The sequence below is a fragment of the Furipterus horrens genome, unplaced genomic scaffold, assembly GCF_987537825.1.
Source record: "Furipterus horrens unplaced genomic scaffold, mFurHor1.1.pri manual_scaffold_6, whole genome shotgun sequence".
NCBI lineage: Eukaryota > Metazoa > Chordata > Mammalia > Chiroptera > Furipteridae > Furipterus > Furipterus horrens.
The window spans coordinates 118,219,472-118,363,650 of NW_028327176.1; the positions used below are offsets into that span (position 1 = coordinate 118,219,472).

The following is a 144,179-nucleotide window of genomic DNA, read 5'->3' on the forward strand; positions in this document are numbered from 1 at the left end:
AAAGTCAGAGTAGACCTTGCTCTGTGTGATGCAACTTGGCATCACTGCATACAGGGTATAAAGCATCAGGATGAGGATGCGTGTGTCCTCTCCCCATCACACAGCCCATTTCTATCCTCGGCTCCCAGGTTATTTTGGCTTAATATTCCAATAGTCCCTGAAATTTACTGATAGACCCTTATTTAGAAATGAATAGTGTGGAAAAAGTCTAGTCAAGGAATTATAAACAATGCCTCAAAACCTCTGCACACATAGTAATTAATGTCCTGAAACATCTGCTGGAAAAGGAAACACTCATGGGATGAGAGATTCTAAACAGGTTTTATCATTCTCTATTATTGAAAACAATAATTGTAGATTGTATTGTGATATTTCTCCTACTTTCATATTTGATGTAAGTATGATGACAAACTATAAAGTTAGAACATAATGTCTTTTTATTTAATAAAGAAACATTATAACATATTTCTCCCTACCAATAACCTTTGAAGTTAGGTAATGTTACCACTTATTACCAGGATATATATATTTCAAGGGTATTTGCTTTCTAGAAATTAAAATATTCTATTCCAAGAAGAGGGAAGATATATTAGCTATTTTGTGCTTTCAAATTTATATAATTTTACTAGAAAAAAGAAGGACAAGAAGATATTTGAGATGCTTTTAATGATGTTAGCATATTAAGAATTTAAATAATTTGCTAAAAGGAATAAATTGTATTAGGTAACCAGAGATCTCTTTAACCATGGGTATTAATGTTAAATATGAAATGCCCTAACTATAAGTTGCTGGTGTGGAGAGTACAAATTTAGAAACATTATGAAGGTTTTATTTCTAGTTTAAGGCCTTGTTTTTATTTCTTGTTGGGGAAATGTGAAACCACTTCTCAGAACAGTAATTTTAAATAGGTAAATGATGAATAAAAGAGACATAGGGAAATCATGGTAAAGAAATATGTGTTTTGCCCTGGCTCAGTTGGTTGGGCATCATCCTGAAAACCAAAAGATTGTGGGTTAAATTCCTGACCAGGGCACATGCCTGGGTTGTGGGTTCAGTTCCAAGTCAGGGTTCATACAGGACACAACCAGTTGATGTTTCTCTCTCACAATGATGTTTCTTTCCCTCTCTGTCTCCCTCTCTTCCCCTCTCTCTAGAGTCAATAAAAGAAAAAAAAGTTTTAAAGAAATATGTGTCTTTAATACTTAAAAAATATATATAGTAAGCAAAGCTTCCAGTCAAGATTGAGGCATAGGTAAACATGCTTCGCCTCCTTACACAACCACAGAGAGAATTACAAATAAATCTCAGAACAAATAATGCCCAGAACTGTAAGGAAATCAAACTGTATGGATGTCCAACAACCAAGAATTTAAAGAAGCCACACTCATCCAGACAGGTAGGAAGAGCGGAATGGGTAGAGAAGCAAGAATACACAGTGTGGCACAGAGAGGTAACAGTGGTAGAATGGGCAGTTTCATATTCACGTATGGTGGATAAAAATCAGGAGGGATACCTTGGTGGCGAGTGACCCCAGCCCGAGGCCAGACAGACAGCACAACCCAGGGTTTCAGTGCTGGGAAGATAAATACCCATTACTTCTGAGTGTAAAAACTAGTGGAGGTTAGGGCGGCAGAAATAACTGCTGGATTTCAGGAGATTTTGATTAAAGGGCCACATGGTCTTACAAGGTACGCAGACTCATGCACTCTGGGTTTCAGCACCAGGGTAACAGCTGGAAGAGTGCCAGTCACTTTGGAGAGTGGGTGAAGTGATTATAAATAAGGCAAGTGCTGGGCAAACCTCCAGAAGCTAGGCAGTGGCACTGTACCCTCTCTGAGTCCTTCTGCCACACAGAGCCACAAAGTGGTGAAGTGGATTGTCCTGCCCTGGTGATTACCTAGAACTCTGCCCCACACAATTTATAGGACACACTGCTAAGACAGGGAGTCAAAGCAGTTCCACATAATACACAGAAATACAGGGAAGCTGCCAACATGAGGAGACAAAGCAATATGACCCAAATGAAAGAACAAGAAAATAAACCCAGAAAAAGAACTAAGTGAAATGGAGAAAACCAACCTATGAGGTGCAGAGTTCAAAACACTGGTGATCAGGATGCTCAGAGAACTCACTGAGTATGGCAACAAAATGAAGAAATGAAGATTACATTAAGTGAAATAAAGAAAAACCTACAAGGAACCAACAGTAAAGGAGAGGAAGCTGAGATTTAAACCAACAATTTGGAACATAAGGGAGAAATAAGTATTCAACCAGAACAACAAGAAGAAATAAGAATTAAAAAAAAAATGAAGATAGTATAAGAGGACTCAGGGACGTCTCCAAACATACCAACATCCAAATTACAGCAGTGTCAGAAGGAGAAGAGGAAAAGCATGAAATTGAAAACTTATTTGAAAAAATAATGAAAGATTTCCTTAATTTGGCAATGGAAATATACATACAAGTCCAGGAAGCACATAGAATCCCAGAAAATATGGACCCAAAGAGGACCACGCCAAGACACGTCATAATTAAAATGCCAAAGGTAAAAGATAATAACTGAATCTAAAAAAAAAAAAAACTAAGCAAACAAGCAGAACAGAAACAGGACCATAGATATGGAAGTCATTTGGAAGGTTATCAGCTGGCAGGGGGAACTGGTAGAATGTGGGAAAAGGTACAGGGATTAAGAAGCATAATTGGTAGATACAAAATAGACAGGGGGACGTTAAGAATAATATAGAAAATAAAGAAGCCAAAAAACCTATATGCATGACCAATGGACATCAACTAAGGGGGGGATTGCTGGAGGGACCAAGGGTATTGGGTGGAGGGGGACAAATGGGAAAAAATGAGAACTGTAATAGCATAATCAATAAAATATATTAAAAAAGTAAAATACAGTAAGCCATGTATTTATTTATTTTGCATCCTCCAAAATATGTAGGAAATAGCTCCAAGACAATTTGGATAGAATTTATCTTATCTGTCATTGTAGGTTCTTGTTAATCAGATACAAACTGTTTAAATAGTAGTGTTAGGTTCTCGTGAAGAATTTCATTTTCATTAATAAGCTCAGACTATCTCTCTTTGAAGGACAAGCTATTTTCATGCTGAGGGGGGGAAGACTGAACATTCAGTTATCATACAAGTACATTCCAATTGCGGTAGAGTGCAGCACCAATGGAGCCCTTCCTTAGGAACAGAATCTATAACCAGTGTTGTCCATTATCTCTAAAGAAGACCAAACTCTGGCTACCCCTGATCATGGTCTAATACTCTTTTTACAGCCTGATTTGACCTTAAGAAAACAACTTCCAAGTATACTCATAAAAACAGATGGACTCACACGTGAAAATATCTAGTAGGACATTGATTGTAGTGGTTTTATTCCTATAAAAGAATAGGGGGAAGCCATTTCTTTTTAGGACAGTTTTTCTCAGAGTCTAATACAGTCAGTGAAATAGCCAGGTTGGTCCAACACCTGTCTGTTGAGAGCTTTTTATATGGCAGACCCAGAGTTTGGTGCTGGGGATATCAAGACAAAGGAGACCCAACATCTGCCCTTGGGAACCTCACAGATGAAAGGCAAGAAATGATTCATAAGGATATAATTTTTGATACAACACAGTCCATGCTTTGAGAGATGCATGTTTAGAGTATAGTAAATATGAGAAGCACAGAGTGCAGCCTGGAGAAACAGGAATGCTTAGTCAGCCAAAGGAAAGGACACAGTGGGGTGTGTGAGGGTGTCAAAAGCATAAAGACCAGCAGGAGCAAACATATGGGGCCAGAAGCAGGACTATGTGTTTGGGAGTTGCTGGAATAAGAACGGGCTGTGTGGCTGGAGAGACAAGCAGGGTTCATATCCCATTCCAAGGAGGACCTCATATGCCATGCTAACTAAGGAATCAGGATCTTACTCCATGTCTTCATTTGCTTATAAGAAAGGAACATGTGGGAGAGGTCTGCAACAGAATTAGAGATTTGGAAGTCATCATCACGTAGGTAGAAACTGTAAAGTAAATGTGACCACTTAAGAGGGTTTGTAAGAGTAGACTGAAGAGAAGACCCTGGAGGACCCCGAAATTTGAGCGAGTCCTTCAAAAAGGATAAGAAAGAAAAGTCAAGGGGTAGGAGGACAACAGGGCAGCATCATGTCATAGCAGCTGTGAAGACCACAGGGAAAGCCCAGTGATATTCAATCCAGGAATTGTATCTAACCCTTAGGAGACAGTACTGGGTAAGTTTAAAACTTGGGTGGGGTAGTGGAAACAAAGAACTGCATTACAGTAAATTGAGATGTGAATAATAGGAGTTAAGTGTAATCAACTCTTATAAGAAATTTGGAAAAGTACAAGTGGAGAAACCTGCTTCATAACATTTGTTTTTTCTGAAGGAAAGTCCAGAGTATGTTTAAAGGCTGATGGGGGTTGTCAGTGGATATAAAGAAAAGAGGAAATATTGCTGAAACCACATTCATGCAAATTTAAGAGGAAATGAGATAAATATTCTACTTTTATGAATTGTATTTCAACCAGAGGAGGGACATATTTTTCTTGAGAGTAAATACAAGGAAGAAAGAGATATTAGAGCAACTTTATTAAACACCTAAGTAATTTATATTTTGAATAGATAATGCTATCCCATGGTTCAAAATGTAAAAGATATAAAAGGTTACACGGTAAAAATTGTTCTCCTCATCCCTGCTTCTCATTGGTTACCTTCTTAGAAAACAATTGAACATCTGCAATATGCAGGCACTGTTTCCCATGCTGGAGACACAACAGGAACAAAACAGGGGAAGTTTCTGCTGACATAGCACTTTTATTCCTGTGTGTGTGTGTGTGTGTGTGTGTGTGTGTAGAGGGAGAGAGAGAGGCAGAGAGAAGGAGAGGGAGAGAGTGAGGGGGGGGAGAGAGATGAGATTGACACTAAACAATAACACAAACAGTTGAATAATATGAAAAATAGAATGGAATAAGATAGAATATATCAAAGTTCTCTGAAGAGAAGGAAGCAGGCATTAGTCATGGGGAGGGAGGCAAATTCTGTATTCATACAGGGAAATCCAGGGAAGCCCTCTGAGAAATGGATGTGATATATAAATGAAATATGAGGTTATCTGACAGAAAGCTCCCCAGGCTGCAGGGATAGGAAGTGAGAGGTCCTGAGCAGGAGCATGGCGGTATGTGCAAAGCATGATGAGAAACAGGAGAGCCTGAGTGGAGCTAAGGAAACAAGTGGGAGAGACAAGGGTGGTTACAGATGTAACCAGAGGCAAGGTGTGGCATAGCCTTTAGGCTTCAGATTTTATCCTAACTTTCAGTGGTTTGCATGAAAACGGGGTGATGAATATCTTGTTAAAATGTAGATTCCGACTCTATATTTCCAACAAGCTCCCAGGTGATGTGGTTGTTGCTGGTCTGCAGGCCACACTTGCAACACAGTGATTTGGAAGCAACATAAGGACACTACTTCCTCTACTCCAGACCTTGTGGACTTAGGGGTGCGAGAGAACAAATAGCTACCACTTGTGAGGTATGAAAACACAGCTGGGTGGCAGGTGTCGGTCAAAGCAAGAGGGTGCAGGAACATTCTGAGGAGAGGTTGAAGATGTGGGCAATTTTGTTTATATATAGTTGAGTTTCTGAGGGCACAGAGAGTTTTCTGGGTGGGTAAGTATGTGTGGGATTGGGTGAGATGAGGGGATGTGCAGGACTTATGAAAAAGAGACACGAATAATGAGGACAACCTAGCATCCTGAACTGCTCATGGTGACTGAGATAAACAAGGGTGTGAGGATGGGAGTGGTGGGTTACTCCTGATGATCCTTTAGGAAAACATGCACCACCAGTTCCAATTCTAGCAGCCTTCATAAGATTATCAGTATCTTGAGCAGACCTTTGTAGTGAGGCTGGGAGTGTTGTGTGCCAGGGCTGGAGGTTTTTCCAGTCCCACAAGGAGGTCTGGGGTCTCCTTTAATGGCAGGTCCTGGCCTGGGTTGGGGAGGGTACAGCATCATCTGGAATATATAGAGCTCTGAGGGCCTCATTTGCATTCCTCCATGGCTATCTGGTTCCTTTCCTCAAAGCAACCAATGTTACTAGTCTTCTGTGTATCCTTTCAGAGTGATTTTGTGCAGAAGAAAAACTCAATGAGGACATAAAATATTTTAACAACACAATTAACAAGCTTGATCCAATAGATAGAAGGAGAATATCACAGCAATAGCTGCACAATACACATTTCACTTCTTTCAAGGCCCATGGAACATTTATACAAATTGGTCCTTACTGGGCCATGAAACAAATCTCAGCAAATTTCAAAGAATTGTTATCATAGAGTCTGATTCTCTGACCACATTGTAGTTATGTTAGAATTCAAAACAAAGAAAAAAGTCTATATGTTGAAATTTAAGAAACAGTTTAAAATAACTTATGGATCAAAAGATATCATGTCATGCCCCGACAGTGACGAAAAAACGTAAGAAGTGCATAATGAGGAGCTATCACGAAAGTTGGTGGATTGTTACCAAAAATAAACGTCACCTCCTTTACAATTTTTACACTCTTGCTCTAACATTATAAAGTATGTGAAGGAAATGATACCTCAAACTCTTAAATTTGTTTATTCAAGTAGTTATTAAATCCTTTCTATGTGTAGTTATACTGAGCTAGGACATTAAAATGGTATGCTCTGAGGATTCTATGAACAAGGCAGTAGCATCCCTGCAAAATACCCTAGAAAATACACAGAACAGCTAGGATAGAAAAATGACAGGCCATATACAGTCTTCATAGAATGATGTGACAGAATATTCCCACAAACTCCAAATTATAAGGAAATAATGAAAAACCACCAATAGCTTTAAAACCTCCTGGGTATTCGCACCTGTCCAAGAGGAAGCAGAGAGAAGCAATGGGGTGTCTGACAAACTTGATACCTTCAAAATAACAAGCATTTACCTGTAAAACTTAGCGAGCCAAGCTGAGAACAGCAACTGAACTTGGAAGAATGTTTCATGGTCCAAAAGTGTGTGTGGTGGGGCATGGACTATGGTAAGAATGAAGGGCCTTGAAAAGTCTGAGTTCTCTCCCATCTGAAAGCTCCCGAATAAAGGTCCATCTCAGGACAAAGCTGGGGCAATAGTCCAAACTGAGAATCAAATGGTGAGAAAAGAACCTAAATGAAACAGGTCAGGGATGGTAGAGACCAAAGAAATATAAAGTCCAGATCAAAGTGGCAAGGGAGAATAGAAGCAGAAATTTCAGAATTTAAGTATTCATATTGTTGAACACCCTACAAAAACAACCAGAAGAGGGTGGCCTAGAGACATTAAATTGGAAAATCTATTTTAAGCCAAGCTTCCTTTATAAAAGTTTAGAAAATCTAAATCTATGTAAAAATGAGCAACAAAAAATAATAGAGTTCAGAACACATTTAAATTTATTTCAGGATAAACAGGAATGAGTAAGGAGTGGAATCTCTATAGATAATATATTCTTAGATAAATAAAAACTAACTTAAAATTTCAAAATGAGGTTAAAAAGACAAGATATGAAAGATAATCATAATGAAGAAAACTCAATAATGAAGTGATAGAACTCAAGAAAAAAATTAAATTAGATATAAGAGAAAAGTTATTTTGGAGATTAAGACTAACTAGAAGATTAACACAAGAGCAAACAGTCACGACAGTGACGCTTTACAATAAATAAAAGATGAAAGGGAGGGAGAAATTTAAAGATCAAGAAGAAATGAAGATGCCAGGGACCTGAGGGATTGGGGGTCCCTGAGGCATTATTGTGTGACGAGTATGGAGCTTCAGTTGTGCAAGACAAAGAGAGTTCTGGAGAGGATGGTGGTGACCACTGCATAACAATGTGAATGTACCGAATACCACTGAACTGGACACTTAAAAATGGTTAAGGTGGCAAATTTTATGTTATGTGTATTTTACTACTGCATAAAATTGAAAGGAAAAATGAGTAAAGAGATGAAAAGTGTTGGCAGGAATTCAGAAGACAGGCAGAGAAGACCTGACGTGTGTGTGCATGTATACGTGTATGGAATCCATGAATCAGAAATCATAACAAGGTAGAAGGACCTAGTCATTATTTCACAATTCAAGAAAATTTTCATAAAATAAATCATTTTGAAATTATATATTGAAAAGGCACATTATATACCTGGGAAAACCGAACCGGAACAAATATCCAAGCAAAATGTGGGAAACAGCAGATTCTCATTAGGCCTTTCAATAACAATGCCTTATACCAGAACAAAACAAAGCAACATTGATGATGATAAAGGAAAAAAACTGTTAGCCAATGACCTTGTACTCAACCAAACTGACTTTTAGGTAAGTCCCAGGGTTCAAAGCTTGATCCCACTGTTTACTAGCTTCGTGACCTTAGGAAAGTCACCTAACCTCTCTGTTACTTGGTTTTCTCACCAGTAAAATGTGAATATATGATATTGACTAACTGACATTTAGGATTGTTATTAATACATATGATAGCTAAAGTGCCTTGAAGAGTGTTTTGCCTTTAACAAATACTATTTAAGTGTTAATATCATTAATACTGCAGTTTATTATATCCCACATACATAACTTATTTAGTTGTTCCTGATTGGCCTGTTCAGTGCCTGAGCTAGAGGCTGCAGTGATGATGACTCTACACTCAAGGAATTTTACTTTATTTGGAAAGATAAGACTACAAAGAGGTAGTCCAGTGAGCTTAGGTAAAAATCATGACTGCACAGTCAAATGAATGCTTGTTGGGAGGGTGGGAGGAGGCTGTGCTTTAATGGTGGAGATTACCTAGAGCCAGGTCAGTCAGAAAACAGGTGTGTGCATGGAAGGGGGCAGGGATGGAGTGTAGAAAGAGCGAGTGATGAGGTGGGGGCTTTGTTCTAAGCTTCTGCACACCAGAAGCATTTGATAAAGAGGTCAATAGAGAAGGTGAGAAATGTGTGATCAGGGGAAGGGAAGTGAAAAGATATGTGAGAGACATTATCCCAGAGGTCCAGTCCCTGAATCTCTTTTGATTTAAGGCTGTGAATCTGGGAAGAATAATGGAGTTCTTGGGCCTAGGTAGCAGATGGAGTGATAGTACTATTTATTGAAATAGCAAAAGCAGGAGTCAGAGGCTGGTTTTGAAAGGTCAGCCCAGTTTACTGTTTCCCAGATATGGTTGTTGGGAGGATTGGTTGAGATATTTCAAGCAAATCACTTAGCACAGTGCCTGGCACAAGGCCAGCACTCAATATTTGAGGAGGGAACAAAAAACAAAAAAAACAAAACAAGAACCCATCTGTATCAATGTACCAGCTGGCGTTGTTGTGAGAGGCTGTGTTTCAGAATTAGTGAATATTTTTTGAAGATTCTTTCAACGCATTTGCCCATTTCATAGTGGATGATTTAAGAGCGCACCTGCCCACACCATGCTGAGTGTTCAGTAGTTTTTGACCAAAAATGGCATGATCCCCATGCCCCACCCTCCCTATTCATCTGATTTCACCCCAAGCGACTTTTTTTTTTGTTTCCCTGGATGAACAAAGTCCTCAGAGGGAGACCTTTTGCCAGTGTGGAAGAAATGAAACAAAAAATGGCAGAAGCACTAAAAGGCATCAAAATCGATGAGGTCAAAAACTGTTTTGAGCAGTGGAAAAAACAGCTCGATAGGCATATTGCATCAAATGGAGAGTACTTTGAAGGTGACTTAAGTTTAAACATGTAAGAAATAAACAATTATACATAAGTACATTGTGACTTTTTTTTGGGTCCCCCCCTCGTATGCTAGCAACTATCATCTATGTACTCTAGAAGTTGCATTGCAGTAATTTAAGTGCAAAGCTAAGAAATGTTGGCCACAAATGTATATAAACTGTGTATATTATATTTTTAACTTTTATTTGTACACTTGGGTCCTTTTTCCTATATATATTATAGCTGCAATATTCAACATGAATTCTAACCATGATTTTAGTTGTGATTAGAAAAACTGTGATAAAATAGTCAAACAATAGGTGAGAATTTCCAAGAGGACTTAGGGAGGAAAATTGGCCAACATTGCCACTTTTTTCTCTGATGACAATTCTCCCAATCATTTTTCCCCACCTAGAATAAAGGAAAAGGATAAGGAAAAGGAAACTCTTAGTAGTCTTTGATTAAGAAAGACCTGGTGGCATTTTTAGGCCAAGCATCTTCATTCTGCACCATAAAACTGTTGAGACTGCTGATGGCATTTATAGAGCCATGTGGGCAACTGCCAAAGGATCCTGGTTGCATTAGAATCCTGTGTGTACATTGCAGTGAGTTTAATTTGTGAAAAATAAATTTAATAATTTGTAAACTTTTGTCTTCTTTCTAGACTCACTCCCTTGTGTCTTACTTTTAAAAAGCACTAACTTAAATGCTGCATGAATGCCGAAAGCAAGTACTGAAACTCAAGCTTCACACCATGGCTGCAAAATTACAATGTGGTTGGGAAGATGAGGTAAAGGAGCAGGCAATTAACGCTATTTGTTTTAAGATATTTTCATTGAAAGCGGTATCCATTTTTAAAGAGTACATCAGCTGTGTGTTTGTCTTTTTTGTTTGTTTGTTTGTTACTGTCAAAGCAAACTGAGATTCTAGGCTCAAAGAACACTACAGCCAGCTGAGCGGTGGCCTCATGATGAGGTCACTGAGGGGTTATGTGACTTTATTCAAGGACACAGCAGAGTCCAGATTCAGGATTGAAACCTGGATCCTGTTGCCTGCCTGACTGCAACCTCCCCTCCTTCCCCACTTCTCTGATATCACTGAGTGCTCATTACTGGAAACCAGGAGAGGATCCTTTAAGGCATTAAATGATTTCAGAATTGGAAGGAGCTTTTGAGAACATCAGCCTAATCCTGTCAAGCTCTGGGGCTTGCTCCAGGTTGAGCATAAGGGTGAGATAGGAGGGAACCCAGCTTCCCTGACTGAGTCCTGGGCCGTTTGCATTTCTTTAAAGCAGTCCAAATCCAGTGGGCTGATGATTTGGAGAGCTGCTGTCCAAGTAACTGGGACAGGACCACCCTCTCTGAGACCTGTGTGCTTCATGATTTCACTCACTCCACTTCTCTGGGCCTAGAGGTCTCCTCTGCAGATAATGGATGGGTGGGGCAGATGATCCACAAACTCTTCCAGCCCCAACATACAGTTCTTAGGGGATTCTGGATATAGTGTGTGACTGAAGTCCTTAGATTCCTTTCATAAACGTTTTGCTGCAACCAGACTAATCAATTCTTATTCAAGCAATCAATGATATTGTCTGCCTCTGTACCTTTTCCTGGAACACATTTTTGGCCTCACTTTAATTGATTTGGTTATGCTCCCTCAGGATTGTGAGTTCCTGGGAGCAAAGACCTGTCTGCTTTTTCCACTGCTATAGACTTCTACTTGAAACAGTGCCCAGAGCAGAGTAGGCATTCAATAAATATTTGCTAAAAAGTTAATCTAAATGTTTATAGATACTGCTTGGTTCTCATCTTTCGAAGACTTTTATTAAATTTTAACCAGGAGTCCTTGATCCTCATCTGTAGACTCAGTCCCATCTTAGACTCTGCTCAATTCTGACCCAGACAGAAGAGTCATTAGAGCTCTTGCCAGGAAAAGACATAACTGGCATTAAGTTAATTTTGCTACTACTTGGGCTCTGTGCTTGGGCCTCATCTCTGGATTGTTTCCTATTTGTTATGGCTTTCAGAGTGCATCTGATTCTGATGATGAATTTAGCTCCCTTTCCCACCAGGCAGCAGCTTTGTCCATCTTGTTTAACTTTAGGCTAAAAAGGTCATGTCATATGTTGAACATCAAGTTCTGCTTGCCAGGCCAACCTTCATTTTGGCAGCTGTCACTGTCTCTTCTCCACGATGCCTATCTCATTCCAGGATGAGTGACTCCTGATCCCCATCCCTGCCTCCCTGCTCTGGTTAAATCAGTTACTTTCTGATCCACACCATGCTCTGTGTAAGTCACTCTCTCAATACAGTATCTTGGCATAACACTGTCTGTTTACCTTGCCCTGCCCCAACCCAGGGTTCTCTCCATAAACTGCAGCCTGCTCAGTGGCACATGTCGTAGAAGTTGTCATCTGCTGGATTTATTGGTTTTGTCATCTCAGGGTTCCTCTCTTGATGCTGTGTCTCTAGTAGAGTCACCCCTGACACATGGACTTTAACTGGGAAAGCCAAATACCAGCTAAGTGGCCTCTGCAGTGTTTCATCAGTAATTCCAGCTAAGGTCCACTGCTTACACTGCTCTTTCTCCCTGAGATGCTTCCCTTTCCCAATCACCTTCATGTTCAGGGAGGGATGGTGTTTTTCTCATCTGGGATAGAGGTTAAGAGTTGGTGTTCGGAGAACCTGAACACCAGGTGTGTGACTTAGGCAAGTTATTTAACCCCAAGCCTCACTTTCTTCATCTGTAAAATGGGGGAGAGCACGGGTAATAGTATTTTGTCTTGCATGGTCATGATGAAGACTGAATTAGAAATAAATGTAGCCAGTAAGTTTCATAGCCCAGTTTTCGAGCTCCCTAGTCCTCTAAACTACTCTGTCATATGAGCTCCCATAATACTTACTCTCCATACTACTTGTTTTGCATTTGAAGGTACTATATTGCAACTGTAATTTATATTTTTAGATCCATGTCTTACATTTCCAGCTATATTGTCAGTTCCTTTAAGTAAAAAAAAAAAATCTGTCTGTATCTTATATTTCCTAAAGCCTGGGCCAGTGCTTTGCATATACTAGATACAGAGTAAATGCTTATTTTTTATTGCTAGTATGAATGATGATCTCATTTATTCTAAAAATCAATCACTGTCTTCCCACAGACTCTGATGCATTTCCCTTGTTGATAGCACATTGGCATGGACAAATGCCAAGGCAGACAAAAACACTATTAACCATCGTAGGGATTATGCAGGTGGCAGCAGCCCTGGGATAATGCTCTTTGTTAATGATGTTCCTAGATTCACTTGCAGCAGTGGTGAGAAATAACAGTGGTCATGCTAAAAATCTGCTTTTTGATTAACTCAGGGAAAAAGATAGCATCTGGGACTCAGCCAGTTGGAAACTAAGAGACTCACTTAGTATTTCAGAATACTGCTTCACTTGTAATAACAGGCTCTTTCCTCACTAGATAGTTTCGGGCCATTTAATGGATAATTTCCTTAAAACCATATTCTTCAACTTTACCTACTATTGATCAGTAATAGAATGAAAGTTGCTGCAAGTGTCATCAGTAAATTTGATAATGTCACATCAATTTTCCTGGAGAAAGCAATTTCTAACAATTAACAACTTGACACGTGGTGATTTTTTTGAAGCTTATTTGGGTTCTGAGTTCAAAAGCATTTGGCATTTGTGCTCTGACACTAACATATCTGCAACGAAAGGATAACATAGGAGAAAAGTGAATCAAACAAGTGGAACTATTATGGGATATTACAGGATTTAGATCAGAAGCTGTAAGTGGAAGTTGTTGAGTGAGAGCTCGGACTTGGAGGAAGGAGAGCTGAGTTTCAACTCTTCACATTCCTAAATTGAGATGGTGGCATTGTCTCTTTTCTTTTTCTTCGGTAAAATGGGGAAGGGGTGTCTATTTTCCTGTCCTTCCTTAGAAGGTTCTTGTAAAGATCATAATTGGTGCTGAGTAAGCATAAGGCTGTTGACTACAGATCCCTTCTAGACCTGGGGGTGTACTCAGTGCCTGGCACAGTGGCCTGGACAGAACAGGCAGTGGGTTCGGGGTATGCCCTGAAATGGCTGCCATTGTTTAATTGAAGACCTGTGGATCTGCAGGAGGGCAGGGCACTTAAGGTGGGGGTGGGATGTAAGCCTTGCTTTTCCCTTAGATTGAATTTTCAAATTCTGATCTAGGGACCTAAAGGCTTTTGTTACAGATACCGTGGAGAGGGTCCAGAGGAAACTTGGCCGGATACAAGCCTTCTCTTATCTGAGTATCTCTCCTTAGGGGAAGAAATCTCTAGACACACTCAGAAACAAATGCTTGTTTTTCTATGGGTTGGTCTTCTTTTGAAAGAAGAGGACTGAAAAAAATGGACCTAAAATTCCAAAAGGGATATTGTTTGGCAAACGGAGAGAGTGATTTTTCTCAAGGTAAGAAAAATGTGACAGCAGAGAGAGAGAAGAAGACAATTTTATGTCTGCTTCAGGGTTGGAGCTAACATAGTCCATTACCAGCAGAGGCCTTGGTAGACTTCTAAATATTTTTAAGAAAAAAAGAGGTAATTACCTTTCTGAGATGACTTAAGGGCATTTCTTTTAAAGGTCTCTTCTATTCCTTTGCTAAGTCCATAAACTTTGTGAGAGGAAAACAGGAATGTATATCCACTTCAAGAATAATGTGTCAAAGTATAGTGAATTCTTGAGCTTTTTAGGACATTTTAGTTTTCAGTACTAAGAATTCTAAGAAATAAAGAAAATATTGAAATTTGAAAGCAAGATGTCATGAAAACACATTAGTAAATAATGTGTTAAGGTTGGTTGTCTTAAGTGTTATCTCCAAGAAATGTGGGTCCCAAATGCTATCTCTAAAAATGGTAGTAATGATGAAAGTCCAAAAGCTAAATATCTATGAGAGAAAGATAATTTTAAAATGGAAGTAATCCCTTATTCAAATTTCTAAGGATAGAAAAAGAGATTGTCAACATCAGATTATTCACCTTTCTCCAAGAGAAAGTACAGAGAAGCAACAGAGTTCAAAGAAGACATAAATAACTAACCCAAACAATAGCCTAAGGGAGTCTCCAAAGAGGCTTCCTTAGGGAGAGATGCCTATAATACTTTTTCAGAAAAATCCATCTTTCTTAATGGTGTTAATAACATTAAAGCTTTAGGAAGTACTTTCCATACATTAAACTTTGGCTAAAGAACCCCACTCTTATCCAGAGGCAAGAAACAGCTCACAATAGATGATCCATTAATTCCTGACCTAGGCCTATAAATGAAATGGTTTATAGAAAAAAGAATTAAAGAATTTACAATCTTTGTCGAAAACTCAAAATAACTCCCATTATTTCTCTGTTTCAAATAAAGATTCATAGGCAGATCCAAAGAGTAATGATTTTTAAATAAAGAAGCTTTATGAGCTTTTCAAGTAGAGGAATAAAGCTAGGCAGTCAAGCTCTTTCTCTGAAGAAAAAAAAAAGAAGGGTGGAGTGAGAAGGACAATATAAAAGCCAAGCAGGGGAGAATAAAAATATTTTGAAGAATATTTTTATGTATTTACAGAAGTATATAAAATAAATTTACAGAATATGATAAAACTATTTCATCTCAAGTTTTTTTTATTACTAAGAGAATGGTTCCCTAAGCAAATTAATATCATAAAGAAGATTTCAGGGAGGATCCAGAGCTGAATGATGAGTAAGTCATGCTTGTCATTAGGAGCAGTTTGCAAACCAAAAATGTCTCACTTGGTGTTTGTTTTGTCTTGTTTTTACAACAAAAGGGCTGGGAACAATCCTACTGGACAAAGTTTTGGTAAATCATCAGTTGGAATTAAATATTTATAACAATAATAAGATTTTTAGAGAGTGGGGGAACATTAGAAAAAAATCTAAATCAAATACACCTCTCAATGTATATATCAGAAAATGAAGTTTCTTAGAGATAGGATGTTTGGTTAAAGATCACATCTAGTTGATTAAAAGGTTCTAGTATCATATTCTAAAATGTCTTGTTCAAATGTTTTTCTCTACCATTATGCTTTAATTGAAACAGTCATAGAATTTCACTCATGCGGGGAGGAGGCCTTAAAATTCATATTTTTGGTAACTTTTCTTTTTTTTAACTGCAAAGCACACAAGTCCACCCCAATAAAAAAAAACAAAACACTACCCAAACTCCAGAAGATGTTTTGCATGCCTTCAGGTCATGGCCCACCCTACCCAACAAGGTCAGATATTTCTATACACAGTTGAGAAAGAAGCAAATTCAGGTCCATATTGGATAAACAATTTTACCCAAAGCAAATTATTTTTAAGAACATGAAACATCATTTTTTACTGTCTACTTCAGTAGTTTTCCACTAATTTAGCTTACTTCTATCTAATTTAACAGTGTAAATACCAGCATGATAGAAAACTTCAGTCATGAGTCTCCCAAATGTTTGTTGAAGGAATTAATGAACTTGTTCCTGAAGCTCTTTTGGTTTCATATATTATTTCTGTGTCCTCTCTGTATTTTTCTTGGCCTCTCACTGACACTGCAAGGTCTCATGACATCTCCTTGATGATTCTGGGCTGTACAAGTATTTCTGAGGATACACTATGAAGCTATATGCATGGGTGGTATTGTCCTTTGTAGGGCTTTTTTATGAGTGCTGAATGTGAGCCCATTTCATTGGATGAATTCCCATGTCCATTTTCTGAAGAGTTTTCTCTGGGGTAATTTTATTTTGATGGAAAAGAATCCTCCGATTGCCAGGAAGAACATGAAGACTGCTAGTACTTTAGAAGCAGTATAGGAAAAGGAACTGTGCAACCCTCTCCTCCCATAGCTTTTTCTTTTATAGGTCATGTTATTTTGTCCTATTTAAGAAGTCTTTGACCCAGGTCACAAAGATTTCTTCTGTTTTATTCTAGATGCTTTACAGTTTCACCTATTATATTTAGGTCTGTGATTCATTTTGAGTTAAATTTTATTTATGGTGTGATAAATGGATTGAAGTTAATTTTAAAAATACAGAAAGATATACAGTTGTTCCCGCACAATTTAAAGACTTTTTTTTTTTTTTTCTACCTTGACTTGGTAAAGGACTTGGCATATTCCAGGAATAAAAAGGAGGTCAGTGTGGCCTGAACACGGTTAGAGGAGAGAAGAGTATTGTGTGAACAATGCCGAAGAGAAAGGTTCGGGCCAAACCTGGTAATGTCTTATAAGCGTTGATAAGAAATTTGGATTTTATTCTGAAAGCAATATAACTGCTTTAAGCATTTTAAGAAGTGGGGAAGAAACATTTGATTTATATATTTAAAAGATCATTCTTCATCTGTTTTTATGAATCTAGTGAAACCACTCTGATGAAAGTCACTACTGACCACGCATAGTAAGTTGACATCAATGGAGTTTTATTATTTATTCAGTGGGGCAAAATCTGACCCATAGCTCAGCAGTTCCTAAATTGCCAACTGAATATATGCCTTTTCCCCATTTTTGTAGGAATTTTTATAAAGCCAGAGATAATGCCCTTTTCTGGGATGCTGCCTTATATGCTGCTACAGCCAGAAGTTTTTGCTAGGAATACTAAAAATGCTACCTGGTGCTTTATGTCCTTTTGGTTTCTCTTTTAACTATTTATATATTGCCAGGGTAAACAATGTACTATTGTCAAAGGGAAAAAGCTTAAGAAGACTTTTTAGTTATTAGAGATTGCATATCCATTGCTGATTATTACCAGCTTAATCTGAAGTATATGGAACTAACTAAACATGAGGATAGTACTTATATAACAACAACAAAAAAATATCATGCATTGTGATCATCTATTGAACTTGAAAATGATTAAATTAACTTAAATAAAAATGAAGATTTGATACAGAAAAGTTTTCTTCTGTATTAGAGTAAGTTATAAGAAAAATTGTCGAGATCTCTAATACTAGGATGGGTTTGATCTGGAAAACTTTTGTGAAAGGATGATTAACTGGTTAAGTTACATCCAGATGATCTTTTCAGCTCAATTCCAAAAGGCTCTTTGTTTAAATATACACATATATTTGTGCTTAAACTACAGTAGTTTTAGTAGGGCTTTTTCTTTTACTGAATAAGTTCTACATGATCAATATCAAGTGTTTGCCTGATAAATTCTGCTGATACGTTTTAAAATTTGCATCATGACTATATAATTTCTCTGACACTGAGAGAACGTTGGTTAAGAGGACAGACACTTTATTAAGTAAAATCTTGGTACTAGTCATGATAATCTTATTTTCACTTTCTTGATATTACCTCCACATTAATCCAAATTTTATTTTAAAGACATTTTTAGCTTTTAAATATAAAATTTAGTTTTAGTCTTTTAAAGATTTGACACATATTGAAATAGCCTTGATAGAATGAAGTTGGAAACTTTCACAGTTTAAAGAGATGTAGAGAAACTTCTTGTTAGACTAGATATTGTAAAAATTCTCCCACTAACAGCATCTAGATATTAAGAAATGAAGAGAAAACTGAAACTAGAGTGGTACGCTAGCACTAAAGCCTTGATTTCCCTGAAGGGGTCTATAATACTAGAAACAGAAGCCAGGGTTTGTCAGCCAATACTTTTCATCTAGCAAGATAGACAAAAACTAAGACTAATGCATAAAGCTAGAATGCTCAAAAAACTAGATCCTCAGTAAGAGTTTGAGCTAGCAAAAAAATTTTCATAAAGGGGAAAGGAGATAAAAAGGAAATTTTTGAAGTCCCAGTTCTTGGATTCAGGTGGGGAAAAAGTCTCCACTGAAAATTAACCACAAGCCTATATACATAAGAGCTTAGGATTTGAATTTATAATACTTCCACAATTCAAGAAACACCACGCTAACAATTTAAAGTACTTTCAGGTTGGTAAGGGTACCAGATTGGTAGAGGACCTACCAGAAGCAAATATGTATTAATTTGGAAAAAGGCATTCTTTACTTGCTTCTTTCAAATTTAGGTCAGCCAAATAGGAGCTATACACACAAGGAAATAAGCCACAGTGAGTAAACAAAAACAGCAAAGAGTGAATTAGATAAACCTGATCTAGGACCTGATAGAGAGCCTGAGATGTTGAAATTACCTAATGCAGAATATAAAATAAGTATGTTTAAAATGATACTGCAACTAAAAAATATTGTAAATATGACCAAAGATTAACACTAAGAGAATATTTTAACAATTACATAAGCTTGGAAAGGAACTAAATTGAATTTATAGAAGTAAAGTACATTTATTTAAATTAAAACTCTGGCAATAAGTTAAACATCAGACCAGACACAGCTGAAGAGAAATTAATGAACTGGAGAAAATATTGGAAGAATTATATAGATTTAGCACAGAAAAACTAAGAAAATACGGAGTATGCATTAGGAGATATGAAAGACAGAATGAAAAGCTCTAACATGTCTAACTGGAGTTCAGAATAAAAAGTGTAATGACAAGAGAGAATATATTTTGAAAATATTAATGTTTTTTATAATAAAAAATTTCCACAATTGAGCAAAGACATAAAACCTTAGATTTAGGAAAACAACAAATCCCGAGCAAACCAAATAAAAACTAAATTTAACACAATCATATTGTTGTCAAAACTGAGACCATCAATGACACCAGAAAATTAAAAGCAACTTGTTAAAACAGACAATGTACATTCAAATAAAAATTAGAATGATCTCACAGCAGAAAACATGAAAGCCAGAGAAAATAGAAACACACTTTTAATATACTGAGAGAAAATAAAAGTTAACCTAAAACTGGAAACAGTTAAACTATCTTTAATAATGAGGATGAAATTAAAACATTCTCATTCAAACACAATTAAAGGAGTTCACCATCAACAGACTTCACTAAAGGAACTTCAAAAGGACGTACTTAAGGCAGAAGTAAAATGATCCCATATAGAAAGGTCTAAGGTTCGAGAAAGAATGGTATGCAAAAATATTGGCAAATATGAGGAAAAACATAGACCAAGAGAGACTGTATTTAAAAAGTAATAACATTTATTTTGGGGTAAAATGTATAAAAATTTCATAATAATTTTAAAATGAGAGTAGAGGGAAGTTGTTATATGTTGAATTGTTTCCCTCCGAAAAGATATGTTGGAGTCCTAACCCACCATACACCAAAATTAGGAAAACAACAAATCCCAAGCAAACCAAATAAAAACTAAATTTAACACAATCATATTGTTGTCAAAACTGAGACCATCAATGACACCAGAAAATTAAAAGCAACTTGTTAAAACAGACAACGTACATTCAAATAAAAATTAGAATGATCTCACAGCAGAAAACATGAAAGCCAGAGAAAATAGAAACACACTTTTAATATACTGAGAGAAATTTTATACTGAATTTTTTTGGAGATAGGGTCCTTAAACAGGTGACTGAGTTAAAGTGGGGTCATTTAGATGGTCCTAAGCTGATATAACTGATGTCCTAATAAAAAGAAGGCATTTGGACACAGCACACAGAAAGAAAACCATGGGAAGGTGAAGGCAGAGATCATGGTATGCTTCTACAAGACAAAGAATGCCAAAGATTGCCAGCAAACCACCAGAAGTATAAGGGGCATGGAACTAATTCTTTTTCATAGTTCTCAGAAGAAACCCTACCCTGCTGATACCTTGATCTTGGACTTCTATCCCCCAGAACTGTGAAACAGTAAAAATCTGTTGTTTAAGTCACTCAGTTTGTGGTACTTTGTTAGAGCAGCCCTATCAAACTAATACAGAAAAGTGTTCAGAGTAATATTTCCAATGTGATTATAGTTCTAATATGAATGTCTTTCTATTATTTGCAAAAACAAGACTATATATAGAGAGAGACACACACACGCATATATATAAGCAAACAATGCATATTAAATTTTTTCTTGGAAGTTACTAAATATGGAAATATAATGTACATCGTTTACTGTGGTAGAGGATAAATGGAATAAAAAAATTGCCATTGGATATATGGCTGACTCCACATTTAGGACAGAAAATGTACAAGATGATCCTGAAATATCTTCATACCACGAAGCAAAGAAACTCTCAAAGAAACTGAAGGTCTCACAAACTAATCTGATTATGCTGCACTCCTTAAATATGGAAAAATTTATATGTCAATGAAGATAACAACAGCAATGACTTGAAATACATCAAATACATTTAAGTCCAGAATGATGTTACTTATGATTTATAAAAATACATAAATAATAAACTCATTTTTTATTTGGAGGGTGCTAGAGAATTATCTCATTATTGAAAACTATTAAAGATATCATTAATTAATCCTATATTTCCTAAAATATTTCCTGAGTATCAGACTATGCCATCTTTATAGACCTATCCCAGAAAGTAAATGTAGTAGTTCTAAAAATTCAAATATCACCATTTAAAAAATTCCTAATGAATTAAAAGATCTAAATAATGATCATCATCAACAGCAGATAAGACCATAAAAAAGAGTAACCAAATGTTGTATATGTCCTGATAGAAGGGTGATACACCACATACACCACCTATGAGATAACCTTGCAAAAAACCCCAAACATTACATAGAAGAAAAAATAACATTAGTACTAAACTTACAGACCTTGGTCTTAGAGAAGATTTTATAACTTGATCCCAAAAGGCAACAGATATAAAGGCAAAAATAATTGAATGGGACTATAGCAAACTAAAAAGCTTTTTCACAGCTGGCAAAAGAAATGAACCAACAACTCACAGAAGACAAAACTAAATGGTTAATAAGTACATAAAAACAAAACCTCAAGAACAAGTTATTAAATTCAACATAAAATAATGAGATACCATTTACACATTTCAGATTAACAAAAATTAAAAAGCTGCAAGTATTAGAAAGAAATACATTGAATAAGAAAGAAAGATAGTTCTTAGCTTTACAGACCTTGACACCTATCTGGGAAGATAAATACTAAACAAATAATTTCCAGCATTCTAGATAACTTGTCATTCTCAAACATATGATTCTTTATGAACATCTGCTTTTTCTTAACCTTGCCTGCTCTTCTCTGGACCCATGTTCCATGCAGGGTTCCATGACTAGTTTCCCTGCTGTCCTTCTGCAGTATTGATCGGGCCTTCCTTTCTCAGATCACAATGCTCAGATCACAGTGCAGCTCTCTGAACTGCAATTACTACTTTACCTTTCTCTCCCTGCCAGTAGCCTGTGAGCTCCTTTAAAAAGGGATCATTTCCCATCTATTCACCATTGTGGCACATAACAGATCTTAAAAAGGTGTGTTGACATGTAAAAAGGGAATCAGCAAGGCAGTTATGTAGATAATACAAGGTTAAAGTGAAAGCAATACACACAGTCCTTTGCCTCAAAAATTAAAATATTATTGGGCAAAACTTTATTTTAAGATAGCAAATATAAAACCAATGATATCACTAAACCACTAAAAGTTTTCTAAGTTGTAAGAAAAAAACCACCCAATATTATTTTATCCTACTCTCTTTGTTTGGAATTTTCTTTGTCAAAATAGTGACTTCTCTCTGTGCATGAAGCTTCTTTATATGCTATCAAAATAAGCAGGTAAATTTAATGAAGACTTTGGAAACTTTGATGAAAGTATTCTCATTCAAGAATGTTTTTGTATATTTAATTCATGCAGAATTTTTTTCATTTTTGACCAACTGCCTGGCAAAATACCTTTTTCTTTATATCAGAAAGAAAAATACTAGTATTTTTTTAAATTTTATTCATTTATTTTTAGAGAGAGGGGAAGGAAGACAGAAAGAGGGAGAGAAACATCAATGTGTGGTTGCCTCTCACAAGCCCCCTGCTGGGGAACACTAGTATTTTTAAAGCTAGTGTTTTCCTTGAGTTGATACACTGTAAGAACTTCTCTTTGAGTTCCAGATGTGCCAGTATTGATATCTTGTTATAGCATTTTTTTTACTATAAATTTGATTACTACTTTCCACACTGTGCTACCTTGGTGTAATATACTTTTTTCCAAACTACTCCCAAGGCTTATGCCTTACTAATTAAAATCTTCAGAAAATCAGTTAAGTACTTATGGCAGAGTGCCTGGGATTAAAACATTCCCAATATGTTATTAATTTATGTTCACTTGTATGTGATAGCAACCTAAAATTGAGATGACAGACCCATTTTTATGTGAATCTGACCAGAACACATGAAGAAAGATATATTCTCTGCTGCCATGTGACTAAAGTTTTTTCAAGACTTCCTACACCAAAATAACCTCTAATCACACATTTAAGAAGAGAGTAAATCAAATACCTTAAAATTATAAAAGCACAGATGAATTTAACTTTCCATTATTCTACCAGTAACTGGGATCTGCCTTTTGCCTTAAGACTGCTCTCACAAAGGCATAATCTATTCCTACTACCAGGACCTCTATGGCTTTTATTAGATCACCTCATCAACACAGAGAGGAATACAGCAATTTGGCACATGTGATTCAAAAGAATTTCTCCAAAACTTCTTTGAGGTAATATCATAAGTTTCTCTGATTTATACCTTACACGAAAATTGGATCTTAAATTTAAGTCCACAGAAACACATCTGTGGGAGTATTACAAATAAAGCAGGTTTCCTGATGGAGACATTTGAGGACTGCACTTATCATTAATATGGAACATGGAACATCTCTACATTTATCTGTCCCAAAAATTGCCCTAAGAAGGATGCTCACTATCTCCACTATTATCTTATATTGAACTGGGAATACTGGATAATGCATTCAGATGCAACAAAATAAGTAGAGGCATGAGAATTGGGGAAAAAACAAACAAACTATTCTTATGTGCAGCCGATGAGATAATATTCTTGGAAAACATGAGTAAACCTATAATAAAATTAACATGTACATAAATTCTATGGTATAACAGGATACAATTTTAATACATTAAAACCAACTATCATATAAATAAACAATAACAAGTTAGAAGAGATAATGGAAGAAAAACTTCTTTGCAACAAAATATATACAATACTTAGGCATTAACTTAAAAAGAAATGTGTAAAATCTATATGAGGAAAGCTTTAAAATACCCTGAAAGACCCAAAAACAATTTAAATAAATGAAAAGACACTCTTCATTTTTAGAAAAAAATGACTCACGTATAAAAGAGTTAATTCTCCTCAAATTATAAAGTAAATGTGATTCAATAATATCCAACAAGTAGAAGAAGATTAAGGAAGAACTCTAAGCAATTTCCAGGATACAACTTAATTGAGAAAAAAACCCAAGTCTTTCGTGTAAGAAAGAAAGGTTAGAATATATATACTCTTTTATATAGATACAAATAGGGTGTGTGTATGTGTTTGTTTATGTGTGTTGCAAAGAAGAAATACAAGAAAGATAAACGTGCATCTCTTCAGAATATACAGTTTTAATTTTGAACAACACAAATATTTACATATTCAGTAATAAAATAAAATTAAAAAGAATGAAAAAAGACAACCCTACAATTGGATACAAATGAACCTAACTATATATCAAATTGATAAAATAACACATAAAGAAATTAATTCTAGTAAATTTTGAACATATTACCCTGACTGTATATCATGAATGGGTTTTTTTCTAAGTACTAGAAAAACTGTAAAAATAAATTCTGAACTTTATGGTTAGTTTTATTTTTGATAATAATATTGATGTAGTAATATTGGACCTATTTTGTATATCTTATAGAAAAGAGAAAATTAGTGAATATATTGATATCATTGGAAACCAATGTTTTCACTGTGAGAGAAAGGAGATATTAATTTGGAATGGATAAGTGTTGGACTTGAATTGTAGTTATCTGTATGAATTCCTGATATCTATCTATATCCATATATCCATATCTATATCTATCTATTGGCCTATCTATATCTATATCTACTACATATCTATTTCTTAGCTCTGTTAACTGAATGGGTTTAGAAGAATGACATCCCATTAGCAACCAATATTCTGATCTGTTTCTAAAAACATTTCCCATTAAAAGAAATCAGGGCAGCTCCTTGCAGTAATCCCTGGTCTCGAGAAGGAATCAGGAAAGTAAAAGGTGAGCTGAGGGCATCTTCTGGCAGAAGTATGGGGGCATGTTGAAAGGATCCAAGAGCTTTTTGATGTGATTGTAAATTGGTATAGCCACTGTGGAAAACAGTATGGAAATTCCTTAAAAAATTAAAAATAGAACTTATGACCCAGCAATTCCACTTCTGGGTATTTATCTGAAGAAATTCAAAACACTAATTCAAAAGAATATATTCACCCCTATGTCCATTGCAGTGTTATTTACAATAGCCAGGATGTGCAAGCAATGTAAGTGCCCATCAATAGACAATTAGATAAAGAAGATGTGGTACATATATCCAATGGAATATGACTTGGTCATAGAAAAGAAGGAAATCTTACTATTTGCAACAACATAGATGGACCTAGAGGGTATTGTGCTAAGTAAAATAGGTCAGAGAAAGACAAATATCATACAATTTCACTTATATGTGGAATCCAAAGAATAATATAAACAAATAAAGTAAACAGGAAAAGACTCATAGATACAGAGAACAAACTAATGGTCGCCAGATGGAAGCTGGGGGTGGGGGAGGTGTTTGAGGGACTAGGTGAAGAAGGTGAAGGAATTAAAAAGTACAAATTGGTAGCTACAAAATAGTCACAGGGATGTAAAGTACAGCACAGGGAATACAGTCAGTAATACTATAACAACTATGCATGGTGCCAGGTGGGTACTAGACTTATCAGGATGATAACTTTGTAAATTATATAAATGTCTAACCACTATGCTGTACACCTGAAACTAATATAAAATAATACTGACTGTCAACTGTAATTGAACAAAAAGGATTCAAGAGCTATCTCAATAGGATCCTACTTGAGGCCCTGGCTGGATAGCTTAGTTGGTTAGAATATTGTCCTGATATACCAAGGTTGCAGGTTTGATACCTGGTCAGGGCACATACAAGAATCAACCAATGAACACATAATAAGAACAACAAACCAATGCCCCTTTCCTCCCCTCTCTTTCTCTCTCCTCTCTCTTTCTCTTAAAAAAAAAATCAATAAAAGCTCAGTTAAAAAAAATCCCACTTGTCATGTTTGGCAACAATTTCAGCATCGAAAAGAATAATGTAGGTAATGGATTACAACATAGTGAACAAAAGAACCCATAAATCCACAGTGCTATTCCTAAGAAGGCAGAAGGGTATGAAAAGTACTTCTTTACAAAAGAATGTCAGTGATGAATGTAGAAATAATAATAGCATTAGAAGTTGCTATTTTTCAAACACAAATAATTTAAACAAAAATCATCAATGGATAGGAAAATAGAAAAACTATTGAGTGAAAATTTGTTGGGCATAGAATATTCACCAAGACCTCCCAAAGTATTTCCAAAATACAAAAGATTCCTTTACATTGTGGAGATTTGGGAACACTATCATAACCAAGTGATCAGTGTTAGCATTAGTAATGATGGGACAGACCAACATTCTATACTTCCTTACATGAAGTAGTGGGACATATACCCATGTACAATAGCATTTTTACCAAAATTTTTTAATATGATTTTTGTGACCCATTTTATGAAAAACAGTAAAAAGTTATGAATAGTAAGTCAAATACAAATATGAATGTTTCCTTAGAATGAGAAAGAAGTCATGTCTAAGTACCACTTTTAAGAGCTAGTATCGCAAACAGAAAAACCCTGAAAACATAAATTTTTTATTAATCAACTGCCTAATACAATTTTTATTTTTTGACTATAATTTCATTTTCATAACACAACATATATTTCAAATGGACAAAATAATAGTATCAACTGCAGTATCTTAAGATAAATTGCATTCGAAGGAGAGCTTTCTTTCCAGTACTTTGAAGTCTACAAGATATATCTAGAAAATTTATTACCGTGGAAAACAAAATTGCTTAAATTGAATGGTGGGAGGGGGAGGGCCTGCGGTTTCCTTTTTGGATAATTGCTGTAACACTTGTAACACTGTTCTTCAGGTGGCTGAGGGATTTTTCTATTTCCTTTGGACAACATTAGGTGCCAAGGCTCCTGCAGGACAACTTTCACGCTTTAGAAACTCTGCCATTTTGCTAGCACTGATCTGGCCCTTGGGTCCTCTACTCCACTAGAACTATTAACTCTCTTCTTATTAATTTTTGTTACAAATCTTACAAAGAAAGAGTGCCTCTGGGTATTTAGGACCACATTCTATTTTAAGGCTGTATATTCAGTTTTCATAAATTGTCTGAGCCCGTGGGGGGCTGCCAGCTTGTGTTGCTGTCACTCCTTGACTCTAATCTCTTGATCACCTTTTCATGAAATGTCAATTTTTAAATATTTTATACAGAAAATATAAAGGTAATTCAGGCTTTAATCAAGCACCAGTAATAAAAATTTTAAGAATAAAATTTTAGAAAATTTCTGCTTATTATTAGTGATGTTATAACATTTTAGGAATGTGGTTAAATTTGGAAAAAAATCTTTATCAAGTTTACTTCACATAATAATTGTAAGATTCAGGTATTATTGAGTGTACTTTGGATAGGAGAAAACGTCTGTTTTGGCTGAGCGTTAATAAAAGTCAAATCCTCAGCCACAATTTTATGCAATGATTATTGAGAGAATCTGCCACAGATTAATTATATTTACATATATTCCAAACTTCATTTCTCCATCAGCATCCTCATAGTTCTTGGAGTACAAATTGTTGGCACTTTTGTGTAAAATGCTGGGTGAATTGTCGCAAGAAGTGGTAGATTTTCTGGAAGCAAATCCTGTGCAGTGTAGCTAACAGTGATATGACTATCCATGGAATTGACTGTGAACCATATAAATACATTTTTCTAAAGCCAAAGCTCCACAGCTGTTCTAGGACCTCCTGCCAGGTGGAGAAGTATGATAGGACGAGAAGTTGCAGTAGAAAACAACAATAGTCTTAACTGATGGCAATAAAACTATCTTACTTTTGCAAATTTTTCTAAGCATATAACCATGTGAACATATTACTAGGTATTAATCTTCATTAGTTTTATAGTAAACCCGTGTCTGGTCATTACTACAATAGAAAGTTGTCCTTTCCAAGTCTTTAGCCGAATCTGTGGAAAAGCTAGGAATACAGGGACCAGGCGTTATGGCCTTCTCCATCCATCCATACCATACACATCTGAGTAAGAGTAATAGGAAAATATATTTTTACTTCTCTGTTAGTGATTCTTTATTTAAGTTTTCCCCATGCAGAGGCAGAGGTGAATAAAATGAATAAGGTTTTTTGAGTACATAGTGGTTATATGCCCTAACAGAACATTGTTCAGGCACTTTTATTTACAGAATCACTTGAGTGCCCCATAATGGTACAGAAAAATGTTTCAAAGAACACTTTCAAAAGTAATAAAGGTTTAGTGTTCAACTGAAAATGTATTAGATGAAAGGGACTAATTATGATCTTATAGAAAAAGAGGAAGGGATTAAATATAATGTCCACAATGGCTTTTTAGCATGAACTACAAAATCCATCAGAACTTATTTGTAAAAATAAGGGTAAATACCACTCTGTGCATTTTCCCTCCTCCTAGGGAAAAAGTTATTTATGTAGAAAATCTGATGGGATATTTCCTTTATTAAGGAGGTGGCAGGTGGCTGTCAGTTGGAGTGTGAAAAACAAGTTGAATCATTTGGATGTAATTTGAAAAAATTAATCAAATGACAAAAATACAAGTAAGGAATAATTTTCCCCTTGAACATTTTTCTATGCAGAAATTCAAAAAAGATATCAGGATTAGGGGAGACAATAAGCTACATATCTAAGAAGTAACTGTCAACAAAAAAAGAGATAGATTACTTTGTAAGATAGACAACAAAAAGATGCTTATCTTTCAAAATATATTCTATATAATTTTTTTCTTCCCCTGTGTCTTAAAAAATGATTTACACATGTTTACTGGAGTACAACACATGCAACACTGCAATATAGTCTTCTATTAGAGTCCAAAGAAACTAACAAAGATTGATTTTTCACTTGACTTTAGTAGAATCTGATATATAAGCCCTTTTGATATTTTTTTCAGTGCAGAGGGCATATTTGTATGCGTGTATGGATGTGTGTGCTTTCGTATCAATAGATTGAGAATCTAAAAACTTATGTTTTATGTCTACTTGTGTCACCCTGTAGTTGTTTTACTTTAGGAAAATTAGTTAAACCGAGCCTCAGTTTTCTTATCTGTGTAATAAGAATTAGAGTGTATAATATCTAAGATTTAGGTTCCAACATTATGAGTCCATGTATATCTGACCAAATACTAGTATTCTTTTACTCAGGGAAATGAATAAAAGAGAATTTGGGCTACTGAAATATGAAATTAATAAAACACTTAATAACTAAAGTAACTAACTAGAGAGTATTAATGGCCCTAAGATTATTTTAGCCTTTTGCCTAATGCTAGCAGAGCCTATTTGCTGACAAACCCCACATTTATATACCCAGCATGAATTCATTTGAGCTTCAACGAGTGTAGTAAGCAAATGACTATACAATTATTATTTGTATGTTTCTCAGATATTCAAATTTAGGCCATATAAAGCCAAACCCTTGACCCTGCTTTTACTCATCTCACCCTGGAAATAATGCATTCTGTTCTACCTCTGTGGCCTTCATGCTCCCCAGTAGCTCAATTAAGGAACCTTAGCATGACATTTTCTCTTCATTTGAAGTGTAAGCATCCTGCCCACACCCCTATATTTTCTCATTTGGGCTTTTGTAATAAATAGTTTAGTGGTTCCCCTTCTTTTTTTATCCCTTTATTTAATTATCCCAGCATTCAGAATATACAATAATGATGTCATTGTTATAAAAGTGACATAAAGACATAAATTATTCAAAGAATACAGAAAGGTACAAGGAATGATGTAAAACTTCTCAAATCTGACCATTTTGAAAATTAGATGAATGTTACTGCAAACATCTCTATAAATTTTGTTAGGGAAGTGGATAAAAAGCAGAAGCTATTTTTAAAAAGAGACACTAATATGATTGTATTTTTCTATTTTTAGATTTTAAACATTTTCAATTCATTAGTCATCATTTTTTGGATTATCTATTTTAAACATTGTCTACTGACTTCCTGCTGTGATAAATTATTATTTAGCTCACTAAACTCCCCTCTCTCCCTCCTGCCACAGTAATTATTTAACTACTTCTAGTTCCTCTTTTAGTCACTTTTCTATCCCCAATAACATATACAGGTTGGGCAAAAGTAGGTTTACAGTTGTGAGTACATGAAATAGTTTATTCGTGTATTTTCATTTATTAATTATTCTATTATTTTTCATATGAACAACTGTAAACCTACTTTTGTCCCACTCTGTATTTTCCCGTTATCTTTGTTCCAATAGTAACAGTCTATCTTGGCCCCTTGCCTTTTAACTTGAGGCCCTTAACCCCTTACCCTTTCTAGTCCCTTACTCTTGCAAGCCTTGTTTTTACTTTCATATTGACAAAACTGAGAAAATTGCCTTCTGTTTTATAACCATGAGTTTTGCCTTTGTTTAGATTTGAAAAGTTGAAAAATCAATGAGCATTGCTTTATATATCATAACTATGTAAATCTAATTACATACACTTTTTGTCTACAGGACCCCTCCTCTTCAAGATTTCAAATGGCCTTTCTTATCTTTAATTCTTGGGTTTGTTCTTCCAGTTTCAAGGTCACTATCAAGTCTATGGACTACCTCCCCACTGCAACACACACACACACTTTCTTTTTTAATTGCATACTTATTTGTGGACCTTACTTTGGGATGGACTTTGCTGCACAGAAGTTGTCCCTTCATTATTGTCCCAGGTTAGACTATGTCCTACATCCTATGCTTTTCTCATTTTTAGTTACTTTCTTGTTTATTTGTTTTTTCTGACCTATTTTAAGGAACGTTGTAAAGAAGAACGCATGGGAAATAAATTTTCTGCATCTTTAGATATTTGATAATACTTTTATTCTACAATCATATTTGATTAATAATTTGGCTAGGTAAAAAGTTTTAAGTTCAATATTACTTTTCATCAGAGTTTTGAAGGCAATGCTCCTTCCATGTTAGTGATCATTGTTGCTATCTTTTCTATGAAAACTTCTCTTTTACATTGGTATTCTCAAATTTCTCAATATTATATTTAGGAATAGATGTTCATTTCACTTGTGCTGAACATTTCCTGGGTCCTCTCAATTTGAACAACTATATATATCTTCAGCTGTGCGATTTTCCTATCCATTATTTCTTTGAGATTTTTTTTCCTCTCTAGTTTCTTTGTTTTTAATAGTCATATATTAATTTTCTAAGTGTTCTTTCTTGCTGTTTCGTTGTTTCTGTTTCATAGATCCTATTCTTGCTGTACGCATGAAACATCCTCCAGCATATCTCTAATATAATATTTAGAATATTTATATGTTCTTTTCTATTTCTCAAAAAATCCTTCTTTCTCTAGGGTATTTTGTCACATTTATCCTGGTCTTATTCTTAAACTATTTTCCCTTAACAGTAAATTAAGAAAAAAAAGTGTACTGGAAATTATGTGTAAGTGGTTTCCTTCAAGGTGAATGGATATTGAGCTGGCTTTTAAGCTGAAAAATCCTTAAATAATAAGATAGACTAAGTTTTATGTGACATATCAATTACTCTACTTTCGGTCTCCCAGACTACTTACTTTCTTTGGAAAATAACTGTCTTGTTTAGACTTTATTTGGTTTTGGGGCTAACAGCAGGTGAGGGATATGGGTGACTGTTTTATAATTACATTTTGAATTATTTTAATTTTTTTATTGGCTCTGTTACACCTGGCTTCAACACACCCAGCGCCCTTCATATACTTTTACCCCTCTGTCTGCTTTTTGGACTTTGACAATCTTACTGAACTCTTTTTGTCAACAACTGGCCTTACCTTGTTTTATTTGACGTTTTTAATAAAAACTTACTTCATTTTACTTGACATTAAGACAACACACTGAAGTTAAACATTTTAAAGCTTTATGACATTATATTGTGTTTTGTAGACATATTTCTGCTATTTTTAGTTCTATATTTAAATAGATTTAATGCTTATCACCTGTTTTTTTAACCACATCTTCATTCCTAAGTTTTAAATTTTGATCTCCTCTTGTTCTATGGATTTTATTTCAAGGAGTTTATAAAAAATACTTTGTAAGTGCTATGTTCCCTGAGTTCTTTCACGCTAGAGCAGACTATGTGTTTACTTCCCTTCAACCTGAAGACCACTTGGCTGGTTAGGGAACACTTATAATAATGTGAAATTGCTGTCTTTAAACATTCAACATGGCAGGAGTCACCATTTACCACAGTATCTTTATTCATTTCTTGATTAGCTAAATTTCATCAGTAAGTTACATTTTTTTCCTTCAGAAAGTTAATGCCATAATCCTTTTATTCTTTCACATTTGAGAACGTGTATTTGTGTTCTCTATGTGTGAATGGAATCTTGGCTGGACATAATATTTTTGGATCACATTTCTTTTTCTTTGGAGGTTAGTAGGCATTGCTCCATTGTTCTCTAGCCTGAAATGTTACTCTGGAGAAGACTGAGGCAGTCTGCTTCGGTTTGCAGTTATAGGAGACTTACTATTTGTCCCTGGATGCCTGAAGAATATTTTCTCATTCTGAAAATTCAGTAGAAAGAATAGGATTTCAATTGATTATGTTGAATATATTTGTCTTGATAGGATAGGAACTTTTGAGTTGTAGAATAACTTATTCTTGCACTTCAGGGCTATTTTTTTTCTTTTTTCTACTGGAATATTTTCTTCTGATTCATTTACTGAGTTCTTCAATTCAGTCATAATTGTATAATGTCATTTTTGTCGTGCCTCCATAGCTATTATCTTCTATTTTCATTAATCATTTTATCTTTTTCCTTTGATTTTACCGTGCTTATCTCAAGCCTTTCCTCTGCGTAATTTATTTTCAGCCACGTGCATTTGATTCCTTTCAGTATGCAATTTATTAGTTCAGTAAAGGTGTTACTTTAGTTTCAATTTGTATCTTACATTTTAAATTACCATTTTTATTTCATTCTGTGTTTTTATCATCTTACATTTAAGCTCTTATTTTGTGCAATTCATGTTCGTAATAAACTTATCTATAGTACAAAACACTGGTAAGATGTTTTCATGTGTTCTTTACACTCTGGTTGCTTTAGATATTCTTTTACATGTATTTTTTTTTTTTTCTTTTTGCTTGTGATTGTATTTTCATCTTGTTCATATTTCCAATGTATCCTGAATGTAGACTTTGTTTTAGTTCTGGTATTGTGAGGGTGAATTCTCCTTAAATTCCTTTTCATGTGCTCTGAGTCTGAGGGTCCTTCTAGAAGATACAGCTTGAGAGCAGGTTATTGAATTCCACTCTCTTATCAATAGCCTGAGGGTTTTGGTGTGCATATTTTGGGAAATGAATAGGAGTAGGGACAAAGCTAAGCTAAGACTGAATACAGCCTAGTTGTTTAAATAAATTATATTTTTATTAGATTTTTCTGTTTGACCTATATGTTTCTTATTGAAGTTTTTGCTACCTACTATAGTCCTGGATTTGTCAGTTTTACGTTGTAATCCTGTCGTTTGCCCTGTCTAATGCAATGTTGCGTTAAGTGCAAATCTTTTTTTTTTTTTTTTTTTTTGGTCTCGAGGATTATTCTCTATTTTTTGTAAAGCACCTTACTATGAGACCTACTTAGTTTTTCAAAACTTTATGTTTAAATTTTCTTTTGGGTTTGGTGTAAGGTGCCTTTTTGGAATCAGCATAGATGAATTTATAATATTGTTATTCCATCTGATTATGTCTTTTAGCGAGTGAGTTTTAGCTACTCACATTCACTTTGATCATGCATTTAGGCTTATTTTTACCACCTTCATTTGTGTTTTCTGCTTACCATCTGCTTTGTTATTTTTCTCCTTGAAATTCTACTTTCTGTTGAACTGATAACAAGTTTTGTAGTTTTCTTTTTAGACTTTTCTTCTCCCCTCCTCTTCTTTCTCTTCCTCCTTCTTCAAATCCCCCAAATTTTCTACTCATTCTCCTTTTGATTCATCTATTGATTTGGGAGAGATTAACATTATTTCTCTTTTTATTTTGGGTACCTAAGGTTTGCCTTTTTTCTCTCTTTTATGTATAGCAAACACACAGAAATGAGCATTTGCATAAGTGTACACTTTTGTGAATTTTCACAAAGTAAATACACTTGTAACAACAGTCCAGATCAAGAGTAGAAGAATGTTACTAATACCATCAGGCCCCACTCATGCACCTCCTAGTCTCTCCCCTTCCCTTCCTAAAGTTAATCACTATTGTCTTCCTTACCATGAATTAGCTTTGCCTGTTTTGAACTTCATTTATATGAAATAATAGAATATTACTCTTGTGTTTGACTCCTATTGCTCAATGTTATGTTGACAAACCTCTCTATGAGGTTGGATGGACTGATAACTCATTCACTTTACTTTTGTGAAGTACCCCATTGTATGAATACACCACGATTTATTCATCCATTCTACTTTTGTTGGCCATGTAGACTGTTTGCAGTGTTTGGTGATTATGATAAATGCTGTTTTGAAAATTGTTGCTCCTGACTTTCATTCACAGTTATGTTGGTTATGTAAGCAGGAGAGTGTGGATGAAAGGGGGCCACACACTAAACCTGACAAGCTCATGGGAGGCCTGTGTGGTGGCCTTATTAGCTCAGAGACCGAAAGTAACCACAAAGAATGGTCTGAAATTAAAAGTTATTACCTGAAAGCAGTTTATGGCAGGTAGTCATGTCCTAGGCTAGAATCTTCCCTGACAAAAGTAAATCTTTACCTTAATTAGGCCTGTCTATAGCCTTTTTGCATCTAAGCTAACATACTTTTGGAATGTCAAAATAATTTCCTGTTTCTGGACCCCTCAAAGCATAGAAACTGCACCAGATCAGAGACCAAAAATCCCCTCATTGTTATTAAGTATTGACTGTTGAATATACTGTACCCAACTATGTAAAAAAAAGTCTGGGTCTATCATTTCACTTTTTAATCGATCCCAGAAGTTTCCCTCTTTGTTTTGTCCTGCCTTCCCTAATCTATCACCAATGGATTTCATGTAACCCACTTACACCCTCTCTTTTGATTGTAATATATAAAGCAGTGTGCATAACTGTCATTCTCTGAAGCATTTTCTCAATCCATTAAGTTTTTACTTCCTGGCAATTGTCATCAGCTTGGCTCAAATAAACTCATATAAATTCTTACAGATTTGGACATTTCATATTTTTAATTATATTTTATTGATTATGCTATTACAGTTGTCCTAATTCTTCCCCCTTTGCCCCCCTCCAACCAGTACCCTCACTCTCTCAGGCAATTCTCCCAATATTCTTCATGTCCATGGGTCATGGATATAAGTTCTTTGGCTACTACATTTCTTATACTGTACTTTACATCTCCATGGCTATTCTGTAACTACCTTTTCGTACTTCATAATGCCCTCACCTCTTCACCCATTCTCCCACACCCACTTCCCATCTGGCAACTATCAAAACGATCTTTGTATCTATGATTTTGTTTCTATTATTATTTTTACTTTAGATTAAATTTTTATAGATCTTTTTTGCCATATTATTGTTCATAATTTTGATCTTCTTTTTCTTGAATAAGTCCCTTTAATATTTCTGATAATAATGGTTTGGAGATGATGAGCTTCTTTAGCTTTTTCTTGTCTGAGAAATGATAGCTCTGCTAGGTAGAGCAATCTTGACTGTAGGTCTCTGCTTTTCACGACTTTGAATATTTCTTGCTAGTCCATGATAGCCTGCAGAGTTTCTTCTGCGAAGTCATCTGACAGTCTTATGGGAACTCCCCTGTAGATAACTGACCTATTTTCTCTTGCTGCTTTTTAAGATTCTCTCTTTATCTTTAACCTTTGGCATTTTAATTATGATGTGGCTTGGTGTGGGCCTCTTTGCTTCCATCTTGTTTAGGACTCTCTGTGCTTCTTAGATTTGCATGTTTATTTCCTTCACCAAATTAGGGATGTTTTATTTAATTAGTTTTTCAAATAGATTTCAAATTTCTTGCTCTTTCTCTTCTCACTTGGGCACTCCTATGATGCGAATGTTGATCTCTTGAAGTTGTTGCAGAGGCTATTTACACTATCCTCATTTCTTTGGATTCTTTTTTCTTCTTGCTGTTCTAATTGGTTGTTGTTTGCTTCCTTATGTTTCATATCATTGATTTGATTCTCAGCTTCATCCACTCTACTGTTGTTTCCCTGAAAATTATTGTTTATTTCAATTAGTGTATCCTTTGTTTCTAACTAGATTTTTTTTTTTTTTAATGCTGTTGAGGTCCTCACTAAGTTTCCTGAGCATCCTTATAACCAGTGTTTTGAACTCTGCAGCTGAGAGATGCTTATCTCCCTTTTGTTTAGTTCTTTTTCTGAAGTTTTGATCTGTTCTTTCATTTGGGCTGCATTTCTTTGTCTCCTCATTTTGGCAGCCTTCCTGTGTTTCTTTCTATGTATTAGATAGAGCTACTTTGATTCCCTGTCTTGGTAGTGTGGCCTATGGTAGTAGGTACCCTACAGGGTCCAGTGGCACAGCCTCCCCTATCACCCAAGCTGGGTACTTGAGGTGTGCCCTTTTTGTGGGCTGCATGCACCTTCCTCTTATAGTTGAGCCTTGGTTGCTGTTGGCAGATCAATGGGAGGGACTTACCCAGGCCATTGAGCTGCAAGAATTGGCTATGACCACTAATCACCAACCCTTACCCTCTGTGGAAGATCAGCTGTGCAGGGGCAGGGTGGTGGTACTCTGACGTGTTCTGTAGCTGTCCACTGGGTGCACTAGCCCTGGGGTTTCCCGGATGGTGCAAGACAAGGTCAGCCCCCACCTTTGTTTTGCCTGGGGCCACCCTGCCTGAGCTATAAAGAAATCTGAAATGGCTGCTACTTGTGCTGGGCTTGGAGATTCCTAGGTGAAACCAAGGTGTGAATCTAGGCCGGTTACTGCTAGTGCTGGGCCTGGGGCTCACTAAGGCCAGTTATTGCTTATTTGATAGGATTTAGGAACTTGTGAGTCCTGAGCCAAGACCAGCCATTTATATGGAAAAGCAGCTTGGGTGGGCCTGTTGATTGGGTGGGGCGGAGTCTCTGGGGATCTCCAAGGCGGGTCAAACAGTGTTAGCCAGGTTGATGGAGTCTCAGTTAGGGTACCAACTTGCCATCTCTGTGGAGGGACGGTTTAGAAAAGGGACAATGGCTTCTGATCACCTTGATGCCAGAGACTTCAGTTTCTCCCTATATACTACTGGCACCTTTTAAGCTGCTACCTTGGTACTGGAGCTCAGAGGAAATGAGTCTGAGTAGATGAGTCCATGTGTGGGTTCTTTAAGATGTACTGCTTGGGGCTTCAGCAGTTTCTTCCACTGACTCAATTCCCACTCTTTTGCAGCCAGAAGTTGTGGGGACTTACCTTTCTGGCACTGGAATCCTGGGATGGGGGGCCTAGTGTGGGGCTGGGACTCCTTGCTCCTATCCACTCCATGTGGGTGAGGGACAAGCCCATTCTGCATCTGCCCCTCCTACCATTCTGGATGAATGTGGTTTCTTTAATTCTGTAGTTGTCAGACTTCCATTCAACTTGATTTCTGATGGTTCTAAGTGATAGCTGTCCTATACTGTAGTTGTAATTTTGATGTGGTTGTGCAAAGAGGTGAGCCATGTCTGCCTGCGCTGCCATCTTGACTGGAAGTCTGGACATTCTTATGTTGACAAGTGAAATACTGGGATTGCTGGGTTAGAGGCTATGCATATGTTTAACTTTATTAGTTACTGCCAAACAATTTTCTGAAGTGGTTTTACCAATTTATATCTCCATGTACCCAGGATGAAAGCTCCAGTTGCTCCACCTCTTCACCTATATGTGGCTCTAGTAGTTTCTTTATAGATTTTACCTACTCTGATTAGTGTGCATGTATACAATATTCAATCCCCTGATAAATAATGACATTGAATACTTTATTGCTTATCATTTATTTAGCTATTCTCATGAACTACTTGTTCAATGTTCAAGGCCATTTTTCTATGGCTTGTCTATTTTTATATTATTTCATGGGAACATTTTATAAATTATGGATAATAATCTTTTATCAGATAAAATATTGAAAGTATCTTTTCCAATTTGTAGCTTTCTCTTTTAATCTTTTACTGGAGTCTTTTGATAACCAGGTGTTCTTAATTTTAATTATGTCTCATTTATCAATATGTTTTAAAAAATTATTTGCCTATCCTAAAGTCATAAAGATATTCTTTATTTTTTCCTTCAAATATACATACACCTCCCATCTGGCCCAGAATTGATTTTTGTGTATTATGTGAAGTATAATATTAAGATTATTTTTTCCCATAGCATACCCAACTGATCTATCATCATTTAAAAAAAAGAGCAAAACATTTCTTTCCTCATTTACAGTCATACCTTGGTGCACATTGGCTTCAGAACTCATCAAATTCTTTACTCGTTGCATTTTGCATTTTGATGAGAAAGAAATGTCTTAGTACTCGGTGCTTGCTTGGGACTCCTCGCACTTGCTAGAACTTGTATGCATTATGATGCCACTCTGTAAGAACAAATTCTTCATCACTCATCACTTGCTTTGTACTCATTGGTTTTGGCACTCATCATGAGTTTTGGAACAAATTAACAACTACTAAGGTATCGCTGTATTTATATGTTATCATAAAAATAAATGGTCATGCATGTTTCTATTCTACTGCATGTGTCTATTTGTCTATTTTTGTGTTAATACCAGACTGTCTTAACTATGAGGCTTTGCAATACATACTGATAACTCTTAGAGCAAGACCTCCAGTTTTGTTATTCTTGAAAATTGACTTTTCTAGTTTTAGTCCTTTACATTTCCATATATAGATAAATTAGATTCTATGTGTTAATCTCAGCTAAAATACTTTAAAGTTTTAATACACAAGCCATAAATAAGTTTAATTAATTAATTATACATTAACTATAATATAGGCATAAGCTCCTTGGCATTAGTCTTGGTGATGTATTTTTGGATATGACTCCAAAAACAAAGGTAACAAAAGCAAAAATAAACAGTGGAACTATAGCAAACTAAAAAGCTTCTGCACAACAAAGGAAATCAATAAAACAAAAAGGCAACCTACTGAATGAAAGAATATATTTGCAAAATCATATACCCGATAAGGGACTATTATCTAAAATATATAAAAGGGGCCCTGGCTGCTGTGGCTCAATGAATTGAGTGTCAGCCTGTGAGCCAAATGTCGCTCATTCAATTCTCAGTCAGGGCACATGACTAGGTTGCACGTCAGGTCCTCAGTTGGGGGTGCAAGTGAGAGGCAGCCACACAGTGATGTTTCTCTCCCTCTCTTTCCCTTTTCCTCTCTCTCTAAAAATAAATAAATAAACAAACAAACAAATAAATAAATTATTAAAAAATAAAAATAAAATATATAAAAAGAACTCATACAATTGAACAGCAAAGAAACAAACAATCAGATAAAAAATGGATGGAGGATCTGAAAGGACATTTTCCCAAAGAAAACATACAGATGGTCTACATGTATATGAAAGGTGCTCAATATCACAAATCATCAGGGAAATGCAAATCAAAACCACAATGAGATCACTTTATACCTCTTAGAAGGCTGTTATAAAAAAAAAAAAAAAGACAAGAATTAACATGTGTTGGTGAGGATGTAGAGAAAAGGGAACGCTTGTGCACTGTTGGTGAGATTGTGGTGCAACCACTGTGGAAAACAGTATAGAGGTTCCTCAAAAAATTAAAAACAGAACTACAATATGGTCCAGCAATTCCATTTCTGGGTATTTATCTGAAAAAACAAAAACACTAATTGGAAAAGATATATGCACCTTATATTCACATAGCATTATTTTAATAGTGAAATATGGAAACAACCTAAGTGTTCATAGATGAATAAATGGTAAAGAAAATGTTTTATAGTATATACACACAAACACATAGATACACACATAATGGAATACTATTCAGTCATAAAAAAGAATAAAATTTGCCATTTGGAACATTGTGGGTGGAGTTTAAGAGCATTATGCAAAATAAAATAAGTCAGAGAGGATAATGTATGATCTCATGTATATGTGGAATCTAAAAACAAAACAAACAAATAACCCAAGCTCTTAGATAGAGTAAAGAGACTGTTGGGTTACAAGGGGAATAGCAGGTGATATGGGTGAATGGGGTCAAAAGATAAAAAATTCCAGCTATAAAATAAAGAAGTTATGGGGAAATAATGTACAGCATGGTTTTATAGTTAACAATACTGTATCATGTGTTTGAAAGTTGCTAAGAGAGTAGATCTTAAAAGCCCTCATCACAAGAAGGAAAAAAGAAAAAAATTATAACTATATATGGTAATAGATGTTAACTAGACTTACTGTTGTGACTATTTTGCAATGTATGTAGATATCAATCATTATGTTGTGCATCTGAAACTAATATAATATTAGATGTCAATTATGAGGAGGGACCCAAAAAACCCTGGAATTTATTTATTAAAAATTATGTATTTATTTTTACATGTTTAAACTTCAGTCACCTTCAAGGTACTCTCCATTTGATGCAACACACCTATTGAGATGTTTATGCCACTGCCCAGAACAGTTTTTGAACTAATTGATTTTGATGACTTTTAGTGCTTCTGTTCTTTTTTCTTTCACCTTTTCCACATCAGCAAAAGGTCTCCCTTTGAGGACTTCTTTCATCAGGGGGAAAAAAGTCACCCAGGGAGAGATTGGGTGAATAGGGAGGGTGGGGCATGGGGGTCATGCCATTTTTGATCAGAAACTGCTGAACACTCAGCATTGTGTGGGCAGCTGCGCTCTTAAATCACCCACCATGAAATAGGCTAACGCATTGACTCCTCAAAAAAATTCATTGAATCTGAACTCAGCCTCTCACAACAATGCCAGCTGGTATACTAATACAGATGGGTTCCTAGAATACTCACCTAGCGGGGGAAGCCTATACTACAAGGCGCCTGCCCTCTGGAAGATAATTCCAGTTTTTTTGTATACCCCAATAAAAAGAGCATGGTATTGATTTAAATCATACTAATAAACTTTTGCTTTCTTTTAAAAATTAAGTACATTATAATTTATTTCTAAAAAATATCTAAAGTTATCTAGTGTTTTTGTCTTCCTCTCAAGCTCAAACACCTAAACATATAACAATTATAGAATGAATACCTATTTTCTAGCACCTTTTTTTTTGTGTGTGTGTGCCTACTTATCTGGATATAATATTCTAAGTTGACAGTTCCTCTTGTTACATTGACTGTATTTCTCCATTGTTTTATGGAACCTATTGCTGCTGGTGAGAGACAGGCTTGGTTTAAATTTTTCTTGGTAATCTGTCTTTTCTTCTGGAAGTTGATAGGAGTGTATCTTAATTCTTGATGCTTTCCAGTTTAACTATGATGAATCCAGGTATGAATATATTTTTATACAGTCAGTTCTCTGTATTCACAGGTTCTGCATCCACAGATTCAACCAACTGTGGATAAAAAATATTCAAAAAATTATGTTGTTGCTGACATGTATTATGTAGTTAGGTCTATGACTGTGTGTCTGCACTGAACATGTATTGACTTTATTTTCTTGTCCTTATTCCCTAAACAATACAGTGTAACAACTACTTACATACCATTAATATTGTATTGGGTATTAAAATTAATCTAGAGTAGATTTAAAGTATATAGCAGTATGTGCAAGGTTATATGCAAATACTACACGATTTTATATCAAAGAGAGCACTAGTGGATTTTGGTATCTGAGGGAGGTTCTAGAACCAATCCTCCACAGATATGAAGGGATGACTGTAGATCCATTTTGTTTCTTATAGTTCGCTTTCACTTGAGGACATGTCTTTATTCAAATTTAGAAAATTCATAGCTCTTTTCAAATATTACTTCTTTGTGAATTTCTCTATTATTTCCTTTAAGCACTCTTATTTGTCTTTCAGTCTATTCTATATATTTCTTAACACTTGAGTGACCATATAATTTATTGTATAAACTGGGACATATTTGAGTTAAAGGAAGTTCCACTAATAATTACATCAGGACAACAGATACAGATGTAAATTGGAACCCTTCCAGGCATACTGGGGTGTATGATCTCTCTATTTAACATTGTTTCGTATTTTATTCCCTATTCTGTGATCTAGACAAATCCACAGTAATATTTTGCAATTTATTATTTTCATTTTTATTGCCTCTGTTCCAAAGTATACCACAACTTAAAAAAAAAGATTTTATTTATTTATTTTCAGAGAAAGGGAAAGGGAAGGAGAAAGAGAGGGAGAGAAATATTGGTGTGCAAGGGAAGCATCAATTGGCTGCCTTCCACATGCCCCCAACCAGAGACCTGGCTTGTAACCCAGGCATGTGCCCTGACTGGAACTGAATCATCAACCTTTCAATTTGCAGGCCAGTGCTCAATCCAATGAACCATAGTACCACAACTTCTGAACTTATTTTTTTTAAAGGAATAATTTATTCACCTTACTCACTATGACTATTGCTCAAATAGTCATTATTTTAGCAAGGATTCACAAATGCTTGCCATTTTATAAGCACGGTGTCATTGAGAGAACACAGCCAGACATGTTCCCCCAAACCTCACCATTTGAAATCTTTAAATGACTAAGAAAATTTGACTCAAAATGTATTCAATGGTGTATGTAAATGCTTTATATAATTTATTACATCTGCGAAAAAGAATTTACCTATTCACTTAGTCTAACCATTTTTGTTGTTCTCAATTTTGTTTTGTTTTTGCTAGAGGACACTTTCCCTCTACCTAGCACTTACTTTTTTAAAAACTTACTTTTCAATTACAGTTGACATACAATATAATATTAGCTTCAGGTGTACAACAGTCACTAGACATTTATATACCTTACAAAGTGATCACACCAATAAGTCTAGTTCCCATTTGACACTACACAGTTATTACAATTTTACTGATGGTATTCCCTACGCTGTACTTTACATCCCTGTTGACTATTTCTTTTTGATATTCAACTTCATTCGGCTTTATTAATGAAAATAATACTAATTTTCAAACATAGCCTAAATAAAGCATGACAAACACACAGTGTGACCACTTGTCAAAATACACATGACATTCAAAAAGTGTTCTATTCTGATATAATGATCTGAGAGCTGTATCCCTGTGACTATTTTTATAACTGACATCTTATCATTTGCCACAACATGGATGGATCTAGAGGGTATTATGCTAAGGGAAATAGGTCAGACAAAGACATATACCATATGATTTCATTTATATATGGAATCTAAAATTCAAAATCAACAAAGAAAACAGAAACAAACACATAGATACTTAGAACAAACTGACAGTTTGGGGCAATGGGTGGAAAAAGTGAAAGGGATTAATAGTTTTTTATTTTAATCAATAGATGTTTAATTTTTAAAATATCTATTCATTCTGCTTTCAATTTACCTGGCTTGTTTCATTTATTTTTCATATTTTTTCCTCAAAAAAAAATTCATAGTTTTAAATTTTTTCTCCTTAGCATACAAAGCATATTTATTCTAAAGTTTTGCCTAGACAGTTCCATAAAATTTCACCTGGAATGAAATTATGTTGCAATTGTTGAGTTTCAGCTGAATCATCTTCACAGCATTAGAATTCCCAGTGTGTTTTAAAAATTGGTTTTGCAGCTCTTGGTGTGGCTCAGTTGGTTCGGCATCATAGTGCAAAGCGAAAGGTCTCTGGTTCGATTTTTGGTCAGGGCACATGCCTGGGTTGTGGGTTTGGTCCCAGTTGGGGTGCATGCAAGAGGCAACCAATCAGTATTTTTCTCCCACATTGATGTTTCTCTCATTCTCTTTCTCCCTCCTTTACCCTCTCTCTAAAAATAGATAAATAAAATCTTTTTGAAATGTTGGTTTTGAAGACTCATTTTGAATAAAATTTCCTCCTGTTCTTTTTCTTCACACTTTTTTGTCTAGTGGCTTTGGGGCTTCATTCTCTCAACTTCCTAAACCCTACTTCCATACCAGATTCTTGTATGATGTTGCAAAACACCTGCCCTGGGTCTCAGCAGGGATATGCCATTTGATCCCAGACCAGGGACATTGGGTGCAGTTCCTCAGGTGTAGGGTATGTTTGGTCTCTTGCTTCTGAAGCACTCTACAAAGCCATGGCACCAGTAGTGAGTGGCTGCAGATTTTCAAACTCTTTTCAACAGAAAGAGCCTTACTTAGCCCATTCACAAACAACTTTTTCCATGGAACAACTTCAATTCTCCTTCGAATTCCCAACTGCCACTGAGGTTATTACCGATTGTATCTTATTCCCTCGACTATCACACAGGAGTTATGTCTCTAACCAGGAAATTTTTATCTCCCAAATACTTATAGGTAGTTATTTCAGATACTGATATTTATAACTTTTTTATAATTTATGAAGTTTCCCTCATTATTATGGCTACAAGGAAGCTCCAGGTTTTATGCTCAAACATAGCCACTCTATTGACCCTTATGATTGGCATATGCTTCCTCCTACCTCTTTTGGCTCTATTTATGAATCTTATTATAAATATTTCCTCCTTCTCTTTTTGAATAATCCATCTCAAATACTTTCTAGATGAAATCAAATACGATACTTTAAATCTTGAAAATAAATTCTATATTTTTTTCTATTTGTGTTATTTTTCCATTTAATGGGTCTTTACTACTAAGACTTGAGTCCATGACATATTTATGGTTTTTTTGGCTCGATACTATCACCATCTGGTCTCTCTCTGTTCTTAATCTTTCCACTATTTTCTCTTGTTCCTTCCCACCAGATTTCGGTCACCAAGGACATTTTTCTTTCCCTTATATTACTGTTGCTGCCACCTCCTGTATTACACACTGTCCCATAAGATCTTGCAGTGTGCCATAAGCAGTTGCTTCTTCAGCTTGTGTCTAACTTTGCTGTCTCTTCTTTGTTCTATTTATAGCATCCCCTTGGCTTCGTTTTCTCTTTACAACACCTCTAGTGCTTCTTAACAATATAAAATATATGAGGTCTATCCAGAAAGTATCCATCCATGTAATATGAAAATTAGACACTGTTTTAAAAGAAGATACAAGACACAAGAAACGTTTTACAAAGGATGCCTCAGTCCCCTTCAAAGTAGGCACCTTGTGACCTCACACAGTTCTCTCAATTGCCATCAGCTGTCCCATAGTATTTTTCTGAATCTCATTGATAGTCTGAAATCTCTTCCCTTTCAAAGATAATTTTAGTTTTGGGAAAAGCCAGAAGTTGTAGGGCACCAAATCAAGGCTGTAGGGGGCTGAATCATATGGGTGATTTGATGTTTTGCCAAAAATCTCTACATAAGACATGATGCATAAGTAGGCACATTGTCATGATGAAGCTACCAATCACCAGTTGCCCATAGCTGCAGCCATTTGAATCATCTGATTAGTTTCCAAGGAGGAATGTTCAAGCATAATGCAAAATGCGATGCAGATTCATTGCTCTATTCGTTCAGTCATTTTGAATGTGATGGCCACACAGTACACATGCTCACTCATCAGCGTCTACCACCCCCACTGACTAGTACAGTGAAGTTGTCATTGTTCACGCATGTGCATTCCAGTCCACTCTCCTTGGCTGCCAGGTTACATCAATGTCTCACAAATCATTTTCATTATATTAACAATGGTTGGGTTTTTGTATTGTTAAGATTTTCTGAAGTTATAGATTACATTATAGTGCTTTATTTTATTAATTCTACTGGTGAATGGTTCTATGTAACTTAAATGAAGCATTACAAATATTCCCTTAACTTCATCTGCCCCAACCAAAAATATGATTAAGTAATTATATCCCTGTATGTGTGTGTGTTTCCCAAAGTCCTCTCATGATGATGTAACATAATAAATTTAGCAGAAACAGAATTATAATTGAGCATAGTATTCTAAATTTATTACTTAGTACAGAACATAGCAGGTACTAAATTATGTCGAAAAATGAAACTAAAAGAGATATAAGAAAGTAAAGTGGAGTCCTATAAAATTAAAGACCCCACTTTTCACAAAAATTGTTTAGAAGTTGTTAGACTAGGAGTGTGGAATAAAATTGCAAAGTCTCTTTAGACATGGTTGTATTCACTGACATGCTTGAATTTGGTAATAAATCTTTTACATAAGAGATGTCATTATAAATTAACTTTTACATTTTATCTTAAGTAGTATCATCATAAAATATTTAAGCAAGACACTAAAATTGTCAAAGTAAGTAGATAATTTGAGACCTAGCATTTAAAAAATCCAATTCTTTCATTTTGGGATTTTTCCTTGAATATAAATTTTGATCTGCGAATTTACCAGAACTTACAATTTACCAGAAGTTAAAACTATCACAAGTGTTGGGCAATCATCAATGTTATTAAATACATAGTTAAAAACTAACGAGAACAATCTAAATTTAAAGAAAAAAATACACCAAAATTCTTTGTCCTATTTTGTTTGGCCACATAAAGAAAATATTCTCACTGTGCAGCTGGGTCTTTTCTGAGTTTTTTTTTTTTTTAGTTATCTACCTTTCTATAGATTTTTCAATTATATCACAACTTAAAATAATAAAAGGACTTCACATACAAGACTAAATATGATTTTTGCCACACCCTTATAAGGAGAGTAAAAATCAGGGAAAGAAACTGAAGCCTCAATGGGTCACTGTGTGACACCCCTTTTGTCCTGGTTTCTTAAACTTCAGAGGGCAGTAAGAGTTCATCTTTTGGCTGCTTGCCAGGATTACGATTTTTCTAATTGTAGGTGCTTGTTTTCATTTTCATTGGCTCTTTTACCCACAGGCTGTACTACTTGCCTGCCTCATGCTCTTCTTGCCTTGGTGACTGGTTTAGCTGTGCATTCTGACATTGACCTTTGACTGCTCTTTGCCTCCATGCAGGGGCAAAGTACATGAGATCCACTTTCTGCCATCTGCCCCAGTCCCTCGGGCCTGTTGGAGCCAGGCCAGCTCTGTTCAACCCCCCAGCAAAAGAAGGAGATCAGACACCCAGCTGGGAAGGAATGAAATTCAGATGATAACCCAATTGAAAGCACTTTTAGAAAATGCCATTCAAATTGTTGAAAATGACAACCATCACAAACTCTTGACTATTACCAGTCATTACCGGGCTGGGTATATTGATCACAAAAACAATTATTATAAAGGCAGGTCTGTGAATTCTTCTATACTATTCAAAACTGAAGTAATAAATTCCCAGGAATAGATTTCAAACAACATCTGTTGACTTAATTAGAGAAGAAATGCTTTAAGAATGAATTCTTTTTCTAAACTTGGTTGTCTTTTCAACAGATAATACATCTGAAACAATAGGTATGGAGCAGGTGTGTGATGGTCTGAATCTTAGCTTGCATTTGGCAAAACTCTGACTACAGAGTGAAGCCATTAGGGATGTTGTCAGTAAGATTGATGATGTTACGCATTTTGAAATTGTCCTTGACGTGTTATATAAAATGCACAATTCCTCTCCAAAGACACATCATGAATTATAGCAAACTGTAACATATAATATACCCTTTTTCAGGGGCAAGATTATATTAGTTTAGTGAGGCACATTCAGATTGACTTAACACAGATTCTGAAATAATTCTACTAAATATGTCCTTGTAAACAGTTCAGAGTCAAGTGAGAAGAGAAGCATGAATGAACTGAGAGGAGGCTATTTAAATAACACGTGAACCTTTTCCAGAGTATGAATCCCCCTTCCATGTTGAGTGGTGTGTTGGAGAAACTGGGCCTTGCAGAAGGAGGTCACAAGGACTTTGAGAAGATGATGGATAATAAACCTGAATCCTGAGAAACAGTCCAACATATTGACCTGCACTTCTTAAGTAGAAGTGCATTTGTTTTGTGTATAAGATGACAGAGGCTCATCTTTCTAGACAGTGGGTCAAGTTCTTCACCTCTCCTGCCCCCAATGATAGATAATTTAAAATACTATTTTATAATAAAACAGAAACAGATAGACAATGAAGTATAATTTTAAGTTCCTATAGATTTTTTAAAAGGAGAATAAGAATTCAGAGAAATCATGTGGTACATTGATTGACCACTCCTGCAACTAATAGTATGCCTCTACCTGCATTTGACTTAAGGATGCTCATATAGACATGCTGGAAAAACAGGGAAAAATACAGTAGTCCCCTTTATCTGCAGGGGATACATTTGAAGACCCTCAGTGGATGCCTGGAACTGCAGAGAATACTAAACCCTTGATATACAGATGGTCCCAGCTTATGACTTTTAAGCTTTACAATGGTGTGAAAGCAATATGCATTCAATAGAAACTGTACTTTGAATTTTGAATTTTGATCTTTTCCCAATCTAGTGATATGCGGTGCGGTACTCTCTCATGATGCTGGGCAGAGCCAATGAGCTGCAGCTGCCAGTCAGCCATGCGATCATGAGGGTAAACAACTGATACTCTACATTGTATTCACTGTGTTAGGTGATTTTGCCCAACTCTAGGTTAATGAAAGTATTCTGAGCACGTTTAAGATAGGTTATGCTAAACTATGATGCTTGGTAGGTTAGGTATATTAAATGCATTTTCAATATACAATATTTCAACTACCAATGAGTTTATCAGGCTATAGCCTCATCATAAGTTAAGAAACATCTGCATTGGTTTTTCCTATACATACATACCTTTGATAAAGTTTAGTTTATAAATTAGGTACAGTATGAGATTAACAACAAATAATAAAAATAAAGCAACTAAAACAATATACTGCAAGTTATGTGAACAGCTTTGGGGTCATTATTAAGTAAAATAAGGGTTACTAAACACAATCACTGCTATACCACAACAGTCGATCTGATAACCAAGAGGGTTACTGAATAACTAACAGCCCAGTAGCATATACAGCATGGATACACCGGACAAAGGGATAATTCCCACCCTGGGTGGGTCAGAGCAGACAGCACAAAATTTCATCACACTGCTCACAATGGTGCATGATTTATAGCTTAAGAATTGTTTATTTCTGAAATTTTCCAGTTTATGTTTTCAGACCATGGGTGACTGGGTAACTGAAACCACAGAAAGTGGAACCACAGATACGAAGGGACAATTGAACCAAGGAAGTGCATATCTAAGTATAGAGTCCGAATGGGCAGGTAGAGCACAACATCAGGAAGCCTGGAGCTACTCCGGAGACCAAGGCCGAAATCCATGCAAGGCTGGATTTTCCTTCCTCATTCCTTCCTGCCTCCTTTCCACAGAACTAAAGCAAGAAAATCATTGAGTTTCAGGGTTCAGAGAGATTTTTTTCAAAACTATTAAATCCAATCTTTTTATTACATAAAAATTCCACAATTTTTGTGTCCTAAGAAGTGGTTTTTGAATCTTCTATAATATTTTTTGATGACAGGGAACTCATTAACTTGTACGGAAGCTCTTTCTACCTTATAAGAATGTGAATTGTTTAGGAAGTGCAGGCTTGGTATGAGAATTTGTTTCTAAGGTCAAACAGTAAGTAGAAAAGTTGGTTTTAGAAATCTATTTATACTGGTTTCTTATTCAGGGCTCATTTCATGAAACATTAGTGGAAATACTTTATTATAAATTGGTCTAAAGGAAACTGGCTTGGCAGAACTCTGGGAGGGAAGTCCTAATTCAAGCTGGAGGTGGAGGGAACAAAGGACATCATAGGAAGTTATGAAATCTAATTCAGTGGATAAATATGTGGAATGATTGACCACCTCCTAAGACTTGGACAGAAAGTTCTTATTCTACATTTGGGTCACAGAGCTTGTTTACTGAAGAATACTTCCTCCTTTGTTCCTCATTCTCTTCTGGGTTCCAGAGTTTACAGGTGACCCAGACACACAGATAAACAGACACACACACACGATAATGATTTTAAAAGCTATTGTCCTGTTTTTGAATCAACAAAGTTAAGAATCTACAATAAATCACAGGTGACTCTAGAATTCTTCAAAATTATTTACAAAAAGTCACAATGATTCTATAATTACCCTCAATTGTAGTATCAACTGCATGTCATTTTCAAAAACAAAACTTAAAACATTATTTTGAAGTGATAAAAATATTTCACCTATAATTAAGCAATTGATTCTTCTATCATACAAGTACAGAACTTCTCTAAAGATTTTATTTGCATTCTGTGTATTCTTTTTACAATAGCCACCATGTCAGCATATCATCACCACTCCCCTTTAATGCCATATTAACTGAAAATCTAGAAAAGTGATATGATATATATGAAAGCCAACCATATTTGGGGATCCACAGCCTGACTGACATTCAGCTCCTGCTCACCAGCCTCTAAACTGAAGCCTTATAGTGGATGTGCCCGGTCCGCCACTGAACATGGTGTTCTCAGTAAACCCCTCTCATTAGAGAGCCTCTGAGTAAAATCATCCTATTTTTGCAACAACAGAAGAAACTGTACTGACCCAGACTTTTTAAAAGCATCATTGGACATCTGAGGATAAGGAGGCATGTGAGAAATACCAGTAGCATTAAAAAGAATAAGAAAACAGAAAAACATAAGTATACAGAAAAACTGACTAGAGATAATAATCTGAGCTTTAAATTATTCCAAATTTTTATATAAGTTCAATTATTATAATAGTCTTATGAGGTAGGTAGTGCATTACCCCATTTTATAAATGAAGAAATTAAGGCACAGTCTACCCTGCCTCTCCCACGTGTGCATACTCAGGCCCAGCCTGAAATACAGGATACTGTCTGCTGGTTCTTTTGTGCTCCCTGCACAAACCCCGAGGCCCAGAGTGGCTCCAGTGATTCTATAAGAGAACATAGCTGCTCTCTCATGGCAGTTGTGGCACAAAATGACAGCTGTTTTCATACTTCAGATGGAATTCATCTTTTCAGCTTCAAAGCTAGAAGCAGAAAAATAACTAGCCTAAGAAAGCAAAGATCTCACACAGCAGAAAAAAATATAATAATCAAATTATTAACAGAAAAAAAGATAAACCTAGTCATTCCTAAAACAAACAAACAAACAAACAAAAAACAAAAACAAACTCAGAATTCAGTGTAGTGTGGTGGAAGAAGTAGAAAATATATTATCAGCAGGAAAAAGAGCAAAAATCCAGCTACAATTAGCCAAAATACATGAAGATGTAAAAGGACTTCAGCATCAGTTAAAAGAAGTGACACACCTGATTTTGTTAAACATCTACAAGAAATAATAGAAACAATTGAAAGTGCAATGAACACTTTAAAATAATACATAGGAGAACTTATTAAAGAAAACAACTAATAATGAGTTGAGTGCCCATAACCAGAAAAATTGACACACGGGCTTCAGGTCACTCAGAAACGCAGGAAGTTTCCGAGCAAGGGTGAGCAAAGTTCCTGTAGACCAGCGGTTCTCAACCTGTGGGTTGCGATTCCTTTGGGGGTTGAACGACCCTTTCACAGGGATCACCTAAGACCATCGGAAAACGCATATATAATTACATATTGTTTTGGTGATTAATCACTATGCTTTAGTTATGGTTGGGGGTCACAACAACATGAGGAACTGTATTTAAGGGTCACAGCATTAGGAAGGTTGAGAACCACTGCTGTAGACAAACTATCATGATGTACAGGGGAAGTGGTAGATTCTGAAAAACTTCAGCAAACAGGAGGGCGACAAGAGCACTGTATGATCATGATTACCAGAACTTTGTAAAAGTAAGGAAAGTAAAGAAGCCAACATATATGGACAACTTCTAGAACACTACTCTGGAAGAATATAGGATGCAGTGCAACAGTGTGAGAAACTATAAAAACTTCTGACTCTACAAGAAATTAAAAATTGTATTCAGTATTGGAAAACTAAATGCAGCAAAAAAGGAGGAAATTTTCAACTTAAAGACAGAGGATATACCTATGCTTTTCCATAATTAAACAAGATAATCAAAAATAAAAATAAAAAAAAGAAAAAGAAATTGCCAGTGGAAGCTTGCCTCCCCCAAAGTATACAGATGTCAGTGAAATGTTAAAAGATGAGGAGAAAGAGAAAACTTAGCAGAAAGCGCATCAATGCCAGCTTAAAGTATAATTTTTATTAGAAAGTTATGCCCAAGAGAAGAAAGAAAAACAAACAAACAAACTTCTGAGACTTGAAAAGCAGATAAGGGAAAGGGCAGAAAAGGCAGGAAAAAAGGAAACTGATGCTGTTGATATTTCCAGGTTTCAAGAAAGGTATTTACATAAACTTGAACTGAAAATTCTAGACAGATAGGCAAAGGAAGATGAAAAGGCAGAAAACAAAGAATAGAAAATAAAAAAAAAAAAAAAAGAGTGAAAACATAATAGTAGAGATCCCTTTAGGCTTTACAAACCCACCAAAGGTTGGAAAGAATGGACCGAAAATATAGGACCATCATATTCTGGGCCACTTCTACTTATTCCACAATAGGGCTATAGGCAAAGAGAATAGAGAAGAATATAAGATAATAAAATTGGTATATAGTTGATGAGAATGTTAGCATACTCAGTTATTCTAGGTGATAGATTGACTAACCACGTTCTTTAAAAATCACTAACCTAATCAATCAATTACTAATTATATTGTACGTGAACTGACAGGTATTAAGTCCCATACTGATATTGAATTAGTATTTCCTATTTATACTACAAGAGCATTTAGTTTATATGTTGGCCTATCACTGATATAAAAGTTATTTAAATAAGTTTATGTTACAAACCTACTTCATTTTATGCACAGAACATTTAAAATGTATTTTAGGTTGTTTAATGGCATAACAACAAAATTAATTAGGACAATTTTAGAGGGACTTTTTTTTTAAGTTAAAAAATATGCAACTTTAAGAAGTTAGGCAAAATAACAAAAGTGTAGTTTTCTGAGTTATAAAATAAGGTCATACTTTTTTTAAGTTAACAAATTGATAGTCTGGCAATTCCTGCATTTTTGTATAATAAGCATTTTGCATGTTTGAAGCAAACAAAATAAATAAAAAGAGAAGTAACTAAGCACAGACAAGTTCCCCAAGGACACAAAGCCATAACAGAGCTGAGATTCAAACCCAGGTTGCTAGGTTATAGAGTCCATCCCCTTAACCACTATGAAGACTACCTCCCATAGCAGAACACTTAAAAAAATATAACTAATATTCTTATGGATATTTAGATGGTATTATAACCTTAAAACAAGAACAGGATCCTGTGAGGAAGGAATAAACAGGAACCAAGAAAGAGCTCTTAAAGGTTAAAAACATGAATGAAAAAAGAAACAAAACAAAAAAACAGAAAGATCACACAGAACTTCCCAGGGCTACCAAAATAGCAGTTGCATGGAATTCCGTTTTGGCACCATCCCAGATCTGCAGTGTCTGCCCCTAGCAACGGCTGGCACTGTTTCCATGGTTATGGAGTCAGGGCACTGCTGGGGTTGGTACAGAGGGGCCTGCTGTGATAGCTACCATTGGACCCTCCGTCACCTAAGGACACAAGCTCACAGCACCCTGCCTCCTGCCCCTGCCGCATCTTTTACCTCCAACCCCGGGGATTCTTTATCGTTGCTGAGGAACTTATTGGCACCAATAAATATGGAACCTGCAATTGGGCAAATACACTCTTTCCCTTCAGAAGGGCTGTGTGGAGATGCGTAGCTTTAAGCCTCCTTTCTGAAAAGACCCTGTAGGCCCCAGCAATCAGCTTTTCACGAAGCTGTCGTCTTCCTTGCCTCACACCGGTTTTCTCTTTCTCCTATTTCTCTGGTATCACACTGCCCAGTTGTGAGTATTTCTCTCAGGCGCTGCTTTCTAGGACAAGTCTTCAGAGAATGGCGGAGTCAGTTCTGGCTGAGGTGGCCACTCTTCCCAGAGGCGCTTGATCTCACGGTGTCTCAGGGGACCTCGGGAGTTCTTCTGGGGCAGGCAGTGGGGTTTTCGGATGAGAAACACCTGGGTACCCCAGGTGCCGGAGGCGTCTACCTTACAGCACCTATCCGGTAAACCCTAATGCTCCCGGATGCTTTGGCTTCCCCTCTAACCACTCAGAATCAGAGTGCAGCAGCATCTAGCCCCAGGGCATGGCCAGGTGCTGAAGAATGTGCCCCTGCCCAGAGTCAGTGCAGAGGAGAGACCCCCCAGGCCAGACTAGGGTGTGAACTGCGCCTTCGTGGGGCTGCAAACCTAAGGACTTGGGGAGCCTTCGAGGAAGGGTTCCTCAAGTGCCCAGAAAATAAATGAAAAAGACCATTCTTTAGACCTATCACCATGAAATTTCAAAGCACCAAACAAAGAAAAGATTATTAAGAGCTGCAACTGAAAAGAATACTATACCATTTACGAAGGAACAAGAATCAGTCTGGCATGAGGAACCCTGGAAGCTGGAAGACAGGGCAGCAGGGCCTTCAAACATTACAATCAGCCAAATTCCGAGACTGGGGTGCAAGCAAAACAAAACAAAACAATAAATTTAGACATGTGTAACTTACCTCATTCACACTTTTTAGAAAGAAATTATTTGAGAGTGTACTCTAGGAAAACAAAGGCATATCCAAGAAAAAGCAAGACATATTTCAACACAGGAGGGCAAAAACAGAAGTTCTAGGCTAACAGGTTTGCAGAGGACCCAAGACAAAGCTGACCAGATAGAAACAGGAGGGTGGAGGTCTGGGGAAAAGGGAGCTGCATGAACTACTATGATGGAGTCTGAAAATGGGAAGAAGATGGTCATGGCAAATGGTGTAAGAAATAAAGCAATTTGAAATTTGAGGCAAAAACATATAAGTCATTATTTTAAAATGAAGGAAATTATAGTGTTGCATAATTTTTAATAATTGAAGGAGCATGAGGAAAGTATGTCTTAAACTTGATAATTGGAATTGTCCAGCATGGCACAGGGTCATGAAGTTGGAGAAGTAGTGTAATTCCAGCAAAATATTTGGCTCAACAGTGAACAATGTTTACAGAGTAAGTTATATAATGCTGTTTGCTGGTCTCCATCTTTGTAGCATATATCTATACATAAAACAAGAGATACGTGGTTATGGTGGAAGGGTTAAAATGTAATGACAAAGTCCAAGGATGAAAATTTAATAACAAATTGCAAGATAGGAAGTGGGAGAGGAGGAAAGATAGGACTGTTCTTATCTTACAGAATGGGGAGTTAAGAAATACTATTGAAGGTTGATGGGAAAAAATTAAAGATTCAATTCTTATTTAAAGTTGTGAAGATAACCTATTACAAATGATAGATACTAAAAAGGTCTAGGAGAAGAAGGCGATAAGTGTTAAGTAGACATTATTCTCCCTTTTCATGCTAGGAAATCAGTAGACATCTAAATGTGACAAATCATGAAATAGAAGAATAATCATACTATTTAGAGTCATGGAGAGAACTAAGATAACCAACATGAATCAGGCTCTGGGTGAGGAAGAGTTGCACAAGAGAGCACAAAACTTATTTCATAAACTTTCTGAAGTCTTTGATTTGTTTCATGTGAATGCCTCACTTTTATAAAAATAAATGCAAAACTATTAAAAAAGCTATCAGTATACAGATGGCGCAGTAAACCCCAAGAACCAATTAAATTACTTAGAGATCGAGTGCAATGAAAAGTGAAGAGAGATACCCAGCTCAGAATCCCAAAGCATATCAAAAGTTAAAAAGCAGACAAGGAAGTAAGAACACAGGGAAGACACAGAAAGGAAGACTGGGGAGCAAAAGAAGAAGGCATTGAGACAAGGAAGCCAGGGGGAGATAGTGAGCTCAACTCTATCGAATGTTGCTGAGGTCAAGCAGGGAATGTCCATTGGATTTGGTGGCATGGGGAAGATTGATGAGAGCTATAGACAAAGAACAGTGTGTTGACAAGGAAGGTGAGGAACAGTGGCAATAGGTTTAGGTGATGTTGAAATTTGAGGGTAAAGGAGAGGAAAGCAAGGGTAGCCACCAAACTGTGACACTGTATCAAAGGACCATCATGTGGTTGTCAAGTAGAGATAGATGAACATGTCCAAATGTTAATGGGATGGTGGCAATAGAGAGGAAGAGGTTGAAAATGGAAGGATGTGGGAGGGTGGACTCTGGAGACTAGTGGAGGGATTCCACAGAAAAGAACATTTCTGTTTCTGCAGGAGGAAGGAAGCAGTAGATGATGCAATTACAGTTAGATGTGTGGGCTGGCAGGCTGGGGCTTTGGGGAAGTTCCTGTTTGACAGCTTCTAATACGTCTGTGAAGGAAGAGGCCTGCCCTGTCTACTGAAGGAGAACAAGCAAATGGACTAAGACTCCTGTCATTGTATGATTTTTTTCCCCCCAGCACTCAGCAGTCCAAGGCAAAGGCAAGGCAGGTGGAGAGTTAGATTCATCCAAGATTGGGATTTTACCAGGTGAGTGCAAAAGGTGAATTGGTATTTTCTAGGAGCACAAGGGGATGGAGACAGAGGCAGGGCAATTAGCAAAAGGCTAATTTTTCAAAAGCTAATTCTGCAAATTGTAAAAAAAAATTTTAATTACGCAATGAAACAAACTTTTTTTTTTTCAAAGCAGTTGACAAGAGGGTTGAATAACCAATCCAACAGAAATAATTTATTAATCCAACGCAGGCTAAAGGAAAGCTCCAAATGCCCCATTCTAAAACTGGGACAATGAAGAATTCCAGAATGTAGGGATTCTCTCCTCCTTAAACTCAGTCTTATTGTGCAATAAACATTCTAGAGAAATAGGCCTAGATGACAAATGTATGGACACACTTGGTTAAGAAGTCTCAAGTTTAGATACCAATTTGGATGGGGAAACATTTGATTGCAAACTGCTATGGAATTATTCCATCCTGATGGGAAAGATGCATAAGAACGTGGATTATTCTGGAAAAAGTCTTGAGATTCCTGGAGGCAGCCAACTAGCCAACTGGGCACTGTGCTTCCCTGAATTCAGCTCTGCTTAGGTTTTTTGGAATGGCATTTTGGCAGCTCATATCCCTTCCACAGGCATCTGTGGGACCTCGATGATACTGGCTCAGGGGGGGAGCCCTGCCAGGGGATGGTGAACTTTGGACCAAAGTCACTATCGTTTTGCAATGACTCCAAGAGCTGCTTTTGACTCAGGCCCTCTAAGAAGGTCAGGCAGTTAGGATTCTGCGACATGAGAACAAAGGGCTACCCAAAGTAGGGCATGTCAGGAGGCTACAAGGGACTTCTGAAGGAGACTGAAATATGTACTGGGGGCCACCCGATAAAAACAAACCTGACCAATGTCTATTAGTAGAGACAAATTCTGGCCTCTTCTCTGTTTGCTGCTGTTGCCAGCAAGCTTTGGAGCAGTATTTAGCACTGACACATGCTTTTCGTACTGAGAGGAGAAGGCAAGTGAGGACTGCATCTCAGTGACCCTGACAGAATTCCCAGAAGGAAGTGTGTGACGGCTTTAATCTGTGCTTGGTGGATATGAGGATGATTGCTTGGTTATGGATTGCATCATTGCTCCTTTGCACTCTCAAGGACATACAGAGATATGCACTCCTTTGTTTGCTCTTTTGTTCATTTATTCATTTCAACATTCGTTTAGAATTTCTATGTGCCATGCACTGTGCTAGAAACCAGAGATAGAAAATCTGTTAAAGGCCAGGTCCATATTCATGAGGACTCAGGGTCTATTTCCTTTCTTTTGAACCCCTGCAGTACTTTACCTGGGTCTCCTTTGAGACCTTTACCTCCTTCATGTTTAACTATAGTTATTTATTTAAATGTTATCTATTCTCATAGACTTTTGGCCAGAATTTGCAAAATGGCTGTGGCATTTTGACCTGAAGGTATGTTTTTCCTTTTTACTTCATGTAGAACTTAAAAACAATCAAACAAAACCCTCTAGAATTGTTTACCACACATAAAATTTAGAAACCTGATTTAGAAATTTTGATTTCTGACTTCTCTGAAACTATCAGAAGGTCTGCAACCATGGGTGCAATTTCCCACATGTAGAGCTGAATAGTGGCTGCCCCTTTTATTAGAGCATGTGCTTTCCAGGACACCAAGTCCCTGCCAAATGGTTGGACCACCTGTAATGCCTTTTTTGCCTCTAGAAATCTTGAGACTAATTGAAAAATATGATTGCCAGTTAAGTGTGAGTCACTAAGAACTGGGAGTGCTTTAAGTGGTGACTAAGATAAGAATAAGAGGGGAAGAACACAAGAAAGAAAGTATAAAGGAAGAATTTTCAAGATTTAGTGACTATTCCAATATGGCTTGACAGGAATGGGAGTTGCAATCGTAAGTGGCCAGGGAAGTGATGATGTTTCTAGCAGGCATGGTTGGTAGCCAGTCAGGTGGCCTTGACCAGGTGGTGCAAAAATCTCCTAAGTGCTTTGAGAGTTGGCTGGTAATTACTCACAGTTGCTCGCTTCTCCAGAAAATTGCCATCCACTGAATGGGAACATAAACGTTGGGAGTGTACATAGGGCTCTCTGGGGGAGATAGCAGCCCATAGTCAATGCTTAATTGACATGGATGTGCAAAAGACAATTCTGCTCACCTCAAGGTGGGATCAACTCATTGGTACAATATATGATCCAGAGCTCCCCACAAATCAGGCTGAAACTATGCTCCAGCTGTGACCGTGGCCTTATTTAGCTCCTTCCTCTGTTGTGTCTTGCTCACCTTACTCCTTTTATCCTAAAAGCACTCTCGCAACAATTCATGAGCACTAGAATCTCAATAAATCATGTACTTCCTGGGAACCCAGCCATAGGTAGTGTTTATAACAGAATTATATAGTTAAAAACTTGGGAAATGGTTAAATGTGGGGAGATAACATCTAGGAGCTCTTTCCTATAAGGATTCTTTCAAAATCATGGTTTTATCTCTACCTCAGCAGCACAGGGCCCGGTGTATAGAAAGTGTGGGGCAAATTTAATTTTGTCTCTCAAATGAATTTGATTTGGAGCCTGCTGAGTTAGGAAACAGCAAGACTTTCAGTGTAAGACATGAAACATGGACACAGGAAAGTGGTTGTGGTCGGATATTTAGGTCTTTCACAGGGAAAGAAACAACTCAAGAAAGAGGCAATAATTAGTGGCAAGTGCAAATAATTATTTCTCTTTTCAATGTAAATCAGCTAACATATGTCTTTACCTCAATTAGGTACATAACTCCCATTAGTCTAGGTCAATGATTTACAATCCTTCACTAATGTTTAGGAAAAATTCCAATTAATGAGTTTTGTTTATTGCTAGTAAGTAGGTCTAGTGGAAAAGATTAACATTCATTTGGGAAAGAATTTATGGATTTTGTTTGTCTTTTGTATTCTCTTTGTCAAACAATTGAGTGGGCCACTTGAGATTCTTTTAGAGTCAGGGAGAGTGCGAAATAAATAAAATACTATAATCAAGTGTTTATTTACTTACACTTAAGAAGTGATTTATTATGCCTCTCTCTCTTCATTAAATTGTTATATATTTTTAAACAGACAAAAGCATTCAGATGCTTCAAAGATCACACTACTTGTCTTTTCAAATACAGGTCTTCAGTATCCCAAATGAGGTGGCTTTGAATGCTTTAAGTCTTCGTGGTCTAATTTCATTTCATAAGCTGTAATTATAGCTTTTTATATCATGCTAAATAATTCCTCCCCTACTGGATGTTTATACCTTTCAAATATTTATAGACCATCATCATTCCTTAGTCATCTCTTTGCAAAGTTGCACATAATTTGTTCCTATAATATTTTTCATAAGTCAATTTCCTCAACACTAAACTGCCTTTTTTACTTCTCTATTCAGTTTCTCTCCATCTTTTTTGATACAGTGCTAATCAAGGGAAAATGAGATACGTATTTTGGGTGCAATTTATCCTAAGATTGTTTGAGAGGTTTGAGGCTCAAAATGTCCTCACCTAGATTAGAGTTCCTCATTTATACATAGCTCAGACTAGTGCCGATTTTATCAGTATTTTTTACCGTTTTACTTTGAAAATTCATAACCAATTTCCCATGTAATGGCATTTTCAAAAATCTCTACACCATTACTGTTTCTTCACTGACCATAGAATATGCAGAAATTAAATGAGTTTGGGATATATTTCTATAATTTACTTTTTATTACGCAACATTGAATCACATTTCCGGCTTCTCTATATCCATAGACTATTATTATTTCTTGGTGGCCTTCCAAGTCAGTAATACCTGGAAACTTAAAAATAAATTAATTTTACTCTAGATTGTTCAGAGAGTTATCTAATTTTTTCTTGCAACTGCATTTTTAGACTTTCTACATAATTATTTCTTTCCAACAACATTTCAGTTAACCTGGATGTGTTATTATTATGACAATTTATTAAGACAATTATTTTTGCTTATTATGTCTTGGGCATCAAGACATAATAAAGTACCCTAGTGGGATACTATACATACACTCTAAGTGTAATAGACATATAAAAATAGTATGAAATGCTCAATATTTTATTCCTAAAGTAATATCATTCCTCTAGGACCATTTCCAATATTTATATTCAATATATTTCAAGTTTTAAAACATTTTCACATACCTTTTTAGTTTAAAAGCCTCACATGTCTTCCAAGTGCCCCAAGGTTAATAATGTGGATTTTGGCCACTCAATCTGACCCCACCCTGCTATTCTGGTCATGGCTCTTTTTACTCAGTGCCATCATAAGCCCTGTGCTCCACCACATACAATGGATTGTCTGTGAAACCTTTGGAAGGATCCCCACAGAATTAAAAGCTCCCTCCACTTAGTACTTGTTGCTTTAATTTGTATCTCTATGATAGCCCTTGTTTCACTGAAAGCTTTACTGTTGTTTGTATGCATAGTTCTCCCACACATCATTTTGTAAGCTTCTTTTGCCCCTGCCCAGTGTCTCACAGAAGAGGTACTAAATAAATAACTGTTGAATAGTGGCAACTCCTTATTTTCTACTTAGATAGGGTTTTGAGTGATGTCCAGTTAAAGAGAGAGTTGGAAACTAGGAGACTTGTCCTGAAATTGCATTGGCAAAACAAGCATGTGGTACTTACTTAGATTGTTTATTTGGGGTTGGCTCTGGGTAGATGAATAGAGAGCATGGGGTGGGGGTGGGCTACAGGCCTCTGTGTAACCCTTGCTGTCAGAAGCAATCAGAGAAGAACGAATTGAGGACTGTCAGGTTCAGAACTGTGAATTGACTTGCAGACCCCACCCCATCTAAGATTGATTGGGATTAGAATTCTGGGCTCCTGTTTTCACTCTTGGCTTGTTTCCAGGATTTATTATTTTATTTTGCACTGGTTGTTTCTCTTAATGTTTAATTTTTGACTCATTGACCTCAGACAGAGCAGATGATATATTTCTATCATCATGAAATCTGTTTTTCTAAGTATATTTTATTGATTATGATATTCCGGTTGTCACAATTTTTCCCCCCTTTGACCTCCTCTGCCTGGTACCTCACCTCCCTCCAGCAATCCGCCCCACTTCCAGTTCATGTCCATGGGTCATACGTGTAAGTGTTTTGGCTTCTACATTTCCTATGCTTTTCTTAACTTTCTCCTATTTTGTTCCTGCCAACTATGCTTCTAAATCCCTGCACCACTTCCCCATTCTCCCCCTTCCCTCTCCCAGCTGATAATCCTCCAAAGGATCTCCATATCCATGATTCTGTTCCTGTTCTAGTTGTTTGCTCAGTTTTTTGTTTTTTTAGATTCATTTGTTTATAGTTGTCAATTCACTACCTTTTTAATGTTCATGGTTTTGATCATCTTTTTCTTAAATAAATCCCTTTAACAGGTCATGTAATAATGGCTTGGTGATGATAAACTCCTTCAGATTTACATTGTCTGGGAAGTACTTTATCTGCCCTTTCATTATAAATGGCAGCTTTTCTGGGTTGTAGGTCCTTGTTTTCATCACTTTAAATATTTCTTGCCAGTCCCTTATTGTCCGCAAAGTTTCTTTTGAGAAATCAGCTGAAAGTCTTATGGAAGCTCCTTTGTTGGTAACTGTTCTTTTGCTGCCTTTAAAATTTTCTCTTTATCTTTAACCTTTGCCATTTTATTTATAGTGTGTCTTAGTGTGGTCCTCTTTGGGTCCATCTTTTTTGGGATTATTTGTGCTTCCTGGACTTGTATGTCTATTTCCTTCACCAAATTAGGGACATTTTCTTTCACTATTTCTTCACATAAGTTTTTAATTTCTTGCTCCTCCTCTTCTTGTTCTGGCATCCCTATGATTCAGATGTTGGCATGTTTGGAGATGTCCCAAAGGTTCCTAAGCCTATCCTCATTTTTAAAAAATTCTTCTTTCTTCTTTTTGTTCTGGTTGAATGTTTTATCTCTCCCTTATGTTCCCAATTGTTGGTTTGAATCCCAGCTTCCTTCCCTTCTCTTCTGGTTTCCTGTATATTTTTATTTATTTCACTTAGTGTAACTTCCATATCTTCCTTTATTTTTTTTTGCCATACTAAAGGAGTTCTTTGAGCATCATGATCACCAGTGTTTTGAATTCTGCATCTAATAGGTTAGCTATCTCCATTTTACTTAGTTGTTTTCTGGGGTATTGTTCTGTTCTTTCATTTGGGCCATATTTCTTTGTCTCCTCAATTTAGCAGCCTCCCTGTGTTTGTTTCTGTGTATTTGGCAGAGCTGCTTTTACTCCCTGTCTTAGTAGTGTGGTCTATGTAGAAAAGGCACCTGTAAATTATGTAGTGCAGAGCCTTAGGTAACTGCCAGGGCAGGGCAACCCACTTCACCACTTTGTGGCTGTGTAGAGAGGGCTTAGAGAGGGGACAATGCTGCTGCCTGGCTTCTGGTTGTTCAACCAGTGCTCACCCTGTTTCCAGTCACTTCACCCTCTTCCCACATGCGATTGGTGCCCTTCCAGCTGCTGTTCCAGTGGTGAATCCTGGAGGGGGTTGATTTGCATACATTCTAAGATACTGCTGGCCCTTTAAGCACTGAAAATTTAGCAGTTTCTTCCACCACCCCAATTCCCTCTGGTTTTTACAGCCATGGGTAAAGGGGTCTTTCTTCCTGGTACTGGAACCCTGGGCTATGCAATGTGGCCAGGGGCTTGGATCACTCACTCCCAATGTATCCCTCCCATCCATTCCATTGCTGCTGCCTTTCTGTTCCACACTGCTTCTTTGCCTCTTCTACCAAGCTTGATGAATGTGTCTTCTTTAAATCCTTGGTTGTCAGACTTTCATACAGCTTGATTTTCTGATGGTTCTGGATGTTACTAGTTTTGAGATCTGGTTGTAATTTTTTCTATGATTGCATGAGGAGGTAAAGCATGTCTACCTACACCTCCATCTTAACTAGAAGTCCATGCAATCAGTTTAAAAGATAGAATCATTTTCTCCCATCCTGCCCCCATTATCAGTAAGAGTCAGATAAGGAAAACAAACTATTCTAGGTATTTTAAACAGAATTGACTTATCCAACAAATTTGTTTCAACAGCATTGGAAGACCTGCTGGAGCAAAAGGCAGAAGGTGGGATAATGAAGAGTCAGTGACTACAGGAGGTCACTACCAGACCTGGCTAGCAGAGTCGGGAAGCAGTGTTGCCAGACCCAGGTGGATGTTCACAGCAAACACTGCTGGAGGCCAGAATCCCTGTATTGCCAAATCCATTGCCATTATTGCTGCAGCTGTTGAAGACCATGGAGGGCACAGCAAGGTGGCTTTGTGGCTGCTTTTGTGGCTGGAACTGTGGACAGCTTTGAAGCTGCAGTCTCTAGCCTCAGTCCAGAAGACCAGAATGGCACTGAAGCCTGAGGCTACCCACTGCTGTCAGAAGAAGTTAGAATTAAAAAATAAATATAAATATATATCTATACTTTTTCCTTCAGCTTTCTAATCTTCTGCAAGTGCTTCTTTTTAGAAGAACTGACCTGGAAATCATCTGGATGAGAAATATAAAAATTTAATTTTCAGTGTTTCAGCGCCCAAAAAAGAAAAGGTAGAAAGAAAACTATGAGAAAAATGGGCAAATAACTATCACATACTCTATTCCACCAAATCTTTGACATAATTCCAATTATCTACTTTTTCTACCCATGAAATAATATTAGTGGGTTAAGTTTAAATAGCAATGTAACTTACATCTTATAACTCAGTAAAAGTAGTTTTAGCATACGCAAAATTTTGTTATTTCTTTTGATCAGCATTTCCTACAATGTATTCTACAGAATACATCCTGAAGAAGGATCTGTTGGTAACATGAGTTTGAGAAACTGCACTTTACAGCCCCTCCCCACCTTGGAGTTTCATGCTTCATATCATCATGCTAAAGCTTTGAGAAATTTATTAGTCTCAATCAGATTTGACATTTTTGACATTGCAATTGGTATACATTAGTGAAAAATAAGTGGTCACAGTACCTGTCACCTGGGGTTTGTGAGGGGGAGGCAGGGAATAAAGTAAGCAGAGGTGTGTGTGTGTGTGTGTGTATAATTTAGGTAAGTGTTATAAATGAAAAATAGGATGCAATGATCAAAAATACTGTAAAGGAGAACGGATCTAATTGGATAGCATGGTCAGAGGCAGACACTTTTACAACATGACATTTAAGCCAAGAACATAGCAGATGGAATCAATCATACACAGAGTACTCTAACACGGGGCCACTCAGTCATCCATGGATCTTCCCCTGCAGCAGACTGTTCTTGAACCCTAATGAGATCTGTATAGAAATTGAGAATAAGCATTTGAAGCATTTATAGTAATTTGATAACTACTTTTATATCTGTTAAATCTAAAAAGAAAACATATTTCTTTAACAACTTCTTCTAGTAGTTGATTTTTACTCTACTTTAGAAAGTATAATTTTATGATAGATTGAAGAAAAGGAAAGACCTGATCCTTTACAGATAATTTGAGAAGCTCTATTCTAGCAGAAGTAAAGGCTCTTCTTTGGTGGCAAAGACTCTAAGGAGGGAAAGAGGTGTCTGAATTTGAGGAATTGACAGAGGCTCATGACTGGGGGCATAGTTGTGTGCAGAGCTTTGAGAAAAAAAGTGATCAGATTTTATTTTAAGGACAATGGGAAGCTACTGAAGACATTTCAACAAGTTAGATACATGATATGATTTAGATTTTTAAGATAATCATTCTGCTTATGAAGAATGAGTTGAAATAAAGAGCATAAAACCGGATGAGCATCTCTGAAGCTTTCAGAAATTTTGGAGAAAGAGGATGATGGCTTAGACTATGGCCATGATGGACAGGTATGCATTGATTGGGGAAGAACTGAAAGAGATTTGGGGAGAGAAGGTTGGGGAGGCAGAAACAGAAAGATGCCAAAGTTTCTCCGAGGAGATGTTAAAGATGGCTATATATATTCAGAGATCATCACTATTTAGTTTTCATAATCATAGGGACTAGATGATATTGAAGACAATGGATAAGAGTTGTAGGTACAGGATTGAAGCCTACATAATAGCTTTGGATGTTCTAAGGCCCTGTGGAGCCTAGCTTGATGAGAACTAATAACCTCAAGGGCATGTTGATTCCTAGGCATTCAGATTTGTGTCTAGATACCTCTAACATTAAATTATATTCAGTAAACTTACTGAGCACCAATACCATTTAAGAGATCATGGAGGGTGTTGTAAAAGATAAAGCCAAACAAGACCTTTAAGAGTTTGCTATCTGAAAGGACATCTAAGAGATATACAAAAGCACAAGAAAGCTTCATGAAGGAGGTGGCGTTGAGCTGCTCCTAAAGGAGGTGGATGAATTTGAATCAATAAAAAAAAAAAATGTATGTATACATATATGAGATCTGTTCAGAAAGTATCCAGCTATTTAATATGAAAAATAGAGACATTTATTGAAGAAGATACAGGAAACATTGTACATAGTACAATGACACCTCAGTTTTCTTCAAACTAGGCACTTTGGTACCTCACACAGTAGTCCCAGTGTCTGTCTCTTCCACTGTTCAAAACACTCTGCAAATCGTTTGTTAGAATTGCCATCAGCTTCCCTGTCATATTTTCCTGAATCTCATTGACAGTCTGTAATCTCTTTCCTTTCAAAGGTGATTTTAATTTTGGGAAAAGCCAAAAGTCACAGGGCACCAAGTCTGGTTTATTGGTAGTGGTTTGAATCAAGCCATGAGCAACTGCAGCACAAGATTCTGCATCAAAATCTCAGACATGCAGTTTCAGAATACTCAGACCAGCTCCTAGCTCTCACACTGTCAGTCGCTGATCTTTGCTGATAGCAGCTCATGCACATTCAACACTCTCAGGTGCTCTGCTTGTTGCAGGCCTTCCAGCACATGGATCACTTTCAACATATTTTTGATCATCTTTGAAACATGTGCCACACTCTTTATTTGCGCAGCACTCATTGCATCATCCTCAAAAGATTTCTGAATCATCCAAGTAGTTTCCAAGGAGGAACGTTAAAGCTTAAGGCAAAATTTGATGCAGAGCCATTGCTCTACTTGCTCAGTAATTTTGAATGTAAGCGCCGCTCACTACACATGTTCACTCAAGGGCATCTACTGCCCCCACTGACTAGTACAGTGAAGTCATCATTGTTCATGCATGTGCATTCCAGCCCACTCTCCTTGGCTGCCAGGTTACACTGATGTCACGTAAACCATTCTTGTTATATTAACAATGGCTGGACTTTTTTTTGAACAGATCTCATACATGTATATGTGATACATATAATAGTAACACCATGCATACACATATTTGTATTTATTCCTACAAGTTTATTGGTATATATATATTAAAGAACTATGAGTTTATAGTTCCAATCCAATACCACAAGATTTATTCTTTCTCTGACAGCTAGAAACCTGGCTTTCACAGTTCACAATGTATTTGCCTTTTTGTTCAACTTTAGTGTAAATAAATAACTTCAGAACTGCTAACTCATATTTCATTTACTAACTAGAATATAGTATATCTGTACAATAACTTTTGTTTGTAGCTTTAATAGTATTTGATCAAAATACTGTATGCTAAAGTTACTTAGCTTAGTTCTTTGCTTCTCTACCTGTGTTAGTGTGGTAGTTATTTATAGCTTAGGTTAGTAATATTTGTTAGAGTTTGTAGTCCATTTTTGAGTACCCCTATATGCTAGTGTGTTTATGTTTACCTATAGTAAAATTCACTTGTTTTGGGGTAAAATTCTATGAGTTTTGACAGATGCTTAGATTCATGTATCCACCACTACAGCCATGTTACAGAGTAGTTCTATTATCCCCAAACTGCCTTTGTGCTGCCCCTTTCTAGACAACCACTCCCCATACCTCCAATCCATGACAGTCATCCATCTAATTTCTGTCTTTATTTTGGCCATTTTTAGAAAGCTATGTGAATGGATTCTATAACATATTTCCTTTGTATCTGTTTGCTTTCACTTGGCAAAATATATTTGAGATTCATCAGTGTAATGGCAAGTTATCAATAGTTCACTCCTTTTCATTACTGGGTAGTATTCCATTGTATGGATGTGCTATGCTCTGTTCATCTGTTTACTGACTAAAATATCTGAGTTGTTTTTAGTTGGAGTGATTATAAATAGAGAAATGATAAACAACCATTAAAAGTTTTTATGTGAACACAAGTTTTCAATTCTCTTGGTTAACTATGTAATAACTTTTTTTTTCCACTTTGTGTTTCAATTTAGGTCACATCTATGGACCAACCTTCAAGTTCACCGATTCTTTGTTAAGTCTACTGATATCCATTGAAGGCATTCTTCACCTCTGTTACTGTGGTTTCCACATCCTGCTGAAATTATCCATCTCATCTTACATGTTGTTTTTCTTTTCCACTAGAGCACTTATTTTCAATCGGTGTGCCACAAGAATTTTTAAAACATGCAATACCTGACTATTTCATCAGGGGTACCAATCTATTTCCTCTAGACTGTCAAATTAAAAAATGACACCTGCCGACACAATAACGGCCATTTGGTTTGATATAAATGAATCAAATTATACCCAATTTTTTGTCATATTGGCAAAAAATAATATATTTCTTGGTGTGCTGCAGAATTTTAGTAATTAGTTTATTTGTGCCATGAGATGAAAACGGTTGAAAGTTGCTGCACTAGAACTTTATTGCATTTCTCATAGTTAAATTCCCTGTCAGGTCATTTCGATGTCTCTGTCATATCTTAATCTGGTTCTGTCGACTGCTTTATTTTTTGATGAGTTGTTTTTCTCACCTTTTATGTGAGCCTTGTAATTTTTTTTTGAAAGCTAGACAGTTTGTTTAGGAGAATAGAGATGAGGAAAATAGATTTTATGCCTGGAAAAGCATATACCTGTTTTTCTTCTAGAATCTTAGTGTGCAAAATGAGTTAGGAGTTGGGTTGAGTTTGAGATTCCCTTCCTCGGCACAGTGGGTCCCCTCAGTGTGCCACAGGCATCAAATTCCTTTAGTGACGCCTTGTGTTTCAGTTGGGGGTCTGGTTTGCTGGTAGTTTCTCTCACTGTCTGCTTCACCCTCAGCATTCGGTCTTCTCTTCATGCTGAACATCACAGAGGGTCTGTCTCCACACTCTTGGGCCCTTTTCTAGCAATATCTCACTGCCACTTGTTACTCAGTTTATAGGCTCAGCAGTGGGGAAAGGGAGTTCTCTATTGTTAGTAAGCCTCAGTCTTAGGCAGGCACTGTCTGATGGGTGTGGTCTTCTCTTTACTCCAGTTCCTCCCTTGCCTGCAGCTGTGTGCCCAGAGGTATTCCAGAGTGCCACTCAGGGTTTGGAAGACCACCTCCTCCTAGTGTGCCAAGGACCTTCCTAGTTTCAGCACTGAAAGTCCATTGTCTGTTCCAGGGAAACTGGAACTAGTAGTGGAAGAATTATTTTCTGTTCCCTTTTTCAGCGACAAAAATTGTTATCTTCTGCAATAGATTAAGTCTTTTGTTCTATTGGTGAGGTACCGGAGAAAGGTCCTATCGGGGGTTTCTCATTCTTTCAGCAGAGGCTGCTATTTGGCTTCTCAGGCCTCCAAGATGGGGGATGCTTTCTCAGTATTCTGTGTGGGGTTCTAGCAGAAGAGCTTGCACAAGGGTGCAAACATTCCCTTATCTGCAGCTCCCAGACACAATCAGCCTTTACCAATTTGTTAACTTTTCTGGCTGAGCTCTTCCACCACCAGTGTCTCATTGTGTCTGCACCAGACAAGCAAGTGGTCATGTCTTGTCTCTCCATGCAGAGACCTGTGTCTCCTTAGATTTGGGGCCAGTGGTTATTCTGTGACTTCAGCTCTCTGACAGGTTCAAAACTATTGATGCACTTGCAGTCAGTTTGACAGTTTTTTGTCATGAGTGATGAATAAGTGACATTCTTTTAAGCTCTCTACATCCCTGAGCCAAATATATGATTTTTTACATCTATACTAATAAAAAAATTCAACTGCACACACATGACACACACACTATACATTCAGCTTATAGTTGCCCTAGGTTGGTAAGTAACTCACAATTGGTCTGTGTTAGTTGGATGCCCAGTTCAAAGCAGTGAGGATTGATTTTAGTTTCAATGGACTATCCTGAAAATTTGTCATTTTCCTGTTGTTTTACGTGCAATCTAGGAATGTTGTGGGAGTGTCTTTGACATCTAGAATGTCACATATATCAACATTCTGTCACCCTGCCTATGAGGTTTTGTCTTTCTCCAGAAATTGGATTTATATTGTTTACTTGGCTTTATTTTTGCTACAGTAGATGAACTCAAAGGCATTCAATAAGTACATATTTAATGTCTTACAGAGAGTAAGACGTATTAGAGATATATAGTATATATTGAGTTTTTATGGCAAGTCCCAATACCTTACCCTCAGTTTGGGGATCAAAGGTGTCTTGTAAGTTGTTGTTTGAAATTTTCAACTCTGTACAAGCCTGTGTGCTGGGAAGACATGTATAAGCAAATTCATAGAGCCTTATGCTAGTCATATCACCACTTGGCATTATTCCACAACAGCATATCCTCAAGTAGGTACAAGTTCTCTTTACAATCTCTGTCCTTTCTGAACACTTAACAGTACATTTTAAACTAATTAATATGATTGCCATTATACCTAGAATTGATTGTTTAATTTATAGCTATTATAATCACTATCATAATTACTATTTTATTACCTGGTACTACGCACATTGTTATATAATTATTATCTTTAACTCATTAATATTTCAGCTATCATTTTTATATGTTTGTAATAACTTTAAAAAGTGTTTATTGGACTTCTGGCCAAGATGGAGGCCTAGACTGACACACTCCATCTCCCTCCACAACTAAGAAGGAATACATCTACTGCAAAGCTAGAAATAACCACAAGTTCCAGAAAATAAAGCTACATGGAAGTTCAACATATGAAGTTATAAAGAAGTGGTGCTCGTCCAGACAGGTAGGAGGGGCAAAGCCAGGGCAGAGAGGTCAAGCTGTGCTGGTGGCAGCAGCTGCAGCGACGGCGGTGGTGAGATGGCGGTAAGCACAGACACCCATATTTAAAAAGAGGTGAGAAACACCTGGGGAGCACCCCTGGCTGTAGACCAGACCCATTAGCTCATGATTCCAATGCCAGGGAAGGCAGACCCCCATTGCCTCGGACTGCGAAGGCCAGAGGGGGTGGGGATGGAGGAAGAAGCTCCCAGTCTCTCAGCGGAGAGTAAATGGCAAAAATCCATCTTTGACCCCCACTCCCACACAAAATGCCACAGCGTGGTGAGAAGGGTCACCTGGTAGTGATGAGTGCACAGGGCTCTGCCCCCTATACTGTAGGAGGTGTGACAGCCCCGCCCAGGAAGCAAAAGGTAAACACAAAACTGTTAAGATGGCAGAGATCATGATAGAGATCCCGGTGACACAGCTGACCAGACAGCAAATATCTGAAATAATGGATCAGCAGATAGGAAATCTTTCTGAGGCACAGTTCAGAGCTATGGTTATAAAAATGCTTATAGACCTGACAGCAGATCTTAAACAAGATGGGGAAGGAATGAAGGCTAGTCTTGTTGAAATGAATGAAAACACATATGAAACAAGTGGTGAGGGAAAGAAAACCAGGGATCAAATCAACAAATCGGAACATAGGGAAGGAACAAACAGTCAACCAGTGCAGAAAGAGGAAACAAAAAGTGAGGAAAATGAGGAAAGGCTCAGAAACCTATGGGACAGCTATAAGCAGGCCAACATCCGAATCGTAGGGTTACCAGAAGGTAAAGAAGAACAACTATAAATTGAAAAATTATGTGAGAAAATATTGAAGCAGAACTTCCCTAACTTGGGGAAGGAAATAGACTTATGGGTCCAGGAAGCACAGAGAGTTCCAAAAAAACTGGACCAAGGGAGAACCACACCATGACACATTATAATAAAAATGTCAAAAATTAAGGATAAAGAGAGAATCGTAAAAGCAGCAAGAGAGAAGAAGAGAATTACGTACAAAGGGGTCCCAATAAGACTCTCAGCTGATTTCTCAAAAGAAACTCTGCAGGCATGAAGGGACTGGCAAGACATATTCAAAGTAATGAAAAGCAAAAACCTACAACCACGAATACTCTATCCAGCGAAGCTGTCATTCAGAATAGAAGGGCAGAGAAAGTGCTTCCAGGACAAAGTAAAACTGAAGGAGTTCATCAGATCCAAACCACTGTTATATGACATTTTAAAGGGACTGGTTTAGGAGAAAGAGGATCAAAACCATGAACATTAAAATGAAAGCTGTATTACAACAACAAACAACAGAAGATAGGGAATCGAAACAAGGCAAACTAAATAGGCAATGAGAGTGGGAAAAGAAGTATAGGTATGGGGAACATATTGGGGGAGGTCAGCGGGGAGGAGGAAGGGGGGAAATGGAGGAAGAAGATACGAGAATAAAAAAGCATAGAAGGAGGGAGTGGACTAGATAGAAAGATTTTGAGAAAACTATATGCACAACCAATGGGCATGGACTAAGGGAGGGGACAACTGGAGGGGGGGTCACTGGGTGGAAGGGAAAAAAAGGAAAAGAAATTGGGACAACTCTAACAGCATAATCAATAAAGCATATTAAAAAAGTGTTTATTGAACACCTGCAATTTTTTGCAACCCTTATTTTAATATCAAAGGCACTTAATACATTTAAAAGGAAAATATCCTTTAAATATCAGACTATAATACTTTTAACTATTACAAGGATAATTTTTATTAGATACATTCATTGGTAATAGCTTCATGGTTGTTTTTACTAGCAAAACATTCTAACAACCTAAATAATAATAGAGATGGTTCTGGAACTATATATTGCCCTCATCCATTGTGGGAGGGGACTTTTCAAGGCCATGAATAACAGGAAGTGAGGCTCACTATGGCTGTTTCAGAAACTGGGTAGAATAGATGAATAGCCATTTGAAAATAAAGTTTAAAACTGAGACAGAAACTAACTCAGCACTCTTCTAAAAGGTAATCGTAAACTATGAAGGCCAGAAGAAACAATTGTTTCCGAATAGGATGTGACTGTCTTTGAAGAGATGGCCATCTGGATAAATAGTACCTCTCCTTGCCACATACACCCATGTCTTCATTTTCTCCTGATGGAGTTGCTGACACTGTATGAGAAATTATTTTTTAATGCCTCCAAACAGCACCCACATCTCACAGAAGTCCAGACCAGAGTCTGGGCGTGGTTAACGAGTAAGAAGCCTGTACTCATCCTTGGGCAGGAACATGACATGGCTCCTCTGGTGTATCAAGACTGCCATCAAGTCCTGGGATGAACAGCCAAATGTTTGCTTTCAGGTCTCTCCGCATGCCCTCTGGTGTGTCCCTGGGCTCAGTGACAGCCTACCTCTCTTCTGGTTCTGATGTGTCCTAGGGGCAACTGCTCTGAGTAGCCTGGAGGAGATTCATTCCTACCATATGCCTCCTGAAGTCTTTTCACAAGTTAAAATTAACTGTGAAAGAGAAGGGCAGAAACTCCGAGGAAGCCTGGAGGAACCCAGAAAAATCATATAGTCCTTGGCTGTAGATTTAATGACAAGTGCCATTCTGAGTTGAAGAAAAATCCAGAATGTGTTTTCATAACCACTTCTCATTTATTGTAATGCTCTTAAGTGATCAGATAAATTTAAAGGGCCAAGAATAAGAATAATATAAAATAATAATAAATATTTAATGGCAATAATTAGAAAAAAGGAAATTTGGGGATACATATCTGTTATTACTTACAGAAAATAAGCAATAACTTTGAAGGGGATAGGCAAAATTTCCTCTTTTTTTTTATTGAGGTCAAAGTTCCTGTATTTCATAACATTTATATAAATTTTCTTTTTAAAAATTTGAATATTTGTTTTATTGAAATGTGGCTACAAAGGATCTTTACAGTTCAGTATCTTGAATTGAATACAAAATCCCAAAGATGGGTCTAAATGCTGCTCATTGTTCAAATAAGGAATCCAAACATTGTTACTGAACAAATGTTATTATTTTTAAAATTAAAACATAGCTCAATTTTTAGTCTACAGGCTGAATTTAGCTAGGCAAATTATAATTTATTACTAAAATTATCATATTAATTTAAACTTGCCTTCACTGATATCATACTTTACATTAATAAATTCTATGCATGTTTTACCATTGCTTTATTAATAACTTTAGTATGATTGGTATAAATGGCTTTAAGCAGTGAAAATACTCAGTGTTGAAAATGAATCTAAAATTGGCCTTTGAATTGAAAACTATTTCTTAGAAATAAATTAGTCCTTTAAAAATGTTAAACTTCTCTTAGCAAACCACAATATTGCATGGATTGTGAAATAGAATATTTTTCAAATTTAAATGTCTTTAAAATAAGATGCATTTTAGAATCAACAGCTTCTTAGTTTTAATGCAACACAGTACATTATTGCTTTGGGGTATTAGCCAATATTTTAGTGGCCTGAAAAGGCTGCAGAAGGCACCTAATGTGTGCAACCAGGGTGGTCCCAACCTCTCATGTCTGGGGATGACATCAGTTATCTACTCTCTATGCTTTTATTTTACTACAAAATAATAAAAACAGCAGAAAGGACTACCAGAAATAATAGAAATAAGGTTGCTTTTGAAAAAAGGTGGTGATATTTTTATAATACTATTTTTTTTCTCCATAGGTCCTAACTTCCTAGGAGCTACTGAGAATTTAACTCCTGAGCTTCGACCTACCCTTTCCTTGTATTTGAAAGACTCTCAATTATATAACAATAAACTTTCTCTCTGAACTTCCCTAATACACAAGTCACTATTTAAAAATTTAATATATGCTAAATGCGTTTTTGGTTCTATCCCAAAAGTTGTGTGCCTGGAGCATAGGTTCCTTCCTACAATGGCCTCACCTATCAAGGACATGACTAAAGCATGATAAGGTTGAAAACAGTTACCCTGAAGCATGATTATAGTATTTGTATAGCTTAGGGTAGATTTTGGATGTAAGCAATCAGCAGTTATACTTTATAATATATAATTGTGACAGTAGTTTCTCCTTGTTTCATATAAATATATACTATAGTTGAATTCAATGTTCTTTGAAGACATATTGGATAAATTATATATTAATAAATTAATATATGCCCAGCACTGAATTTTTTTGTATGGAGCAAAGACATACTTCTTTAGTGTTAATGCAGGAATACAAAATATTTTCAAAGATAGGGATAATGAAAAATTTTAAGTTTTCAGATAAAGTAATTTCTGTGTACAAAACCTAGAGATGAGAGACCTCCAGAATAAACTTTCTTAAATACATAAATTGGACACACTGTGATCAATTATTGCTCTAAATTTACTTTTTAAAATTATCACTTAAGGTTGTTGTACTACTTCATGTAAAACTATGTTCTTTAGAAAATATATTGCACAACTTGGCAAAAAAATCTATAGCCCTATTAAAATTTGCTAAGAGGTGGTGGAAAAGGTTAAGAATTTAATTGCAGTAGTTATATACACAAACACACAGGGGCTTACATAGATACTTTTCACTGTTCTATTATCTATTACTGGATAAGAAACTACTGCAAAATTTAGTGATTTCAAACAACAGCCATTTATTATATTTCACTATTTTGAGGGTCAGGAATTTGAGCAGGGATCTGCTGGGTAGTTCCTTTGTTTCATATGGCATCAATAAGGTCACTGGGAGGTATTCAGCTGGTGGGTGGGCTGATCTGGAGGATAGAATAAAAACCAGCAGGATTCAGCAGAGGATGCTGGAAGGCAGGGTTCAGCTGGCACTAGTGACCAAAAGAAATGCGTTGTGGCCTTTCTCACATGGCAGTCTCAAGGTGGGTGAACTTCTTCCATGGCAGCTCAGGGCTACCCGAGAGTATGTTCCAAAAGACATGAGTAGAAGATGCAGGTTTCCTTATAGCTTACCCTTGAAAATTCCAGATATTTTATTTTTGAAAATCCTCTTATTCTAGTTTCTGAAGCAAGAAACTGAGTTTAGCCCCTGATTCAAGAGGAGGGGAATTTGACTCTTCCTCTCAATGGGAGGCAGGCAAAGAATAAAAGGCCACCGTTAACCTATGTTCACCTAAATCAACTGATGGAGCACCTGGGCACAGCAATTATCCCCAGACTTTCTATGTCTGCAGTGTTAATGGTGATGGATAGCATTTGCTTTTGCAATGTGTTCTGGTCCTCTGCCAATGGAATATGATTCCAAATCCCCGGATATGAGCAGTTAGATTCAGGTATTATACTGCCGCTCCATTTCTTCTTCACTAAGTCATGATGACCAAAAAGTTTGTGTGTGTGTCTGGTGTCTATTATTTACTAGTTTTAGAGCTTTTCCCAGTCATGGGTCATACAAAATGAGAGCTGCAAGGGGCACCAGGGATAAAATCTGGTCCTGTTCTACAGATGAGGAAATTTAGGTCAGAAGCTGATTACGGACAGAGCCACAGCTGGGATCTCCTGCTGACTTATCTGTGCAGTGAGCATCCTGGTCACCTGATTCTTCCCCTAGAAACAGCCCAGCAGACCTTGATTCAGAATCCCATTTTATCATGAAACATAAAAAAGAAACTATTTCAAGTGCACCATTTTAATCTTGTATATCTAACCTAGATCTAATGATAGTCAACAAGTGTTTACTGAGTACCTACCAAGTTCCGAACACAGACATGGCTGCCTTCCAGAGGTTTTCCTTCTAGTTACAAGGTCATAACACAAAGTTTACAGTAGTCTTTTTTCTCTGGGCCACTTATTTGATCATGCTGTTTTAGCTTTAAGTACTTCTATAATAAGTCCCGCCCTCTCCTCACCCCTTCCAATCCCCCCTACCTCCCTACCTTTCATATACAGAACAGACCAAGGGGCCAAGGATTGAGTTTTTATTTCTACTCAGAGTACCCATTCGGAGCAGGTGTTAGTGAAACTGCCCACAGACCAATGTGAAAGTCTAGTCGTTGTTGCTGTTTTTGTTTGGAGAGAATTTTGCTTATTAGACGAGGTGACAACTTTGACTTTATTTCGACCACAGGGACTCCAGATGGCTGCCCTAAATGCAGTCTTCATGGTTTGGATTTTCTGTCTATATGGTACCTGGTCACCATTAACCTTTGCCTTCTGCTGCTGCAGCTAATTTATCTTCCTCTTGGACCAGCAGGGAGACGGGGAGAGGCTGTGGACGGGACTTGCTTGCGGACGGTGACACCTCCTTAATATCAGGTCCACCCGAGCCCGCCCTCCTGAGCCGGGCGACCTCAGTCACTGCTCCGGCTCAGATGCAAGGAGCCTCAAGCCAGTATTCCCTGCCGAAGGGCGGGAGTGGGGGTGGGGGGATGGGCCGGGTAAGCAGCAACCCTGATCCACCCCAGGGGACCTGAAAGGCCGAACGCTAGCAGGCCTGGGAGCGGGGTGCCGAGTGGAAAGTGAGGCGTGTCCCCGGAGCTGTGGGCGGAGGCGCTCAGGCCCGGTTGGCAATTCACTCCCGAGGGCTCCGGTCTGGCGCGGGCTCCCGCCCGAGGGGAGAGAAGAAACCAGATGGGCGGGTTCAAGCGTTGGCGGCGGCGGCGGTCCCGGGGCCGCCGGCTCCTCCCCGCGAGTGTGCCGGTCTGCCGCTCGGCGTGCTGAGGCAGTGTGGCGGCCGGTGCGCCCAGGCTGCCGCCCAGCGCCCTCGCCGCGGCCATGCCTCGGCCCTAACGCGCCTGCCGCAGCCCGCGCCTGGCGCCCCGCAGCCCCGCAGCCCCGCAGCCCCGCGCCCTGCGCCCGCTGACGGCCTCTTCAATGGGCAACCTGCTCGGCGGAGTCAGCTTCCGCGAGCCCGCCACCGTGGAGGACTGCGACTCCACCTGGCAGACGGACTCGGAGCCCGAGCCGGACGGCGGCGGCGGCGAGGGCCCGGGGCAGGAGCCCGAGCAGCCCGCGCAGTCCCCGGAGCGAGCCGGCGGGCGTTCCCACGCCAGTCCCGCGCCCGACGAGGACGCCGAGGCGGCGCGCTCCGAGCAGGTACGCGGCCCCGTGGTGGCCTCGGGCTGGGCCGGGGCGTCCTTGCCCGGCGCCGGGAGGAAGGACGTCGCGGGCGAGAGAAGCTAGCTCCGTGCCGGCCAGACCTCCCCCCGGGCCGCTCGCCGCCCTGCTGCCCCGCGGACCCGGCGGCCTGCGGTGGCCGGTGGCGCCGCGGCTGATCGCTGCCAACATGGGGCCTGATCGTGGGCATGACAAGGAAGTCCCTCAAGGGAGAGCCCAACTTGAACGGGTGTTTTCTTTGCCTCTGCAGCGCAGCTGGGTGGTGTGAAGGTGGGGTGGAAGGAACCTGTCTAAAAATAGAGAATTGTGGCAACCGGTCTAGTACGTGTTATTGGTAAAAATTACCCAGAATAAGGCTGGACTGCAGTTGATCAGTAGCGAGCACTCTTCCTTACAGGGGGGGGGGGGGTCTAAAGCCACTAAAAGTATCGTAGAAGGTCCCCATCCGAAGTTAAAACGTCTCAGTGTTTTCCTCAAGTAAGGCTTTTCAACGGAGTTCAGGGCACTCTTCAAAACGCTTATTTCACCTAGAAGACTTGTTGATTCAACCGGGCTTAAATCATTTGCCTAACACAATTTGGAGGAGATGTTAGTAAAGAGATAAATATCCCTTGTAACGGCTGATGGAACTGAAAATAATTAAGAAAACTTCTGAACTGTATAGCTAACCCTATGAGGAATTGCGCGTGGCGGTATTTAAGGTTTGTGGTTCTGCATTAGGCCCTCCTCTTGATCAGCCGTGGGAAAGCAAAGGTGAAAAAAAAGGAGCGCCAAGTCGCATGTGATCACAGGGTTCTTTGCTAGAGGGGAGGAATCACCTCCTAAATATTACAGCTAAGGCTGCCTCATACAGCTTGTTGATCATCTCTGTTTAGGTCAGAAGGAAACAGTATTAGTGCAGGCTCTATGCTAAACAAGTTATTTCAATTTGCTGCAATTTGGGGATGTGGGAGTTGCCGTTTTTAATCTTCATTTTAGAGAAAACAGGCCTCGATAGAGAAGATGAGAGAATGATGCAAACCCTAGTATATCTAATACCAACGGCAGAATCTTTAACCTGCTGGAATTGTGAATATTGCTCTGACCCTTGTGTTCTGGTTTGCTGCTGGGTCATTTTACATTGCGAATTCAACCCGGCAAAAGTACTAGACACTGTATTCCATGTTTTTCCTTCTACTCCCACTCACCTCCCAATTAATTAACCTTCTAACAAAGTTTGGTATCAAAACACACCGGCTCAAATGCAGTCCAACTAACCACGTGCATCTGTATAAACCAATTTGATAATTAATCCTTCAATCAATTCATTGCAACCCCAGTAAATGGTAGACCATACCAGCCCTCCCTTTTTCCCTTTAATGAATAACTTTCATTGTTGGTATCACTATGTAACTTCTACTTTTTAATTTTGCATTTTGACTATCAACCCCATATTTTCCCTACTCACACAGTCAATTCATTTGCAAGTACTACTGGAGCTACCTTTAAAGTATATCTCAGACTGACAACTTCTTGCCACCTCCTAATACAAGTGAATATTTGACAAGTGATGATGCCATTAACACAGATGGGGAAGTCTAGGGAGAAAGCAGCTTCAGAGGTTAAATAAAAAATTATCTTGAGTTTGATACTCTTTTTGGCCATCAAAGTTGAGTGGTTAATTACACCTGTGAATGGAACCTGGTCTAGGGCTGGAATTAAAGTCATGGAAAGATACCTGGTCATCAAGGAGTGATGAAGAATGAGGACTAAGCCTTGGACACTCCTCAGTTTAGAGCATGTGAGGAGGAGAAGGAGCCAAAGAGGGGCTGACAAGGGATGAACAATGAGGTAGAAGAAAACCAGGGGAGGTGTGCTATCTGACAGTGTTCCAGGAAGGAGGGAGGCATTAATTGGCTCAATGCTGCTCAGAGGTCCCCTGAATTGAGCACTGACTGAGAAATCAAATCGTTTATTAAGATGAAGATTTGTGAGTGACGTTCCAAGTGCTGTTTTGATGAAATGCTGAGGATGAAAGCCTGGTTGTGGTGGGTCATGGGGGAGAAGAGAAGAAAAGAAGGAGACAGGGAGTATGAACAACTCTTTGGTGATGTTTTACTATAAAAGGGAGAAGAACTATGAATCTGTAATTGAGGGGGGTTTGGACCAACGAAGATTGTGTATGTTTAAGATTAGAGGTGCTACAGCACCATTTGCTGAGAGAAATGAGCCTGAAGAGAAGGACATTTTGATAATACAGGAAATCAGAACAGTATGCTAAGGAACAAAATCGTTGCCTGAGCAGTTGAAAAGGGCTGAGATAGAGAGTGCAAAAGGAGCAGAAGTTGGAGGAGCAGGGATGGATGCTAGAAGTTGAAGGGGGCAGTCTTTCTCATGATAATCCTGGGCATTAGGTAGGGCATGAGTCATTGCCTTCTTTTCACATATAATAAAACTAAGATTCAGTTAAGTGATTTGCTGAAAGCCTCACAAATAAGTAGCATAGTTGAGGCTGAGCCCAAATCTCCTGCTTTCAAGTCTTGGGCTGTTGAAATTACAGTATTCCCTCACTTACGGCAGGTATTACTTTCTAGACCCCACCCCCACCCCCATCGTAATAGGTGAAAATCCGCGAAGTAGGAACCTTACCTTTATTTTAGTATTTATATATATATATATTTTAAGGCTTTATAAACCCTTCCCACACACTTATAAACCATTCCCAGTCCCTTACTAACCTTTTTCACACTTTTATAAACACTACTTATGTTCTTAAATATATTCTACACTCTTAAACCTATGTAACTTTAACAACATGCGTATACAGTACCGCAAAATCCCGTGATATAGCGAAAAATCCGCGATAAATAATTAAATATAATATTTTTAAAAATCCCGCGATACAGTGAGGCCGCGATAAGTGAACTGCAGCATAGAGAGGGACTACTGTATACCAAGGTTTCTGTAGTGATCCTTTACTTTTAGTGGAGTTGAAATTGATTTGTACCTTATCAGTTGGACTGAGAGCATGGGATTCTAGTTCCTTTGCTGTCATTGAGCTCTGGGTCTTGTTCAACTTCTCTAAGCCCAGGTTACCTTATTTGTAAGATGGGAACACTAATACTGACAGCCATGTGTCAGTATTAGTCAAATGAAGTAATATACATGTAAGTACTTTGTAAATGCAAAAGTGCTTTCTATACAAATGTAGGATGATGATTCATATGGTTGTAGCTCAGGCTAAATAGATTCAGAAACTTGCCAGGCAGAGCTATTTTGAAACGTGTGGCAAGGACCAGATTTAAAACTTTTTTTTCCTTATGTAACATGACAGAGTAGTTAATGTTAAACATCAGAGAATGTGGTGTTAAAGTATCTCTGTATTTGTAGTAATAGTGAGAATCACACCACTTCAAAAATGTTCAAAAATTGCTTACAGGATACCAGTCTATTAATACAGATGGGGGTAGAGGATGCTGAGAAAAGGGTTGTCATTGTCATCAGTGTCATTGTCCTTCTGGGAGACACTGGATATGAAGCACTTATACACTATAGTACTATTTCGTATACATATCAAATGCAAATCAATTACATTGACCTATATCTTAATTTTAAAAATTACTTCATGGTGGTGGGAATTTTCTGTAGAATACAAATAGTATGAATAAACTACTACATATAAGTCATTACAATCTGAAGCTCATTCCATTTGAGAGCTTTTCATTTCTTTGTATATATTTTAAATTTGTTGATATTACATTGTATTATCAGTGAATTAACAGATTACTCATGCCTTTGTGTGCTTATTATGGCGCTATGCAGGATGGAGTTTAGAAAGCTATTTAGTTTGTTTTGAAAGCTTTTTCTTACATAAATTACTTGATTCCCCAATGAAGCTAAATTTGCAAAATTAATGACAAATTTCTATGTAGAACTGATTTATTATCTTAACACTTTTTAGTATTATGTATAATATTCTAAAATAAGTTTTTTGTCAGAGAAACACTTGTGTAACCTATGGTAAAATATATGTTTTAAATTCATTTTGATTTCTATTTCTGATGGATATTGCTCTGTAACATGTAGCCTCTGTATGCTTTTGGTGAATAATATTTTTATTTAGCAAAATGTTTAGGAAAAATGTTATTGGGTTCAAATCAGAAAGCTAGAATGCCAACCAGTGTTGTTAGTAAACAATATTAAAAGGACATTTATAACATTTTCAGTAATCTGAACAGCTTGACACTTTTCCGGCTTTCTTTATAGAAGTTCATTGTTTTAAGTTTGTTCTGGAAATTTCTCAGTGAAATAATCCTGCTTCAACACGTGAATTGAATTTCACTTTTTATTTTAGGGTGCTGATTCCACTGAAGCAGCTGCCAAACCAAAGAGAAGTTTTTATGCTGCGAGGGATTTGTACAAATATCGACACCAGTACCCAGTAAGAGATGGAATGCTTTTTTTCTGTAAAATGAATATAAATATTTCCCTTCTGTTTTTCCTATTTTGTGGTGCCAATGAGCAAACATGCAAGAAGGGTCTTTGTGCTTTTTTACATGTGTCCATATGCTGGAGATTGATTTATTTTTTCCTTTAGCAGAACTTCAAAGATATCCGATATCAAAATGACTTGAGCAATCTTCGCTTTTATAAGAATAAAATTCCATTTAAGCCAGATGGTGAGTAATCTGTTACACTGGTAAGAAGCAAAGTCTAAGTAATGAGTACACCTAGTTCTTCTTTGTTTATTCCATGGTCAGTACATTCTCAATGCATTTGTTCATGCACTGGATTTACTTTGCTGTGCAGTCTAATGTGTCCCCAAAGTCCTAAGACTCGAAAATTGTTAATATCCACTTGGCAAATTCTGGAGGAATAGCAATACCGTCCCATCACCTGTTTATAGTGGCTCTTATCTAATGAAAGGTAGTGGGGGCCATTATTGTGAGTGGAAAGGAGAGGACATTTTAAAAACCATAGAAAATTAATTATTAAGGATTTTAGTGGTCAGATTCAGCTTCTTCATTTAAAACATTAAGGTCACTAGTTGTTACATCTTGAATGACTGACTTGTTGGGTCACTCTTATGTAGAGTTGGGTCTAGGTTCTAGAGTTCAGTATTCTTTCCATGGTGTCGTACCTGAAAATTATTTGGAACATAATTGAAAAGTGATGTTTATTTTAGAATTATCTTTCCTGCAGACTTTAAGATTCAGGAGTCAGGGAGCTATAACAATTCTAGTTCAGTATTCCAGTATCCTACCTGGGAAGGGAACTGCTACACATACAGTAAGTCTCCATTCAGCTTTCCCAAATAGCTTGGCTCCTCCTTCATATCCACAATTGCCCTCCTAGGATCCTTCTTCCTAAACCTGCTGTTGAAGGATCCATATTTCACTGAGGCATGGTGCTGTGACTCATGGTGGGCTCCTAATTTTATCCAGGTAAAATCAGCAAATCTGGCTTCTCTCCATAGAGCCCTTATCTCTCTGAGGGGCCTAAATGGCCCTGGCTATTGCCCTTTGCTCTCAGTGGAAATTGAGCCAAAACCACAGCAATGTGAGTCAGGAATGAGGGTCATGGATTGCAAATCTTTCAAGTAGCAGGACCTCTAAAGGCTGGGTGGAGTGTTTGGAGACGCAATTCGCTGTGCTGTGAACTGAGAAATACACCAGTTGGGAGTTAGGACTTACATTGCTGAGATGGCTAGATCTACTTGTCTTCAGTTAACTGTCTGGTGTCCCACAAATCTGCTCTGGTTTGGAGGGAAACCTCTGGATTAAAATGCTCTGTTGAATTGACTGGTTATAGAAACACACTGCTTTATTTACTAATTGAAATAATATTAAACTATTAGTATTTTTTTTGAAACTTGGAGTAAGAAAACTTTTTGATGAAATGCAATGATAGATTGTTAATTTGACTCTTACTTGAAGTTTACTAAAATTTACCTAAAGGAGTACCTTCAAATAGTGAAAACATTGAACACAGACATATTGACAGTATCTAACCGAATTATTTTTTTATATTTCTAATAGTGGATTAACTTGAAGCAATAACTTAAGAAATACATTCATGTTTTTGTAATCTTTGTCACAAAATTTATTTGGAAATCTTGTAAGGTAGGTGGGGGTCAGAAATTTTAGCTAAGGTCACATTACACACTTTCTTCCCTAGTATGTGTGCGTGCGCGCACACACACACACACAGCATGGCAGTAAGCATAAGCTCATAATAATGTATTTTACTTATTAAATAAGAGGAGGGGTAGTGGAAGGGAAAACAAATGGAAAACTATGGAGGTAAATGGTTTCAATGTGCTGATAAAGCCAACAGTATGATTCAAAAACAACTTTTTACCAAACCTTTTGAGAATGATCTACTAGAAACTGGTGATTTCTGGAAGAAACAAAAAATGAGTTATATTTAGAGAAATATTATGTTGTTGTTATTTTTTCTGTAAGATTGACTAAGTGACCACATAGTCAATTAAAAGGACCTAGACAGATTTAAGCAGGAGGATTTTGTTATAAGAAGTTCTTACAGGTAAATAATAGAATGTGGTAAAGAGCGCTTACTTTTTGAAACCAGAGAGACCTGTATTCTCTTCTTCCATTTATTGTTTTGTTAGTGTGTGACTTTGAACAAATAATACAATTTCCTCATTAGTAAAATGGAGATAACAGTGATTTGGGAGAGTTCTGTGAAGATAAAGGTAGATGACATATATCACATATTGAATATAATATGAGCCCAACATATAGTAGGCAGTCAACATCTTGTTCTTACATTTTTTTTATTCCTCCTTTCTCCTTTTCCTTGCTTGTTTCCTTCTGTTTCTCTTCCTCACTCTTTTCTTTCTTTTTCCTTGGGATTCATTTAAATTTGATCTTATCTGGTATTTAAAGAACTATATGACTCTTTAGGGCAGGGACTGTATTCTAAACTTTTTCTGTACAGGGCCAGATAGTAAAAATTTTCAGCTTTGTGGGCCGTGTGGTCTCTGTTGCAACTACTAAACTCTACTATTCTAGTGTAAATACATAAATGAATTTTATTCATTTGTGCATGGCTGTATTCCAATAAAACTTTATTTACAAAACAGATATCAGACTACAGTTTGCCAACCTCTATGTTACAGTAACTGTTTAGTAGAGCTTCCTGCAATTTGAGGTGTTGCTTTTCAAAAAAATTAGGCTTATTATGTAATTAAGTGTATGGCATAGGGAATTCATCTTTTAAAAACCTTGTTTTTGTGTGCTGTTATTAATATTTAAAAAGTTTTAATATAAAGCTTAAGTGATAAATCTTAAAATGCCTTCAACAATGTTTTAAATGTCTGGTTCATTTTCTAAATATTTGCTATTTAGGTGTTTACATTGAAGAAGTTCTAAATAAGTGGAAAGGAGATTATGAAAAGCTGGAGCACAACCACACTTATATTCAATGGTGAGTTACATGTTATCTGTTTGAACCATGTCCTATTTAATCATGTATGTTTTCCAGACAACATTAATATAAAAGTATTATTTTTCTAAAAAATAGGCTTTTCCCCCTGAGAGAACAAGGCTTGAACTTTTATGCTAAAGAACTAACTACATATGAAATTGAGGTAATGCAAGCTCATTTTATTTTATACGAGATAGCCAAATAATATTGCTATTGTATTATTGGCTGGGTAACTTCTGAATCATTTCAGCTGACTTTTCTTTTCATTAGGAATTCAAAAAAACAAAAGAAGCAATTAAAAGATTTCTCCTGGCTTATAAAATGATGTTAGAATTTTTTGGAATAAAACTGATTGATAAAACTGGAAATGTCGCTCGGGCTGTTAACTGGCAGGAAAGGTTTCAGCATCTGAATGAGTAAGTAAAGCCCTTGCTCTGCGTTGGGCCAGCATGTTACTTTCCCATGGTTGGATTTCTCTTTGGAACATAGGAACAACTACCAGATGAAGCCAGGAACTTGAATTCAGAAGCTAGTCTAAAATGCATTTTATTCCCTGCTCTATTTTCTAAAACAAAACAACAACAAAAAAGAATAAAATTTCAAGGAGAAATACGACTATTCAGCTTCAGAGCTGTTTCTTCCTGTAACCTCTCCACTGCCCACAGCTAGTGTGGCCTCTTTCCCTTTTTATGCCGTGTGTCTTGGCATTTATTGTTATTGTTCGTATATAGTTTCCTGAATTTCATCTACTAGGTTGTAAGCTTCTTGTGGCACAGTCTGTTCCTCAAGCATGGTGCCTTACATTAAATCCATGTAAGCCTATGACATAAAAATCATTTTGTAAGGCTCAGATACTCTCATACATATTACTAAAAAAAGAGGCAAAATTAGAATCTTTGCTATTTAGGTCAAAAACTAAAGGCCATTTTTTGTTAATAAATCTAAAATCCTATGAAGGAAACTTTAACAATTTATTTGGAATTGATTTGCTTCTTTTGCTTAGATATTTATAACTTTCATTAATATTTATATCCAAAGTTTATTTTTCTTATTTATTTATTTATTTTTTACATGCAAACTGGCTTTTTTCCCTTTTAATTATAGGGTGACTTATGAATGCTGTACTATAAAACCAACAGCTTTAAAACATTTTTTTAGCACACGTTAATAAGCTGAACTGGGCAAGTACTAAAAGAAAAAACAACAACAACTAACATTACCTAAGACATTTTTATTTATCCAAAACAAATCAGAATTTTGTGCCTCAATTAACTAAAATTTTTGTGTGTTTCTAGAACTTTCATCTTGCTTTAGTGAAATAAGTATTACTGTTTAAGCCTGTGTTTTACTTTATTAGTTATACTCAACACTGTTAAAATGGTGGCGTGTATTAAAATACTGAAGATATGGGCACGAAACTTAATGGTCCTGATTAGAAGATCCATTAACTCATAAATCAAGTTAAATTTGAATTAGATGGGGCACTTAAAGCAGAAGTATATTAAGCCTCTGCCTAAGCAATGCAGGTTGCTAGCTCTGGATAAAGTTTCTAAGCACTTATGTTACGCTGTCAAAGAAAGCTGTATGCATGTGGCTTGTTGACCTGAAGGATGGCAGAAGAAAATCTCTGGAGAGGGGCAAGTAGTATCTCATCTTTCCTGTACTCATGTTCACCATTTTAGAGAATCTCTGTTTCCAACTTGTTTTTGGTTAGAATAGCAATCTTGTTTAGCAAATGTTTGTTGAATGAATAAATGATGAACAAACATGTTTGTCCCCTTAAATCCTCAGTTATATCATCAGATCCTTTCATTGACAGCTGGAAACAGAGCCCTTCTGAAGGTTTTAGTTAAATGATCTCCTGGGCTGAGTCAGGGGAGGAGAGCCTGAACTAGCTCATGTCTCACTTCTTCACCTCATCCAGCTCCCTTATCTTCCACCATTCATTGTCTGTTTCCTTTCCCTGCTTATATCACAGAGCTTTTCCAGCTGTGGATTAACTGCCTTAATATCTTCCAGAAAACAACTTCCCTTTGAGGTTTAGTTGCCAAAACATTAAATTGACTAGATGTGACCAAATTATAGGGAAGACTTCTATTCCTTTTTCTTTCTTCAACTGGGTTCTTTTCTGATTTATCCTTAAAGATTATAACTTACTTGTGTTTTAATCTGTATGCTAGCTTGAACTTTTTAGAGTAGGTAGGGAACTTTATTTATTTATAATAGCCCAACAGACAAAAAGTACTGAGTGAAAGTGGAATGAAATAACATTCAGTGAATGAATGACCATGATTAAGAGAGGTGAAGTATTTTCAAATGTGACAATACAGATATATAAACCAGTCACTAAGATGTATTTCCAATTTTATTTGTAACCATGTTAGATGACTGAGCTATATTTTAAACTCTAGAATCTCCTCCATCTTTTATTTTCTGTCTCCTGGTTATTGCCTTTTGTGTATTCTCTCTTCACCTACTTGGTCTTCCTGAAAACTTGAGCCCTCACCTCTGTCTAGAAGTACAGCATCTCTTGTTTAGCTGCTGTATAACCCCAAAGACTGCTCATAATATTAAAAGGGTTTTAGCTACTCTTCTTTCTTCCATTTTGTCTTTATTTGTGAGATTTATTTCAAATCATATTGAAACACCCAGTTTCTTTCTTAAATGATTTTGTTCCATAATCCTGATCTTTATTCTTTTCAACCCAAGTTTTTGTCCTTTTTTACTATTACATAAATATTTTTAATTGGAAAATGTGTAGATATAGATACATGTGAGCAGCAATTTTATTTTGGCCATTCACCTTAGACTTGATATGTGAAATTAAGCTGGTTGCAAAATAGTACATTTTGTGTCATATAACTCATCATTAATATTTTTAAAATATTCTTTCACTTTTTCATACTTCTTTTTTATTGTAGATTTGAGGCAGATGTTGCCCAAGGGTTTTATCACTAAGTTTTTAGAATATACAGAATCTACAGAAACCTAACAACTAAGTTAATTCTGCCATTAATGGCACATTGTCTGAATTCCACCCAAATTTGTATTGTTTCAAAATACACTTCTTAACTATAGAAAAGTACAGATTTCTAAGACTGAAATATAATCTGTGTTATGTTTTACCCTTTGCCTTCAAAGAATTGAATATTCAGATAATACTTTTTTGATAAACATCCTGAACGATGGTGATGATAAAAACTATTGGACTTCTCTTTTCCAGTGTTTGGTTAGCCCAGATGCTTAAGACTTTTGTTTTGTCCAAACAAACTCTTTCATTAAAATATGAGACCCTGGAACCACTCCCTCGTTTCTGTCAACTAATTCATTAACACACTTCTCTGTTCTTCCCAAATAATTTGCTAGTTAGTTCTAAGTGAAATATTCCAAACACTTTTGGAAATCAGGACACGTATATATGCAATGCTGGTATAAAGTGTAGCATCTGAGGTGTAAAGTAGGTTTTAGGACGTTAGAAATAAGTGATGGCTATGGTTGTGTTGCAGTATTGGGGAAACAAATTCCTGGGCCGTTGATGACAACACGTGATTGCCATGTGTGCCTAAAGATTCCTTTAGGATGCAGCCAGGCATGTGTAACAAGGCAACTAGCTTTGGGGTTGAGTGAAGTGGGGGAGGTAGATTATTAATTGTGATGTAATGGGATTGGGAAGCATTAATCTGAAATGGCCTTAGTATTGGGACAGAGAAAGATGATAGTGAAATCTGGGGAAAAAGGCATCTTTGGAATCAATGTCATTGGAAGGAAAATGCCAGTGGGAGAGAGGAAGAGAGAGAGGTCAGGGATGGAAAAGGATTAAGTTATAAAGTTGGAATAGGCACAAATATGGTGGTTCTTAATGCTAAATTTTAAAATAATAACTAATAATGTTAATGTTAAATACTGTCTCTTATTTATTGAGTTCTACATGGCCTGCATATTTATCAACTCATTTGATTCTTACAACAGTCCAGTGAAGTTCAGCAAATGAGGATACGAGCCTTGGCGAGTCATCGTCATTTTACGTAGCTGTAAGTGGCAGAGCCAGTGTGTAAACACAGGTCTGACTCCAAAGCCCATGCTGCTAACCATTAAACTGTGCTTTGCTGAATAAGTCAGTGTTCCATCTTCTGTCAGAATTGTTCTAGCAAAGTAGAGTGGTTTTTGTTGCTTTCCTTAGAGTTAGCTAATATGGTAGATTTTGCTGACCAGCTGATACGTACTGCAAATCATGCCATTCAGTAAATACCTCATATTGTGTTTAGGTTCAGTATTGGTCACCTGTGATAAGTACAGTACATTGCTGTTGTTGAAAATAATTACTCTAGTAGATCACTCATTCTCAGTGTATTTAAGAAACAAACAATTCAATAGCAGTGGGAATAAATTTTAATTAAATATTTTTCAAATATGAAGAACTTAAGGAGAATGTATATATATTACATGTTTGAGTTTCATGTGATTGGCATTATGTTGAGTTATAGCTTCTAATTTATTTTTCTTAATGATGTCTCTAACATGACTTTTAGTAAAGTCATTACAAGGCTTATTTCCATGGTTTACAGTTCCATAAAAGAAATTTTCCCAGTAGTTTGTATTCCCCTGCTTTCCTCCACCTGGTTACCTCCCCCTCTCATTTTATTCAATCCTCTCTTCTAGGTCCCAGCACAACTATTTAAGAATCACCCGTATTCTTAAAAGCCTTGGTGAGCTTGGATATGAAAGTTTTAAATCTCCTCTTGTAAAATTTATTCTTCATGAAGCTCTTGTGGAAAATACTATTCCCAATATTAAACAGAGTGCTCTGGAGTATTTTGTTTATACAATTAGAGACAGAAGAGAAAGGAGAAAGCTCCTGCGGTTCGCGCAGAAACATTACACGCCTTCAGAGAATTTTATCTGGGGTCCACCTAGGAAGGAAGAGTCAGAAGGAAGCAAAGCCCAGAAAATGCCTTCCCCTCCCAGTTCCAGTCATAACAGTCAAACTTCTATGCACAAAAAATCTAAGGACTCCAAAAATTGCTCCTCAGCTGCTCCTGTGAATAGCAAAACAGCTGAAGAAAAAAAAGTGGCACCTCAAGAGCCTGGAGATGAGAGAGACGGGCCCTGCGCAGAGGCTGGCAGTGAAGCTGCCAGGCCGAGGAGTGCGGAGAAGGACGGGAGTGCAGAGAGCTCAAATCCTCAGCCAGAGAAAACAACGAATAATCCTACAGAGAAAAAGGAGAGTGCACCTCCTCCTGAAGCAGATGAAGAAGGTGAAAGTCATAACAAAGACTGTGAAAATCCTGGAAACACAGGTTCTCAGGATGATGCACTGTCACAGTGAATTATCAGAAACCCACAAACCAGCTTAGGTGAGGGAGGAGAAAACTGCCGCCCAGTTTATCCTAAGGAACAGAGACCACATTCCACATTTTAGCCATCTGTGTGTGATTTATGTTGTAAGCATTTTTTTTTTTTTTTTTTTGTGGATGACAATAAGTGTTAATAAGATGTTTTAAGACAAAACCTGATAAATGAATATGTTCTGTAACAGGATGTAAGTTTACAAATTCTGTATACAATAATTATTGAACAGTTATTTTTATGTATCTGGAAATAATCATGTAGTATTTGGGATATCAAAGAAATTCTTTTGAGAGTTCACAGTCTACCCGAAGAAACCAAGAGGATAATTTCATTATGTTGCAACACCTTTGACTGACTTATGGGTTAATTATTTTTAAGCTGGAAGATCTGGTCTTCTTGAATGTATGCAGGAAGTAGTTTGGATTTTTTTTTCATTACAATATCTCAACATGTTTATTTTAAAGTTCTTATAGATGAAATGGGTATTTTGGGGGGAGCTATAATCTCCCCAGCCCCTTGGTCAGTCTTGCTGTCTTTTCCTCTTCCCCTCTCTCTGCACTTGCCTCCTCCACCCTCTTGTCAGCCAGCACGTGCATTCCTTGCGTACTTTCGGGTAAACTCCTCTATTGAAATTTAACTGGAACAGAGGGGAACTTTCACCTGTATGATTTCAAGAATTTGCTTTGCTTGAAACAATAAAATTTTTTTCTGTATTAAGTCCTTAAAATTTTTTTTGATGCAAAAGCCCAAGAAAAGAATTTTGCCTTCTGTGGCTGTTCCATATAACTTTGGTACTTCTTTCTGAAAGTAAATGACTAAAGAATTCAAAACTAAGAAAGGAAATTATTTATTTTTAAAAGGCATACCTCTTGCACTGGCAGAAGGGCAGTGGTCCCTAAAACCAGGAATATCTCGGTGTTATATGGATCTTTTTTAAAAGAATCACAATTTGATGCATCTTTTAAGTTGTCAACCCTTGAAATTGAGAACAGATTTGAAATTCCATGTACTCAGTTTTAGTAAGCACTTAATGTGTTAATATTGGTTAAAAACAAATAACTATTTCTTGTAATGTTTTAACTAATTATTATTACACACCAGGAAAAATCAGAAACACTGTGGCGAGAACTTCAAAGTATGCATACAAATACAGTTTGAACAATGAATAGAACATTTTTTAAAATTTTGTTTTATTTAGAAAGGAATTGCCTTTCTTGTGTTCTTAGGCTTTTGAGAAAAGTTCTATTTACTTTAACCTCTGGGAATGTTTACTGTCATATTTATTAATCACATCATATATCATCTTCTGTTAAATTTATTGGTCAGGATTTTAAGAAGAATATTTCTGAAAAATAAACACACTAATAGTATGCCTTTAGAAATATGATTTTATTGCTTTGAAGTTTACATGAAACATCACAGTTGCTCAAACTTGACTTTGTTTATATGAATATTAGTGACACTCATGTTGTATATCATATTCCAATAAACATAGAATATTATTTTTGGTTCCCAAATTATACCAATTTTTGCTTTCTACTGTTGTGAAGTGATCATTAGGATTTGGGGAAGCAATTCTGCTTTTGCATTTCAATTTCTTTTTTTCATGGATTTCTTATATGGTGCTTATTGTAGCACTGTCCCCACAGAGTTCAATGAAAAGCTTTGTAGGATTAGGGGTAAGAACAGGTTTTCACATTTGGCTGAACTGTAGAGACATGATTAATTTAATTCAAAACATCTTAGCAATTTTGCGCACATGATAAAGTGTTCAGATTGTTTTCTAAGTGCATAATGTTAACAACTTGTGACCAGATATTAAGATAGTAAACAGTGGACAGATACTAAAATAAATGACTATCAACTGAATTACTTACAAACTGTAGTATATCAGAACCCTTAGACGTAAAAACATTGTATTCAACAATTTAACTTTGAGAATATTATTCCTAATTAGGGGTTTGATGAGATCATGCCATTTAATTTGAGAACATTTTGTCTCAAGGGAAAAATGGCCAGATTTCCATTTAGAACAGTGGCATTTTCCCATCACGTTTTTAAAATGCATATTCACATGTAGCAGTATGATGTCTACATTTAATCTTAAATTACTTATGAGAGAATTATTCAGTGGAGAGCAAGGGAGAGGATGTTTCTTTTGCAGATAAAAATTATGTGTCTAGAATTTTTTTCTATTAAGAATACTTTGTACATTTAATAGATTTTAGAATAAGATCTATAGATATGTGTTTATGTGTGTTTTAGATATGAAACAACCCTCTGGGTTTGACTCTGATGTTATATATCTTTGAAAACTACCATATGCTTCCAGAAATGTACTGAGAAGCTGTTATAAAAATGCAGTGAAGCATGGCTAAATAGCTAGGAACATTATTGAATTTCTGCAAATATGTAGATTTTCTTGTTGTACCATAGACTGTGAGGATACTAAATATTGGCTATTGATAAAATACTAACTTGTATTTCATGGCAAATTAACAATATGCTGCTTGGTTAGTCTAGTGCATTTCTAATATTTTGTGCTTTCATATCTCTAAGGAGATAATGTGAAAATATTTTGAAATGTTATAAAGTGATGTGTAATTATAAGGTATATGTCAGTACAGTCAAGGTTTATAACATTAAGAATACTGTGCCATTATATATTTTCATGCTTGATCTCATAAGAAATTCAAAAGAGTCATGGTAAAAGTGAAAATATGTCTGCTTTATCTAAATCAGGGCTAGTTCTCAGTTCAAAAATTATTTTGTATAATTTTATTTAAAATTTAGTTTTTGAAACTATCATCAGCTTCAAGGAGAAAATAAAACCTACAACTCAGGAGTTACTAGAGAAGTTCAAAGATTTTTTGCTTAGTATTAAAAATATAAAATGTGAAAATGTCATGGCACCTCTCACGGCCATTATGTTTCATATTTAGTTGTATACAGTTTCTAACTTTGCATTTAGCTTTTATTATTTAATGGGAGTGAAAGTATGACCTGGTGAAAAGGAAGAACAGTGTGTTGTTACATGTGAGTTACTCTTCAAAAATCATTTAGTAAGTAAACTTCCATATCAAGTGGTTAAAAATGGGTTGAACTGATGGATAAAGAATATTTGGTTAATTGTTTGAAGTTAAATTTCTGAAGCTTGTATATAGTAGAGTTATGGTTAAGTATATAATCTACTGAATAATTAAGTCATGCAGGGTTTTTTTTGTTTTTGTTTTTGGTCTTTTGTCTTTTAGAACTGAGGCTCTTCTAAAAGCTTTACTGTCTAACCTGAGAAAAAAGGGACATTCTTGAGCCTGCTTGATTGGAGTTGCATCAGTGGGTCTTTCATGTCTATTTGGGGTGACAGGGATATTTGGTCATAGGAATACTTTGGAAGATTTCTGTTTTGTTCCCTACTTAGAAAACCCCCCTTTCTCTTCTAGGGTATATGTGCCAAATATAAGGTAGACTGGAGTTAGACACACTGAAATAATTTCAATGTAGGTTTAGTTGTAGAGAAAACTGGCTTGGGTCAATGTATGATCTAGAAAGTTAGGAGTGTACTATGTTGACTTCTTTCCACTTGGAAATCTAGTGTTTTTTTACATGAACAGATTGGTGTGGGTAATCTCTTGGGCGACAGTGAGTACTGCCCAGCCTCCTTCCCTGTTCTAGTTATCCAGCCCACCTGGCAGATTGTGTTCAGGGACAGACTGTGTTTTTAGAAACCCTTGTTACTGAAGTTCATGTAGTTATACACGTGAATGCCTGGAGATGTCCAGATGTGCCTTAACTAATGTAAACGGTTTTCATTCACAAGTTTAAATTTTTTCTCCATTGTAAAATATTGCTATAAGGAACTTTCCAAACCATGAATATCAATTATTTTAATGAAATTTACTTTGGTGCTTTTTTCATTTTGGAGAAATTTCCATTTGTAACAGTAGCATCAGTTCAACAGTAGCTACAGTGTTCAACAATATGTTATATTTGACAGTGTTTATAGTAAAATAATTATATTGTTAAATTTATGCTTTTGCTAATTTTGCTCCATGCTATAATTTTCATTTTAAATTTTCCAGTTACTACAAGTGATTTCTGGGTTTTACTTCCTGTTCCTACATGCAGATAGATGCAGAAAAATAGAACTCTATTAGAAAATTATTTAAAAGTTTTATTCCTGTAATTAGAGAAATCTGAAGTTAATTTTTAAAACTTTTATGCCATAGTCTTATTAGAAATGTTTACAAAGCACTGTTCTTGCTTCTTCTAGAATAGAGAGAATGTTCATTGTCATTTCCTTTTTTCCTGATCTGTTGAAAAGCTTATTTTTTTAGTTATTTACAGGAAATAAGAAAATAACTTCTTAATAAGTTTGTTTTCTTGAATTGAAGTTTGTGGAGGATACAATTAAGTGCTTTGTTTTATGGCTCAAACTATCTGGAAGTAGAGTTCATACAGGGAGAGGTGAGTGAGAACCAGCATGGGCATTTGGGGGAAGTGGAGCCAACCAACACTAGGCTGCAGCCTCTCCAATGGCATGATGGGTCCTCACAGCCAACTCTGGATAATGAGGTGTTGGGCCCTATGATCCTTGAATTCTGAGGAAGGTGGACCACCGTGGACTCCATGCACTATTATAATAAGCATCAATTTTCATAAAGTATCTGTTGTAATTTATTTGCTACCATTTGTAGTTTAGGAAATTGTGAGCAAATGGACACTTGCTATATAAATTATAGCTCTATCCTTATAACTATCTTGGAAAATACATTAAAATACCAGTTCCACCTATACTTTCCCCCAGTTTTTCAATTAGAAATTATTTTGAGTTGTTCTTTCATAGGTATATGTAAAAATGTCTTTTGATAAAGTGATTCAGTGTACTTTAAAAATGAAGGGAAAGGGAAAAGGCATTGATGCTCACTTGTTATGCTAAAAGATGTTACTTAAGAAATAAACTTTATGAAAATAGTTTTAGTTTAAATTATAATGAAATTTGTGAAACAATTTACTAGAATGATTAAGTAATAAGCTTTGGTCCTAGGAAATATTCAAGTTCTGCACTCAGCATTTTTTTTCAATGCTGAAAGATTTCATTTAATGTAAAGAAAAGAAAAACAAACTGAAACAAAAGATTAGAAACAGTAACAAGAAACTCACTACAAAGATATATAACCAATTATAGGTTTGTGCAAGTGCCAGGATTATTGGAAGCTGATGAGGAATGATCTACAAAAGCTTCATAGTGGGGAGGTGCTTTCAGTATCAGCTATTTGTGTTGAAGAGATGATACATTGGTTATGGAAACCGAATCCCATTAATACTCTCATGTGAACCATGAATTCTGCCTACTCCACAGTAGACAGATAGAATTAATCAAATGATCAGATACCAAGTTTAATTCCTTTGCTGGTGTGTATTGAGAGTTGCTGGTTTTATAACAAAAAATTAAATTGAGGGACTGGCTGCAGATAAGAGAGGACTTAGTGATAAGTTGTTGATTAATGAAGTAACTATCTCCTGTACCATCAACAGTTGACAACATGCTAATAGTGTGGCATTACAATTAGGAGAAACAAATGGGAGCAAAGTGTTAGGTCCTGCAACAACCATTTTTCTTTTCCTTTTTTTTATAAAAAGAGCATTTACTTGTTTCCTAAGTAAGATACTGGCTCTTCTTCAATGTTACCTAAGAAGGTAGATGGCCAATTGGGCCACGTCACTATTTTAATCTGGAAACTATTGTGTCTTTTGTATTTTAAGTATTTCAGGAAAACAGGGATGATTCTTAAAAAGATGTGGTTTTTACTTCCCACGTAAGCTCTGACTCTCCAGCGGCCGCTGGGCCTTCTCTGTCGTCTGTATTCTACTGCAGTGTGAATTACAGAATGCTGTGCACATGTCTGTTTGCACCCATACCATATGTATGTGGTAGGAGATATAACCAGTTTTGGGATCTGTTTGGTACCATGAAACACTTTATAATTCCATAACTCCATGGCAGTGTTTTGCCAAAAATGTATACAGAGCAATAGTTTCTGTTGCTTCCTGCTGTGTTTAAAAATATTGTTTCTGAACTAATACATTTTACAGTTCCTTTAGAGTAATTATTTGAGTAATTATTGCCAAATATAAATCCTGTAAAACAAATAAAACCACTTCATCATAGTTAACATTTTAGCATTATGTTGATTTTGCATGATTAAATATTTTTAAAGACCTGGAACAAATGACTTGCTGTTTTTCTATGAGTAGATATTTTTTTATGATTATTATATAAGTTCAACATTATTTCCTTTTAGCCTCTAAAATAAATACTTTATTTTTAATGGGGGAAATCTTATTTAATATAAAGTTATTTTTGTTGTGAAATTTTGGAGGGCAGATCACATGTGTAAGTACTTGGATGTTTTTTGTTCTCTCATTTTTACTTTAATGCAAAATATTAAAAGCCTATTTAATACAGATGAATGAAAATAACTAATGGAGATAGGAGATTTTTTTTCACTTAATAAGGCTAGTCTTTTTTAAAAGTAAAATTTTTAATTCTTGTTTATTCTATTACAGCTGTCCCTATTGTTCCCCTTTGCCCTCCTCCACCCAGCCCACCCCCTGCTCCCACAGTCAATCTCCAGACCAGCATCCATGTCCATGGGTTAGTCATACATGTTCTTTGACTAACCCTTTTCCCTTCTTTTCACCATTCTTCTCTCCCCACTTTATTCTGGCAGCTGTCAGTCTGTTCCATGTTTCTATGCCTTTGGTTCTGTTTTGCTTGTTAGTTTGTTTTGTACATCAGATTTGTCTTATAAGTGAGATCACATGATATTTATCTTTTACCAACTGGCTTATTTCACTTAGCATTTCACTTATTTCACTTAGTCTCCAGGTCCATCCATGCTGTTGGAAAGGATAGGAGTTTCTTCTTTCTGCTGTGTAATATTCCGTTATATAATTGCACCACAGTTTTTAATCCATTCATCTACTGATGGGCACTTGGCTATTATATATAGTGCTGCTTTTAACATAAGGGTGTATAAGTTTCTTTGAATTGGTGTTTCAGACTTCTTATGGTATATTCCAAGCAATGGAATCACTGGGTGAAAAGGCAGTGCCATTTTTAGTTTTTTGAGGAAATTCATACTGTTTTCCACAGTGGCTGCACCAGTCTGCATTCCCACCAACAGTGCAGTAGGGTTCCCTTTTCTCTACATCCTCGCCAGCACTTGTTTGTTGATTTGTTAATGATGGCCATTCTGACAGGTGTAAGGGGATATCTCATTGTGGTTTTAATTTGTATCTCTCTGATGGCTAGTGATGTTGAACATCCTTCTATATGTCTGTGGGCCCTTGGTATGTCCTCCTTGGAGACATGTTTGTTTGGATCTTTTGTCCACTTTTTAATTGTGTTGTTTGTCTTCCTGGTGATGAGTCATGTGAGTTCTTTATATATTTTGGAGATTAAATCCTTGTCCAATGTATCATTGGCAAATATGTCCTCCCATACAGTCAGTTCCCTTTTGGTTTCGATGATCGTTTCTTTAGGTGTGCATGTGCAAAAGCTTTTTAGTTTGATGTAATCCCCTTTGTTTATTTTTTCCCCTTTATTTCCCTTGCCCTAGGAGATCTATCAGCAAAAATATTGCTATGTGGGATATCTGAAATTTTACTGCCTATGTTTTCCACTAAGATGTTTATGGTATCACAGGTTATAGTTAAGTCTTTTATCTTTTTTGCATTTATTCTGGTCTGTGGTGCAAATTGGTAGTCTAGTTTTATTTATTTATTTTTGGCATATACTAGTTCAGTTCTCCCAACACCATTTACTCCATTATATACTTGTGCCCCCTTTGTCAAATATTAATTTACCACAGAGACATGGGTTAATTTCTGGGCTCTCTAGTCTATTTCATTGCTCTAAATATTTGTTCTTATGGCAGTTCTAGACTGTTTTGATTACAGTGGCCTTGTAGTAGAGTTATCAGGTATTGTGATCCCTCCAACTTTGTTCTTCTTTCTCAGGATTACTGAGGCTATTCAGGGGTCTTTTTTTGTTTCATACAGATTTATGAAATATTTGTTCTAATCTGTGAAATATGGCATTTGTATTTTAATAGGAATTGCATTGAATCTATAGATTGCTTTGGGTTATGGACATTTTAATGATATTAATTCTTCCAATCCAGAATAGAGTATATGCTTCCATGAATTTGTATCTTCCTCAATTTCTTTCTTCAGTGCTCTATAGTTTTCCAAGTACAGGTCTTTTACCACCTTGGTTAAATTTATTCCTAGGTACTTTATTTTATTTTATTTTGTTGTTATAGTAAATGGGATTTTTTTTTTCTTAGTTTCTTTTTCTGATAGTTCATTGTTGGTGTACAAAAATGCCATCAATTACTGAATATTCATTTTGTATCTGCTACTTTGCTAAATTCACTTATTAGGTCAAGTAGGTTTTTGGTGGAGCCTATAGTGTTTTCTATGTACACTATCATGTCATCTGCAAATAATTACAGTTTTACTTCTTCCTTTCCAATTTGGAAGTCTTTTGTTTCTTTTTTTTTGTCTGATTGCTTTGGTTAGGACCCCTAGTACTATGGTGAATAAGAGTGATGAAAGCAGGCACCCTTGTCTTGTTCCTTATCTTAAGGGAAACATTTTTAGCTTTTGTTCATTGAGTATGATGTTGGCAGTTTTTTTCATATGTGGCCTTTATTATGTTGAGGTATGCTCCCTCTACCCCCACTTTGATAGTTTTTATCATAAATGGGTGCTGGATTTTATCAAAAGTTTTTTCTGCATCTATTGATATGATCATTTGGGTTTTGTCTTTCATTTTACTTATGTGATGTATCACATTTATTGATTTGCTAATATTGTACTATCCTTGCATCTCTGGAATAAATCCCACTTGAATATGATGTATATGATCTTTTTAATGTATTGTTGGATCTGATTTGCAAGTATTTTGTTGAGGATTTTAGCACTTATGTTCATCAGAGATATTGGCCTATAATTTTCTTTCTTTGTTGTCTCTTTACCTGGTTTTGGGATTCGGATAATACTGGCCTCATAAAAAGAGTTTGGGAGTCTTCCTTCTTGAATTATTTTGGAATAGTTTAAGAAGTATAGGTGTTAGTTTCTTTTATGTGTTTGGTAAATTTGCCTGTGAAGCCATCTGGTCCTGGGCTATTACTGTGTGCCAGTAGTTTTTTAATTACTGCTTCAATTTCACTAGTTGTTAGTGGTCTATCTTTGAGAATGATCCATGTGCATTTCAGAATAATGCATATTTTGCTTCTTTGGTGTGAAATATTCTGTAAATACCAATGAAGTCCATTTGACCTAGAGTGTCATTCGATGTTGGAATATTGTGGTTGATTTTTGTTTGCAAGATCTATTCATTGTTGACAGTGAGGTGTTAAAATCCTACATGATGACTGTATTGCTGTCAATCTCTTTTTTAAAGTCCTCCAATATTTTTTATATATTTAGGTGCATCTGTCTTAGGTTTTCTATGTTTACAAGAGTTACATGCTCTTGTTGGGCTACTCCCTTAAGTATTATGAAGTGTCTTTTTTGTCTCTTGTTATGGCCTTTGTTTTGAAGTCTATTTTGTCTGATATAAGTAGTGTTACCTTAACTTTTTCTCCATGTCTGTTAACAAGGAATATTTTTCCAATCCCTTCACTTTCAGCCTGTGTAGATCTTTTGTTCTGCAGTGGGTCTCTTGTAGACAGCATAAATGTGTGTTGTGTTTTCTTATCCAGTCAGCTTCCCTACATCTTTTGATTAGAGCATTTGATCCATTTACATTTAAGGTATTATTGATAGATATTCATTGTCATTTTTGTCCCTTGGTACCTGTGTTTTTCTCTATTTTTCTTCAACTTCTTAAAGCAGTCCCTTTAGCATCTCTTGCAATGTTGACTTGGTGGAGATGTACTCTTTTAGCCTTTTTAAAGCTCCTTACTTTGCCTTCCATTTTAACTGAGAGCCTTGCTGGGTAGAAGATTCTTTGTTGCAAGCCTTTGCTCTTCATTACTCAGAATATTTCGTGCCATTCCCTTCTGGCTTGTAGTTTTTCTGCTGAGAAATCAGCTGATGACATTATCAGAGCTCGTTTGTATGTTACTAGCTGTTACTCCTTTCTGCCTTTAAGATTTTTTCTATCTTTAAATTTTGCCATTTTAATTATGATGTGTCTTGGGGTGGGCCTTTTTGGGTTCCTCTTGATTGGGACTCTTCATGCTTCCAGGCTTGCATGGCTTTTTCCCTCAACAAGTTAGGGAAGTTTTCTGTCATTACTTTTTCATGCAGGCCTAATATCCCTTGCTCCTCTTCTTCTCCTTCTGATATACCTATGGTGCAAATATTCTTACATTTCATGTTGTCCCAAACTCCCTTGAACTATCCTTAATTTTGAGTCTTTTTTCATTTTGTTGCTCTGACTGGGTAATTTTTCTACCTTGTCTTCCAATTTGCTGATTCTATCCTCTGCTTCATCTAGTCTGCTTTTAATTCCTTCTAGTGTGTTCTTCATTTCATATATTGCATTCTTCATTTCCATATGGTTCTTATTCAGGGTTTCTATGTCCTTTTTCATGCTGATATAGTTCCTGCTAAGTTCCTCGTAATTTTCACTAAGTTCCTTTAGCATCCTTATAACCTTTACTTTGAACTCTATATCTGATAAATTACTTGCCTCATTTTCATTTATCTTTTTCTGGAGATTCATTCATTTCTTTTGCTTGGGGGTTGATTCTTCATCTCCCCAATTTGTTGTCTCTTTGTGTTTGTTTCTATGTATTATATTGATCTGCTTTGATTCTCTGTATTTTAGAGTGGTCGTATGGGTTGGGAGTCCTGTGGGACCCAGTGGTGCAGACATCTTGATCTCCTGATTGGATGCTCTAGGAATATCCTCTGTGTGGGTTATGTGGACTCTCCTGTTATATTGGGGTCCTGATTGTTATTGGCCCATTCGTTGGTGGGACCTCCCCTCCAGCTGGCTGGCTAAGAGGCTCAACCCCCACCTTGTGTTGCACACTGTTGTATAGGTGCTGGCAGAACAAAGCTAAACAACACAAAAACAAGCATCCCCCCAACCACCACAACAATATCAACAACGAGAGCAAACAAAAATAAAAGCAGAAATAGAAATGAAATTGTAGATAAAGGAAAAAGAATATGAGAAGACTAGAGAAAACAATAGATTATGACAAGAGAAAGGGGAAGAGAACTAATACTTATAACAAAGTGAAAGGAAAACAGAAGAAGGGAACATAGAAAAAGTAACAAATAATCAAAAAAAAGAAGGAGGGAACAACGGAGTAAACAAAGATAAGAATAGAATATGACATATGAAAGAAAAATTAGAGTACCAAAAAGAAAAAAAATTATTAAAAGGTTATGAAAAAAGAAAAATACCAAAAATAATGAAAGAAGAACCAAGTGGATCTGTCTCAGCAGTTTAGATATTGCCTTCTGGTTTCTCCCTTTGGATATTGCTCTGATGTCTGAGTCTAGAGTAAGCCAATGTCAGGTACTGTCCATGTCTGGCCTTTAGCTGCCTTTTTGAAGCTATGAGCAATCCACAGTTTGTGGCTGATTCATCTGAGCTTGGCTGCTCCAAGGGTGAGCCTAGCTGCTCTACAAAGCTGGCTTTTATCAGCACTGGGTCCAGCGGTGTGTCAGCAGATATCCCAGTTCACTACAGGATCTATCTCTGTCTGTCTCTTCTTGTTGGCCTGCTGTCGATCTTAGACTAGTTGCAGACTAGACTATTTCTGAGACAGCTTCTGATGGAAACAGGGGCTGTGATTCCTGCATCTCCCGTGGCAGGTGCCTTTCAGACTTCAGGAAAGACGGTGGGTGTGTTTCCCCTCCCTCAATCCACTAGTCTGAGTCTGCCTGGGATTATTTCCCTGTACTTGACAGGATGGGGCCCTTAGAAGGCTTCCAGAGCCAAGATTTTGGATCTCCCAGATGATTGGAGGGTGTTTCTGTGGTTTTCCCATGAGTGGGAAGCACCAGTTGGTTTCCCAGGATAGTGTATGGATTGGCTGTGCCCTACAGCCAGTCGCTGATGACCCCTGAGTCTGTTTATGTTGCTGTCTCCTCAGCAAGGGTTAAGATGCAGGATGGAAAGAAAGAAAAACAAAAAACAAAAATAAAACAGAACATCAAAACAGCAAAACTGAAAAAAGAACAAAAATAGTTGTATCATATTCTTTTAAGTCTCATTTCATCCTGATGTAATGTGGGAAGGAAGGGAAGAGTCCAGCAGCAAAACTATCACAGTGACCATGGCAGGGTGCTTGTGCTGCTCCCTGCAGTGAGTCTCAGCCTTGGGCTCCCACCACTGCACTACAGCCCTGGCCTCTGCAGCCAGCAGCACCCTGTCCACCTCTCTCACCCCTGACGATCCTGGCTACTTGAAAAATCCACAGCCTCCTCAATCAGACTGCCTGGTTTGTGGTTCCAGTGTTGCCAGGGGCCAGGAAGATGACAGCCCCCTCCATGGCAAATAGGACAGTTCGTGGACCCTGGCTCCCAGTGGTGGCGGGGCGTGCAGCCCTGGCCTGGCATGGAGGGCACAGAGGCAAGTTTGTGTGCCCACACACAGGTGCTCTGGCAGCTTCTTCCTGAGGAGGATTTTGTAAATTTCACAAAATGGCTCCCACTTCAAAACTGCAAAGCCAGAAGTTCTGGGTTGGGTGGTGGCAGTGGGAGTAACTCTGCCAGGAGAGCCTGGGCTGCCTGCCTTGAAGTGCCCTTGTTACAGTAGAATGAGCAGCAGAGCGAGACATGTCTCACCTGTTAACTGAGCAGTCCCGGGCCTGGTCTGATAACATTGCCGGGTATTCCAACATCACACGGGGGGAGGAAAGTCCTTGGAATTCTTTGTATCCTTTCTACCATGTGGCAAGGAAAGTCTTTGAAACTGTGCTTTCATCTCAAGGCCTGAAAGGCAGGAGACGGTCCACGATGCCCAAGAAAAAGCCCATAAAACAACTTTGATTAAATGCCTGCCTCCTGTCATGCATGCAAAATGAGCAAATAGTCTAAAGCAAGGTGAGGATTTGGGCTAACCAACTCCCACCCATACCTAAGTTTGGGTAGTCCTGTCAATCAATGTGGAACTTCTTCACCCCCATCCCACCAACTGTTGTAAGTCCTCAGAACAAAGGACTTGCACTCTTGGTGCTCTTGGCCCTCTGGCCACTATAGGGCGAGCTTGCCACCCCAGCCTTTGGCTGTCCTTGCTTTGCTCTCCAACTCACCAATAAACTTTGCATGCACGCTGATCTGTAAGTCTTCACTGCATCAGTGAGAAGAACAAAGGTTTTCTGATAACACCCTCGAAGACATACACTTGCACACTTGCCCATGTGCACACTCACTCACACATGCCCTCACACAAAGTCAACTGGGTTTTCAAGTTGATTGCTCTGTAGTTTAGCTGCAAGACTGGTTTGGGGCTTGGAGCAAGTGAATGGGGCTTCCAGTGTCTCTGCGGCCATCTTGGAACCCCTAAAATGTAAAATTTTTTATTAAAAATGTAGCTGTGAGGTGAAAGTGAGGAGCTTGCTCTGATTTCACAAGACAACGTGGGTGAAGATGAGGAAGAAAACACTTGAGCTTGGCTTTGTTGATCTATTCAGGCAGGAAAGAGAGGATAAGAGAACTAAGAATAAACTGTAGTAAGAGAATGAAATCACATTGTGCATAACTGAGAATGAGAGGGAGGGTGAGGGAGGGACAGAGAGAGGGAGATAGAGACAGAGAGGAAATAGCCATAGGGTGGGTAAGCATGATTTTACTGGCACCCTTTAGGATGAATTATTTAGCAGACAGAGGAATGCACACAAGCAATTGTCGTCAGGGAAGAGTGGACACATTCTAGTAACAGAATATAGAAAGGTTTTCTTTTCCCCAAAGGTTGAATATCTGAAGGCAATGTAAAATCTTAAGAGAATGGGGATTCTCAGTATAGTGAAAACCCAGGACTGAGTCTGCATTTTTTCAAGGATGTAAAAATTTAATATGAGAGAATTTGGAGAAAAGATTTATAACACGTTCCTTATTTTAAGCCTCAAGTGAATGCAAAGCAGGCAAGCTCGTGTTCCAGGGGTGGAAGGAAATCCCAGCCTGGATGAAAGTGATGACGAGCAGTTTGGCTAGTGGGTGATTTTAGATTTTGGCAATTATGATGAATTAACGAGTCAGGCTGATATAAGGATTATCCTGCCTTTGGGATTATCCCTGTAAATACCTAGGATTAATTGAAAGAGCATTTTAAAATAGGTTACTAAAGAGAGAGATTAGAGAATCAGCATGGATTTGACTTAACTACTCAGGAACACTGGGTTTATTAATTTTGCTATAATAGTTAGCATTCTACTATTTTTATAACCTTAGTGTATAGTTCAGCACTACCAAGAAATATATAAATCTTTTCAAATGCTGAATAAAATTTTTGTTGTGATTGAAATAGGTTGTTTTATCTACTCTCGGCTTTAGAAAAGGAAACAGTTAAATGAAGAAGGAATAAACAAGGAAGTGGTAGGTGACATGAAGAAGCAAATGAGATCTGACAGCTTACCTTAGAGCACTGACGTTGTCTGAGATCTTTGAGTGGATGATTTAACTATTGTTAGAAAGAGAAACTCAAGAAAAAGCCCTGAAGTAGTAAAAAAGTAAGGGCAAAGAGGCATTTTGTTAATTGGGGGAGAGCTGGCTTTGAGGCCAGATAGACTTGGGTCCATATGGCAACATCATCGTTTATAGTTGGCTGTGTGGCTGTGGGCAAGCCACATAAATGCTCTGGGTTTCTAGTCTCTTGTTGGTAATACATCTACTTTGTGAGTTTCTTGGAAGGATTAGTGTGTAGGTGAATGCCAGGGACATATTGAAGGCACTCCTGTATAGTGGCTGATAGTGTTCTAGAAAAAAATAAGATCTTGAGCACAACAGACACTATGTTGCATTTATTTCAATGGAGATCAATCCAATCTTCTAATCTAATTTATGCTTATAAGGTTTACAGGTTGAAACATCTTAAATTTTATACTTTCTTTCTTAAAAAGCTGCCATATATAGAATTGGTAATTTTATATTAGACATACCGATATTGACAGGATAGAAAATTTCCCTCACTGTGAATATAATGCATGTACAAAAACAGCTCTTTTACTTCCTTAATTTTTTGAAGTGGTTTCCCTTTTCTGCCAAGAAAGAGCTGGAGTACGAGGCATAACTGAGTCCTTTTGATCAGGATCAGGATCAAAATCAGGATCAGTTTATTTTAGGATACTATCAGTATTGATTCTTATTGAAAACAGGCAATTTTAATTTCAAACCCTCCAAATAGATATTTAATATATATCTTAGTGGAAATCTACTTACCAGTTAACACTATTTAAAAATGTGCTTATAATAAATTCTATGAGTATGGTGGCCACTTGCCATTGTTGTTGTTGTTGTTTTTGCAACTCAGAATCAGGAAGATGAATAATCTTGTGCTAAATAAATATTCATCTTTCAAAATTCGCAATTGTAGGTGTCTTCATACTGTGAAATTAAAATGGGGTCAGAGGTCTTGGGCCATTGTCTTGTTCAACTGCTTATCCTTTCAGAATGCCAGACACTGTGACTAGGACATGAAATAAATTCTCACTGACATAAATAGAGGCTGAACGTTTTCATTTTCTCTAGCATGCATTTCCAGCTTCCCTCATTGTATGTTTCAATGGCCAGATATGGGGAGGGAAATTATAGATTTTCAGAGTTGGCAGTGAGTGTGGACCCTAATTTTATAGATAATGAAGAAAGGTGACATAGTTTCCTCCCTCAGATGCAAGAGCTGAGGTGGAACCCATGCCCCCGGCTCTCTATTCTGTGTGTTTGCTATGAGGGTCTCCTTTTTAACTCATGAGCATCCTTTAATAATTGAAATGGATTCAAAAGCATCAACCCAGACAGTGGGCTGACCTATTGCTATAATAATCCAAGACTAGAGTCCTCTCCATGAAAGAGGCTTTCTCACCACTTAGTGTATTTCCACCAGCTAGTGTTTATATTTTGCAGGTTCTGAAGCAGATTTAAACATTGCCATCTGGGAAAAAAACCACTGAGGCTCTGAAATGGACTTGAATATGGTCATCTCTGACTATATACCTCTCTGTACATAGTGGCTTCTTTAGACCTCATTCTGGAGTCATGTGGAGCTGGCTATATTGCTCTCATTCTGACATTTCTAATCTCATCGAATGGCATCACCTGATCCCAAAACTGGAAACCCAGGAGCTATCTCTGAAATTTTATTGATCAACACATCCTGTTTGACAACAAATTCTGTTGATTCTACTCAAATTTGTCTAAAATTCACCCCCTCAGTTGCACCCCCATTGCCTCTATAGGCCTTTATCTATTACAAGAGATTCCTAACTTTCCCTCTGTCTTCAGGAGAATGTAATCTTTACAAGATGCCATACTGTGTTTGTAATTTGGGTGCCTAACATAGTGGCCAGCATATAACAAACAATAAACAGTCAGTACCTAGGGAAAAACTTAACATAATATATGCAAATCTGTACACTAAAAACTACAGAAGATTATTAAAAGAAAGAAGACAATACAAAGGAAAAATACCACATTCTTGAACTAGAAAACTCATTGTTAAGATCTCATTCTCCCCAAATTAAATTAAAAAAATGTTTAACAGTGATATTTGAAATGTGTATGGATTATTTGTATGGTAGTACAAAGATTTATATTAAAACATTTCATAAGTATTTAATGCTTTGTCAACAAACCTAGATCATAGTTTCTTCCCAATTTCTTGGGCCACTTAAGTAACAAATATCATTAATGAGTTTTAAACTGACTTAACAGAAGTTTCAAATTTGAGGTTAAAAAGAGGAAAGAAAGTTCATGGGCCTACTTTTCCTGCTGGTTTTGAAATTTTAAATTAGATGAAGTAATTTTAAAATTATATTCAGTGGATCAACAAAGTACTAGTTTCCATGCCTGAGAGTTATAAGCTTGGAAATAAACAAGTGCCAGCATGAAACGGAGGTGTCTCTGTAAGAGAAGCATCTGGAGCATTTGGCAGAATAAAGGCAATTTCTTGGCAGTTCACAGAAAAAAAACTTTTTTTTTTTCTTTCTTCTGGTTTTACACTTAAGAGCAAAATTCTGATTGACAGTAAAGGCCATGCTTTAAGAAATAGCTTTACTCCTTGATGTCTAATTTTCAGGTTATGTTATTTCTTTGATGTGAGATTCTATTTTTCCCACATGTTGACAACCAAATTGAAACTAAAAACTCACTTACCTTAAGGTTTCATTAAATGGAAAGCCTATGGAAGTTTTCTTGGTTGGAAGCTAATGGTCACCCAAATTCCTTTAACCTCCATTCTTTAAGAATATTTTAAAGAAAAGTTAAGTGTTATATATTCAGAAAAACATTTGAGCTAGAATAGACTTGTTTGTTCTTTTTTGCCTTATGGTAATGAAATCAAATTATAAAAGTGTACTAAGGTCACAAAATCACCCACACTGAACTCAAATATATAAAGAAAATATAGCATCCATTCCTTTCTTTCTTTTATGGCTTTAAGATTTTATTTTAAGAGAATTTTAAAAAACAAGAAAAATTTCTTGTGTTTCTTTTTTTAAACCACAGTTGATGTTCGTTTCTGTTGTACAACCCACCGATTAGACATTTGTATAACTTACAAAGTGATCACCCTGAAAAAACTAGTATTCACCTTGACACCACACATAGTTACTACAATATTATTGACTATATTCCTTCTGCTGTACTTCACCATGAAGAAAATGCAGCACCTATTTCTTAATACCCCATCTTAGCCCTGCTGGTTGGTAGGACATCTTAGACTTGCCAATGGGAACTATTTCTTTCACTTCATGTCTATACTTCTTCTTTGGGTTTAAACATCTAGACTATTCAAAATTTGAACCAGAGTTGGAATAACAACCTCTTTGAAATGACCCCTCTTTTTTTGTAAATTAATAGTCATTCAGATTTTATCCTCTCTTTTCTTGCCCAGTATGGTTTCATGGACATATTGAGGTGGTTTCACTGAATGTTTGTGGCAGTATAGGACACCACAGGGTGTTCTCTGAATGTTCTCTGGGCACAACTATGAATTGGCTGGGCTAGGCTCCTCTTGAATTGGTAACTGCTAAAGTTCAACTAGTCTCATCACTATTTGAACTTAAACCTGACAGTGTCCATGATGAAACTGACAGCCTTGGGTCTTGAAGTTCCCATCAATACAGCCACATAATTTAGACTCCAAGCCTTTGTAGGGTCACAGACAATGCAGGCTCTCCTGGGCCCTCATTTAAATGGGAAACTGGAAGTACTGATATATGCTCACTTTTCTGTCTACCTCTGGGAGGTTTCACCCACATAGGTTACCTGGTAAAGTTGTCACCTGGCTTTCTTATGCATCTACGGGTGTTTCTAAAGACCCTAATCTGAGTTGAAAAGGTCACTTATGTAGGAAATCAAAATAAAAAAGAATAATACCCCTATAATAAGAGACACAAAGTTATTTGGGGTGGGGAGTAGAATCTAGCGTTGGAGTAGACTTTAGAAGCATAAAGTCCAATATCTGCATTTACTCATCAAGAAACCTGTTTAAAGAGGCTCATTCGATTTTGGACAATTTGTTGTTTAGAGTTAGATCTAATCTAGATCTCTCAGCCCCCAAGTTCCATGCTCTTTCCATGATGTAATGTTGCCTTTATATAAGAGCAAATATATGTGTAATTTCCTACAAGATGCAGGTTGAAAGATATGTTAAACTATATGCTAATGTCTACCTTAACAGTCACACTTTGGTCTGAATTAATTAAATAAATATTTTAGTTTTAGAAGCATCCATGTGATAGAGAGTAACTGGGTTCTGTGATTTGAATCCCATCCCTGTGATTTCTTCATGTGATCTTGAGAAAGCTTACAAACACTCTGTGAAGTCCAGTTTTTTTGTCTGTAATGGGACCAGTAATACTACTTTGAAGACGTCTGACGGTTATAGAATTACAATGTTTATTCCTGGAACATAGTAAATATAACTATTATTGTTGTTGGTATTTTTAAAATATTTTAAAAATTCAAAAGAGAAAAAAGGGAAGAAAGAAAGACAGAGCTAGATCTTTATATATCTTAGATTGCTCTTTGACTTTTGTTTATAGTTTACATGATTAGCTAATAATAACACCTAATTCTTCTTTGTCTAATTTGATGGTTATTAGAAAAAATTGATATCACAAATAGGAGAAGTATGGTATAAGCTAATATGTTATTATTATATTTATAATTATTTCAGGAATCTTGAATAATATACTTTTTAAATTAAGGAAAATCTATAAACTATCCAGCAGGGAATTTGGTGAGAGAAATAATATAACATTTAATGGTTCAGAACATTAGTTTCCTTCCTATCATCACTATTTTTGTGTGGAAAGCAAAAATATCAGTGAGGTGGTTGAATTTCCCAAAAGTGTTTTTAAGAAAAATTTGTCCATGTAGTTAAAACTCTGCTGTTAAACATTTCTTTCTACTTTTAATTTTTAGGCCTCTTACACGTGCTCTGTAAATGCACAAATGTTGCTGCTGAGTCAAACTAAAGTATGGGAATTCTGCTAAAAGAAATATCTTGCTGCAGGAAAAATTTTTGAAGTGCTCATTAATGTGATAAATTTGATAATTTTTGAGTGGTAAATATATGTAGGTATGTAGACTGGGTAATCCACCATAAAAAAAGCTGCTTTCAACTTCAAAGATACAATTATCTTGCTAAGACTTCATTATTGACACCAGTGAGACTTGTGCACATCTAGTCTCCCTAGTATGTGTAGGTTTTGACATTCTGACAAGTTAGGTTAGAATAGTGTTTCATCAGCAGATGTTTTTTCCTAATCTGGCAGGGAATAATAACAAGAAATGGCTTTATATGGGAATTATTCCTCCCATTCCTCCCGCATTACCACTTCTCCACCACCACCAATTTGAAGAAATTGTTATTCTAGGAATTAAACTAATAAAACAAAGAAATAATAGATGAGATTGCTTTCTTTAGCAGTCAACTTCTAAGTTAGGCTGTCTGAAATACTTAGAAATAAATTTAACATAATATGAGCAATATCTGTACATTGAAAAGTAGAAAAGATTGTTAAGAGAAACTTAAAAAATAAAAGGAACAATATCATATTCTTAAGTTAGAAAACGCATGTTGTTATGCTGTCTATTCTCCCCAAATTGACCTGTGGATTCAATGGAAGTCCCAGGACTTGTCTGTAGAAATTGACAAACTGATTCTGATAGATATATGGAAATGTAAAAGTCTTCACATTGCTAAAATAATTCTTTAAAAGAAAAATAAATTTGGAGACTTCTTTCCTGATTTCAAGCCTTACTTGAAAAATACATAATCTGACAGTATGGTCTTGGTGTAAAGATAAACAAATAGGTCAATAGAATGGAATAAAAGAGTTCAGAAATAGACCAACTTATAGAGTCAATTGATTTTTCACAAAAGCGCCAAGGTAATTTGTTCAGGAAGGGATAATATTGCCAGCAGATAGTGCTAGGACTCCTGAGTATTCAAACAGAGAAAAACTTAACCTTGACCCCTAAATTATACTGTACACAAAAATAAATTCAACATGGATCATAGACTTAGAGCAAAATCTAAACATATAAAACTAGAAGAAAACAGAAAATTTTCAAGATTTGAGGGTAGGCAAAGACTTTGTAGACCGAACATAACCCTATCCATAAAAATTCATAAATTGGACTTTATTAAAATGAAAAACTTTTAGACTTCCAAAGATACAACCAAGAAACTGGAAAAGCAAGCCATAGATCAGAAGACAGTATCTGCAATTCATATATCTGGAAAAGGTCTTGCATCCAGGATATGTGAAGGACTTTCACAACTCAAAAATAAGACAAATGACAGTAAAAAGTGTGGGCAAAAGATCTGAATATACACTTTACAGACAACATATACAATGGCCACTAAAGACATGAAAAATAGGATTTGAATGGATCATTAATCACTAGAAAAGAATAAATTAAATTCATAATGAGATACAACTACGAACGTACTATAATGTTAAAATTAAAGAAGATTGACATATTAAGTGTTGGAAAGGATATGGAGCAACTAAAACTCTGATACACTGCTGTTGGGCACATAAAATACTATAACTACTTTGGAAAACAGTTCATCAGTTTCTATATACTTCCAAATGAGTCAAGCTGAGGTGTTTACCCAAGAGAAATGAAAACGTATATCTACAAAAAGACTCATACACTTATATTCATAGCAGCTTTACACATAATAGCCCCAGACTCGAAACTACTCGATTGCCCATTTACAGATGGATGGATAAACAATTTTCAGAATAGTCATACAATTTATCCAGCAATTAAAAAAGAATAAACTACTTATACATGCAACAACATTGATGAATCTCAAAAACATTCTGAGCCAAAAGAAGCCAAACACAAAAGAATGTGTGTTGTTTGATTGTATCTATATGAAATTCTAGGACAGGCAGGACTAATCTATAGCTACAGAAGTCAGTCAGATCAACAGTTGCCTGAGCAGGGTGTGGAGTTGATTGCAGAGTTATGAGGGAATGTGGGGTGATGAAAGAAATGTTCTGTATCTTAATTATGGTGATGATTATATGGATGTCATTGTCAAAGATCATCAAACTGATTACTTAAAATGGGTGCATTTTATTATATTCAAACTATAGTTTAATAAAGTAAAATAGATAAATCAATGAAATGGACTACCTTCCCAGTTAAAACCAGAAAAAGTGGAGTCTAGACACTCCATATGGAATAAGTGTGAAGGACCTAAGTGAATAGTAATTCTGTCTACATTCCTTATTTCTTCCTGAGAGGAAGTAGCTCCTATGACCTTTCCAGAATTTCAGTTGTACCACCTTCCATAGCCTACAAACTACTTCAAAACCTTCATAAAAATCAAATTAATAGCTACAATCCAAATGCATTTTGAGTCAGTTATTTTTTATGTCATTTCAATTTCAAATATTCTTTGTTTTAACATCTTGAGTGTTATTTTCCTGCTCCTTCAGTTTTTGATTGTGGCATCTCTAAGCCATTGGGTCATGTTCCACAGGGAAAATACTTTGTCAAACTTGTTCTTTATTGATAATCCCTTCCACATCTGTCCTTTGGTCCTAGCTTTCTAAATAATTTCTAATTAGTCTCCCTACCCACAGTTCATTTTACAAAATCACCATGTGAATAATACTTCTAAAGTCTTTCCTTGATCAAATCACCCCTCTTCTCTAAGCCCTTCACTTTGCTTACTAAATAACATCAAACTAATTAGTTCTGCCAGTCTGTATTCTTACTCTTCCCTAACTGATTTCCCACTATTCCCTTGTGAATGACACATGTTCTAGCCAAAGCTGAGGACCAGTCATTCCTTCACTGTCTTCTTTCCCACCTTTTCTTATGCCTTCTTCCCAGTCAGGATGCTTTTTGCTCCATCTTTGCCTTTCTGGATCTCACCAGTCTTCCAAACCACTTTGCATGTCTCCTTCTCTACCATCACTCACAACTGCTGTGCTCCTATCTACTTAAGCATTTTTCCTTTCTTTTGAAGTTGCTCCTGTATTCAGTTATAAACTCTTAGAGGGCTGTGTCTGTGTCTCTGACATCTTTGTTTCTCTCACAGCACTGGCTTTGAATGTAGTAAGAAAAACACGCAACTGAATGAATCATGCAAGTTCATGTGGTTGAGAAGAGTGAGGACCAGGACCTCTATCTCCTTATTTCTTACTCAATCTCTTTTTACACCACAGTTGTTGGGAAAATCTCCTACAGGACTTCGAATTGCCTCCAGGAGAAAGATGAGGAGAACATATTGCTCCAGACATTTAAAATTGAATCCAGGAAGCTAGTAAAACTTGCTGCAGGGAATCATCCTAGCAGGAAGATTAGCTTAGATGCATTTTCTACTTTTAATCTCATATAAGTAGTAGAGCATATTGATTGTGAAGTCCCCTATGGAAATTGTGACTATTCATTAGCTCTTTTCATGTACATTTTTTTCTTTTTAAATGGAGTGTGGTTGGAGGCTTATGGTATATTTTGCATGTCAATACTTTATAAATGGGTCTCAAACGTTTTTGTATTTGAGGAAGGCTTTCACAAAACAGAATTTTAGATGGCAGTTTTTGAAGGCATTAGTGTCCCCCTCATTTGTCATGGTGCACTCACTAGGTCACCATTTAACACCATGATACTGTTGGAGAAGAGCCACATGCCATCTTGACCAGTTTGCTCATGTCATTGCATGTTCTAGTAAAAACACAACCTCTCTTTGCTCTGGCTTGATGCTCACTATAAGCTCTTACACCTTGCATCAAATTGTATCTCAGTGGTCTATCTGACAAGCAGTACTAGAAAATGCATTGGCTTGGTAGCAAAAATACATTTCTCATATGGATTAAAATGTGATAATTTGCCTAGAACATGACACACATATGGATTTTTGGTACTTTAAATGATCGAAGTTGAGGAGATGTACAAAACAAGCATATAATGTGGTGGAGGCTTTTGGCCATCCTCCAAACGCTATGCTCCCTTAGTTTCATTAGGATGAAGTCAGAGCTGGACACACGGCTGTTCAGCCACAGACTCCTTTTCCAACCTCCTTTCCACTACGTGAGGACTTGTGACTGAGACTTTGTGGTAGAATATGCTGGGGCTGGGCATGGGCTTTGTAGTAAGTGGGTGTGTGCTCTTTTCCTTTCTCAAGATGAAGTGAATACGCCCACAACACAGCTTCCATGACACAGCAAGGTCAATATCCTAGAGCGGAGGCAGGCAAAATTTCTCTGTAAAGAACCAAATAGTAAATATTTCCAGCTTTGTGATTACATAGTCTTTGCCTTACAGTATGAAAGCATTCAAAGATGACACATTTATTTATAAAAACCTGTGGCAGCCCAGATAGAAAAGTTTGGAAAATACAAAGTTAAAAGTTATGCACAGTACAACTCCCACACATAATCATGGCTAACAGTTCTGGTGTATTTTCAATTTATTTTTGACTTGTATTTAGGCATAATTTAAGAAAACTCTTAGGATGATATTCAGTAATTAAAGCAAATGAAATTGGTGACTAACAACCAGTTTGGTTAGTTATTTCTGCCTGAGGATCAGGGAGGCCTTTATAGAAGAGATATTTCAGTTTGCTCTCACAGTATAAATAGCATTTTGAAGAAAAGAGAATAAGAAAAAATCTTATAATAAATGAAAAGATGGAGGCATTGAAGTATACATGTGTATGAATAATTTAGTGGCTGACTGTGGTCTTGAAATTATTACAATTTTGTGCTCCAGTGTCCTTGTTTATGCATTGGGTTTAGTCCTATTTGCTTTCTTATCATTCTAGAAAATAAAATATGTTAAGATAATCCATTTTCAAGTATTTTGAACTCTTCAAAAGAAAGGTGCCTAGAAATCTATGGAATAATTGAGGTATCAGATTTTTGTTGTTCTTACCATCTATTATGATTTCATTCACTATAATGTGATCAAATAATGCTTCTAGTAGTAGTTTCTATGAAAAATTTACAGGAAAAAGATATCTGAAGTTTTAAATAAATATTTTATCATCTAGATTTTTATTTGCATGGAAAGATTATTAGAAAATTCTACTTATTTTAGGTTAAATGAGAACAACATTAAGTTAATTTTTCTTATGTGTTTTTGGATGTTTCTGACTGTGATAATAGTGACTCACAATAACATAAAATTAAATTTCAATTTCAATCATTACTACTTTGCCTGTCTCAAAATCAGACTATATCTTATTCATGTACCACTCTTTAGTGTCATGAAAACAAATTTATTTTAAAAAATAAACATTTCAGTTGCAGACACTTGCAAATAGTTCAGAGTATGTACTAATATGACAGCAGTTACACATTAGATATTTCTGCTTCTCAGGTAAAAAAACAATCCACAAAGCAATGAAACAAAAAAACAATATTTACAAATATCTGTCTAAATACCCACATGAGTACTTGAAAATGTTAGATATTTACTCATTATAATCTTGAATTCCCTGTGTTTTATGTAATGAGCATTGCAGCCTCTAGTTAGGTACCATCTCATATAAAATTGTATAGGATTACATTCAAATTGAAGATTGTATTCTAATATTCACAAGAACTAAATCAAAAATCCTATTTATTTAGACCTATGCAGGAGTAATTTCACTGTCATATTGCAAGTTGAGTTTCATAGTTTCATTAATCAAAAATAGGTTTGTTTTTTAAAGGAAATCTAATTCAGATATGACAGGTGTAGAAAATAAACTCAGGTGTACAAGAAATATCCCAGTACTTATTGCTTTTAAATCAAATTAAACAGGCTCTGACTGCAGCCTTATCAGACTAAAAGGAAACACAGTATCAGTCAGTACTGGAGATCCTAATTCCCTTAGGACCAATCACATCAACATCTGGGAAGTCACATAATATGGGATCAGGAAAAGGGCTTCACCTTGCTGGGCCATCATGGTCCTCCTAGCTGATATATCATAGTTAAACTTCAAAATCAGTGCTTCATGGCCCTCAGTTGCATAGAAAGTGGGGGATTAGGAATTCTGGCTAAGGCTGGGGCTGCCAACACCTATGATTTCTCCTCTCTAACCATGGAGCCATCCTTTGCGGGCTTGATACATGTTTGCAGGGACAATATGTGCAGTGGTGCCCTTTGTGTCCTGTGCAAAAGGCTAGATGGAGGGGGCAAGGGGGCTTAGAGTTAGCCTGCATCCTGCTTCCCAGGCCCTGTACCCAAGTATAAGGTGGATTCATCTGCTCGTAAGCCATGTTCCTTTTGGACTTTATCTACTGAGAGGGGTCCCTTTTCTAGTTGTCACAAAGCTTTCATGCATAAGAAGGAAATCTCTTCTCTCTGTGTGCTGCTTCTTAAAGGCACTATTCTTCTCCCATTCTTTTCCAGAACTCCCAGTGAAATCTTCTTTGAGAATTTAGGATTTTGTAAGAGTGGAAAGGTCTTTGGCTACTGGTGTTTTGGCTCTCTGCTTAACCAAGATATCCATGGAAAGAAATGACCAGAGCCTGGTTGCCAGCTTGGAAACAGCAGAAAGGTGCCAACTAACAGTGCAGTACACACACCAATATCTCAAAATTCCCCACCACCCAAGTGTTAATGGGAAATAGTAAGTTATACTGTTTGTGATCTGCCACTCCTCCCACCTCTAAGGAGGAAGGACCATCTGTCTTGAACTTGAATGCTTTCTAGGATAACAGCTGAGGGAGAGCTCAAACGTCAACAGCTGGACATAAAGAAAGGAAGGGGTATCAAGGCAGAGTGGCGCCCAGCAGAGAACAGAAAGGATTGTCCTATGGAAGAAGTGGGGCAGCTGACATGGTAGTGGAATATTAGAGAGACAGCTGTTATAAGAGTCTCCTTAGAAAGTCCTGCTGTGTATATATTATATGTTATAATTCCCCCCCACCATCTCCTACTCAAGACACTAAGTGAAGACCTCATTGCTTTTCCAGGCTTTCTGGGTGTTAAGATATGTTATCTTTTAGGCCATGTATCGTGCTGAGATTGTCCTCCAGGTGGCCTAGTATAGTTGGGCACATAGTTTTCTGCATCAACACAAGGAAGTGGACCATATCCTGAAGCCCTATGGGGAAAGGCTAAGTTAAGAGTAAGTCAAGGATGAGCTGATATACCCTATGAGGATGGCTAAAATTAAAAAAATGGAAAATGCCAAGTGTTTGTTAGGATGTGGAGAAATTAGAATGCTCCTTTAGTGATAGTAGGATGTATATTGGTACAATCACGTTGGGAAACTATTTGGCAATAGTCACTAAACTAGTGAAGAACATATGTATAATCTACAGCCTAGCAATTAAACCCCATAGGTACATTCTCAACAGAAATGCATGTATATGTGCACCAAAGGACATATACTACTCATAATAGCCTTAAACTCCCATCAAACCACCATCATGGTTCACATTTAAACAGTATATTCAAGAATGGAATTCTATATAGTAATGATCATGAACCATTTATAACTATATACAGCAATAGAGCTGATTCTCACAAACAGACACAAAAGTGTTTACATTCTATGATTCTATACATAGAGTACAAATACAGGCAAAACAGTACCAGTGGGGATGTTGCAATATTGTAGAACTGATTTTGCAACATCAGTTACAAGTGGGAATGGTGGTTACCACTGTGGAAGGGTTGGTGACAGGAAGGAAGTACAAAGGGGCTTCTGGGATGTTGGTAATGTTCCGTTTCTTTATCTAGGTGCTGGTTACATAAGTGTGTTCAGTTTGTGAAAATACAGCAAGCAATATAGTTATTATGTGTATACTTTTCTGTTGTGTTTTGTTTCTTACACTTCAATAAAAAGTAAAACCAAAAAAAAAGGGGGGATTAAATTTTGCCACAATTTATAACTGACTTTCTAAAATAGTATTTTTTAAAAAGAATTTTATTTATTTATTTTGGGAGAGAGGGGACGGGAGGGAGAAAGAGAGGAGAGGAACATTGACATTTGAGAGAAACAACCATTGGTTGCCTCTCATGCGCCCCCAACTGGGGACCTGGCCCACAACCCAAGCATGTGCCCTGACTGGGAATCAAACCAGCGACCTTTCAGTTCACAGGTTGGTTTTCAATCCACTGAACCACACCAGCCAAGCCAGGGCATATAACTGGCTTTTTAAAAATAAGATTGCAATTCTCTCATAAAAATTTGAATAGGTGCAGAATTAAATAATGAATTATTTTGTATCTGTCAAACTCTGATACAAAGAACTGAAAAATATCATTACTTGAGGAACTTGGGAAATGGAATTATCTCTTTTTAAAGATATCGACATCAGAGTTTGTCTGACATTTTTGTTTCTCTCACAGAAATGCAAAGATAAAAGTAAAGATTGCATGGGATCATGTTATAAATGACAAGCACAGTGCCTGGCATACTATAACACTCAATGAGTGAAGCTATCATTATTTCTAAGAACTTGTAACTATATGTCCCAAGCAGAGAGGCACATGCTTATCAAGATGACATGTATGCTATAGCTGTTGCCCACCTGTACCTGAGGGACTGGACTGGATACTAATCCTGGTGTGTCTTGGGGCCCCAGGTGTGATCTGTTAAAAATGGATTCACATTCAAGGAAGCCAGATGAGCGGCTAACGTCAGTCAACAGTTATTGAGTGTTTGTTTGGTGCCAGGCATTGTTCAAAGTAGAACTGACTGGAGGGAGAGGGAAAACTCATACAAATTACTAGGATTTAGTGGTCTGGAAGGAGGCCTTAGTAGTACTAATATTGTATATCAATGCAAGTCTTACATTAAGATATTTTTTAGTTGGATAACTCTGAGGATGGAATCTTCAGGTTTTGTTGTTGTTGCTGTTGTTCCTAATCTTTGAAGTAAGTAGCCAGAGAAAGACTAGGTAATTTGTCCAATGTCACACAGCTAATAATGAGCCTAACCAGGATCTGAACCCACATAGTGTGATTTCAGAGTTTAAGATGTTACCAATCAAACTATGCTGAGTTATGTTTACTTATTTATATTTATGTCACCAAGACCAAACAGGACAGAGCAGGATGGACAGCCACAATGCAAAGACAAAAGGTTCTGGATGATAAGAGATTAGTACAGGCAGAAAATGATGACTAAATCAAGAAGTCTTATAAATCTCTGGCAAATGTTTTACAGGTAGGTTTAAAACATAATTCAAGTTTATTTAAAGGTCTAAAATAGATGTTTCTTGACATCTGGTCAATATGGCAGTGTAGGTAAACATGACTTACCTCCTCGCACAATCCCATCAAAATTACAACTAAAATATAGAACAACCATCATCACTCAGAACTGTTAGAAATTGAGTTGAATGAAAATCCGACAACTACAGAATTAAAGAAACCACATCCATCGAGATGAGTACGAGGGGAGCATATGTGGAATGGGCTGGTCTTTCACCCACGTGTGGTGGATAAAAATTTGGGAGGGACATGTCAGGAAAGAGGAGTCCCAGCCCCACATCAGGCCCCCCATCCCAGGGTTCCAGTGCCAGGAAGATAAGTCCCCACAACTTTTGGGTGCAAAAATCAGTGGGGATTGCGTTGGTAGAAGAAACTGCTGGCACCCTAAGCAGTTCATTTTAAAGAACCCACTCATGGACTCAACTGCTCCGACTTGCTCCCTCTGGGCTCTGACACTAGGATGGCAGCTTGAGAAGCACTAGTGGTATACAAGGAGAAACTGGAGTGTCTGCCATCAGGGCAAGTGAAGGCAATTATCTCTTTTCTGGGTTCTCCCCCTACAGAGCCCATGAGCTGGTGCCATGTCTGAGACTCCATCAACCTGGCCAACTCTGACCTGTCTTAGAGATCCCCAGAGATTCCTCCATCCAGTTAATTGGCCCACCCAAGTTGCTTTTCCATATGAATGACTGGTCTAGGCTCCTGCTTCCCAACTTTCTAAATCCTATCAAACAAGCAACAGCTGGCCTCACTGAGCTCAAGGCCTGGAACTACCAGCACTCAGTTTAGATTCATGGCTTGGCTTTGCCTGGGAATCTCCAAGCCCAGCACATGTAGCAGCCATCTCAGATTGCTTTATAGCTCAGCCAGGGTGCCCTGGGCAAAATATAGACAGGGGCTAACCTTGGTCTGCACCACCCAGGAAACCTCAGGGCCAGCACACCCAGTGGACAGCTACAGACCATGCTGGAACACCACCACCCTGTCCCCGCACAGCTGATTTTCCACAGAGGGTAGAGATTGGTGGTCAGTAGTCACAGCCAATCCTCGCAGTTGACTGGCCTGGGTAAATCCCTACCACTGATCTGTCAATAGCAACTGAGGCTTAACTACAGAGAAGGGTGTACTCAGCCCACACAAAAGGTGCATCTTGAGTACCCAACTTGGGTAATAGGGGTGGCTGTGCCACTGGACCCTGAAGGACACCTACCACATTAGGCCATGCTTCCAAGACACAGAATCAAAACAGCTCTACCCAATACACAGAAACAAATACAGGCAGGCTGCCAAAATGAGGACATAAAAAACATGGCCCAAATGAAAGAACAGATCAAAACTCCAGAAAAAGAGCTAAACAAAAGGGAGATGAGCAGTCTATCAGATGTAGAGTTCAAAACATTGGTTATAAGGCTGCTCAAGAACTTAGTGAGGACTTCAACAGCATAAAAGAGATCCAATCAGAAATGAAGAATACACTGATTGAAATAAAGAATAATTCACAGGGAAACAATAGTACACTGGATGAAGCTGAGAATCAAATCAATGATTTAGAATGTAAGGAAGCAAAAAACAACCAGTTGGAATAGCAAGAAGAAAAAAGAATCCAAAAAAATGAGAAGAGTGTAAGGAGTGTCTGGGACAACTTCAAGCATATCAATATTTGCATTATAGGGGAGTCAGAAGGAGAAGAGAAAGAGCAAGAAATTGGAAATATATTTGAAAAAATAATGAAAGAAAACTTCCCTAATTTGGTGAAGTAAATAGACATACAAGTCCAAGAATCACAGAGAGTCACAAACAAGATGGATGCAAAGAGGCTCACACCAAGCCACATCATAACTAAAATGCCAAAATTTAAACATAAAGAGATAATCTTAAAAGCAGCAAGAGAAAAGAGTTACCTACAGGGGAGTTCCCATAAGACTGTCAGCTGATTTCTCAGAACAAACATTTAGAAGTGAAGAGCAAACAAGAAAAAACTAATGGAGTTCATCATCACCAAACAATTATTATATGAAATGTTAAAGGGACTTACTTAAGAAAAAGAAGATCAGAACTATAAACAATAAAATGGCAATAAATACAGATATATTCACAATTGGATCTTAAAAACAAATTGAGCAGACAAGAAAAAGACAGAATCATAGATATGGAGAGCATTTGGATGGTTGTCAGATTTGAGGGGGTACGGGGTAATGGGAGAAGAGGTGAGGGGATTAATAAGTACACATTTGTAGTTACAGAATAACCATGAGGATGTAAAGTACAGTATAGAAAATGGAGTAGCCAAAGAGCTTATATGTATGACCCATGGACATGAACAATGGTGTGGATTGCCTGAGGGAGCTGGGGGGCTGCTGGCTAGAAAGGGCACAGGGAGAAAATTTGGGACAACTTGTACTAGCATAATCAATAAATATAATTAAAAACAAAAAATAAATAGTTTCTTACAAATAAAGTCACCATCCTAATCAATTGGATGCATATTAATATCAGTCATTTTTTAAAGTATATTTTATTGATTATGTTGTTACAGTAGTTCCAATTTTTCTCCCTTTTGCTCCCCTCTGCCCAGTACACCCCCTCCATCCAGCAATCCCATTCCCCCTTAGTTCATGTCCATGGGTCATGCATATAAGTTCCTTGGCTTCACCCTTTCCTATATTATTCTTAACTTCCCCCTGTCTATTTTGTACCAACCAATTATGCTTCTTAATCCCTGCACCATATCCCCATTTCTCTCCCTCCCCACTCCCAGCTGATAACCCTCCAAATGATCCCCATACTTTATGCTTCTGTTCCTATTCTGGTTTGCTTATTTGGACTTTGTTTTTATTTTTTAGATTCAGTTGTTGATAGCTATGAGTTTGTTGTCATTTTAGTGTTCACAGTTTTGATCTTCTTTTTCTTAAGTAAGTCCCTTTGACATTTCATATAATAATGCCTTGGTGATGATGAACTCCTTTAGCTTCACCTTGTCTGGGAAGCACTTCATCTGCCCTTCCATTCTAAATGATAGTCTTGCTGGATAGAGTAATCTTGGTTGCAGGTTGCCTTTCATCACATTGCATACTGCTTGCCAGTCCCTTCCTGCCTGCAACGTGTCCTCTGATAAATCAGCTGATAGACCTATAGGCACCCCACTGTAGGAAACTCTCTGCCTCTCTTTTGCTGTCCCCAGGACTCTCTCTTTATCTTTCACTTTTGGCATCTCAATCATGATGCGTCCTGGTGTGGTCCCCTCTGTTCCAGTTCACCTGGGACCCTCTGTGCTTTCTGGACCTGTATGTCCATCTCCTTCACAAAATTTGGGACTTTTCCTCATTTTTTTTCAATTCTTGCTGCATCATTCTGCACTGGTTGACTGTTTTTTTCTTCCTTATGTTCCAAATTATTGATTTGAACCCCGGTTTCCTTCCCTTCACCATTGGTTTTGTGTGGATTTTCCTTTGTTTCACTTAGCATAGCCTTTACTTCTTCCTTTATGCATTTGACATACTCAAGCATATCTGTCAAGCCTGTGAGCAACTTTATCACCAGTGTTTTGAATTTTGTGTCTGTTAGGTTGTCTATCTCCTCATCGCTTAATTTTCTCACTGGAACCTTGATTCGTTCCCCTTTTTGAGCCATACTTCTCTGTCTTCTCATTCTGACAGGCTCCTGTGTTTGTTTTCCTCCGTGTCCCAGGTAGAGTTGTCACTCCTGTTATGTTGTAAGGGGCAGAGCCTCAGGGATTTTTAAGTACAGGGTGACCTGTTTCATCACGTTGTGGCACTGTATGTGGGGTTGAGGTCTCAGAGGGAACAATGTTGTCTGCCCAGCATTCGCCTCTTTTCCAGGCACCTCTCCCACTTGCACACCAGACCAGCATCTCTCTAGCTGCTACCCTGGCCATTATTCCCAGAGTGGGTGGGTCTGCGGATGTTCTAGGACCATAGAGGCCATTTAAACAAGCAGACTCTGCTGACAGACTGGCAGTTTCTGCCTCTACCCCAACCCCTACTGTGCTGCACAGTCAGAAGCAATGAGGCTTGATTTTCCCCAGTGCTGGGACCATGAGCTGCTCCCCAGATGTCCCTCCTAACTTTTTAAAACATGTGATTGCACTTTCTGGTAACATGCAGCTGTCGCCGCCACCACACCACATCCTCTCCACCGTGGGTCCGCCCCTCCTACCTGTCTAGATGAGTATTTCTTCTTATATCTTTGTCTGCTGGACTTCCATCAAGTTTGATTTTCTGGAACTTCTGGTTGTTTCTAGTTTTGAGGTAGTTGTATTTCTTCTTAGTTGTGGAGGAAGATGCAGCATGTCTGTCTACGCCTCCATCTTGGCTATAAGTCCTCAAATAGTCATTTTAAGCTAGTCTCTTTTATTTGAAATGTTTTTAATCTATATTCTGAGACAATATACTTGTCATCATAAAATTCCTATTTGCATTTTTTAGTAATATAAAAGTATCCTTTTCCCTGTCAACCAACATTTAAGATTTGTTTTTTTCTTATTAGTGGAATTTTATGTGCCTGTTAAGTACCATGTGGAAATAATCAAGTCCCATTATGAACTCAGCGCCAATTCAATACCAATTTCAAAGCAGTTTACCCACTTAGTATCAGCAGCTATGTATTTTTTAACTTACAGTTTAAAATTTGAAATCTCTTTGTTTTGATTTTGAGGTCACTTACTGAATGTAAGTTAATTACTTTGGCAGGATCTGGACCATTCCTGCCTGGGTATGTAGCACTGGGGACCAGCGATCACCACAGCAAGTGGCTGACTGTGGCTGGCATGAAAGATGTCTGTGAGGGAAGCAGAGTGTTTCCTGGAAGACGACTAGCTTTCTCTCTTTCCTTCTGGGATTTTCATGAACTTTTTCAGCCCACTTGGACTCAGGTTGAGGAGTTATTTTAGTTAGAGGACTAATGCACATTCTCCACGAACCTCATTCTCTTATAGAGCCTTAGCTGGAGGAATCTGTTTCCTTGACCATGTGTGTGGAGGTTGGAACTCATGGCAACCTCCCTCCAACTTACTTTCTTCCCCCATTCCTAACCCTGAGCCCAGATGAAGGGACCCTGACCCCTGACAAAGGAGACACTGATGAAGGGAAACCAGAAAGCCCCTCTAGGGCACACCCAGTGAGCCCATGGGGGCCTGAGTAATGAATGACTCTGGCACCTAGATCAAGGTCACCTAATGCCTTTAGGTGGGTATTACTCAAAGAATAGAGAGCAACAATCTAAATGCAGGCATCTCAGACCAGAAAACCTGGACTGTCTCTTGACAAAAGGGCTCAGTCATTTCATATCTTGTTTTTAGACCAACAGACTTGCTTGCCTTACATAGGGGAAGGCTTGCCTGTGCCAGGCACTGGGCTTGCTGGCTCAGGTGACTTCCTTCCTCATCTTAAGTTTGAAGAGCATTGTCATCATTTATAAAGCTCCAAACTTGCATTGTTAGCATGTGTCTCTTTTCACTGTTCATAGTTCTCAGTCCATAAGCCAGCTCCCTCTCTGCTGACATATGGTCTTTGTGACTTTATCCCTCTGGACACCTGCCCTAACACTGTCTATTCCAGCCAGCTGGCCTTCCGTGTTGTCCTTACATTACTCTGCCTAGACTTTGGGCACAGCTAACTTTGTCCTGCCCATATTATGCTATTTTAGGTATTTTAGAAACTAGGTCTCATTTTGAAATTCAAAGATGCCATAGAAGGACAATAGGGAAAGAAATTTCCAAAGGACTTAGTATTAGGACAGATGCATTTATTTTTAGGAAATAATATTTCCTGGTTAAAGAAAAGTAACTTCTTTTTTTCCTATTATAAAAACAATTCATGATCCCTGCAGAAATCTCAGGAAATGCTGGAGAAAATGATACTATGCTAAGCACTGAACATGGTCATTCATTTATTCATTCATTTATTCAGCACTGGAAATAGAGTGGTAAACAAGTTAGGCAATGTCTCTGCCTTCATAGATCCTATATTCAAATGAGGTAAATAGGCAACAAACAGAGAGTTATAGATAGCAATTAAGTCATTTGAGAAAAAAATACAGCATTAAGGAATAAAAAGTGATGATATGGGGTCTAGTAAGGAAAGGGTGGCTAAGTCTGAGATGGCAGCATTTAAGAAGAATCTGAATGATAAGAAAGGAAGAGTCACACCAAGACGTGGAGGAAGAGCCTTCCAGTAGAGGGGGCAGCAGGCATGAAGATCCTGAGGCAGGAATGATCTTGGTGCATCTGAAGGACAGAAAGAAGGCCAATGCATGTGCTCAAATTCAACTGGTGATGAAGATTAGTGCAGGAGATAGGAAAGGCAGGCAAGAGCAAGGTCATGAGAAATTATGGGTGGTGGTAATTAGCTCCTTTTATACTCAAAGTGCAAGGGAAAGCCTTTGGAGGATTTAAATGGGGATGCAATTCATGCTATGAGATCACATGGTGTAGTGTGTAATGGCTTCTATTGGAGAAGAGTGGAACAATGGGAAGCACTATGCTGGGATTATCTTATGGAAACCTCAGCAAAAAGAGACTGAGGTGACTGTTATGTGACATAATGTATAGATAGGAAAATTTAAATAACAAATGAAGGAACTGGGATTTTCATATAGAAAGTTGGACCCTAGACCTCACACCTTAACCACTGTATTTTCATTTTGAAAGCTCTGTGAGAGTACACAGGGGCTTCTTAAAATGATGAAATTCCAAAGACATATAAACTGTCCTGGGAAATAGGGTTGGAAATTGGACCACCACTAAGAGCCAGGCCAAGCCAGAGATTGCAGAGTTGAGTATGTAGCTTTCCTGCTTCTTTTTGTGATTTCTCTTCTTTTCCTTACCCTAATAAGCTACTCCACTCCTTATCTTTGACTAGTGCATACTAACAGCCTTCCCTTACTTCCTGTGCCTTCTCTGACCCTGGTTCTAACTCGTGACATCCTTTCTGACTTCACCCTTATGGTGTACTGTGTCTCTCTTCTGGTTTTCCATTTCTACATTTCTTAGGGAAGAATTGGTCTAACATAGTTGTTAGAGTATGTTACATGCAAATAAAAGAAGCTAAATGTATTAAGTTCTATTAAGAGTGAATTCATAGAAACTATAGGTAAATCACAAGAACCCTGTTTGGAACTTGTGGAACCTGGTTAAACCTAGATGGTGTCAGAAGGATGCCCTGACGGACATCCATGTATGTGCCAGCCCTGGAGTGTTTGTTCTCTTTTCTGTCTTTGCATAACATGGCCTGAAATGCAAAGCCCTTGAAAAGAGGGTCTGACTGACCTTGAGTCAGTTATGTACTAGCTCTCAGCTGTGTCAGACAATAATGAGAAGTTAGTTCAAGGAGCCTCCAGATGCCCAGCTTCACTTTCCCAACAGGATTGCACATAACAGAGATAATTACTTAGATGGGTGTTAGGAAGCTATAAGAAAGTGCTGGATAAATGTTGGGTAGACAAAATATGACAAATGTTTCCCATGCCCATTCATCTTTTCTCTTACCACAACACACCACTCGTCGTTTGCTGGCTAGTCTATAAATGGGCTGTTCCATAAATTTGTGGCCAGCCTTAATGCATTTCAAAGTAAAATATAAATGACTTTCCAATTATCTGCTATTTTGAATTATTTATGCCACCACTTCCTTCTGTTTGCACATGCTAGATCTGATCATGGAAAATGACTATATTATAACCATTTACCAGACAAAACTCCAGCACCCTACTTCTTTATTTACAAATAGTTCTTCAGCATTGCTCTTTTATTTACTACTGTGGCAGGTGCTATGAGCGATAGAGAGGCACTGGGTAAGATGTGATCGTTGCTTTTGCAGTGCTTAGAATCAAATGTAGGGAGCATAATACACAATAAGTAATATAAAATAACATATAAAATGGTACATAATCAAAAATAAAAAGTACATCTCTGTACTGGGATAGCACAATTGAGAACAGCTTGTGCTGATGTAAGAGAAGCTAGGTGCAATGGGTAACTCAAATCCTGAAAAAGTATATTTGATCTGGGAAAGAGGTAAATTTGTGGTGCGGCAACTAGGTGATCTGTGTATGCTGTGCTAATCTAAACGACAACTGTTGCTATTTATTTGTTCCAAAAGATAGACAGAGATTGATTTAGACTCTCTCTTCTTTTGTGTGTCATATAAAGATCTGTCCCAGGGTCGTTCCTCTTGAGTGCAGTCCTGCTACGTGGCCTGGCGGGGAGGTGCTGTAGTTCTGGCATTTGTAAATGGCACAGGCCTGGCCCTCTTGTCTTTTGCTATCTTTCCACTGCTAAAGTCATGAAACGCCTCTGGCAGCATAAATAACTTTATTACTAAGCTGTAATGTAGAGCAAGTTATTAATATTGTATGAATGGCTTTCTATTCAATTTTTTTTCTCTAACAGGGAAAGATCTCACTATATTCTGGGGAAAAAAAAATCCTTAAAACTGCTGAGTAGCAAGTATTGAATGAACTGAATTAGGAAGTTCCATTGCTGCTGGAAATTTTGATTGGAAGTTCGTTTTAATAAGTTTAGGTTTACTTCTGAGATGCTCATTTTCTTTAGGAATTCAATTGATTATGGCAGCTCAGCTCTCAGCAGCAGCTTCAAGAAATTAGATTTTACTGTGAATCACAGGCCTGCAATTGATGATATGACACTCTGAGCATCATCAAGGGGCTTGTGGACTGCTTTGTTGTGGGAGGTAACTGACCCTAAAAGCTTTTGAAAATTGACATCTACAGGAGCAAGTCCAAGTCAATAATGTTTTGTTTCATGCACAGTATTTGAATAAGACACATATAAGGAATGTTCTAATACCATGTTACAAAGCCCAAGTTTAGGCAAGATATCAACCTCTTCTAAAACAAGCAAAAGTTATGTTATAAAGGATAAAAATAAAATTCTCTCCAGATCAGTGTGATTACTCTTTGAGGAAAAGAAGAAAGGGTCTATAGGTATTACAGACTAAGCTTTGTTGGTTATAGGTTTATTTCTCTTGGGCCATTGAAAACCACATGTTAAATTTTCTTCTTTTTTGATGTTTAAAGATTGTGAGTCTGTCCTATCATTTGTTATAAGTTGACTTAAAAACAAAATCCTCTAAGAAAACTCAGGATGCTAAGTTCCAGCTCTGGATTTTCCACCAGTTCACAATTTTTAGCCTTTATGTCCCCAACGTAAAGAAACACCTGACTCATAATACTGACTTGCACAGTCCCTCCCTGGGGAAATTCCAGGGAGTGTGCAATTCCTAGCTCACTAGCCGGGACTGGACTGACACCTTTCTCTCCCGCTATCTGAACACCACTATTTTATTAGTAGTAGCAAACTACTGTGACACTTCTAACTGATCATGACCTACCAGGTATCTTAACACTAGGCTGGGATCTATCTGCCACACTCACGGTTTGGCTGACTATGAATGAATCACTTAATTTTTCTGCGATTTATTTTTTTTACTCACCAGCCCCTTCTAGGTCTAAAACTCTATAAGCACTGCTGTATAGCAATAATCAAGTCAAATGAGGCCTCTTTGCATATTGATATCATGCTAACATGAGAAATTGCCATACTTAATTAGTCATAGTTCTTGCAACACCAAATCCTGAATTTGACAGAAGCACAAGGAAATGATTTAGGGTGCATAGTTATTCTGACTGGCATTCAACTAGAAGGTTATGGCTACTCCCTTGAAAAGATTCTACCTTTAATCTCCATGTTGGATTTATTAGCCATTAATACATAAATATGATGATGTTGCAATATAAATATTAGTGTGGTATAGATCTAAAATTTAGATTTTCAGTCCATTCCAGTTACCAGGGCACTGGCCTATAAATTCCATGAAGTCCGGCCTTTGGTCTGGTTTGTTCATGTCCTCAGAGTCTGGCACAGATGAGGTGTCAACTAACAACTTTCATAGTAATGATGACATATAAAGTAGTGGTGTCTTATATTTTGTATTATCAGAATCCTTATGTTTACATACAAAAGAAACCCAAATTGATTGGACTTCAGCAAAAACAAAGATGCTGTTGTGTGACCAATCCCAGAATGGAAAGTGGGTATCTGATCTTAGGAGCAATACTCAGGGATCCAAATCAACATCTTTCTCCATTTCTCATTCCTCATTTGTCCAGCATGTTCCACAAGGTGACTCATGGCCACAGGCAGCTCCTCACTTCACATTTCAATCTTAGCATCAGAGAGGGACCACCTTCTTCTTTAGTTTCAGTCTGGCCCAAGTTTCTTACCACTGTTAATGGCAAAGGTCAGGGGTTGGCAAGGTTCAGTAGAAGACCTTTTATCAAGGATTTGTTAGTTCATGTATAAAGAAGGTTTAAAGAAGAGAAAGCTTTAAAAAGTTATTTGTTAAACATTTTGTTTTAACTTAAATTAATTTGCCAATCTTTTTTTTTTTTAAATGATTTAATGTGTTTTATTGATTAAATTATTACATTTGTGCCAATTTCCCTTCCCTCTGCTCCCCTCCACCCGGTGGCCCCCCTCCCTCCAGTTGTCCCCCCCTTTTAGATTATGTCCATTAGTTGTGCATACAGTTCCTCCCAACCTCTCTCCGTCTATTCCATTCCCTCCTACCTTGATCCCCAATTCCTATATCATCTCCCTCCCTTTCCCCATTCCCCCTCCCTGTTGACCTCCCCCCAATATGCTTCCCGTACCCACAGTTCCTCTTTCCCTCTCGTTGCCTATTTAGTTTGCCTTTGTTTCATCTCCCTAGCTTCTGTTTTTTTTTTTTTTTAAACCAGTCCCTTTAACATCTCATATAACAGTGGTTTGGATCTAATGAACTCTTTCAGTTTTATTTTGTCCTGGAAACACTTTCTCTGTCCTTCTATTCTGAATGACAATTTCGCTGGATAGAGTATTCGTGGTTGTAGGTTTTGGATTTTCATTACTTTGAATATTTCTTGCCAGTCTCTTCTTGCTTGTAGGGTTTCCCTTGAGAAGTCAGCTGATAGTCTAATTGGGACCCCTTTGTACATAATTCTTTTCTTCTCTCTTGCTGCTTTTAAGATTCTCTCTTTATCTTTAATTTTTGACATTTTGATTATAATGTGTCTTGGAGTGGTTCTCCCTGGGTCCAGTCTCTTGGGAACTCTCCTTGCTTCCTGGACCTGCAGGTCTATTCCCTTTCCCAAGTCTGGGAAGTTCTCCTTTATTATATTTTCACTCAATTTTTCAAGTTCTAGTTCATCTTCCTCATTCTCTGGCAAACCAATGGTTCTTATGTTGGGCCTTTTATAGCTGTCCCAGAGGTTTCTGATCCTCTCATTGTTGCTTGCCATTTCCTCTCGCTGCATTGATTGACTGCTTGTTCCTTCTCCATATTCCAGTTTGTTGAAATGAACTCTGGATTTTATTTCCTTTCCTTCTATCTCGTATGTGGTTTTGTTCCTTTCGTTATGAAAGTTTTTCGCTTCTTTCATATCTTTTTCCTGTTCTTTTGTGAATTCTGTAAGCCACCTGATAACAATGGCCCAGAACTGAGCCTCTGACAGGTTTCTTATCTGTTCATCTGTCAGGTTCTCTATCTGCTGCCTGGTGAGTTGTGTTACCGGTATTTCTAAAGTTGCCTGCCTCATTTTGACAGATGCTTTTTGTTTTCTTGGGCTGGCTGTGGGGGCAGTGCTTGCGTACGCGTCACAAATTAGCGACCGGCGCCTGCTTGTCCGCGACCTATTTTGCAGCCCTGTGGTGCTTTCTGTGGGGGCGGGGGTCCAAGATGGATTCACACAGTTATTCAGCTAGGAGACCGGGATCCGTCCTCCCGCCCCCCTGGGCCCCCCAGCTCCGGAGTCGCGCACCGCCAGGGACTTGGCCACCGGGACTCCTCGCCGGGGTCGCGCACCGCCAGGGACTTGGCCTCCGGGACTCCTCGCCGGGGTCGCGCACCGCCAGGGGCTTGGCCACCGGGACTCCTCGCCGCCCGCCGCTCCGGGTGCGACCGCAAACAGCACTGCCCACTTTAACTCTTACCTGCCCAAATGGCACCGTTGGTTTATAACTTCATATGTTGGACTTCCGTGTAGTTTTATTTTCTGGAATTTCTAGTTATCCTTTGTTTTGAAGTAGTTGTATTCCTGTATAGTTGTAGAGGGAGACCTAGCGTGTCCATCTAAGCCTCCATCTTGGCCGGAAGTCAATTTGCCAATCTTTTGATGTAAAGCTAAGACTTTAAAATTTTTTATTTTTTAGTTTGGGACTATTGTTTGGAGCTCTATCTTGTTCTGGAAAAAACTAGACCTTCATGCATCATAATTTTCAACTGTGATATCCTTAAAATGGAACAAAGATTGATCTAAATATATTTCAGTCAACCTGAGTGTAGACTCCTTGATATTTAAGATTTCTCCCTCAATTGTGTATAGTGGTATTTTTCATGATGTACTCAACAGCTCTGCATCTGTGTGTGTGTGTGTGTGTGTGTGTGTGTGTGTGTGATTTGCCTTTACTTTTCCCAAAGCTTTACAGATACATTTACAAAATTAAAACTGTCATTTATGCTGTACTCACTTTCTGTTTGTTTAATATTTAATGACATGACATACTTACAATAACTAGTAAAGCGGTCATAAAGTTGTGGGAATAAATGAAACTGACTCTTGATTAGTATACAACTTACCGAGTATACAACTGAAGTATGCACACATCCCGAGAGATGCCAAGTAGCCACAGTGTTTAGTGCACCTTTGGTACCAGTTGGTCTTAGGATGGGACTGAAGAATATTTGTTGCTGTGGTGACTTGGGTTTAACAAAGGCAACAACTCTGCCTTTGGGTCCTCACAGTGTAGGGAGGGACAGACATGCATATACAAAATCTCATAAGGTAGAATGTGAGGGTTATAATAAAGATCTATACTATGAGAGCAAAGAGGAGGGAGTTGATAATTCTTCCCAAGGCTAAGAGGTCAGCTGGAGCTGCTTCTTTAAGGAAAGCAAAGGGAGAAAGGACAGATCAAGTACCAAAGCAGAAATGTGTCAAAGAACAACAGAGAACTTGTGATCACTTCAATTACTGAGGGTCCCAGATTATTAAAAACCGAAGAAATGCCAAAGTAAATTTATGAAAATTGTGATATTTTTAAATATTTACATTTAATAAACTAAGACCACTAACACACACACACACAAAAATATATTCACAAGAAATCTCAGGATTTATTTTAAAAAGCCTTCTAGGCAGTGTAGGCCAGCAGTGGGCATGTTTAAAACTGTATGACACACATCTGAAGGATGAATATCCATCCTGTCAGTGTACTTATGTGACTGTAGGCATGATGTCATTTGGAGATAATGCCCAAAGTCTAACTTTGAAGTGGTTAAAATGTTTCGCCATAGCCAGGTGGCTCTTCTTCATGTGCACCTCCTTGCTCATATGCGCCTGGAGCATAGTATTTTAAAAGGACTGCAAACTGAAAGGTGCTTGGGGATGGATGATATGTAGAGTATATTTTCAAGAACTAAATTAACTAAGCAATATTGGGAGACAAGAACAAATCACAAAGGATCTTGCAGCTATGCTCAACATTTTGGAATAAAGGTAACAGAGAGCCTAATAGATCCCCCATCTAAAAAAAAAAATCTTGCATCTTCTCATTCTTTATATCATTTTCTTAGAAGACTGTGATCCTTTCCTAAAAATATTGAGTGGGTTTAGAATTAACTAACAAATTGTTGTATACCCATGACTCCAGATAACAAAATACTGAATAATACCCTTAAGTTGAGTCATTTGGGCTATAACATGATCTGGCCTTAAAGATAAAATTTTGACTCAGGTTGAATATAAGAAACATTAAAGAAAATACTCAACATTGGGGCTTTCCACAAATTTTGATCTAGATAAAGCATTCTAGAATTTCACAGTTTCTGCTGTTCTTCTACAAGATTCCAGCATAATCACTCACTCTGACAATATACAAGGGATTTGGCCAGCAATGTCGCTCCCTATGGCACCGTATCTTTACCCCAGCAGGTATGACTTGTGGTGATGGATGTCATAAACATGCACAGCCAGCATGAACATAAAAAGGTTATGGTGTTTCAAAGAAAAAAATAGTAGGCAGAATGACACTGTCAAAGAATGTGATGAGCAAGTCTATTTTCTATACTTGTTAATAACTCCACATTTTTAAAGACAAAAAGTTTACTTTTGGAAACATCAGAAAGAGTAACCTTTAATTGAAAGAATTATATCTGACAGTAGGTCATAGATGGATTTTTAAGAGGGACGAATACTGCTATAATTAGCACCCATAAACTGGAAGGAATCATGAAGTAGTTGACAGCTTTTCATCATTAAAACTTCCCTTTAGCCCTGAGCCAAGAGGGTTAGATTCTTTCAGGCTTGACCAGACACTGACAGGGCTAACATGTTAACTTCCAACATGACTGACTCAATTGATTAAGGAAGATTTTAAAATACACTTGGTATTTCTAACAGTCATGCCGTTGTAAAATTGTTTGAAATTTTGATGTTTTTACTTATTTATCTCAACAGTTCATTTTCCATATAGAATTAAAACATCTAATTTAAGTGATTAAGTTATAGCATTTTATGTTTCACATATCAATCAATAACATGACAAAATTTTAAAAGCCAGTGCAAAATAGTAGATGGGTTAGAAGTAATGCAATGTAAGGGTCAAACTTGGAGATCTTTGCATTAATGATGAGAATTGGATGTCTAGGGCCCTGAGGTGATCATGCGATTGGCTTTGTTTAAGAGATGCAGTTGAGAATAGAAGTTTAAGTGACCTGTTTCCATTTACAATTCTCTGTTTTGAGCTTAGTTTCTAGCTCTGCTCAGTTAAAAAAGGGAGAATGTATCTATTCTATTTACTAGGCTCACGAATAGAACATGAATGGAATGTCATAGAATGGTGTGAATGAAATTATAAATAAAACACCTTGTTTATTTATACTTTTGTTTCTACCTTTTCTAAATTGTTTTGATTGAAAGAAACTTTGCATTGTATTATGTATTGTTACTGCCATTTACCAACATTGGTTTTACATATATTAATCTATTTGTAGGTGAAGGTGATAGTTCACCAAGAGCATTATATAATAATGAGCCACAATAAGAAATTTATTATATACAAATATGTTTATAATATAAACATATATTTATAAAAACATCTGTATATTAAATATTATGTAAGTGATATTTATACAAATATCTTTACAAATTATGTAACTATACATACGAAAGAAAAGTCTCACAAAGCAAATTTTCTTTTTACCACTAATGCTCTCTGACAAGGACCAATGGGGTGTGTAGGGCTCCAAAATCAGTGTGTCAGCACCGTCCTGGCAGCCCAGCCTCATATAATTCTGCAAAAGAAATGCTGGTTTAGCCAGCAAGAGTAATTCCTGTACAGGTTCCCTACGGAAACCAGGGTCCAGCCCTGGGGCTCTGGGGTCACTACAAGCATGAGTCTCAGAACTCCTCAGGGGCACCTGGTTGATCCAAAGTTAGGGGTATAGGGTTGTAGAATGAAGCATCCCAAAGGAGAGAAATAGGAAATGGGTTGGGGTGTAGTCTCTCTGCGGTACTGCAGTCCCCATTTAGTCCTAGGCCCTGTGAGGAAGCCACTTCCATGTGTATGAGGGGTGGGGCGAGAGTACTGCTTATGAATTATTCTATTCTTTTATGTCACCATTTAAAAAATGTCTTATGATTCGCTAGACAGACAATTCCCAAACTTTGTGTGCCTTTTTGTCTCTCCAATTAGTGTTCTCATGTGGAAAGCAGGACCAACAAAATGACATTGGTCTGGTCAAGATAGTATAAAGTATATAACACAAAGTGGAGTTACTCATGTTAACCAAGATGGCTGCAAGTCAGCCATGACACGTTGGTTCAAGAGGGAAACTACCTAAGTCAGAGCATACATATGGCAAGGAGACACATCTAAAATATCTGCACATGTAATCAGAACAGCCATGTCTGTAGAGCAGGAACACCCTGGGGAAATTCCTCGCTTGCCATTAGGGGTGCCAAGACATTTATCAAAAGACCCAAAAGGGTGGAGTACACCATTTTCAAGGTATAACTGAGGTAGTTTCCAGACCACTGCTGAGACAGCCAAGCTTCACACACCAGAGTGCTGCTCCATGCCACGATGATCTCCCTTGACATTGGCCGCCAGAGACTCTGCCCTGATGGACTGAGGACCTCATCTGTCCTGCTGCCCACCTGGCTCCGGAGACCCTTCCTTGAAAGATGCAGACAACTCCCTTGCCCACTGTGCTGTCTCCTGGACCTGCAGACTGAGACTCTGGGACTCAGGTTCATTATCCCCCATTGATTGCTGTGTTTGGGTGTTATAATTCTCTTAGATTATTAAGGTGTGAGTAGGATAATAATAGGATAGTGAGTAGGATAGAACATGATGTTCTACTTTGAGTGAACCTGCATTCAATAAAAAATGAGTGACTAGCATAGTTACTGTGTGTGACTCTTGTCTTTTCTTTGGTGTCAGGTTGCTCAGGAGGCAGCTAGCCAAGCAGTTGCTTGGCTGACTTACTGGAAAGACTATATCATGAACATATGCTCATGACACCTGGGAAAGAAAATATGATCAGCTTAGTTTAAATGAAGTGTCTATGCCTGCACTCATCAGCTGTAAGCAAAAGGAAACAGGAGCCTGTAGTCCAGTTTGACTATTTTCTATCCCCAAATTTCTGCATCAAAGGGGCTGATTCTAGCAGGTAGTGAACCTGTGAGCCAGGCAGCCATGCCAGGGGGCATCTACAAGAGATACAAATATCCTCGTGATTTTAGACTCCAGCCCTAAGCTTCTCAAGGTCTCTAGTGAAGGGATATTGACAAGTAAGTATTATTTAATTTTACAGGAGAATTCAAGAAAGAAAAGAATGAGTAATTTATTCAGTTTCTTGAGAACTCCATGGCACAGACAAGGCTAAGCCTGTGCTTTCTTATTCCTAGCCTATGGTAGGTACCATGTCATGTAATTTGTTCAACACAATTGACTCAGAAAACTTTTTGGCATTTAAACAGCTTTGTTCGTGTCATTCCTTAAAAAAATAAACTGTGACTTCTGGCCAAGATGGAGGCCTAGACAGACACACTGAGTCTCCCTCCACAACTAAGAAGAAATACAACTACCTCAAAACCAGAAGTTCCAGAAAATCGAGCTACATGGAAGTCCAACACAAAAAGATATAAAGAAGAAATATTCATCCAGACAGGTAGGAGGCGTGGAGCCTGGGTGGAGAGGATATGGTGTGGTGGTGGCAGCGGTGGCAGGCCAGTGGAAAGCGCAGTCACATGTTTTAAAAAGTTGGGAGTGTTTCCAGCCTCATACCAGGCCACTCAGCTCAAGGTCTCAGTGCCAGGGAAAATCAAGCCTCATTTCTTCTGACTATGAAAACCAGTGGGGGTTGGGGCAGAGGAAGAAACTGCCAGTCTCTCAGCAGAGTATGCTATCTAAAGGGCTCCCATGGTCCTAGAACGTCCACAGGCCCACTTACCTCAAGAACGATGGCCAGGGCAATAGCTAGAGAGGTGCCAGTGCCATATAGAAGTGGGAGAAGTGCCTGGAAAAGGGGCAAGTGATGAGCATTTGGCATTGTTCCCTCTAAGACACCTCCACTACACACAGCACCACAACATGGTGAAACAGGTCGCCCACACTGACGAATACCTAAGGCTCCACCCCTTACAATGTAACAGGAGTGACAGCTTTACCTAAGACACAGGCAAACACAGGATCCTGTCAAGATGAGGAGACAGAGAAGTATGGCTCCAAAGAGGGGGCAGATCAAGGTTCCAGTGGGAGAACTAAGGGATGAGGAGATAGCCAACCTAACAGATAAGGAGATAGACAACCTAACAGACATAGAGTTCAAAACACTGGTGATAAAGATTCTCACAGGCTTGACAGATATGCTTGAACATGGCAAATGCATAAAGGAAGAAATGAAGGCTATGCTAAATGAAACAAAGGAAAATCCACACAAAACCAATGGTGAAGGGAAGAAAACCAGGGTTCAAATCTATGATTTGGAACATAAGGAAGAAAAAAACAGTCAACTAGTACAGAATGAGGAAACAAGCATTGAAAAAAAATGTGGAGAGGCTTAGGAACTTCTGGGACAACTTTAAGTTTTCCAACATTCGAATCATAGGGGTGCCAGAAGGAGAAGAGGAAGAGCAAGAAGTTGAAAGCTTATGTGAAAATATAATGAAGGAAAGCTTCCCAAATTTGGTGAAGGAAATAGACATACAAGTCCAGGAAGCACAGAGAGTCCCAAACAAGCTAGACCAAAGGGGACCACACCAAGATACATATAATTACAATGCAAAGCATTCAAGATCAAGAGAGAATCTTAAAGGCAGCAAGAGAAAAGCGGAGTGTTACCTACAGAGGAGTGCCTATACGACTATCAGCTGATTTCTCAAAAGAAACTTTGAAAGCAAGAGGGGGCTAGCAAGAAGTATTCAGTGTGTTGAAAATCAAGGACCTACAACCAAGATTACTCTATTCAGCAAAGCTCTCATTGAGAATGGAAGGGCAGATAAAGTACTTCCCAGACAAGGTAAAGCTGAGAGTTCGTCATCGTCAGCAGCCGTCCGTCTCGAGAGACGATGGTGTAGATTCTTAAGAGTCTATCTGCACCGCCGAGAATGGCTGTGCAGTCCAACTCGGGAGTGACACGGTATCTGTCTCCTCCCGTGTTGAATCGACATCTTGCGATGACGCTGGAGTGTCCTCTCCAGTGAAGCTGAAGCTACAGAGCCTGGGCAGGGTGATATGGAGGGTCTGCTGTTGCCCATGCAGCAGACCCCCCCCTCTCTTCGCAGCTGAAGGGTCCAAGGGAAAGACGGAGTCAATACAGCTTGGCTTCAGGTGCGCCGCAGGAGTTGCCGGTGTTGACTACAACGTCGAACCGCCTTAGGGACTCCGGCTCCGGATTTTCTGTCGGGGTTTACTCCCTTAGCCTTTCCCCTGAAGAGATATGCCGCAAGGCAGCGGAGGTTTTTTGGAGTCAGAGTTTTCCTTCTCTGATGTGCCCTGATTGGAAGATCGAACCAGCGACACTTAGCTCGCAGGCCGACGCTCAATCCACTGAGCCAAACCAGCCAGGGGCGAGTTCGTCATCACCAAGCCATTATTGTATGAAATGTTAAAGAGACTTATTTCAGAAAAAGAATATCAAAACTATGAACACTAAAATGACAACAAACTCACAACTATCAACAACTGAATCTAAAAAATAAAAACAAAATGCAACTAAGCAAGCCAGAATAGGAACAGAATCATAGGTAAGGGGATCATTTGGAGGGGGAAGGGGGAGAAATGGGGAAATGGTGCAGAGATTAAGAAACATAATTGGTTGGTACAAAATAGACAGGGGGAAGTTAAGAATAACATAGGAAAGGGTGAAGCCAAGGAACTTATATTCACAACCCATGAACATGAACTAAGGGGGTGGGATTTCTGGAGGGAAGGTGGGTACTGGGCAGAGGGGAGCAAAGGGAAAAAACTGGAACTACTGTAACATAATAAAATATACTAAACTATGGAATCCTGGTTAATATGATGCTCTCATTAAAGTTATATTTACTAATACATGTCTTATGCAGTATTATAATGGCTTGTTTTATCATTTACTCTGGTACTCATTTAAGTCCAGGAGTCTGTAATTTCCTATGACACTTCTTTTTCCTTTTTATTAGACAGGGAAAGCATTTCATTTCTTCCATCTTCAGAGGGTTTTTGTGTGTGTCCTTTATAATTCCTCAGGAAGGCAGAGTAGTGGCTCTCTAGTGACAGGAGTAAAGCAATTTGTGATCCTTTGAAAAGATGCAGTGCAAGTAAAAAGTATCACTCTGTGTTAACAAAGTAGCATATGACACCTAATATATTCTACTCTGATCCTCCCTCATGTCCACAACTCTGGCTTTTCTAGAATTATGTCTATGAAAGTACATTTTAAAAATGTGCAGTAGACATTGGTCAAACTGGAAAAAAAGATTTTAATGCTTTTTCTTAAAAAAAAAATTAGAGCCAGTGGAGTTTTATGCCCATGGGCATTTGGCAAGCATTAACTGTTTTTGACTGAGGACACTCTCCACCCCACGCTGAGAATTCTATAACTTTTTCTGGGTATCAGTCAGGGTCCTGGTGTAAAGATTTCTTAATAAATAGATACAGCCCAAAAGAAGAGCCCTCACTGTATCTAAATCATTATGATGTCTGCCTTACGCTTGCTGACTACCCTGTTAGATTTCTACAAGGAAGAGTAATGCTTTAAGTGTGTATGCATGTGTTTTAGAACAAATGCTTTAATGCAGAATGTAGGCGACTGCTTGTTTAGAAAAAAAAAAGTTCTAGCAGAGGAAGAAATGTAAGTGAGGAATTCAGCTAGTGGTTAGGCAGGAACTTACCTTGAGGTAACAACTCTGTTTTGTTGGAAGTATTTGGTTGTTATCATTATAAATGAATCTCTTGTTTCTGATTCAGAAATCTAAGCACATATTTTAAACTCTCCTCTACCATTTATTCCCACTATCTGACTCTTCATAGAAAAGATTTCAAATGATTCAATATTTTCTGAAACTTATTGGATTTATTTCTCCCTTGGTGACTGAAAAAATAGCCATCTATATATCTTTTAAAAAATATTCTTTATTGATTATGCTGTTACAGTTGTCCCAACCTCTTTTCCCTTTGTTCCCCTCCCTCCAGTTGTTCCCCCCACCCTCCGCTTAGTCCATGCCCATTGGTTGTGCATATAGTTCTTTTCAACATCTTTCTGTCTACTCCATTCCCTTCTACTATGCTTCTTAATTCCTGTATCATCTCCCTCCTTTTCCCCCCTTCCCCACTGCTGACCTTCCCCCAGTATGTTCCTCATACCTATACTTCTTTCCCCACTCTCATTGCCTACTTAGTTTGCCTTTGTTTTGGTTCCCTAGCTTCTGTTGTTGGTTGTTGTGATACAGTTTTTATTTTAATGTTCATAGTTTTGACCCTTTTTCTCCTAAACAAGACCCTTTAACATTTCATATAACAGTGATTTGAATCTGATGAACTCCTTCAGTTTTACTTTGTCCTGGAAGCACTTTCTCTGCCCTTCTATTCTGAATGACAGCTTCACTGGATAGAGTAATCATGGTTGTAGGTTTTTGCTTTTCATTACTTTGAATATTTTTTGCCAGTCCCTTCGTGCCTGTAGAATTTCTTTTGAGAAATCAGCTGAGAGTATTATTGGGACCCCTTTGTAGGTAATTCTCTTCTTCTCTCTTGCTGCTTTTATGATTCTCTCTTTATCCTTAATTTTTGACATTTTGATTATAATGAGTCTTGGTGCGGTTTTCCCCGGGTCCAGGTTTTTTTAACTCTCTGTGGTTCCTGGACCTGTAAGTCTATCTCCTTCCCCAAATTAGGGAAGCTCCGCTTCATTATTTTTTCACATAATTTTTCCATTTCTAGTTCTTCTTCTTCACCTTCTGGCAGCCATATGATTTAAATGTTGGCCCGCTTATAGCTGTCCCATAGGTTTCTGAGCCTTTCCTCACTTTCTTCACTTTTTGTTTCCTCTTTCTGCACTGGTTGACTGTTCATTCCTTCCCTATGTTCCAATTTGTTGATTTGATCCCTGGTTTTCTTTCCCTCACCACTAGTTTCGTATGTGTTTTTATTCATTTCAGCAAGACTAGCCTTCATTCCTTCCCCATCTTGTTTAAGATCTGCTGTTAGGTCTGTAAGCATTTTTATAACCAAAACTCTGAACTGTGCCTCAGAAAGATTTCCTATCTGCTCTTTCATTAGATTAGATATTTGCTGTCTGGTCAGCTGCATCACCAGGATCTCTATCATGATCTGTGCCATCCTGGCAGTTTTGTGTTTACCCTTTGCTTCCTGGGCGGGGCTGTCATACCTCCTATGCTATAGGGGGCAGAGCTCCATGCACTTGTCACTACCAGGCAACCCTTCTCACCATGCTGTGGCATTTTGTGTGGGGGCAGGGGTCCAAAATGGATTCCTGCCATTCATTCTCTGCTGAGAGACAGGGCGCCTCCTCCTCCATCCCCATGCCCTCCGGCCCTCACAGTCCGAGGCAATGGGGATCTGCCTTCCCCGGCTTTGGAATCGCAAGCTGACAGGTCTGGTCTGCAGCCAGGAGTGCTCCCAGCTGCTTCTTACCTCCCCTTAAAGTCTGTGCTTACTGCCGTCCCCCTGCTGCTCATTGCTGCAGCCGCCGCCACCAGCACAGCTTGACCTCTCAGCCCTGGCTTTGCCCCTCCTACCCGTCTGATGAGCACCACTTCTTTATAACTTCGTACATTGGACTTCCATGTAGCTTTATTTTCTGGAACTTCTGGTTATTTCTGGTTTTGCAGTAGTTGTATTCATTCTTAGTTGTGGAGGGAGATGGAGCATGCCAGTCTAGGCCTCCATTCATCTATATATCTTTTGGCTTCCCCTCTTCTACTTTTCCAAGGATGAACATGAGCTGCTTCCTAAAATTATTATCAATGCTACTAGAAACAGAAATTGAGACTACTGGGCAAACATTCTCCTACCCAGGTTAGGGCCAGAGAACATTTAAGGGCAGAGGGGTGAGTTCTATATCTGTCCTAAGCCTTTGCTGCTCATAGACCTACTCTTTCAGGGAACTTGCTCTCCCCTTGAACGACTCACTTGTTTTAGCCTAACAGTGGACTGTAGGGCTGTTCAGTTGACCTGCTGGTTCTGATTCTCTCTACAGAAGCCTTCTTTAACATATTTAAACTGAGCATTAAAACAACATAAACCTGCACAGGGAAGAATTCAGAGTGCCTGGCTGGAGTTGGTAGTAGCAGAGCACAGCTGTCTGGGGGTATGCAGGCAAATGGCTTATCCCAAATCATCATAAATATTCCACTCAATTCAGGGGTAAAGCTAGTCTTTTCTGAGAATAGTTTGCTGTAGGGAACAAACCAGGAGGGGTTGACTTTCCACTGACACATGTTAGATTATTCCCCCAAGGCAGGGCTTCCACTTAGGAAGCCATTACTTCCAGGTTTGAGCTATCAACACACTACTTCTTATTTTTGGTCTAATTAAACTATACACATTTTGGGGGGAGTGAGGTATGAAATAGAGATGCTGACATGTCAGTATTTATGCTGCCCACACAAAAGTTCTGAGTATAGTTGATGTAAGTGGTGCTGACATAAACCTCCTTGAGAACAGCTGCCAGAGGTGCTTTTCCAGACATTTTCGTGGATTACCTCTAAGTATTGTCTGGACTGAGAGTAGAGGCACTACTGACACTCAAGCCTCTGATAAAAAAAAAATAATAATAATCTACTGATTTTTCAATTACTTGTATTTCTTTAAGGCTGATAACAAATCAGAGCATGACTTATTTTAAAAGTTCAATATTAGCCCTGGCTGATGTGGCTTGGTGGATTCAGTGTTAGCCTGCAAACCAAAGGGTTGCCAGTTCAATTCCCAGTCAAGGCACATGCCTGGGTTGTGGACAAGGTCCTCAGTTAGGGGCGTGCAAGAGGCAACCAACTGATGTATCTCTGGCACATCTCTGTTTCTCTCCCTCTCTTACTCCCTCCTTTCCCTTCTCTTTAAAATTAAATAAATAAATAAATAAATTTAAAAAAGTTTAATGTTAGATAAAGAATACAGTACTGAATATCTTTGTACTAGAGGCTTAGTTTTCAGGACTCTAAATATCATTAAAGTTCATTTAGCTTGGAATATAATGGAGGTATGGCTGTTACTGTATAAAATAAGTTATGTTGTAATACAGATTTCATGTTAATATAACTTTTGAACTACTGAGTTAACTGACAGTTATTTGCCACTATTGATAATTTTGTAAATGAATGTGATGAAAGCTATAGTTCTTCAGGGAAAATTGCACACACTTAACACAGTACACATGTATCTAAGGGGTTAAGAACCTCCTAAAGTCACCATAGGTCAAGACCCTCATTACATGATTAGAAATGGCATTTTCCACCTACATTTAGGGGTTCATTATCTCCAATAAGGCTTTTAGAAGATGACACTTACTCCCATAGTATCTTCCTTTAATTTTGATAATCAAGGATTTCATGAGTTAACAGAACCTACCAACTATTAGAGGTATATTAGTTCAAGTCCTCCAAGAAGCTATTGTCAAGGCAGAATTAAATATGCAACAGATTCATTCGGAGGAAATGCCTGTGAAAGATAAAGGGGGAGAGAGAAGGAGTTGGCATGAAGCTCCAGGCCTGGAAGCAGATCTGATACCTGTGAAAGCAGAGATGGAAGGAAAGATTGGACAGGGAGAGTCTCCGAGCGTGATGGTGTTGTTCTAGAAAGTCTCAGCAAGGCCAAGAGGGAGTCCCCAAGCAAAGTCTGCACATTAGAGGAGGTCCACAATGGGAAATTAGGATGGCCTGCCCCTAATCACCCCACCTGCCCCATCTTTGCCTGGGAGAAGCCCAGAGGAAGCTTGACCCAGGCTCCAGTGCTGTGGCAGATTCATGGTGCAGCAGCTGGAGGCTGTCAGTCAAACATGCTTCCCAGGCAGGTTTCTGAAAAGGGGCTCTAAGTAGTGGTCTTCATGGTCACCACAAAGGGATAAGAGGGTCCTTAGGTACAAAAGTGTATGTTCTTCTTTCTCCTATTTTCTTTCATTTTGACAACTGCTACCCTTTCGCCAGTATGGCTCTGCCAGCTAAACAGGTAATATGATATCGTAAATTTGTGACTGGCTTTGTCTTCATACACTACTATAGCCACTTTTCTTTTTGCTTTGCTTATTTTTATTCAAGTGATGCTTTATGCCTGAAACTAATATATTGTTTGCCAACAATAGTGTAACCACTTTAATTGTTCAACAATGGAATGGGGTGGAGGGAACATGAGCCACAGAAGTCCAATAAGTGGTTTTCACCACAACCTTTCCCTTTTGTCCTTCAGTAATCAACACCATCATCATCAAAACAACAGCTTGCTATTGAAGTGTAAAGTCCAGAATGCTCACCAAAAATACTGTAGAAGCCATGTTCATGTCCAAAGTCTCTCTCAGTTTGTATGACTAAAATTGGTGACTAGTTTTTTTTTTCTTTTATGTCCCTCCACCTATCAAATAAGGCCAGTGGGCTATAGGTCCCTTTCTCTCACTTCCACAAAACACA

At 37.5% G+C, this 144,179-nt stretch overlaps 1 protein-coding gene and 2 pseudogenes across 2 annotated transcripts; 2 read left to right on the top strand and 1 right to left on the bottom strand.

The window, feature by feature from the left end:
* Nucleotides 1–24,769: 24,769 nt before the first annotated feature.
* On the bottom strand, nt 24,770–48,312 carry LOC150007290 (ubiquitin-conjugating enzyme E2 variant 1 pseudogene; annotated as a pseudogene).
* Nucleotides 48,313–48,318: 6 nt separating this feature from the next.
* Nucleotides 48,319–52,318, top strand: LOC150007291 (coiled-coil domain-containing protein 112-like; annotated as a pseudogene).
* Nucleotides 52,319–77,028: 24,710 nt separating this feature from the next.
* Nucleotides 77,029–90,530, top strand: OGFRL1 (opioid growth factor receptor like 1). Of its 2 annotated transcripts, none has more exons than XM_090282652.1 (7): nt 77,029–77,300; nt 81,655–81,741; nt 81,898–81,979; nt 84,671–84,749; nt 84,846–84,912; nt 85,020–85,165; nt 89,409–90,530. In XM_090282652.1, exons 1-7 carry the CDS (start codon nt 77,079–77,081, stop codon nt 90,073–90,075), a joined length of 1,350 nt encoding a protein of 449 aa, XP_090138778.1. In that variant the 5' UTR covers nt 77,029–77,078; the 3' UTR covers nt 90,076–90,530. The 2 variants fall into 2 exon arrangements, with proteins under 2 accessions (XP_090138778.1, XP_090138779.1); XM_090282653.1 differs by having other exon boundaries at nt 81,901–81,979.
* Nucleotides 90,531–144,179: the final 53,649 nt, after the last annotated feature.

Coding starts and splice junctions, on each gene's coding strand:
- OGFRL1 (XM_090282652.1), top strand. CDS start 77,079: ATGGGCAACCTGCTCGGCGGAGTCAGCTTCCGCGAGCCCGCCACCGTG. Junction 77,301..81,654: donor AGGCGGCGCGCTCCGAGCAG/GTACGCGGCCCC, acceptor TTTTTATTTTAG/GGTGCTGATTCCACTGAAGC. Junction 81,980..84,670: donor AATTCCATTTAAGCCAGATG/GTGAGTAATCTG, acceptor TTTGCTATTTAG/GTGTTTACATTGAAGAAGTT.